The following is a 121,896-nucleotide window of genomic DNA, read 5'->3' as shown; positions in this document are numbered from 1 at the left end:
TCAAGAACACATCACCTTGTGACCATCAGAATCAAGAGACCAAGAGTAACAAAGATCTAATAACATCCTTGAGTTCCTAAACCAATGTCACCAGCCACCTACCTTTGGGTTTCTAATAATATTAGAATAAAAATCTGTTTAGGACATTCTTCAGTGGGATATTTTCTTCTGGTCACAATCAAAATGCAACTGACAGGGGCGCCTGGGTGGCTCAGTCGGTTAAGCATCTGCCTTCGGCTCAGGTCATGATCCCAGGTTCCTGGGATCTCCTTGCTTCTCCCTCTCCCTCTGCCTGCCGCTCCCCCTGCTTGTGTTCTCTGTCAAATAAATGAATAAAATCTTAAAAAAAAAAAATGCAACTGATAAAATGAGTATCTCAACTTCCTCATGTGAGCATTTTTTCTCTCAATTAAGATTCAAAGTTATGGGACAGGTAGGAGTGTTGATTGGCACCTGGTAGAACAGTATGTTTGAAGCACCCTGAAGGAAACAAAAAGGGTTTTGTGATCTAGAGTAAGGTGGACAGGATGCCCAGAAAACATATATTAGCCAGGGTATATAATGCTAACTTCTGTAACCTTCCCAAAACTCAGTAACTTAATGTAATAGAGGTTTCTTTTTGTTTAAAGTCCAATGTGGATGTTCTTGGTCAAACAGCTTTCCTCCAAGCAGTGACTCAGACTCTATGTTCTGACTCCACGGTCTTCAAAACATGTGCTTCAAGATTACTGAGGAAGGCAGGAGGGGGTGTGGGAATGTGGAGAAGACTCATCCACTCTGTAGCTGCCTTGGTCTGGTAGTAAAACATCACTTCTACTTACTTTCCATTGGTGAGGACTATTCACAGAGCCCCACCTTGATGCAAGGAGCTGGGAAACGGAGTTTAACTGTGTGTCCATGAACAGGACATTTTGGTGAGCATCTAGCCAGTTTCTTCTATAGAAGAAATGCAGATACTGGCGTGAAGATCTGGAAGATGAAAATGAGCTCATCACGAAAAGTACTGTAGAAAGATGGGGCAGCATGTGTAAAGAGCCAGCAGGAGCAGCTTGGAATGCTTGAGGAAAGAAAAGAAAGCCTGTGTGGAGGGAGCCTCAGGAGGAAGCAGTGGGTTAAGATGCAGTTGGAGAGCGAGGCCTGGGCAGATCACATAGGGCCTGGGAACGGGTCTACATCTTTTGTTCTCAGAACACTGAGAACCCATTGAAGGATTTTAAAAAGAGAAATGACATATCTGATTTACATTTTAAAAATCACTTGGCTGTGTGGGAAATGAATGGCTTTGGGGGCAGGAATGGAAGCACTGAGACCAGGAAGGCAGTTGCTACAGTGGTCAAATGTCCTAGAACCAGGGGGCCAGTCTGAGAAGTCACCTGGGAAGGAGGACGACCTGTGGATAGAGAGCTCTAATTGCAGGTCTGTGTCTGTGAAAAGCTGTGAAGGGCTTTGTGCAATTATGTAAATGCTTGAGTGTTTGGAGCTGAGCTGTGTCTCTGCCAAGATCATGTTGTTTCCTTTGGAACGGTGTTCCCGCAGGACTGTGTTACAGGAACAAAAGCTGGAGCACACCAAAAACTGCAGCAGCAAGAAACCTCTCAAAGCACGCTGAACAAGCACAAGGCACAGGCTGCCATCCAAACCCAACCTTATTCCTACCACCCCTCCAAACTTTTCTCATTTGCGGGCACTGTTCCCTGCTGTGGAGAGAAGCTGCAGCAAGCCTACGACTTTTCAGCTCATTCTTAGTTAACAGTCTTACCATCTCAAGCAATTAGAATGTCTAACCCTATGTAACAATAAATAATCTGCACCTACTGTAGCTTTAGCTACTTTCCCCTCCCAGCCCTGCCCCACTTACGTCTAGTCTCCAGGAGCCTGAGCTGGAGAGGGGAAGAATAATCTGTATGCTCTCTGCTCTTCTTACCTCCAATCTACCTAACAGCTGCTGACTGCTCTGGGCCCAGCTGCACAGAAATAAGGGGGTAAGAAAGGAAAGAAGGTTCTTGTTGGACTGGGTGGTTCTGTGCCCTGTGGGCCTGACAGATATTTAAAGGGGACATCCCAGCTGCCCCCTTGACCCTGGTAGATGCAGCTGTGGTGGGTGGTCTCCTGCAACTCCCTCCTCAGTCCACATGGCACACTCTTAGCTGCTCTGTGCTGAGGTCTCCTTGCTTCCTCAAATGGTCCTACTGGAAAGGACCCAAGACCACCCCACGCTTCCTTCTCTCCTGCAAGATGCACAGGATACACACATGCCTCAACTGCCACGGCAAAGTGTGGGAATGCAGGCCAATACAAAAGCAGCGGCACTCCCCCGGCTTCACCACTGAACAGTTAGTGAGCCTCTGCTTGCCCTCTACATGCCCAGGGAGGGAGTCAGACTCCAGGCTCATCACTCCTCGGCCGTAGGAATATAAATACCTCAAGCTTCCTGAATGGTCCCAGTGGAGTCCGCAGTTAGATCTGAGGTGAGGGGGGTGGGCCCTCACAGTCCAGCTGTGTTGTCTCACAACAGCAAGCTCTCTACAGAGATCCTACACTGTCTCTCCCCATGCATCCTCTTTCTGACCTTGAACCTCAAGCATGCTATTAATACCACCAGCAATCATACTCCATTTCCCTCATTCGTTCATTCCCTCTTAACTCTCGTAAGGACGTTTACGCTCTCCTCGCCTCAAAACTCCAACCCCTTCCCTGCTACTCTCTCAACCCTGCTTCCTGCTTCACTGTGAGAAACCAAAGCAACCAGAATAGAACTTTTCAAACCCTAGCCTGATCTCCTGAATTAGAAACTGGGGGAAGGCTCGGTAATCACTGGGTGACTATAATGCACTGCCTTGCACGGTAGAGCAACCCCCTCCCACTTACCGCTTACTACTCTTGCCCTTCCTTCAATCTTTTCTCCAATTGTTCTTTAAACTAGGTTGCTGTTTGAGCAGCTGGCATGCGGTTATTTCCTAAGGAAATATACTGTTCCCTCTCCAGCCTCGGCTCTCAGCATTAAACACTGAAGTCCAAGAGTCTGGGCTTGCCCAAGAGTCTGTCCTGAAGCTGATGATAGAGCCAGGAGGCCCCAGAGCAGGCTCAGGGGAGTCCTGCTTTCAGAATCAGAGCAACTGATGGAGACACTAGTGGGGCTGGGCTGAGTTACGGGGAGTCCAAGGCCTGAATCAAACCCAGAGAGATATTTACTTGGGTGGATGGAGCCAGAATAGGCATAGGAAGAGTCCAAATTATAAGTGAGGAGGACAAAAAAAGGAGAAAGGCAGACCACAGCTGTCCTGCTGAGAATTAAAAAAAACAGGGAAAATAACCAAGACCTACGGAACATAAACATTCGCAAAAGAACAGAGATAGAGAGCTATCAAAGGTAATGTGTGTCCCACAGCGAGATGCCTGCTACTCCAACACTTTCCTTGGACTTTGTGGCCTGCCTCCCCTTATCCCTGGAGGCTCCTGTCCCGTGCAGCTGCTGTAATAATCATTTCCCCAGAAATCCCCAGTGAATCCTGAGAAGCTGGAGAGGACTGTGAGGGTATTTTATCTTGGCTGCCTAGCAGCCAGCTCCTCACCAGCCTCACATCGCTACCACAATGGAGGTCTCTCTAGTAGGCAGTCCAAACCCCCTGCACTTCTGAAATTCATGTCATCTAGCTTCCCCATCACTTTGTCTGCAGATCTCCTGGATCTGCCCCCTCCCTTGAGAGGTTAGCACCTGTTCCAAGCCATCATCCTGGAGAACGTCAGAGTCCATTCAGACAAGACCTCCCCATAATACCTGAGCCCTCAGTCCATTACCCAACGTATGGGCAACCTCTCTCGCACGCCTCTCAGGCACTAACCCCTGTGGCTTCACTCTAGACGCAGCCATCGCCTGGAGCTGCTGTGCTTCCAACACTAATAATTAAAGCACTCCAATTTCTGACCACCACCTCTCACCTGCCCAGGTCGCTTGTTTAATGATTCCCAGTGCAATAACCTACCCCTCTGTCTTCACTCTCCTACCTCTTCTACAATAGTGCATGATCCAGCAGTGATCAGTTACTTCTGAATGGTGTGAAATGCCTCCTTTCATTTCCACTGCATGGCAAGACTCCAACTCTGGATGATTCCTTAGTGCTCATTTTCCCCACAGCTACATTTAGATTCCTGAGTAGGCAGAGAAAACCACACTACTGGGCTGGCTGGTGTAACCATAAAGTCATGAATAATACCACCATAAATTCAAACAGACCCTCAAGAGTATTCAGCAACCTTCACTCACTGCAGTCTGACTTCACTGTAAATTTTAACAGACCTTGCAACAGCGTTTGACAGCTGACAACTTCCCCATCCCTTCCTTCCATATTGAAAGCATCCATTCTCCCAGTTTTACTCCTCCATTTTTGGCCCAACCTTCTCACCTTGTCACCTTGACTGGTCCATTTGCCTTTGCCCATCCATCAAATGCTCCTCAGAGTTTTATTCAGAGCCATTTTCTCTTCTCACTACCTTACTCTGGATATCTTATCTATTCCCATGACTTGAATGACCACCTCTAGACTACTGATTCCCAAATCCTAGCACAGGTCTCTCCTGGCACGTTTACATCCCTCTTCCAAATGAACATGGAACAGGTACCTACAACCCAACGTTCTAAACGGCAGCACCAGCCCAACCTGTTGCTCAAGTGAGAAACCAGACTCACTGAAGATTCCTCTCTCTCACAACCCTCATCAATCCCACCTGTTCTACCTGCTCAAGTTCTCCTATCTGCTTACTTCTTCCATCGTCTCTAGTCCTCAGTGCCCACATCTTGTACCCTGAGCCTGGGTTCCTCCCAATACCCTGTTCTCATCAGTCCCACCCAACTAGACCCTGTTATTCCACCACCTAAGTGACAAGCTCTGGGAATACAAAGATAAATATGACTTGAAAAGACCGCAGCCTAATGCACAAAGTAATCACAATGCAGTTTGGAGAATGCAGATGAAGAATTAATTCTGCTTTAGGAGGGGTGGAGTAGGGAACAACTAAGCTAGGATGAGTAAGACTTCATCAGTCAGAAGAGTATTCAGCAGACAGAACACATGCGAAGACACTGCGGTACACTGCCTAGCCTCCAAACATGCCCTCTGGCCTACAGCCTACCTCAAAATCTCCATTCCCTCACTGGAGGCATCTGACTGGCTCAGAGCCCTGGAAGCTGTGTCCCAGTGGGCACTCTCAGTTTTTGCCCTTCCAAATAGGTAAGATGCTGCATCTTTATACCTGGACATGGCAGATACCTTCCAAGAGAGGCCAAGGGTCTATCATCCCAGTTCATCTTTTTCCAACACCAGCCTTCCTTGCCCGTAGCTTTCCCAGGACATGCTGATCTGGGCCCACTGCAAGGTGGAAACAACAAACAGACATTTGTGCCAATGGACAGCCCAATCCCCCAGCCTACCATGGCATCAACCAGTTGTTATTTATGAAGAGACCCAGCAACCTTACCACGCTCCTCCAAGAACAGCTCAGAGTCTTATCAACAATCTCTAAATACCCTGAAATGAAGCCCGTTGAAAGGCCTATCTTGAGCTCTCCCAAAGTATTCCTCAGTCAACAAATCCATTTTTCACTCTTCAACCTCCAACCCTACCTAGGAAAGGACTGTAGAAAATAGTAAGGCTTACAACACATCACAGCCATAGCTACAGTTTATTGAGCACCTCTTATACACCCAGCCCTGGCTGTAGATTTTCTCAGCAGACGGAGATGAGAAGAGAGTAGAGATGCCAGGGCAGAAAGTCCACATGACTCCTGATAGATGGAAAGAGGAGCCAAACCCAGAGATGCCTTGAATTCCAAACCAGCTAGTTCCCACATCTGGAGGACCCATAATTCCCAGATACCCTTGTATTTTCACAATAAACTCCTTATTCTTTAGCTAGCCTGAGTGACTTTATGCTTCTCACAAACAAGAAGCCTTCATGAGAGCAGGGCTGAGCCAGGGGGTTTCATCACACTTTGGTCTTAAGACGGCGAAAGTGACATTATCAGTTCCTGGGTCAGAGACTGGCTGGATACAGTCTTCAGAGTTCTGAGCCTGGAGTTCAAGACTTGCATCCCCTTTCAAGGCAGGCCCAGGGGTCACCTGCGCTTGTAGAGACATGGCTGAAGCTTCAGGCCTGTGAGTTGAGCCTTGGGCCCTACCCGAGGAGGCCCAGTCTTTTCAAAGTCAAACAAGAAGAAGTGGCTGTTGGTAAGATCCTAGGGGTGGAAAAAACCTAGTGAGCTCCAAATCCTCAACCCAGCTCCTCAAAACACCTCTGGTCCATGTCCCGCCCTTGCTCAGAAAGCTCCCCAGGGCTCTCCCATGCGTCATGCCTTCAAAGAGCAAATGTCTGTGTCTGTGCCTATGGCCTCCTTCCTAAACACCATTACCCTAAGAAAGACCACACGAGACAAAAATAGGGAGACTTTTTGAGGCCCTCACCTTGGAGATGACCTTGAAGCCCAGTTTGGTCACAGCCCCCAGAAAGGTCCGAACATCTTCAAACCGGCTACTGACTTCAGCCACTTTCAAGAGACCCCTGAGAAGAGTGAGAAGTTCTGTGTATATACACAGACATACGTCTGTGCACATATACACATATCTGTGTCCCAGGAACTCCTACCCTTGCTTCAGCACTCGATTTGCCTCCTCTAGGAAGTCCCTGATGTTGGTTCCCATCAGCGAAAGGCAGAACACAGCCACATCCACAGACTCATCCTCCAGAGGTACCTGTAGAGAGTAGGAGTACTGTATAAAGCACACAACATGGGAAGCAGAAATCCAGCACTGAGGGGCACCTGGGTGGCTTAGTTGGTTAAGCGTCTGCCTTTGGCTCGGGTCATGATCCCAGGGTCCGGGGATCAAGCCCCACACTGGGCTCCCTGCTCAACGGGGAGCCTGCTTCTCCCTTTCCCTCTGCCGCTCCCCCTGCTTGTGCTCTCTCAAATAAATAAAATCCTAAAAAAACCAAAACAAAACAAAAAAGAAAGAAATCCAGCACTGACTGCTAGCACCAGACACCAGGATGGGGGTGCAGAGGGAGGGAGCATTAGAGATTAGCACATAGAGGCTGGGTCTAGAGCACAGGCCAGAGACACAGAGAGATAGAAGGGTTTACCTGGGCCATGTCACACACAGTGACCCTGGGGTCCAGAGAGGCCAAGTCAAAGCAGTGCACAGGGTTCCGGATACTTGAAGCCAGGCGGCAGTCCCCGCAGCCGAAGTCAGCTACCACCAGGGACGCAGGCCTGGGAGTGGAGGGGAGGGATCACTCACTGGTCTAGTCTGAGCCATGACTGACCCACATCGATTCTCACAGTGCCCAACCCCCATTCACCGCTGGCGAAGATCCCTGGCGATGCGGTCCACTGGCTGTAGTGGCCACTTCTTAACTTGGCTCTGGAAGCCGCGGTGATAGAGAAGAAAGGCTTCAGGATCTTCCTGGAAGAGACGCTGTGCAGCACTGCTAGGCCCTGAGTATAGCTGTTCATTGAGGTAGCGAAATCGGGCACCATCCAGCCGCTGTGCCATGCGGGCTCGCAGAGCCCCTGCCCGATCCTCATAGTTATCTGGGCTGGGGGCAGGAGGCATCTCTGTCTCCTCTTTGGGGGCTGTGGCTGGAGCCTGGTCTGGTGGCTGAGGTGGCCGAAACTTGTTCTTATGTCTACGTTTGTTCTTCTGTCGGTTCCGCCACTGCTTGCGACTCAAGGTTTGCGGGGGGTTGGCAGAAGTGGACCCAGGACTTTGCTTGGATTGGTCATTTGTCGCACTACTCTTCCAAGCTTTGGGACCTGAAGAGAGGGAGATGAGAAAGCATATTTGGGGCAAGAGCCCCTGAATTCAGGCGTTTGGCAATCATCCTGGCCATACCCCTGTCCTTGAGGAAGAGACTATGGCCTGGATGAAAACACTTCTTATTGCCTAACCCCAAACCTAATGGTGGCAGGTAACCTCTGTCATGTACAGGATCAGCTGATCCCCCTCCCTGTCCCACACACATATACACAGCCACTAGTACCTGTTTGGTTATCATTGTCCTGGTGCTGGGCGCGGTTTGAGGGGACCTGTTTCTGGCATTTCCTCTTTCTTTTCTGTTCTTCAGCAGAGTCACTGGCACTGAGAACCCCTTTGAGGCACTTTTTCCTCCTTTTTACTTCCTTTTCTTCATAGTCACTGCCAGGTGGGCCCTGTTGTTGACATTTCTTCTTCCTCTTCTTCTCTACTTCAATAGAAGCACTGGCAGATGAGGCCTTTTTTGGGTGTTTCTTCTTCCTTTCCACCACATCCTCCTCAGAGTCACTGCCAGGCAGGCTAGGGGGTTGCTGGGGAAGAGATGCTGCCTCTAGGGCCCGTAATGTGGCCAAGAGCTGACGGTGCTTGGAGCCCTGAGGGAAAACAAGGGAAGAGAGAAGGGGTGAGGTGAATAGATGGGGCCTGGAGAATAAGAAGGCAGAGATAGAGACCTGATTCAGATGCTGGCAGAAGCACCTGGATTATTCTCAGTTAACTTCACTAGCTTGTCATGAAGCCTGCCAGACCCTGAACAACTTTTAAGTCACCATCTCAACCTTTGGGAGGCTGGAGAGCAGAGAAACCACCCACCTCACTTCTTCAATTTGCAGATGAGAAAATGGAGTTCCCCAGAGGACTGTGGTAAGGCCACAAGCAACAGGACCAAGGTCAGAGAATAGGAGTTCAACCCTCAATCTCAGGCTTTTGCCTGCAGCTTTCTGTATCTTTCTGTAAAAGCTAGGGAGGTTTCTGAAAATAAGAGTGACAGAATCACAGGTGTGTACTTAAAATGAGTCTAGCCATAGTGTAGAAAATAAATGGAAAGGGACAAGCTGCCGACGGAAAGACCTGTGGCATTGATTATAGCTGTGGGTTGAGGGGATGAAGAGGAGGGAATAAAGCAGGCAGATTTCATGTTGGATGCTGACTGAAAGGCAGGAAGAGCCTGAGGAAGTACAGCAGCCTTCACATCTGCAAAGGCTTAAAGGAGAAGGTCTCTTGTCTGGGAGGCCTTCTGGATTGAAGTCCTACTGGGAGGTCCCAGGCCAGGCACTTAACCTGGTGGTTTTCAGTACCCACTCTGCACCACTCCTTTAGAATGGTAGTGCTGATAAAATCCTTCACTGTCATTCACTCTTTCTCTCTCTAATCCAAGCTCCACACTGAAACCAATGACTTTTTCAAAATGCAAATCTTAAAAAATCATTCCCCTGCTAAAACCGCTTCATTGGCTTCTATCGGTAAAATATGCAACACTTCTCCTCTACCTCTCTAACTTCAATGGCATACCCTCTCACTCTCTGTGCTCCAACCACACGGATTACTGTGTGTGTGACCCTAACAACAGGACATGCTTTCTTGCCCCAGAGCCTCTGCACGTGCTTTTCCTGTCCAAAAATGCGTCTTCACTAACTTCTACTCAACATCTCTCACTTAGTCGGGTCTTCTATTGGCCGCAGCCCCCCGCCCCCCCCACATTCTGTTGGCCGCAAGCGCCCCCCCAACACACACACACACATTCTGTTGGTGGCAAGCGCCCCCCCAACACACATACACACACACACACTGCGTGCCCACACGCTCAGATCCACCAGGGTAAGCTCGGCTTGAAACAGCTCCCTGCAGGGCGGCTCACCTTGATTTGCGAAGCTGAGGCGGGCCGAGGCCGCGAGGCTACAGGCGGGAGACCCGCGGCTACTGGGGCCTCCTCGGCCCACTCCGGCTCCTCAAACATGCCGGTGGGGTGGATGAAGTCGCGGGGTCCACACAACTCTCCACGTGCAGAGCGCGTCTCTAGTAAACCGAGGGCCCAGAGCCGCCGGAACTGAGCCGGAAACCAAAGAGTGAAGCATGGGTAGCTAGAGCGGTCGGCGCGGCGTCGGAAACCATCGAGTTTAGGCACTGCTGGCTAGAAGGGCAAGGGAGGCGAGCGGGAGGGAGGAATGGGGGCCCGCGCTGGCCAGAGAGGGCCAGGGGCGGGGCCGGGCGGCGGGCGCGGCCGGACGGGAGTTCCCCGAAGAAGGCTCCTCCGGTCCGAGTCCCGGTGAGTGCGGGAGCACCCGTGCCCTTCCCCAAGGCTCGACCCCTGCCAACCCGTCAGCTTTCACTCGGCCCGAATACCGAGTAGGGAACGAGGGCCACCCCTCGGGAAGGACCCCCGATCGCCTCTCCCAGGGTTTAGGGCGCCTGAACTCCCCCCTCCCCCCAGGTCTGTTCGCGGGTAGGGTCCCCGAGCTTGTTCGCCGACACCCCTTCAGGAGACTCTACTTCCTAATCACCCCCCACCTCGCGCGGACCCGCTTTCCCTCGCGCCCAGGGGACACGGTCAGGGATAATCCCGACTTCCCGAACTCCTTCCCAGACCTCCACTAGCTGGGGAGGCAGCAGGAGACCCTCACCCCCTTCACGAACACTTATCTCCGGTAGGGGACAAAGCTCGGGGTTCATCACCCTTCTCTGGATCCCTCCACAGTCCGCAGGCTTCCCCAATCTAGGGGACTCAGCGCCGGGACGCTGCTATGGACGACATTTTCACTCAGTGCCGGGAGGGCAACGCGGTGGCCGTTCGCTTGTGGCTGGACAACACGGAGAACGACCTCAACCAGGGGTGAGCTGAGGTGGCTGGTGGGTGAGAACGGCAAAGACATACTCCTCTCCGCGATGTGGGGTGCTCACGTTGGCTGGGGGCGGCTGACTTTCCTACCCAGTAGGACTAGTGCGAAGCACAGCCTGTGGGGGGCAGAGGGTCTCCACAGAGGAAGCTGTGTTTCGGCTGAAATCTTGACTGCTCAACAAGAGTTTCACAGGCACAGGCTGCAGAGAGCTTTCCAGCCTCAGTGAACTGCATGGGCGAAAGCTAGGAGGCAAGAGAGAGAGCGGAGTGTCTGGAAATTGTCTACAGGTCCATATGGCAGGAGGATAGACTTCTATGAGCTTCAGTGGGCTGAAGCATTGGGTACAAGTGGTAAACCACAGGAGATAAGACTGGAGAAGTCTGCTGCAAGGGTCAGCCAGATCATGCAAGGGTATTTATGCTATAATAAGGTCATTATTCTAAGAACAAGGGTTTAAAGCCCTGCTGTGATATGATGAGATTGTCCATTTAAGTGTCATCTTGGATACCTTCTGAAGAGCAGGTGGCCATGTGGAGAAGCAATTGCTTAGTCTGTCCCAGAAGTGGTGACTAGAATGGGAGCAGATGAAAAAGAAAGAAGTGATCAGATTCCTGAAATCTTCAGGATAAAGAATTGATGAGACTTGGTGTGGGAAGTGAGGAAGCAAAGATGATGACCAGGGTTCTGGCTCAGACTCTTGGGTAGATGGTGGTTGCTTTTACTGAGTTGGACAAGGCTGAAGGATGATGACTGCTGCTGTGACATGTTAAAGTGACTGTACAGTAGAGTAGAAATGTCATGTAGGTTGTTGGTTATGCAGATTCGGATTTCAGGAGAGCTGACTTGGAGAGACAGATTGGGAGGTGTTAGCATCTCGATGATACCTGAAGACACGGGTGTGACAGAGACAGAAGCCTGCAAGACTAAAAAGGTGCAGCTGGAGGTTGCAGGAAACAGGAAAATATGTTAGTAAAGCTCAGAGAAGTGAATGTTTCAATGAAGGGGGAGTGGTCAACAGTAGTATAGGCTGTTGAGAAGTCAAAGAACTTGAGCACTTTAAAGTAACTATTGAACTTAAAATTAATGATGTATTTGATGATCTTTGTGAAGGCTGCCGTAGAGGAAAATGGATGAAGAAACCAGACAACACCCGGTTCCTTCACTTAAAGTACTATGAACACCTCCTGTGCTAGAGGCCCAGAATCAGACATAATGCCAGCCCTCACGGCAGCAGCCTGGTGGCAGGTTCAATGGGAGGTGAGGAAATAGTGAATGTAGACAAGTTCTTCAGGGTTGGCTGAGACAGGCAAGAAAAGCAATAGTGATGTTGATGATTCAGGGTGGTGGGTTTTAGGGGTTTTTTGTTTTAAAATTTTATTTCTTCAGTTTTTAGGTTTGAGAGGTAAGGATCACCTATAATCTTTATCTAGGCTTCACAGGTTCTCATTAGGCTTTATGCTCTTCCTCCATAATTCCTGGTCACTTTTTCCCATTTTTCGTACTCTTATAATTTCCATAATTCTTTCATAATTCTTCAAAGGGTGCTCAGATAAAGACAGTGAGTACTCTATTTTTGTTGGTAGGGTTATAAAGGCTTAGGTGAAGTTGTCCAGGGGAACTTGCATTTTATAAAACTCTTTAGTGCCAAAAGATGAAGGGGTGGCATTAGTGAAACTGGAAGGCTTTGGGGGCCCAAGCAGGCTATATGCTGGATATGAGGTGGGGTGAACTCCCTGCAGGGCTCTTCGGGATTATAGTCTGTGGCCCTGAGGTGACAGGCAGTCTGACAGTGAGTGGAACCCTTGTGCTCATATTTTGCCCTCAGGCTCTGGCCTGCTCGTGCCACAGACTGCAGGAGGCTGATAAACCAGGGCACAAATTAAAGATCTGGGAGGCAAAACTCACTGATAAGTAGGGAATGGCTGCTTCAGAGAGGGGGAGGAGGGAGTAATCCACCTCCCAGGAAAGCTTTTGGCTATCTCTAAGTGAGCAGATGAGGGCAGCTGTGGAGGGAAGTCATTAAAGGCCACACACACCCCATTCCCCTGGGGGAGGGGGACATCTGGATGGCCTGCAGTGGCCAGACCCCTGATGTGTTTCAGGCCACGCGTAGAGCCCCCACAAGGGAAGTGACAGCAGCACTAAGGCATCCGGAGGCTGCGGTCTCAGAGCAGGGACCGCCCCCTGCCCCGCCCCTTGGATCTTCATACACACGACTGGAGGGAATTTCCTTTTATGGCCCCAGGCTGTCAGGCAGGCCCAGCTCCCACCAAGTGTTTTCTTCTTTTTTTTTTTGGTACAGTTTTTACTTTAGAAAATACATGTCCTTGGGGGTGGGGGAGTTAGACAGTTTTTTTTCTAAAGAAGCCATTCTCATTTTCCTCTGTTTTCTGGGACCAGGACTGCTTGAGTAGAGGAATCCTGTTTTACCAAATCCTGGTTTGATATCTGCCTCATTAGTAATGACTTATCAAAAGCATTTCTCTCTTTCATTATAAACCCTTCCAAAACATTATTTTAATTCCAGTCCATTTTTAGGTCTTAGGTTTCAGTACCAGAGCCAATCAGTAAGCTTGCTTCTTCTCCCATGAGTTGTGGCTTTCCTTCTCCAAGACACCTCTCCCTTGTATTAACATGCACTAAACACCTGCTGTCAATCCATTCTGTCAAGAAGCTCAGTCTAGCAGACAAGACAGCTCATTAAAATTTTTACAATCCAGTGCCACAAGTAGTATACCAGAGGGATATGAAATGCAGTGGAAACAAAAAGGACCAACAGATGTTGCAAAAGGAATGCAGAGAAAACCGATGAAAAATGCTACCATTTAATGAGATAGGGCATGCCAAGGAAGAAAGGCTGGTGGGAGATGGTGATGAAGACAGTGAATCATACGGATTTGTTGAGATTTCAGGTGGTGGTTGGATAGGTTTGAAGCTCAGGGGAAAGTCTTAATTGGATGGCTTTGGGAGTTGCTGGCATGAATGAGAATCAGAGTCCTGGACAGGTACGGTTTTCCAGGGAGATTATTCAGAATAACTATCACTTTTTCCCATATCAAAGCCTTTGCCCCCATCCCACCTCCAGATCAATGACCATTGTCCCTTCCTCAAAGGGATGATCATGGCTTCTCCCCCTTGCACTGGGCCTGCCGAGAGGGCCGTTCTGCTGTGGTTGAGATGCTTATTATGCGGGGGGCACGAATCAATGTGATGAATCGTGGGGATGACACCCCCCTGCACCTGGCAGCCAGTCATGGACACCGTGATATTGTGCAGAAGGTAGGCATGAATGCTCCCTCTCACCTACATTACATACATGTCTGGAAGTCAGTCACAAGCAATATAACACATGTGTACTCTTCTCCCTCCTTGCACGCCTCAACTCCCATCTCTCATTTGTCTTCTGCCTCTTCTACTTGGCCATGGGGACCAGCTGCTGCAGTATAAAGCTGACATCAATGCAGTGAATGAGCATGGAAATGTGCCCTTGCACTATGCCTGTTTTTGGGGCCAAGATCAGGTTGCAGAGGTGAGTACTAAGGCCCTGAGCCCTGGGATGGGTAGGAAGCAAAGTCTGAGCCTGAATGGAAAAGTCTAGAACCTTCAATCCATCCTGTAAGTACTGCTGAATGTGTGACACTCAGAGTTGGTACACCACTTGTATTGATGGTTGGTTGTGACTGCCAGGGAGGTGGCAGAGCCCCTCATCACAACCCCTTTTCATTCCAGGACCTGGTGGCTAATGGGGCCCTTGTCAGCATTTGTAACAAGTATGGAGAGATGCCTGTGGACAAAGCCAAGGCACCCCTGAGAGAGCTCCTCCGAGGTCTGTCCCTCAACTCCAGTTTGTATCCTCTTGTCTTGTCCCTGCCTATCTCCTCGCTCCATACTACAACTGGGGCCAAAGCTGTTTTTCTTCCCCAGAGCGGGCAGAGAAGATGGGCCAAAACCTTAACCGTATTCCATACAAGGACACATTCTGGAAGGGAACCACCCGCACTCGGCCCCGTGAGTCAGTTGTAAGGGGAGGGGTGGTCAAGGGAATAACCCTGGGCTGCTGGAGCTGGGTTATGGTGAAGCTTGGGTACCTGACCTGCCCACACTCTCAGGAAATGGGACTCTGAACAAACACTCCGGCATTGACTTCAAACAGCTCAACTTTCTGGCGAAGCTCAACGAGAATCACTCTGGAGAGGTGACCCTGCCTTTCTTGCCCCTCCTTCCCCAATCTCCTACAAATTACCTGCTCTGCACCTGTTTTAAGTTTTTCTTCCAGTTAGTGGACAAGAAAGCAGTGGCCTTAGTTAAAGCTTCCTAACCCTTACCTGTCTCTCAGCTATGGAAGGGCCGTTGGCAGGGTAATGACATCGTCATGAAGGTGTTAAAGGTTCGAGACTGGAGTACAAGGAAGAGCAGGGACTTCAACGAGGAGTGTCCCCGTCTCAGGTGGGGCAAAGCCTAAACAGGAAGCTGCTGGTTCCAAGGAACCCTGACTAGCACCCAAAGGGAGATCTTTTATGCTGATCTCAGCTAGGGTACTGTCCTTCTTCCAGGATTTTCTCGCATCCAAATGTGCTCCCAGTGCTAGGTGCCTGTCAGTCTCCACCTGCTCCTCATCCCACCCTCATCACACATTGGATGCCATATGGATCCCTGTACAATGTATTACACGAAGGCACCAGTGAGTAGTGGATACCAAATCTCATGGGATGGGGGCAGGGTGTGTGAGCCTCCCCAAACTATTTGACTCTTGCCTCCTTAGATTTCGTTGTGGACCAGAGCCAGGCTGTGAAATTTGCATTGGACATGGCAAGGGGCATGGCCTTCCTACATACATTAGAGCCCCTCATCCCACGACATGCACTCAATAGCCGTAGTGTAATGGTGAGGTCACACTTCACCCCTGGCCCAGGCCCCCAGAGCCCTTTCCCTGTCTAGAATAGGACTTACCTCCTTCCACATATCTATCTTCTCTTCCTCAGATTGATGAGGACATGACTGCCCGAATCAGCATGGCCGACGTCAAGTTTTCCTTCCAGTGCCCTGGGCGTATGTATGCACCTGCCTGGGTGGCCCCTGAAGGTGAGTGAGGGCATCATGTTGGGAGGTAGAGAAGGGCCAGCTCAGTAGTAATGGAAGGGGGCAGAGACAGGATAGGCAGCTGGAACAGTTAAGTCCTGTTCCTCCAGCTCTGCAGAAGAAGCCTGAAGATACAAACAGACGCTCAGCAGACATGTGGAGTTTTGCAGTGCTTCTGTGGGAACTGGTGACACGGGAGGTACCCTTTGCTGACCTCTCCAACATGGAGATTGGAATGAAGGTGAGAGCACAACTGTATGCACTTGTGTTGGGGGAATGGTGGTGGTGGTGACAATAACTATAGCAGGGCTGGGCTCTTCCCATATTTGTTCAAATATACAGTAATCCTGTCCTGAGGACTAGAGGCCTCTCCCCACAGGATACTCAAGTTCTGAGACCCATTTTGTTTTTTCCTGTATTTGCAGGTGGCACTGGAAGGCCTTCGGCCTACCATCCCACCAGGCATTTCCCCCCATGTGTGTAAGCTCATGAAGATATGCATGAATGAAGACCCTGCTAAGCGGCCCAAGTTTGACATGATTGTGCCTATCCTGGAGAAGATGCAGGACAAGTAGAGCTGGAAAGCCCTTGCCTAAACTCCAGAGGTGTCAGGACACGGTTAGGGGAGTATGTCTCCCCAAAGCAGCAGGCCTCTGGTTGCCTCCCTTGCCTCCAGTCATGGTACTACCCCAGCCATGGGGCCCATCCCCTGCCCCCATCCCTACCACTGCAGCCCCCAAAGGGGCTAGGCTCAGAGCTTTGTCACTTGCCACACGGTATCTCCCAGCATGGGAGGGACCAGCCCTGCCTGTCACAATAAAGTTTATTATGAAAACAGGCTGGTGTGGGGACAAGGGGACAGACAAGTACATTTAGGTTGGGTGGCTCAGGTGAAGTAGTGCGGCTTCTTCACATTGATGCCATACTCGCTGAGGGCAGGGGTCAAGTCCTCCATGGTTAGAGTGTACTTGCGGTCCTGAGGGAAGAGGGAAGAGCACCAGCTGAGCACAGGAATCCCAGATTTCAATCCCAGGTGAGTGACCCTGAGTAGGTCTTTAACCTCCCCTAGGGCTTAGTTTCCCCAAAGGGATTTCAGAACAAATTAAGCCTCCGATGCTGTGGGAGGTAATTAGTGATTCAATGAGCCTCCCCTCACACCTTGCTCTTGCTTCGGGAGCTGCCAGAAGCTGTGCCCTTCATTTTGCAGTGCTGTAGGGCATCGTTGGCAATATCTGAGATGAATTTCTGGGCAGCTAGGGAGATGAGCCGAATTCTAGAGAGAAAAAACTGGTGTGAGAAGATGGGACAATAAACTCCACACAAGCACTCAAGGCTCTTAACCTACCCACCCAGACTGTACTCACATGCGTGGGTCCGAGGCCTCAAAGCCAGCACGGTTCAGGTAATAACCAGTCACTGCGTCTGGGATCTGAGAGATCAATGAGATGACTGTCAGTATTTGCCCTGGGCGCTGCGGGGCTGAGAGGGTGAGGGAAATGGAGGGCAGGCCTGGCTTTTAGGAAGCTCACAGTTTGGGTGGGCAGAGGGGATAAGTCAAAGAGCTAGTAGGGGAGCAAGTACAAAAGGAAGCTGGAAATCCACGCGGTGTAGCAGAAAGTTGGCCTGACAGCGCGCCAATAGCCTTGTTCAGGCAGGAAGCCCACCGTAGGCGTGTAATCCTCCAGCTGCATCAGGAAATCCACCAGAGGCGTGCTGGACACCACCGGCTTCACGTCTCCGTTGGCCGCGCTCGGCAGTACATAAACCCCGTTAGACATGGCCCCCTCCGGGGGCGCCGCGCCTCCCGCCGACACCGGAGCTGGAGGAGAACCAGCAAAGACATGGAGGTGGGAGATGCGGGGCCCCGGCTAGGTCGGCCTCAAACCCTCTGCCCTCACCCGCCACTGGACCCAGCCCTAGGCGCTGCCCTCACCCTCACCCGTCCCTCACCCGCCCCACGCCGCTCGGCCGGCTCCCCGGCCCGCGCCGCCACGGGTCCCGTGCCCCCTGCCGCAGCTCCAGCCCCAGGTCCCCCTGCTGTTCCCGCGGGGCTGGCCTTATTCTCCGCAGCGGTGCCAGCGGGCAACGCTGCGGGGGCCGAGACCGCGGGCGCCGGGCCCGGGGCCGAGGCGGCGGAGCCCGGCGCCGCCTCGGGGTCCGCGCCGGAGCCGCTGCAGCTCATCGGGCCGGTGGGAGAGGCGGCGAACAGAGCCGCTTCCGCTTCCGCTCACGTTACGCACACACCAAGGGTGACGTCACACGCCCCGCGCTTTGCCCCTCCCATGCCATGTTTGCTCTCTCGGGTCTCCCGCCTCCTGGTTGTTTACCAGCCAGTGAGACGCTTCCGACAGGCCGCCTCCCACCCGCCCGTACTCCTAGGCCCTTTCGCCGGGATGTCAACCATCAATGTCTAGCACGCTTTTCCGCGGGTCTGGGACCCCTCTGGGAACCTGGCGCTTAAAGACCTTGTTTTGGGACACCCCTCAACCACAGGTTGCCTGCCACTCTGCATCCTTTCTAGTTCCCTTCCTCAGCCTTTTAAGGGTTGGAAAGCCCCACTCCCCTCCAGCTGCCAGAAGTGAGGACAGCAGGGGAGCGAATAGTGCTGGGGTAGATAGGAAGGGAGGTATTTCAGCTTGAGTATGCAAAATCACGTATGTTTGCAACATATGCAAAATCACGAGTGAGGGTGGGGTTTTCAACGCAACAAACATTTATTTAATTCCTATTTGCCAATCCTGAGCTAGGGCCTGGGAGTACAAAGTTCGGTAGGACAAGACTCTAGTCCTCTAGGCACCAACAGTCTTCAAAGGGAGGCAAAGAGGTAAACTGGCATTTTCAATACTATGCTGGAGTTACAATACTAGAGGTAGACACAGAGTATGCAGTGCAAAGGAGAAAGGGAACTAACATCTGCTGCCTACTTCTTTGTGTCAGGCACTCTATCAATTTTATTCCATTTAATTATTCCCTGATTATTGTTAGAGGCAGGTACTGATATCCCCACTTAACAGAGGAGGGAAAAGACTCAGGGAGATGGACTTGTCCAAGGCTCTCTCCCAGTCTACATCAGAACCAAGAATCAAACCATGTTTGGTTTGAAAAAATCTCGGATTTTTCTGCTATACCAAATCATTTTCTGCTATATCAAAATCAACTAGCTTCAGAGAGCCAAAGGTTCACCGGAGAAGACTTCTGAGCTGGGTCTTCAAAAAATCCTGGAAACCAACCACGCAAAGGGAGTCAGGGGTCATGTTAAGGGCACAGAATATCTTGAGCAAAAGTGAAAGTGGGGAAGTGGAGGAAGGGGGAGGGAGAACACCGGAGGATAAACAATTTGTTACTCAGGAAAAAAAAGCAAGGAAAGGATCAGGTTTGTGAGTCAGAGCAAAACTTCAGAACTTCATCAGTAATCTTTGAAGGGTCTTAAGTAAATGACCTGATGGGATTTGCATTTTACTCTGGAAAAATGGTTTTATGGACAGGCAGGAAGTAAGGACATCTTTTTCAAGAGCCTCCTAGAATTCAGAGGAGACAAAATATGGTTCTAAGCTAATTTAGTAGCAGTAGAGATGGAGAGAAGTAAATGAGTTCTAGATATTCTTAGGGAATGTTAGGCAGGACTTGTGGATTGATAAAAATATATTTAAGAGGTGAAATCAGTAGGACTTATTGATTGACAGTGGTGATAGGGAGTGGGAGGTGAAGGAAAAGGGAGTCTAAGATAATACTTAGGCTTCTGGCTTGCTTGGAAGAAGTATAGTCTCATCTACCAAGAAGGAACACAAGAGAATGGTCTGGAATTGGGAAGGAGGGAGATGAAGTATTGAGTGTCATACACCTTGCATATGAGGTATCAATCATCGTCCGATAGAAAGTCTGATTTAGTGAGATGGTGACAGCTGTGGATACACGTGACTGACTTGTTCCAGGGAACACTGGGTAGATTGAGAAGAGCGAAAGAGTAAAGATGAAGCAATCAAGTATACCAACATTCAATGAGGAAGAAGAGAAAGAGAAGGAAGAAGAGGGAATGAAGGAGGAAGTGGGAATGGTCAGAAAAGAAGTTAAGCCCTGAAGGCTAAAGAAGGAGAGGCAGTGGACAGCTGTGACAGAGAGCCCATAAAGCAAAGACTGGGAAGAGTGCACTGGATGAAGCAGCAGGACGGCCATTGCTGTCATTGTCAGGGGAGGAAAGAGGGAAAAAGTGAGAGCAGAGGTCTCACTGCAGTGAACTGAGGAGAGAACATGAAGTGAAACAGTGTACACAGAGAGCATAGACAACTCTTTGAAAAAGCCTGGTTGAAAAGAGGAAGAAGAAATGGGGGGGAGTGAAACAGGGGGGGTTCGGGGGCGCCTGGGTGGCTCAGTCGTTAAGCGTCTGCCTTCAGCTCAGGTCATGATCCCAGGGTCCTGGGATCGAGTCCCACATTGGGCTCCCTCCTCGGCGGGAAGCCTGCTCTCCCTCTCCCACTCCCACTACTTGTGTTCCTGCTCTCGCTATCTCTGTCTCTGTCAAATAAATAAATAAAATATTAAAAAAAAAAAAATAGGGGGGTTCGGGGTGTCCCAAACAATACTAGTTATAGCATCTATAGAGAAACATGAGGCAGGAGTAGGGAGACCTGAGCATGATGGAGCAGGGCAGGGTTGGGAGTCAAGTCAAGCTCACAGAATTTCAGGGTTAGGGAGATAAGCTGTCTGCAGCAGTCTATGGTTGAGGGTTCAGCAGGGCTTCCAACAGTGCAGAATAAGGGACCAAGCCACCAGCTATGGGGCAGGGGATAGGTTCACTCTCCGGCAGGAAAGGGTCACGGGTTGATTAGTGTCTTCAGCAGAGCTGGGAAGTTGGGTGTTCCCCAGCCTGTCACAGGATCCCAGCCAGGGCCAGAGCAGAAACCCTGACCCTGCACCTCTTCATTCAGACAGGACTCATGGCAGCCATGGGTTACCTAGGGAGAAGGTGGATATCAGATCTGGGCCTGTCTGTACCAGTACTAACAGACTAAGCCCCCTTACCTTGTATTTACATTTCAGGACCCCGTCAGAACTGCCCTCAAGTTCACCTTTGCACTCCCCATATTCATGAAAATGTCCACACCCTTCCCTTCCATACTCACATCAAAGAGTCCTGCTCCACGCTGCTGGTAGAGCCTTGGGTTGAGAAAGCCAAGAGGGGGGCGGCCACTGAGGATTCTATGTTCATTTATCAGGGATAGGACCCCACCAAATACTGGAGTAGAGGCCTGTAAGAGTGAGGATGTAAGTAGAAGTTAGGGGTTCAGAGTGATTGGATTTGGGGGAGGGATGTTTGAAAGGATCAGAGGTCTCTGAGGAGACAGGGGTTCTGGGTGTAAGGTCTTAGTAGAGGGTGAGAATAGTTCCTGAGTGGGGACTTGGAGCCAGGCTGATTCTTACCGAGGTGCCAGACACCCATGGAATGGGCACACTGTTGCTGACCACCCAGTAGCCATCGGAGAGTGCAGCCACATCTGGATAGGCACGGCCACTGGCATTGAAATAACTGGATGGTGGTAAGTGGGGACTGGAGCTCAGGAACTGGGCTACAGCTTCCTCCTGAGAGATGTTGTTGAGTGAGTATTGTCTGCTGAACTGAGGATCCCTCCCACCCATCCATCCACACAAACACATGCACATACCTGGTATGAAGGCTGTGGGAACACATTGCTGAAGCCACCACCACTGATGTAGTCAACGATCTCATTTGTGACTCGGAATGGATTCTGGAAGGATGTGCCTCCCACCGTGGTGACATAGGGGCTGAAAGCAGAAAACAGCACTCAGATTGTACGGGTTCCAAGGGGACTTCCAAAATGTGTGGAGATGGGTAAGTGTGGGCTCGCTTTGCTAGAGGGGCTGGATTCTGTGGGGAAGCAGGTACATGAGAAAGACTAAGAGATTTTGAGCCCTCAAGGCATGGCCTGAGGTGACAGTGCACACTTTTGTCTACAGAACATTCACCAAATCTTCTACTAAAATGCCTGGGAACTGAGAAGAGGAATACTGGGAACTGCATTCCACTCGGAAGCCATGGGGCCTAGACATGTAGGAAGAAGGGAATGCAGCAACCAGAGCTGGTTAAACTGAGGTCTTAGCTACAGGAGCACCTGGTGGGGTCAAGGCAAAGTTCTAGATCATGCAGCCGTAGATGAAGATTGGTGGTCACAGGTAAGTAGTGGGCTGGGGTGCTTACCTGGAGGCAGGGAAACTGGGACGGAACTGGTGTCTTCCAGAGACAGACCAACACCCAGCCCCACTGTCACCTGGGAGAAAGACCAAGTTTAGCACTCAGATTAATTGGTCAGAGCTTGATATGTGGGTTCAGATGTCAGAGAAGAAATTCAAGAGTTAGTCATTACTGCAAGAGGTCTGAGTTTAGAGGTCAGATCAGTGGTCCCTACTGAGTTCAGATTGTAAGTCAGCAATCACAAGGGTCCCCGTGGGGTCAAAACTCCTGAGTTGAGGTAGGGTCTAAGTTTAGAGTAGGAGGTCACCTGAGGCAAAGAGCAGGGTAAGACCCCGAGCGGCCGCCTTCATGAGCTCCGTGTTGACCCGCTGGGTGTAGGCGCTGCTGAGGGAGTCCTCGTCATCCCCATAGCTCACGGTGTGCACGTGCGGCAGGGCTGACTCATTACTCAGCAGCAGGAGCCACTGCAGGAAGGGCTCCTGTGACTCATGTCGGCCTGGATTTGGGGGGAGGGGAGGAGCACAAGGGTGGTCCTTTGGGAGGTTGTCACGGTCTCCCTCTAGCTCATGGGATTCCCTTGAAGGAGCAGTGAGCACCACTCATGACCACCCCTCTCCCCACCCACCAGTCCCCTTGGCAGTACCAGGGCTACTGTAGACCCAGGTGGAGATGTTGGCGCCGGCACTCATCAGGTACTCCACGTCTAGACTGGCCTCGATCCCAGCCCGGCCCCGGCCCTGCTGTCCAACCACACGGGCTACTGATGCCTGGTGTGCAAATTTCCCACCGAAGAGCCGCATGAACTCAGCCAGGTCCGAGTCATGGAAATACTGCTCCAGGAACTACAGAAGGAATTAGATCAGGTATCATGGGTCAGAGGATGCAGCCCCAAGGTCAGGGCAGGGGACACTATTCCAGATAGGGGGTGAGGACCCAGGGGAGGAGTCAGAAAGCAAGCCCCAGCCTGGGGAGGCATCTTGGGTAGGGTGTCAGGACCCTGGAGCTCTCTGCCCGGCTCACCTGGGCACAGGCTTGGCTGTTGTTGGTTGTGCCAGAGCCCACGTCTTGTGCTGTCAAGTTGTATCGCTGACGGATCACGGATGGGGTCACCCCCAGGTGCAGGCCAACAGTCCCTGACACCTGTGGCTCTGGGCGTTGCCTCAGGGATGATGTGGGGGGAAAGCGGTGCAGCCCGCCCACTGTGGGGAGGGGTCAGGCTTGAGGAGGAGATCTTTTAGACTCCAACCCCCACTTTACCACTGATCCCACCCCAAACCCCGCCATGGCACCTAAACTTTTCCAGCCCCTGGTTCTGCCTGCTTCAAACCCCACCGACCCCAATGGGTGTTACCAAAGTCCACATGAGGGGCCAAGGCCTTCGGCAGGTGGTATGGACGTGGGGACCTTATAACATGGATCTCTGCAGGTCCCCCCACATAGCGATGAAACTCAGCCCCAGGGAGCAGCAGTTCTGCCTGTCTGGAGGTCAGAGATCAGAGAACAGAGGTCAGAAAGCAGCACAGACCAGAGCAGAGGAGGCTACTTGAGCATTACTGCTCATCCTTGTCTCCCTGTGTGTTAGCTCTCACCCACAAGCTCCCACCAGCTTCTCGGCTCTCTCCCATTGGGGTGACTCATCTCCCTGATGGGATGATTGGTACCCTCCACGGGGCAATCCTTCCCTCTCACCGGACACTCAGCCAGCAAGTCAGAAAGTCCTGTGTGGTCACTGAGTGGCAGTTCCGGGCTCCAGCTGCCAAGAGCCATTTTTGGACTGTGCGGAAGGTCAGTGGTGATGGCCGGACCAGTTCAGCCACATCCTCTAGGGTCAGGTATTTTCCTGCAGGGATTCAGTAGAGGATCTTGTCTTCATTCATTGCTTTTCCAAGTTGCCCATTTTGGACCTCAGCCAGGACATTGGGACTTCCCAGGGAACCTGGTACAGGGTCTTGAGGGATAGGTGGGAACTTTCTAGCAAAAAGGCAGGCTGTGCAGTTGCAAGCTATATTTGGGGGCCAGGAGAAGAAAAGGCTAGGGAGACTTGGAATGCCATGGCCAGAAATATGGATTTACCCTAAAGGCCAGAAGGTTGCAAATGCTGCATCAGAACATGTATTGCCATAATCATAAACAACAAATGAGGTTAAAAATTAAAATTTCCCATATTAAGTTTATTTCCAGTAAAAGTTCTCAAAACTTTCAGAACCAATTATAAAGTGACATCTAATTCAGTTCCAGTCTTCGTACTTGTTGATTTTAAGCTTAACATGATGGTGAGTCACTATTTTCCTACAGAGTGCCATGTACACAGCTCCGGGGTGAATCTGAGCCTGCCCCCTCACACACATACCACTGCCACCCAACCATGAAGGGCTTCATGCAGGGGAGGGACACTATCCAGCATGACCACTGGAACAGAACACTGTTTGGGAGCAGAGTAGGGGGCAGGGTGGGGAGTGGGGTGAACCACTCCGGACTGGGCAGCAGTCTGGGTGCAAGAATAAACAAATGGGTGGGCAGTAACAAGCAATGGTAGAAAGCAGAGGACTCCAAAGGCTCTTTCAGAACCAGAACTGGAGATGATAGCTCTAGAGTCTGACTGGAGGAGGAAACGGGCATGGGTTTGAGGGTGGGTAAGGAATTTGAGTTGATGAGCACCTATCTGTACTGGATACTACGTCCCATGTGTCTGGTAAGTAGTAGCAGAATTTGAATCCAGATTTGATCACACAGCCTGTGCTCTTAACTTTCAGGTTTCTAGCCTGATAAACATAGGTGGGAAGTTTTGGGGGAAGGAATTTGAGTGAGTTTTGGACAGTTTATTTCCTGTTCACTTTTTTTTTTATTCAGAAACTCTTCAATGAGGGCCACTGCCATTCAACTGTCCTATATCACCACCTCCCTAGGCACCAAGGGCATGGCCCTGACGTTATGTGCACCATCCCACACTCAGCCCAGCCCTGGAGTCCCTTCACTGCATCCCACTTCCCAGCCCCAGTCCCTATTCCAATAGGCACCATAACGAGCAGAGCCAGGATCCGACACAGCCTGCACCAGCTCGGACAATCTTTCCACGTTCTGCTGTCTCAGGGCAAAGGTGAGACTCAGCTCTTCCTCGTAGTCTACACGGCCCAGGGACACCCAGCCTGGGGGCAACCTGCAGGGTCAGAGGTCAGGAACATGGCCTTCGTTAGTGTGGGGATGGGAAATATTAGTCATGGAAGGTTCAGGATTAGGGGCTGAGACCTGGGGTAGGATCCCAGGGGCAGATACGGCTCACAGGAGGTGAATGATTGGGGACTGAGCCTGGGAACCTGGGGATAAGACTATGGAGTGGGTACCAGGAGCTGGCAAGGGGGTGAGGGAGGCTGGGCCAAGACAGTGGGCATAGGACAGGGCATAGGGAAGGGGGCGGTCTGTGCTAAGTCAACTCACGTCCGCTGCTGGTCCGGCTCCGGGCTATAAGTGCATTGGCCAGCGACGAAGAGGGCAAGGAGCCCGACGAGGCTGCAAAGGCGGCAGGCGGTTTTCAGCAGGGGCCGGGCTGCCACTGTATTCCCACCCTCCAACCTGACCCCCTCCTCCCGGGGCCCCCGAATTTCTCACCAGGTTCGGAGTCTCATTCTGCCTTTCTGGAGATCTGCTGTCATGTGACAGATCACATGAGCCTTATAGTCTACCGCGAGCACCACCACCACGCGGCTGCGGGGAAACTCGTGCCCGTGCTGGCTCCTCCTTTAAATGGGTGGTCCTAAATGCTGGAGATGGGTGGGGCTGCCGCCCGATCCTTCCTCTGCGGCCCCGCCAGCACTGGGTTCGTCCGGGCTCCAGACGCCTCTCCCCGACCCCCGCCCGCACTGGGTTCGTCCTGGGCTCCAAACCCCACCCCACCCCCGCCACCGTCCCCCACCCCCGCCCCGGCTGCCGGAGTCCAGCTGGCACTCATCAAGGGGTATAGGGCAGTGCTTAAGGAAGGGGCCCTGGGGCACACAGACCCACAGACCAGGGTTCCTCCTTAGCTGTATGATATCGGGAAAGCACCCAACCTCTCGGAGCCTAGGTTTCATTGAGAATACGGAAGCGGCTATATTTAAAGTGCTCTGCCTCACAGGATTGCAGTGAACATGTACAGAGATAAAGCAGGCACACCGCTCAGCAGAGAGCCTGGTGTGGCAAAGGCTCAAGAGACGTGAGCTCTTGTTCCATGTGGACCCTCAGGCCTAGAGCTGGCCATCCCCAAGATCTTTCCTCACCCAGCCAATCCCTCTCTATGTCAGTGCCTTAAGGAAGCCCCTGCTGTCTGCCTTCTGTCTGGCTTCCCAGCCCTTGTGAGTAGGAAAGGCCAACTGCAGACATGTGACACTCAGCCTCAGGCTTGGCTTGGGCTCCCAGGGCCATCCCCACCCTAGATGCCCGTGTCCACCACCCCTCTGTGCCCCCTGAGGTGTCCACAATGTATCAGATGCCTGGCAATCATCCCCCCGCCCCACGGCCCCCACAGAATACAGCCGGACACTGGATACAAACTGCAGTTTATTAAGGCTCCAGAGTGAGAATTGGCACTTGGTTCTGTGCAGGGGCAGGGGTGTCAGTGGAACCCAAAGGAGCTGGGCCCAAATAGGTTGGAGGGACCTCCCCCATCCCCCTACCCCCCAATAAATAAAGTCTCAGCTCCACCTCAGGGTGCTGGTGCAGGGCAGGAAGCCCTCACTGAGGAGAACCCAGGGCTGCTGCCTCCTTCATATTTCTCCCCGCATTGGACCTGGCCCCAGGTCAGTGCCCAACAGAGCCTCTGTGGCACTGTGCTCTGATGGGGCCGGGTGAGATGTGGGACCTACCCTCACTGGAGGGGTTTAGGATGGGGAGCTGGCCTCCCCCGTGGTCAATCATGGTCCGAGGCTGCCCAGGGCAGGCTCAGATGGGGCCTGCATTGGGGACGCTGTGCGCATCCCAGGTCGGGGCCCAGCCTGGGCCACAGCTAGATGTGCAGCTCTGTGTCATCAGGTGGCTCCAGGCCGGACTCTGCGCTGAGTGCTGAGGCTGAGGGGCCCTGGGCCACCCCAAATGGCGAGACAACGGGTGAACGAGCAGCCAGAGGAGACAGTGAGGGTGAGAAGCTGGGAGACATGGCAGCTGAGGATAGGGAGCCTTCGTGGCTGATGGGGGAGCGGTGAGAGGCTGGTGGGAAGATGGCCCGGGTTGCTGCCGTGCTGGCTGGCTTAGGGGGCACAGACTTGGCTCCTGGGTGGGCCACAGCAGTGATGAGGGGTGGTGGGTCAATACGGGGAGCCGGGGGGCATGGCCGAGCTTCATCCTTGAGCCGGGCAATCTCTGTGAAGACACTGGCCAGTGGCTGGAACTGAGGGCACCAGCTCAGCAGGTAGTCCCAGTTATAGCTGCCACGGAGCTCCTCCTCACCAGCCACAATGGCTGTCAGTGCACCTGCCACACACGGCTTGCCATCTGCTGGGAAGCCATAGTCCCCGGTGGGTGCAGGGCTCAGGCCACAGCCCCCCAGGAAGGCTGTGGCAGGGGCTGGTGGGCCCTCTTCTCGGTACAGAGTGGCTCCTGCACCTGGCAGCAGCAGCCCTGCCTTGCGGCCCTTATACCAGGTGTCAGGGGCAGGTGGCTCGCAGGATGTGTCACTCAGTCCATCTGCATCCTGCTGGATGCCTGAGTCGGGGCCACGGGCAGCCAAGGAAGAAGCCACACTGGCCACACGCGGGAATTCATTGATCATGCGGATCTCGTCATCCTCTGCAGCCTCTGCTGAGCCTCGACCACTGGAGTGTGAAGGGTCCAAGGAGCCACCTCGGGGGTAGGGTCCTCCAGCTCCTGGCCCACCATAGCTGGGGAGAGTCTGGTGATAGAGGTGCTCTGAGGGTGGTGGGCTGGGTGGCTCTCGGCCTAGCTTCTGCAGAGAGCCACTGGCCAGGGGCGCTGCCTGTGACATCGGACCAGGTGCTGCCTCAGCCTTGCGGCTACGGGCCCGCACCAGCCCTAGGACCAGGGCTGCTAGTGCAAGCACCACCACAACTCCCAGGGAGGCCGCCACAGCCCCCACCAATAGCAGGTTGAGGTCGGGTGCCAGGCCTAGTGCAGTGTGGGTGATATCCACAGTCACGGGCACTGTGGCACTCCGGGAACCAGGCAGAGGCCCCCGTGCCACCACCTCCAGCCTCAGCTCCCGTGGTGCCTCACGCCGTGTCCGGCCTCCACTCCCAGAAGTGCCTGTTCCGCTGCCTGGTGCCTGGCTGTCCACTCGAAGGTACAGGGCACCTGTAGTCTGGTTGATACCAAAATAGGGGGAAGAGGTGGCAAGGGAATAGAGCACCAGGCCATCGGCACCTCCATCCTCATCTGTGGCCTGCACATGACCCAGGCTGTAGCCACGCCGGGCACCTTCTGGCACCTGGAAGTGGAAAGCCGGAGCCAGGAATACTGGGTCATACTCATCCTCCCCTGTCACCAGTACAGACACAGTGACCGAGGCTGAGAGATTCCCAGCATCCGCAGCACCCACCAGGAGCTGGAAGCTTCCTGTGTGCTCATAGTCAAAGGCCACTCGTGCCCGCAACTCCCCTGTTGAGCTATTCAGTGCAAATGCCTCACGGCCCTCAGGCCCTGGCCCGGCCTCCAACAGGCTGTAGCGGAGCCTCCCGAAAGCCCCAGCATCCCCATCAATCGCATGCAGAGTGGTCACAAGGGTGCCTGGAGGCTGGTTCTCTGACAGGCTGGTGCTGAGCAAGCTCAGTGGGAAGACTGGGCCATGGTCATTCACATCCTGGACCTCGATGGTCACTGGTGCCAGAGCAAAGTGTGCCCCAGCAGGGTCGGCAGCCTGCACTACAAGCTGATGTCGAGCCTGGGTCTCACAGTCCAAGGGGCGGGCGAGTCGCAAGGCACCTGAGCTCTCATCCAGTTCAAAGAGCCCAGAAGGGTCGCCTGAGCTAAGGGTGAAACGCACAAGGCCATGAGGACCCGGGTCAGCATCAGAGGCCTCCACGTGCAGCAGCTCAGCTCCAACAGGTGTGTCCTCGGGAACCGCCATGCGGTAGGACGCTCGAGTGAAGACAGGGGGGTTGTCATTGACATCCAGCACAGTGACGGTGACAGGCACGGCTGAACTGCGAGAAGGCTGCCCCCGGTCAGCTGCAGCCACAGTTAAGTTGTACTGGGTTAGGGTTTCAAAGTCTAGAGGCTCAAGCAACACCAGGCAGCCCAGTGCCTGGGGGCCTAGTCCACTACCTTCCTCAGTCTCAGCCAGCCGGGGTTCCAGCTGGAAGACTCGGCCCCGGTTGCCACTGACAATGCTATAGTCCACGGCGGCATGGGTGCGGCTTCCATCGGCATCCGTGGCCTCCAGGGTGAGCAGGGTGGAACCAGGGGGCAGATCCTCAGTCACAGCCACACGGTAGTGTGGCAATGTGAAGCTGGGGGTGTGGTCATTCTGGTCCTGCAGCTGCACATGCACTGTGGCTCTTGCTGCCCGTCCTGGCATCCCATGATCTCGTGCTTCCAGCACCACGTCCACCACTCCTGGCCCCTCCTGGCCCAAGGCCACTGTCCCCACTGTTGTGAACAAAGTCCCTGAGATGAGAAGGGAATGGAGAGAAATATGCGTTCAGCAGACGCTGTAGGTGAGTACAGGGGTGATCCTTTGGGGGCCTAAGAAATGGCCTTGGAAGTCAGACTCCAGGGAATGGCCTATGTGCTGGGAATTTATGGAATGGTCTCCAGGATTCACGAAATGGCTTCTAGACATGTAGTCAGGACAGAGTTTAAAACAGAGACAAAGGAGGGAAAATGTTCTCACTGGGTCAGAGATCCAGGAGTTAAGAATTCAGGCAAATTCTAGGAATGGAGTCAAAATATGGCCCATCATGGTCAAAGATAAGGGGTCAGATCCTAGGAAGGACGTACCATTGTTGGAGTCAACACTGAAGCCCTCAGCAGGGGAAGCTAGGTGGTAGGAAATGTGACCATTGGCACCTGAATCCCGGTCAGTGGCAGAGACGGAGAGAATGGCACTGCCTGGAGGTGTGTGTTCAAGCAGTGTCACCTGAGGAGTGAGGACAAGTGTTTATGGCTGTTTCCCAGCTGCCCTATTGTCCACTCAGCCTGTGTTCTGGAGCTTGGTCCCATGAGCCCTGCTTGGCATCCATGCCAGCTTGAAGCCCATACTCAGTGTTCACACTGCCCACCTTCCTCCATTTCTGGGCACAGGATGAAGAACCTGGACATAGTTCCTAGAACTTGGAAGGCTGGTTTGAGATGGGACCCTCCCATCCCCAGGGCTCCATCCTCAGGTCAGTTCCAACATCCAGCCCACCTCAGACACTTCTAGCCTTGCCACTTCCTTCCAACATGAACAACCCTGGGCCCAGGTGTGGGGTCAGCTGGGGGCATCAGTACCTGGTAGAGGCTCTGTGAGAAAGCAGGTGCATTGTCATTGACATCCTCCACAAACACTGTGAGGTTAGCATGGCCCTCATGAGGCCCATCATGTGCCAGCAGCTGCAGGTGATAGCAGTCACGTTGCTCAAAGTCCAGGGGGCCCGTGAGGGAGAGGCGGCCTCCATAGCGACCTACGCTGAAGGGATCCTGGGGTCCAGATGGGCTCAGCACATACCACAGCACCGGTCCTGAGTCCACATCATTCCCTGTTACCTGTGCAATCTCTGAGCCCAATAGTGCATCTGCAATACATGGGACAAGTGTGTTTGGCATGGTCCAAGACACCCCTGGAGCCCCAGGGTGGGGTAAAGTGCTGCCCTACCACCCTCTCTACCTCTCACTTTCCCGAGCCCTCACCTTCTGACACTCGGAGCTCCCAGGGCTGGGGGATGGTGGGGCGATTATCATTGGTGTCGATGACCATCACCGTCAGGGTAGCTGAGCCCACCAGGGCTGGGCTTCCTCTGTCTGTGGCCATCAGTACCAGCCTGGACACAGAGCACAATCAGAGGTGGGGCCTGGGGATAAGGGAAAACCCTGGGCAGGGCTAGGAGGACTCACGACAGCCTGGGGGCCTGGGGGACTCAGGATGTGGCCTAGAGATTGAGAGGGATTCAGGGCTGGGCTTGAAACTGGATGGAGCCAGGATGGGGTCTTGGAACCTACAGGGCCAGGCCTTACCGTGTTTCAGCCCAGATCTCACGGTCCAGGATGGCTGTGGTAGTAATAGTGCCTGTGGCTGGGTCTACATGGAACAAACCCCGTGCTGGTTGGGATGCGGCCAGGCTGTAGGAGATCTGTCCACTGGGGCCTTGGTCCAGGTCATCTGCCTCCACCTAGTGGGAGGAGGAGGCTGCTGGCACTGGGCTGGCCACAGACAAGTCTAGCCAGCCCTGCCCCCCTCTTCCCATCACATCCCATACCTGCAGCAGAGGTCCCTCCAAGGGCCGGGACTCAGGCAGGAAGGCCACGTAGTGGGGCCGCAGGAAGCGGGGAGCATTGTCATTGGCATCTTGCAGGGTTAGGGTCAGCACGGAGAAGGCAAAGGCTCCCCCGCTCTCTGCTTGCAGCACCAGTCGCAGTCGTGGGCTGGCCTCGAAGTCCAGCCCCTCTGCCGAGCGAACTGTGATGACTCCTGGGGGCAGGCAGAAAGCATCACAGACAGCCCTTGCTTGCCCTGGAGACTTCCTCTCTGATGCCCCTTCCTCAAGGGCAGCCCCTCCCCAACCAGGGCCTTCTCGGGCCCAAAGAGGAGCACCCCCAGGAGCCTGTCCTCTCACAGAGCCCCTGTTCCTGCCCCCTACCTGTACTCGGCTGGATGGAAAATGTCCCTTTCTCATTCCCACTGAGAATGCTGTAGGTGATTGGTCCACTTGAGCCCCCTGCATGGACAGCCTTAGGGGAGACAATGGGAGTCCCTGCAGAGAGGATGGTATTGGTTGGACCGTGAGCACTGAGGGAGTTTACCAGACATTTTTAGTGAGTAACCCCAGCCCATCCAGGGATACAAAGCTGGGAGGCATGGTTGAGGACCCACCTGGGGGCGCATTCTCACGGAGCATGGCTTCACTACTAGCCCGAGGAAAGCGGGGTCCACGCTCAGACTCCCCCTGTAGCCCAACAATGACCACACCAGTGGCAGAGCGAGCTGGACGGCCAAGGTCGGTGGCCACAACGAAGAGGACACGATCCCGGGGGCCCAGGGCTACAGGTGAGCGGGCCACACGTATTTCACCGGTGTAAGAGTCCACGGTGGTGCCAGGAGGTGGCGTGCCTGCCAGCCGGTATAGGATGGAGGCATTAGCACCAGCATCACGGTCTTCAGCTCGCAGAGTGGCCAGAGCCAGGGTCGGGGTGCTAAGGCTGGGGCCTGGGCGGGGCAGATGCAGCCTCAGGGGACTGGTGGGGAAGATGGGTGCATGGTCATTGACATCACGCACGGTGATGGTGACAGGTACCGTGGTGCTCAGGGGCCCAGCAGCTGCACCATCCACCGCACTCACAGAAAAGGCATAGCTGGAACACTGCTCTCTGTCTAGGGCTGTGGCTGTGCGTAATTCCCCGGAGCTGGGCTCCAGCAGGAAGGCTCCTGCTGCACCTGTACCCAGGTAGTAGGTCACACGGCCGTTGGCCCCAGCATCAGGGTCATGAGCCTGTAGCTGCAGCAGCAGGGTCCCTGCAGGTGCATCCTCAGGCACCTCCACAGAGTAGGCAGGCACAGGGAAGGCTGGGGCATGGTCATTGGCATCCAGCACTGTCACTGTCACAAGCAGAGTAGCACTGAGAGCTGGCTGGCCTCCATCCCGGGCCTCTATCCGCAGCTGGAATGCTGGCTCCACCTCTCGGTCTAGTGGCCTCATGGTGCCAAACTCCCCAGAAGTTAGGTCTAGGACAAAGGCTCCTGATGGGTCCCCATCTGCAGAGAAGTACATGTGCACATAGACAAAGATGTGTCAGCCCATGGGAGTGAGGGTGATATATAGGCAACAGCAAATGGGAAGGGGTGGAGGGGAGAGAAACTGGGAGAAAGGAAGAGAGGAGAACCACAGATGGTAAAGGAAGATACTATAAAGCAGCTGTTCTCAGAGTGTGGTCTGGGGACTCCTTTCAGGGAGTATATAATCAAAACTAGTTTCATAGTAATACTAAAACATTATATGCCCTTTTAAATTCTTAGTATCTCACAAATGTAGAGTCAAAATGCTTCATGACAAGTGATGACATCACTTGTATAGTAATGGAATGTGTGCTTACGAATTCTTATGTCTTCTAGAATATAGATAGAAAGTTTAGAGCATAAACGTGTATTTTCAAAGACTTATTCAGTTTTTTGTTGCTGTTGTTGTTTTAAAGATTTTATTTATTTATTTGACAGAGAGAGAGGAAACACAAGCAGGGGGAGCAGCAGGGAGAGGGACAGGGAGAAGCCGGCTTGCTGAGCGAAGAGCTCGATGACGTGGGGCTCATGGGGTTTGATCCCAGGACCCCAGGATCATGACCTGAGCTGAAGGCAGACGCTTAACCAACTGAGCCACCGAGGTGCCCTGACTCATTCAGTTTTTACTGGCTTACTTTTAGTTACACCTGCTATAATCTTTGCAATCTCACTGCTGTCCAACAAACTATTTGAACCCCTAATATTTCTTTGTGCCTATGAAGAAATACAGTAAGCAGGATACTTCACTGGTTGTTTTACAATGGTGTTTTAAGATTTTTCTTAGCTTTAATATCTAATATACTAAATATTGATGTAATGTGTTTATTATACATATGTATTTATATTATATGTTTGTTATAATATCATATTATTATATCAATAAATACTGATATCATATAAACAAAAACTCTTCAGGGTTCTCAAAAATTAAAAATATTAAGGGTTACTGAGACCAAAAAGTTTGAGAACAAGTGCTCCACAGGGAGAAACAAGAAAGAAAAAGAAAAGAAACAGGAAATAAAAACAGAGACACAGAGAGACATAAAGAGCTGAAGAGGTATAAAAAGAGACACTTAGAAACACATATATGCATGATTGAAAAGGTAGAAGACCAAGAAAAGGGAAAGGAAACCCAGACACACTGAGGCTGACATAAGCCCACAAGGAGTAAATCTGGGCAAGTGGTGCTAGATTAGCAAATGTGGGACATTTCTCACCCAGGATGTGGTACTGCAGCTGCCCATTGGCTCCCACATCTGGGTCAGAGGCCCGCAGCACTGTAAGCGTCTGGGGGTCCTGGCCCTCTGGCACCTCCAGGGAGAGGTGGGCACTCCCAAAGGTTGGGGCATGGTCATTCTCATCCTCCACGGCCACTCGCACTGTGACATGGGTCAGCAGCGGGGGTGAGCCCCTGTCCCGGGCATACACTGTGGGGAAGCAAAATCAGTAATATGTAGCCTGCTCCCATCCATGGATAAACCCACACCACACAGCGTTCACACATGTTCACCAGGTGCACATATGAACCAGAAAATGTCCATCTCTCCACACTCTGCAAGCACATGGGTGCCTACATGTGTACATACACACATAAACATACATGTCAGAAGACTTTTTTTTTCCCCACTTCCCATACTTAGTGCAAGAAAGATTAGTGGTAATGTGACAGAAAAAGCACTAAATAAGGTATCAAAAGATGTGGGTTCAAGCCCTAGCTCTACCGCTTCCAAGCTGTGTTAGCTTGCATAAGTCACTTAACCTCTATGGTACTCATTATCAATATGCTTTTCTGTTAGATGGCCACAGTATAATCTGAGGGAATCCTACAGGACAGAGCTGTGGCATTATGTATTTAAGAGTTTGTGTGATCACAACGGTAACAGCCTAAAAGTCAGATCACCTTGCAATCTGCCCAACTCTTGCCTCCCCAAAAGGATCCAAAAATATAACAAGCTGTGCTATAATAGGTGGAAGCTTCTAGAGGGTAGTTTGGGGGTTCTGCTCATGTAACACTGGTGCTTACAACACCTCAGGCTTTTGGGGTCCTGTCAATGTGTACCTGTCAGGTTGATCTCCTCCTGCTCCTCCCGATCCAGGGCCCGAAGAGTCGTGAGAACTCCAGTATCTGGATCCAGGGAGAAGCTTTCGCCAGAGATGCCTCCATAAGTCACTTGCCCATTGGCCCCTGAGGAGGGGCAGCATGGAAGGAGATCAGAGGGTAAATATACCCTTTCTTGCCCAGTGACCCTCTCCACTCATCCCCTCAGGTCTTACCCAGGTCTGGGTCGGTTGCCCGCAGAGTGAGCAGAGAAGTGCCAGGCGGGCTGTTCTCACGCAAGAGGACGCTGTACTCCTGCTGCTGGAAAGCGGGTGCCTCGTCGTTGACATCAGCGACACTGACAGTCAGGAGCTGCGTGGCTGAGCGCGGCGGGGAGCCGTGGTCGGCGGCCACCACTGTCAGTACGTGCTCAGCTCGCTGTTCCCGGTCCAGGGACCGCACCACGGACAGCGCTCCTAGGTGAGCGGTAGGGCAGGTTGGAAGGAAATGTCAACACTCCCTTCACATCAGCACCCTCCCTCGCCCCAACCTCCTCCGGGCCCAACTCACCGGTGCTGGAGTGTAGCCGGAAGTAGCCGTCCCCGCCAGCTGCCAGGCGATAGGACACGCGTGCGGCTTCGCCCAAGTCCGGGTCCCTTGCTACCACGTGCAGCGCCACCGGCCCGGGCGGCTGATCCTCGGGGATGCGCACACGTGAGGGCGAGGCGAAGACGGGCGCGTTGTCATTCTCATCCGTGACAAAGACGCGCGCCGAGACGCGCGCTGCGCGCCGGCGGCTGGCGTTGGCGGGCCGGTCGGAGGCTTCCACGAGCAGCAGCAGGGCGGGTGTGGTCTCCCGGTCCAGGCCTCGCGGTGCGCTGAGCGCCCCGGTGCGCGCGTCCAGGCGAAGCGCAGGCACCGGCGGCTCCTGGCGCAGCAGGCGGTAGCGCACGTCGCTGTTAGGGCCCGGGCCGTCGGCGTCCGACGCGCGGAAGGTGTACAGCGCTGCGCCAGGATCCGGGTTCTCCGGCAGCGCCAACGCCAGCGGATCGCGCGCGAAGGCCGGCGCGTGCTCGTTCTCGTCCTGCACGCGCACCTGCACGCGCAGCAGCCGCGCCCCCGCGCCTCCCGGGCCCTCAGCGCGCACAGTGAGAGCGCGCCACGCCGGGCCCGCCTCGAAGTCCAGGGGCCGCGCCAGGTACAAGCGCCCTGAGGCCGCGTCCAGCGCGAAGGTGCCCTCCGGGTCGGCGCCACCCACCAACGTGTAGGTGAGTGCGCCCACCCCCGCCGGCTCCGGCGACGCCACAGAGCCCAACAGGGAGCCCGGCTGCAGCCCTTCGGCCGCTGTCACCGTCAACACGACGGGCACTGGAGCCGCTGGGTCTGGCTCTGAGGGATCTGGTGGGGGCTCAGCGGAGCGAACTGAGGGAAGCACCTGTTGTGGACCGAAGAGGAAGGACAGAATCAGTGGGACCCGTGTAAAAGGGGTCTGGGCTGGCCGACTGGGTAGCTGAAAGGGTAGTCAGGGTAGCCCGACTAGAGGGCATAAGGATTCTGTGAAGGTGTAGCTCTTGGAGAAGCCCATAGCGGTGGCCAAAGAGAAGTGGACAGATTTAAGGAAGGGCAGCTGTACCTGCACCAGCAGCGGGAGGCTGGAGCTCCGAGGGGGGCTGCCTTGGTCGTGAGCACTCAAAGTCAGCACGTAGTGTGGCCGCTCTGCTCGGATCAGGGGTGCTGCAGTGAGCAGCTCCCCCGAGTGAGGGTGAAGAGTGAAGAGCTCTGAACCAGGACCTGGGAACAGTAGAGGAAGAAGGGCGAGAGCTCAGCAGGTCATGCCATCACCACCAACTCCCTTCTCTCCACACCACCCCCCATACCAGTTAGTGTGTACAGGATGGTGCCGTTCTCCCCCTCATCTGGATCCTTGGCCTGCAGAGTCGTCACCAGTGTCCCTGGAGGCACTCGATCTGGTACCTGTGGGGACACACAACTCACCTACAGCTGTGTCCTTCCTGTTCTTGAGTTATCTCAGGGTCAAGTTCCCCTCACCTGAATGCAGGCAGAGCCCCTTTCTTGCTCTCACACCTGTTCCAAGAGCCAGTCTCTCTTACCTATACCTACAGCTCTGTGGGGAGCTCCCACTGCCTCTCACACTTTTTCAGGGCAGAGTCCTGCCACTTCACATACCTGTATAGGGAGGCCCCCGCCAGCAGCCCCGGAAGCTTGCAGGAAGCTGGGGCTGTTGTCGTTGAGGTCGAGTACTGCGATGTGCACGGTGCCTGTGGTACTACGGGGTGGGCTCCCCCCATCCTGCACCTGCACCAGGAGCTGGTAGCTGCTCTGCCGCTCTCGGTCCAGGGTTTGGAGTGTGGTCATCTCTCCTGGGAGTGCAGGATAGGGATCATGTATGGGGTAGCTAGGGATGTACAGCCTGAGGCCTGCAGCTAAGAAGCTGGGGTTTAGGGAGTGTGGGAGGGAATGCCAGGGTGAAAGTCCAGGCTCAGTCCTGGTCCTCATGGCAGGGGTCTGGGGATTCTGTCTGGGTATTCACCAGTCTGAGGATGAGGCTATGAGGTCTCAGAATTTGGGCCCCAGTGCTCACCAGTCTGGGGGTGGATGCGGAAGGCCTTGCTGTCTTCTGACAGCGGTCGCAGGCTGTAGGTCAGACGTCCATTGGGTCCTGAGTCTCGGTCAGTGGCAAAGACCCGGCCCACGCTGGTCCCTGGGGGCTGGTTCTCAGCCACAGCCAGGAAGGTGGGCTCCTCAGACAAGCGGGGACTGTGGTCATTCTGGTTGAGGATGCTGACCCTCACGGTGGCTGTGCCTGTCTGCTGCCCCAATTCAGCTTTGGACCCAGACACTGCCATTACCTTCAGTGTGTACAACTCCTGGGCCTCACGGTCCAGTGCTGCTCGCACCCATAGCCAACCACTCTGTGGTTCCAGGCCAAAGGGGTTACTTGGCCCATCTGCTGCAAGATGGTAGGTGATGGGGCCCCCATCTGGTGCTTGAGCTTGCACTTGCAGGACCTTAGTTCCAGGGGTGGTGCCTGAGGGCAGGTCCACACGGTAGGAAGGGCTGTCAAAATGAGGAGCCAGCCCACGGGTCCCCAAATCCTGTACCACCACCCGTAGTCGAAAGTGGCTGGTGCGGGGTGGGGAGCCTCCATCTCGGGCCTCCAACTCCAGCTCATGGGCTGGCCCCCCTGGGGGCCCCAGAGGTCCCATAAGCCGTACATGGCCTGTAGTGGGGTCCACAGTGAAGGCCCCACCACCCCCAGCAAGCAGGGTAAAGGTGACTCGACTGTTAACACCTGCATCAGGGTCCAGAGCCCGAAGTGTATAGATGGGGGTCCCTGGGGCAGTGTTTGGCGGCAGCAACACTGTGTCTTCAGGTGCAGGGAAGGCAGGGGAGTTGTCATTCACATCATCCAGCAGCACACGCACCCGAGCTACAGCAAAAGCCGGGGGCACTCCACTGCCTGCCCGCACCTCCAGCTCCAGCACTGGTCCCAGCAGCTCCCGGTCCAGAGGGCGAAGTGTTTGTAACAGTCCTGAGGCCCCATCTAAGGAGAAGAGTCCTCGGGGATCCCCGCCTGATAGGGCAAGGGTCACAGACCCCAAGCGACCTAGGGGAAGGAGAGAGGAATCAAGAAAGAGATGGGGGCACCTATTGAGTTGGGGCCTAGACTCTGATCTCAAGGAGGGCTAAGCACCATCCACACCTGTGTCTTTCAAACTATTAAGGGGAGGGGCAGGTGGTGGCAGAGATGCTGGGTGGCACTACGGTGATACTTCACGTGCCTGGGGATGAAGCAGAGTGCCTGCACTGTGTCCAGGGGTGTGTTGGGGATTTGAACCTGCACGTTTTGTACTGGGGCTATCTATGGTGTGATACTGTAGGGTGCTTTGAGATGGGTTATGTTGGGGTGGCTGGGTAGAGCACCAAATGGGTATAATGATAAATAATACCTGGTGGATTGTGCGCCTGGACTATGCCCACACTGGTGCCTGGTGCCACATCCTCTGGTACAGAAAAGACATACTGTAGTTGCTCAAATACTGGTGGCACAGGGGTTCCAGGCACAATGCTGACGTTGACTCGGGCACTGGGCTCTGCCTGCAGGCCACCTCCATCCTGAGCCCCAATCTCCAGCTGCACCACAGAGTTGGCCCGTCTGGCCAAGGGCCAGGCTACTGTCAACAGCCCTGGGAGAAGGGATAGAAGCAGAGATGTATAAGGAAACAGCATAGAGGTAGAAAGGTTATGGGAAGGGGGGGCAGTACTTCATTTAAGTAGGTGGGAAGAGGGGTCTGGGGACAAGCCCTGAGAATGGGAGGATCCTCACCTGAGTGCTCATCCAAGGCAAAGAGTGGGGGGTTATTGCCAGCCAGGATGTGGTAGGAGAGTCGCCCGTGGGGCCCCTGATCAGGGTCATGGGCACGCACCCTCAGCACAGCTGTGCCTGGTGTACTGTGCGCACTCAGACTGGCAGCATACTCCCGTGGGTAAAACTGCGGTGGGTTGTCATTCTCGTCTGACACAAACACCTTCACGTATACCATGGACTTGAGGCCCCCCTAGGGAAACAGGCAGCCATAAGACAGATGGGCCTTGTCTGGCTCTGGTGAATGCCCTATCCCAACACCCCAACCTGCCCACGGTCTGCCCACTCACCCCATCCACAGCCGTCACTGTGAAGTCGAAGCTTGAGGGTCCCTGATCTCGGTCCAGGGTCCGGGTTGTGCACACATCACCACTGTGGGCATCGATGCGGAACGGGGGAGACCCTGAGGCGCCAAGTCCGGCACCCAAGGAATAGGAGAGGAGGCCAAATGGACCACTGTCTGCATCTGTGGCTGTCACCTAGGGAGAGGCTGGGGTGAGTGATGCCCCGTCTTTTTGACAGAAGAGCCAGAGCTAAGTGGCAATTAGAAGGGGCAGGCCTGGGCCAGCTGGGTGCCAGAGTCTCTGGATGGTGGACACTGAGAGGGGACCAGTAGGACATGGGCCAAAACCCAACCTCACCACCTCAGACCTCACCACCTGGTTTAGGTTCCTGTGAGCTTCTGGTCACAACATTTTTGTCAGCTGGTCAATAGGTTAATACATAAACCTTGTTTTATGTGTGTTTCTGTTTAAAGACACCTAATATATTGTTGATTCATTAACATTGAATCCACAGCTGATGGCACTATAAATCATATCTGAATGAAGCTTATCTAACACATATATTGTCTTCATAAGGCACATCACAGCCCTCCTGTGCTTAGGAACACTAGGCAGCACTTTAGTACTACACTTAGGGACCATATTAAAGAGCAAAATCACCAAACAAAAGGGACAAAAATGCGAAAAATGTGGCACCAAATAGACCACAGAAAGGACCCTTGTTTACAGTATGAGCTGAAACATGAAGGCAGAGTGTTGCCTGGAATGTGCACATCAGTCCACTTGAATTTTTCATCATTCTGCCCATGTCCTGGAATGACTGCAAAAGCTCCATGAGTATTGATTCGGGGGTTACAAATACATTTTAGAGAGTCAGCAAATTTACAAATACAGAATCTGCACATGATGAGGACCACCTGCACTGACAGAGGAGGTGCTTGGGGCTGTGACTGCAAATTCCAGGTGGGCCACAGGGGGTTAGTGACCATCACCAAGTCTCATAATCACTCTGAGCAGAGAACTAGATGACCAATGGAATTACTGGGACTGATGTTCTAGCCCTGCTTTTTCCTGAGTCTGGCCATTCCAGAGCGGGGTCTGATTGATTTGGGGATCTAATCACTGGAGTGATCGGGGTCTGCTCTGTGAATTTATGGATGTGGCTCATGCACCTGTGGCGTTCCTTGCCTCTCAAGCCAACCTCACTGGAAGTGAGAGAGGGAGAATGGCAAGTCTATGGGATGTCAAGGTCATTAAGTCCAGGGGGCTCCTCAAAACTAAGAAGTAGGGGAAGGATTTCCTGGTTAATTCTTAGGTATCCCCCAGACTGGCTCAGGAAAAGTTGAACTATCAGACACCAATGTCAGGAGCCTCTGAACATTTCAGAACCAGAGCAGAGGAGACATCATTCTGAAAGCTTCTGAGTCTAGGACAGGGCCAGGCACACAGCAGTTACTCTATGTGTATTTGTTGAATAACTGGACATTCTGATTACCCTGACAACAAAACCTTCCTTCAAACTACATTTTATACGTTGGGTGCACATTAGACCCCTGACAGTGTGTTAGCTGGTGTTGACTGCTGTAGACTGTGACAAAGTACTCTCTATGGATACAGGGGTCCTAGGATCATGTCATGCTGTAAGAGGAGGCTGGAGAGTTCCCTCTTCTTAGCCAGAAAATGTTCCTCAGAGAGAAGGCTAGCCAAGGACTTCTGATTGTTGCCCAGGCCCTTGACAGAAGTGATTTGTGGCACTGTTTACCCTCCAGAGAGACACTAAGACCCTGCCATGGCTGAACCCTGGAAACAGATCCTGCTCCAACTCTACTATGGCTATGGGCCCAGATATCCCAGGAGACAAACATCCCCCCACATCAATCCAGGCAGGCTGCAGCACAGCTGCGGCACCATCTCCAAAAGCTGTTAAAGACCTTTGCCCTCTGACTTGCTGCAGGAAGAAGGCAATAAATAGTGGTCAGGGGAAGTTGTCAGGAAGTGACCCCAAAAGGCGTAGGGGCCACTGACTGGAAATGACCAAGGCAGAAGTGAATTTCCCGCCCTGTGCAGCTCCTGCTAGAGGTTCCACTGCAAATGCACAGTCTCCCTTTCCAGCAGGCTCTCAGACCTGCTGCCCAGGCCAACCTTGGTCAGCTCCCTCTCCCACTCATCTCTCTCCTCTTGTCCCCACCCACCTCTAGCTCTCATCGAATGCACTATTTCAGGGAGAAAATAAAGACCCTTATCTGTGAATTTTCTAAAGTTCCTACCAGGCCACAAACTTACTGCATCCACCCCGTCCTGACCTCCTTCCCAGGTGTCTCCTGCTTCTCCCGCTGCCAACCCCCTCCACAGATTCCTCCGCCTCCCTTTCTCCTGCCTGTTCTCATACACTGTTGCTCCCTGGAATCTCTCCTTGGCCTCGTCTCACTCTGCATGCTCCCTCAGGACCTTCTCTTCCATTTCCGTGGCTTTGACCATTGTCTGCACTTTGACCTAGACCACTCCTCTGAGATCCAAACCTGTACATCCAGATGCCTGCTCAACATCTCCAATTGGATGTCCCACAGGCACTTTAAATCCAACCTGTCCAAAACTAAACTTATGATCATTCCAACCCCCTCTAATGACTCTTCCATCCACGCAGTTGCTCAAGCCAGAAATCTGTTCTTCCCTTTTCCTCTCCCGGTATATCAATCAACTGGGGACTAAGTAAATCCTCACTATCTCTCCTATTTGTCTATTCCTCTCCATCACCATTATCACTGTCCTGATTTAGGCCTGAGTCATCTCTCCCCTGGACTATTGTGATTCCTTTCTCATAGGTGTCTGACCCTCCAATCTGTCCTCTACCCCAGGATTTCTGATCCTTGGTATGACTGACAGTTTGGACCAGATAATTCTTTGTTGTGGTGTTGTCATGTGCATTATGGGATGTTTGACAGCATCCCTGGCCCCTATGCACTAGATGCCAGTAGCATCCCACCAGTTGTGACTATCAGAAGTCTCTAGACATTGCCTAATGTCCCCTCGGGGGCAAAATCACTCCCAGTCATGAACCACTGCTCTAGACTACCAAAAGCATCTTTTGAGAAAGCAAATATGATCATATTACCCTTCTACTAGAAAATCTTCAACATTCTCTAAAGAAAAGTGCTCAAACGCCTTGGCTTGGCTTGACTCCTCACTGTGTGACCTACCAGCACATCTCACCTCCCACTCTCCCACTGCACACCTTGAACTCCAGAGACAGATACTGAGCCACTTATAGCCCTGAACAAATCAGGCTCTCCCACTGCTCTGTGCCTGGAGCCCCCCTCCCCACCGTCTGGCCCCCTCACAAACTCCTGCTCAGCCTGTGAGTCTCAGCTTAAGGGTCACCTCTTTGGAGATGCATTTGTACTGCCTATCTGTACCTCACATAAGTCCCCATTATGGAAGTTTTTTTATTGCAGTACAACTATTTTGTTGTACAAGAATCTCCCCTCTAGACTATAAACTCCATGAAGTAGGGGGTAATGACTCATTCATTACTGTATTCTCTGTCCCTAAGACAATGACTAGCACTTGGTAGATACTTGATAAATGTATACTGAATGAATCCAATATTAAGACTTCTTCTAACAGGTATGAACACCCAGTGGTCATTTTTACTCCTGCTTCCCTATAGTTACTAAGAGTAAAAACTCCAGGAAACCCCCTGGAGAGTTACTCTCTTTCTTCAGGCACTAGTGAGGAAGAAATTTGGAAGCCATCACCCATTGGTCCTGGGCCAAGAGGGAGAGTAAACACATGGGAGAGTGGGTGGGAGCTGGACAGCAGCAGGCAGGCAAATACCCTAGCCAGAAGGCAAGGCGTCAGCTGGGCCCAGGCACTGCCTAAAGTCTAGGCCAACAGGCAGCCTCTGAGAAGATGCTCAGGCATCTGGTGGACTTCTGAGAAGTAAAGACTTTAAGCACTAGTCTCCTAAAAGGCCTCCCTACCTCCTGTTTTCTGTCCTGCATCCATACTCCGTGATGCAGGCAAAGCAATCTTCCCAAAAGACATACCAGATTTGCCCAGAGCCCCTCACTGGCCCACTGTGATTTTTTTAAATTTTCTTTTTTAAAAAAAGATTTATTTATTTGACAGAAAAGAGAGAGAGAGCGGGCACAATCAGGGGGGCAGGAGAGGGAGAAGCAGGCTCCCCGCTGAGCAGGGAGCCCAATGTGGAGCTTGATCCCAGGACCCTGGATCATGACCAGAGCCGACCATAGACGCTTAACCGACTCAGCCACCCAGGTGCCCCAGCCCCCTGTGATTTTTAAGACAAAGAGGTGGTTCACAACTGGGAGTGATTCTGTCCTCTGGAGGGGACATTAGGCAATGTCTAGACCAGCTTGTAAATCTGGTCCGTGTCTACTATTTTGTCTCAGCTCTCTGCAGTTCTTAGCAGCACAGTTGAGGCCAATCTGAACAATGCAGTCACCTGAACACATCATGGGGTTCTGCAGCTCTGTCTGAAGGCCTGGAATCCCCATCCATATACTCTATATAATCCATTTGGCAAAGTCTCATTGGTTCTTCAAAGGTGCCCTCCTCCAGACTCCCACAGCACCTCATATGCCATCTGATGCAGCACTAGTAACTGGTGTGTCTCCCTGTCTAGACTGGGACCTGCCTGGGAATAAGACCGTGTCCTTTCTTTGTTCTCTGGGACCAGAAGAGTGCCAAGCTCATAGTGGGTAAGTTAATTCTTGAATAATCACTTATCCACTGATCTAATCCATCCTTCACCCTTAAAGCAAGTTAGCTTCCCCAAAAAACAATCTGTAGAAAGGAGGGAGGGATGAATAGGTAGAGCACAGAGGATTTTTAGGATGGTGAAACTACTCTATATAATACTGGAATGCATGTCATTATATATATCCATTATACATTTGTCCAAACCTATACAATGTACAACATCAGGAGTGAACCCTAATGTAAACTATTTTTGGGGGTTTGGGGTGATTATGTGTCAATGTAGTTTCATCAGTTGAAAAAATTAACCACTCTGGTGGGGATGCTGATAATGCGGGGAGGGGGTACATGAATGGGCACAGGGGATATATGGGAAATCTTTGTCCTCAACTCAATTTTGCTGTGAATCTAAAACTTTTCAAAAAATTGAGACAGTCTGATCATGTCCTTTTCTGGCTCAAAGAAGTTCAGTGACCTCCTTTGCCTTCCAAGTAAAGACCTAACCCCCTTAAAGCTTGGTGTCCAAGGACTTCTGTAATCTGACCTCAGCCTGACTCTTCAATTTCATGCCCCCTCTGTCTCCTCCAGGCCTGACTTGCAGGCACTCTGTGGCTCCCAGAGTCTGTCCAGGGCTCCCACCTCCTCCTCAGAGAGGCCTTCCTGCTCTGGACATGGGATCTCACTAATAGTTCTTGTTATCTCTCATCCTTGTGCCTGAGCACAAATGTCTCATCAAGGCTCAGCTCCATGGAGGGAGATGGGGGTTTCTTCCAGCAAAGCCGAGCAATGGATGAAGGCTCCGTAAATGCTGGCATCTCTCTTGGAGAGCAGGAGCCACATGGGTGCACAGAATCTCCATCTCTGCCTTTCAGAACAGCTTTGAGATTTTGTAGAGTCTCTCTCCCTTCTTGACACCACAGGACACTTTTTCCTCTAGATCCAATCTTAATTCCCTCAACTGCCTTACCTGGCCCACCTCTTGCACCCTGCTTTCTCATCTTGTCATGAGCCCTCACCCTCTGTACAGACTTTGGAGCTCACAGGATAGGATCCAACCCTCTGACATAAGTCACCATAAACATACACCTGCAAGGCTTGGTTTCTGTTCTGAAGTCCCCTGTGACCTTTAATTCACTCCTGCCCACAGCAGCATCCTGCTGTGTGCAGGACTTACCCACCTGCAGGAAGCAGGTTCCAGGCTGGGTGCCCTCAGGCAGTGAGGCATTGTAGAAAGTTCTCTGGAACTGGGGCTCATTATCATTCACATCTTGCAGGGCCACACTGACTGTGGCAGAGGAGGCAAGAGGAGGCAAGCCCCCATCTGTGGCCACCACAATCAGCTGTGGCTGAGGTTCCAATTCATAGTCCAGCGAGGCAGCCGTGGTAATGATGCCTGAAGTGGGGTCGATGGAGAACCAGCGGGTGTGGGCACCAGGGGCCAGGCTATAGGTGACTTGACCATTACTGCCCTGGTCAGGATCCCGGGCCATCACTCGCACCACGAAGCTGCCAGGCAGTGCAACTTCAGGAAGGGGCTCAGGTCTGTAGAGCTGACGGTCAAAGGTAGGCGCATTGTCATTGACATCAGTGACATGTAGTACAAAGGTAGCCTCAGCCCGCAGTGGGGGTGAGCCTGAGTCTGTGGCGGTAACCCGCAAGTTATAGGCATCCCGCTCCTCCCGATCCAGCTGCCGAGCCACGCACACTAGGTAGATGACACTGTCCTGAGTGCTGAGGGCAAAATGGCCCTCTCCACCCTCCAGGGAAACGTTGACATGAGCAAAGTCACCATCATCTGGGTCTGACACAGAGATGCGAGCAACAAGCTGGCCAGGTGGGGCAGCCTCGGACACGCGCGGGGAGCCATCTGCACTCAGGAAGATGACAGTCATGGAGGGCTGATTGTCGTTGGCATCTCGCACGTTCACAGTCACAAAGGCTGAGCCCAGCTCAGGGTGAGCCCCACCGTCCCGCGCCTGCACTACCAGTTCATGGACCCGCCGTTGCTCAAAGTCCAGTGGCCGCTCCAGCCGCAGCAGTCCTGTGTGTGCGTCAATGGAGAAGGGCCCATCACCCTCACTCTGCCTCCGGTTGATCTCATAGGTCACAGCTCCATTGGCACCAGCATCGGCATCAGATGCGTACACCTGCAAGACAGGACTGCCAGGGGCCAGGCTCTCAGACACCACGGCGTGATAGCGGCTCTGATTGAAAGCTGGGGCATGGTCATTGATGTCCAGCAGTGTCACATCCAGCAGGGCCTGGGCCCTCCGTGGGGGTGAACCACCATCATAGGCCTCCAGTTGCAGCATGTAGTGTGAGCGGTTCTCTCGGTCCAGCTCCCCAGTAACTACCAGTTCTGGCACGGGAGCCCCATCTGGACCAGGACGTGTCTCCAGCTGGAAGGTCTCTCCAGCCCCATCACCAGACAGTGCATAGCCCTGGGTTCCTAGGCGGCCAGCATCTGCATCACGAGCAGGCTCCAGCGGGTAGCGGGTGCCGAGAGCTGTATGCTCGGGTATCTGCAGGACAGCCCGAGCCTGTGGGAAAGCCGGAGCATGGTCATTGATGTCAGCCACTCGCACGGTCACTTCTACGGTGGCACCATCAGGAGTGACTGCAGTGAATCGGTAGCGATCTCGCCGCTCACGGTCCAAGACGCGGGCTGTACGGACCACTCCACTGTGCTCATCGATGGCCAGGTCTGTGCCCACCCCACTGCCCTCTTGGGCGGAGATGAAGTACATGGGAGGCGCTGCTGTGCCTGGAGGGAGCCCTGCACTGATGTCCCCAATCAGGGTGCCTGCTGGCTGCTCCTCATCGATCTGTAGGTCCAAGCTCCCGGCCTGACCCCAGGCACCTGACACCCCGGCCCCCAGCAGCAGCAGCAGCAGCAGCAGCAGTGGTAGCAGGGGGAGGGGCCTGCAGCTCTGCATGCCAGTGCAGGAAGGTGCAATGCCCGCCTCCTTCTGCATGACAGGGGCAGTCCAGTTATGACTTGGGTTCCAGCTCCGGCCCAGGCTCCAGGCCCAGCTTGATTTCAGGCTTTGGATCAGGTCCAGCTTGGGCCTTGGCTCCAGCTCGGGCCCTGGCTCCAGCTCGGGCCCTGGCTCCAGCTCGGGCCCTGGCTCCAGCTCAGGCTCCCTGACCTGGGAGAAAAGCAGAAGGAAAAAGGCCATGATGGTAGTGGGGTGGGAGGGGGGGAGGGGAGTGGAATCAATGGTCCAATGAGACTGGAATCTAAGCCACAGTAAGACTCCAGCATGTTCAGCCCCTCCATAGGGCATTTGTGCTGCCATATATCCATTTCAGACCCAAGAAGCTCCTGCTTCAGAACTCCTCAGGACCTATTCCAGTCTTTCCCTGGCAGGTCCCCATCCCACCCTAACCACACCCTACCCCCAGCAGATTGTTTTTTTCCTATTGTTCAGGTCTCAATGCCCTTGGACTCCCTTCCTTTCATGTCTGGACTTAAAAATATGGCCAATCCTTTCTCATTTTTCTTCTTATTCAGGACTAATATCTCAATAACCATGTGCTTTTGGTAACCTCACCTGAATCATCAAACTTCACCTTGAACCATCATGTTCTTGAGCTTTCTATCAGCATAGGAATATACAGGAATTCCTATATATAGGAATATATATGTATTCCCTTAGCCCCACTTCCCTCTCCGTTCAACAAGGGATTGGGAACACATCAGTGACTAAAGGAAACAGTCCCTGGCTTCAGGGATATCACAGTCCAGGGATGGAACAAGTAATTACAAGTATGATAAGGGCTGTAAGAAGTGCAAGCAGCTCTGAGGGCATATACAGAAGAGGGGTTTGTCATAGTCAGGGAGTCAGGGAGAACTTCTCTGAGGATGTGACCTTCAAGTCAGGATCTACCTAATGAGTAGGTATTGGCTAGGCAGTGGTGGGCAGAAAAGGGGGTTATAGAAAGGAGAGAACATTCAGAAGAGGGAACAGACTGAGGGAAGGCTTAGGGTCTACAGTGAAGAAAAGGCTGAGAGTGTTTGGGGGTGAGTAGGGACAATGTGTGTGAGATATAGAGGTGTAGAGTGCTAGGGGGAGGGGATATGAAATGGTGCAGGGACTCATAAGCCATATGGATGATTTGGATTTATTTCTAGGGGTAAGGGAAAAAGCATTTTAAGAAGAGGTGTCATGATATGACTTACATTTTGTGATGATCACTATAGATAGGTGCCCTTTGGAAAACAGAAGGTATGCACATGGGACCATTATCTTAGGACAGCCCCTATAATACATTTGTGGGAGTCCAGGTGATGGTGGTGCTTTGATGGTGACTTGATGAGTGTTAGCAATAAAAATGGTGAGAAGTGGATAGTTGGCATCTCGCATCTAGGAGGTAGAACAGGCAGGGTTTGATGACAGCTTGAAGGGATTGTGAGCAGTCAAGGATGATGGGCAAATTTCTGGCCTTAACCGTCAACTGGAGAAAGGTATCCTTAACTGGCCAGAGAGGGAGACAAAAAGAAACCCAGAGAGGGACAGTGCCTCTGAGGCTAAGGGGAGCCAGGATTTCAAATACTGCATAAGTTCAAGAGGGAAGAGGCCTCAAGCCCCATATGAAGGCCTTAGTGATGGAGGGAGAGCAGAATCATTGGAGAGGTTGCCCTGTCTGAAAGGTTGGTTCATTTCCCCCAGCTTCTCACTTCTCACATCCTCCTCCCTCCATGTCATGAGGCTTCCCCTCCTGTGACAATGCTCTCACTAGGCTTCCGATCATCTCCATGCTCTACATCCAATGAACACTTTTTTCTTATCTTCCTCTTACTGGATCTTTCTGGAACACTGGATCACTGATCATTGGCTTCTTGGAGCCTACTCCTCCTGGCTTCACATGGTGATACCCCACCTCTTGCTTCCATTGTACTTCTCTGTCCGCCCCTCAATTTCCTACACAAATTCTTCTTCCTCTGCCCATCCCTTAAAAATTGGTGCTCTTCAGGCCTCAATCCTGGGCCACATCTTTTTCAAGTCTCCTCCCTATTCTGCCTGGGTGATCTTTCTTATCCATTCCTGTGCCTTCAATTCAATTGCATCAATTATTTTTTATGCACTGTCTAATTGCTGACGCCTTTCCAATTTCCGTCCATCTTCAGCTCTGGAGACACATGGCCGGCTATATACTGGACTTCCTTAACAACATATCCCTAACCCTCTCCTCAAGCTGATTTTCTTCCTCCATTCTCTTTCCTGTGAGGAGCACCACCACTCAGAAACTCTCCTTGCTTCCTTGCTTTTCTTCGGTCTGATTTCCAGTTAGTTATCAAAACCTGACAATCGCAATGAGACATGTCTCAAGTCTGCCCTTTCCTCTCTCTTTGCACTGCTACTGTCCCAGTCTGAGCACTATCATCTCTCCTTTTGATTCCTACAATAGCCCCTAACTGCTCCCCCTGCTCCTGGCATGGATCGTCTGACCCATCTCCACCTGGCCAGAGCTATCCACATAGCTTTCACCAAATTACTCCTGAAGAGAGGCTTCCATGGGTTCCCCATTACTGACAGCAGAAAACCGCTGTCCCTCTCTGCAGATACACATACACACAAACCGTGTCGGCAGTTTCAGGGGGTTCATGGACACTAGGTGTAAAACTTCTAGCCCAAAAGATAAAGTACAGTTTCCTTAATATATCTTCCTGATCTGAGCCCTGCTGCCTCTCTAGTGCACCCCACCTTTACTGTCTTCCACCACACCCTGCATCCCAACACTAAAGCCATCCCCAAGTTCCTTCCCACTCCTTGCCCTGTATGTACTACTCTCTCGTCCTGAGATATCCTTTAAACATCCTTTCCAAGTGGCCATCTCCACTCAGACTTCAAGATCTGGTTCAAATGTCCTGTCTCCTGTGGAATTTTCTGTGACATCTTTCTCCCCCCACCTGCAGGAGCCCCTCCTACCCTCTCCTGGGCTCCCACTGCCAATTGGTCACACTGACAATAAATTGCATGGCAGCCCTGAATTGCAGCCCCCTTGAGGGCAGTGAGTTCAGGGTCTTAGTTGGTTTCTGTCCAGCACAGTGTGAGAGGCCATCAGGGCTGAATGCATATTCAGAGCCTTTTAATTCTACGCCACCACACTTACATGCTGACACAGACAGAAACGTCTGTGGACATGCCAACTCAGATGACATACACAAACACAATGAGAGCCTGTGTCCCTGAGGCACCGTGGTCAGTCCTGTGGTTACAGAAGTGTGTCCTTGGGTTTTATGTATTAGCTCTGCTTTAGGACTTCCTGTCCTCCCAAGGGAGTTCTGACCTCTCGCTTACACTTCCAACCCCCAACTCTCCCACCTGTGTGAGGCAATAAAAAGAGCAGGGATTCTAGAGTTTGAGTTATTTTCCTAATCCATATGATTCTGTGAGAATTAGAGACAATGGAAGCAAAGAGCCTAGAGCTGAGCATCTGGTAGATGGATCCCTTCATCCTGGCTTCAGAGTTCTGGAGTTCTCTGTGTGCACTAAGACCCCTGTCCTTGGGGACTCAAGTCTGAGGAGCTCATGGAACTGCCACATGGGATAAACAGGTCAGAGGAATTCAGAACAAGGAGGTCTGAGTGAACATAGGTCTGACTCAGTGGGGGGAGAGGCTGAGTGTACGGGGATGGCCCAGGGGCCCAGGTCAGGAATGTAGGCCTAGAGACTGGGTTAGGGGTCAAGGGTTTAGAGATGGTCCTATTCATTTAATCAATCAATGGAGAGCAAGCAGTTATGGTTGGTGGGGAGAGAAGATAATGGACAATGAGGTCAATGTATTTATTACTGTATTAAGGTTTTCTGTCTCCACATCCAGAGACAGAATGTCAGCTATATGAGGGCCAGGATTGTATCTCATTCACCTTTGTGTGTAGCACAGAGTATGGTACATGATCAATATGTTTTCTGAACGAAAGGATGTATGAATGGTATGAGATAAAAGCTCAGGTGAATGATCAGCCTTGAAGAAAAGGGATTCAGGCCCAGACAGATGCCCCTTCTCCAACCTGTGTAGACCCTGCCCTCCTCATCACCCAAGTGGGGTTCCTCTCCATTGCAGACTCCCCCAGTACAGTCTCACAGTGGACGCACATCGGTGCATACTCACAAAGTCACAGACCCACACACAGCCAGATACACAGATGCACAGACTCACATACAGACAGGCACAGTCCACACACATACATACACGAGCAGGGGCTACTTCAACATATATGCAGTCAATGCACGTACGTAGATACCCCTCCTTACAGAGAAGCATATTTTCACACACACAGATGGGGATGTTCATTCCCATGGATCCTGTCCCCCACACACACACACACATACAGGCATACACAGAGACCCACACACGCATGCTTTGTGCGCACAGAAAGACAAGCTTCTCACAGGCCTCACGTGGACAGGCACACTCCCATGATACCCTCCCTCACACATACACACAGGCATCCACACGCAACCCTCCCTCCCACGTACACAGACAGATGAACTTCCCACGTGCGCACACAGTGGCAGGCACGCGCGCACACACTTGAAGACCCGCCCACACACAGGCATGCTCTCACACATGCTGCCGGGGCACTCGTGGTCAGCTCTGTGGCTGCAGCTGTGACCTTTCGGTCCCTGGGGCCTCTGTCTGGACTGTGCCTCATCACTTCCTGCTCCAGGGCTTCTAGTTCCAAACTCGCACTCCAGACTCTCTCCAGAGACCGTCTCATCCTCTCTCCAGCTCTCCTCTCAGCACCATCTCCCCATCTGTCCAATGCTTCTCACAGCCTCTTCCCCAGCACTTGTTCCTCCTCCCTGTTCCTGTCTCTTTCCCTTTCCAGGTCTGTCCTGTCCCTTCCCCCCAGATCTGGCCTCAGCTGTCCACCTGTCTCCTGCCCAGACCTGTCTTCTTTCTGCCCTCAGATCAGTCACTTCTCTCCCACCCAGTTCTGCCTTGTTGCATGCCCTCACTGTCCCGGTCCTGTTGCTCTGTCCTCTGGCTCCATTCTGCTCTCCCCCTCTAGCCCCACATCTGGGCCTCTGGAACCACAGCTGGTTCTCATTAGGAGGGGGAGGGGCGAGGCTGTTCATTGGGGCCTGCAATGTGATGTCAATCCTCCCCTCCACCCCACCACAGCCTGTGTGTCTACAGGACCCGGGAGCAGGGGGAGCATGGGAGAGGAAAGAGAGGTGGGTTGGGGAGTAGGGGGAACATAGGGAAGGGGGTGCTCCAGGAGGAAGTAGAGGAGTGGCGGAGGTACAGAAGGGAAGCAGGCTGGGGGAGCTGGCACCGCCCAGGCCTCCTCCCTCAACTTCCTGTCCTAGGGCCAGGGAGGGGCAGGGACCAGAAAGACAACAGGGTGGGTGTGCGGTGGGGGGGGGGGGTGCTGGAAAGGCAGATTGGAGCAGAAGTGGCAGAAGAGGGTAGCCTTGGTAAGCAAAGGGAGGGCCAGGCATAAAGGGGAGAGGAAGAGACTGAGAATGCTGGTGGGGGTGGTTGGGGGCAAGACTGTGGGAGAGTGAGCTAGTGTGACAAAGGAGAGAGCACGTGTGGCAAAGGGCAAAGGAGAGAACAAGCCAGTTACTACAGAGAGGGGAGCTAAGTCAGAGTTGGCTACAGCTAGCCCGGAGAGGTGTAGGGAGGTAAATAGAGGCGGGAGGCAGAGCTGTGCTGGGGGACAGAGAGGAGAGGAGAGTGAAGAAGAGAGGGAGGGGGAGGGAGGAGAAGAAAGGCAAACTGGCCTCCCAGGGTATCCCTGACAACCCATGGGAGGGCTGCATCCCTCCAGAGGACTGGTGCCCAGGAGCCACTTCAGGGAGAGGCTAGGGACAGATATGAGCGGAGGGAAAGCCTCTTTTCTCAACACAGTGTGCTGGGCTCTATGCCAGGCAGTTCACAGACAGTATCTCATTTAATCACATCAACCCTATGAGGAAGGTGTCCTGCCTTCCACTGAGGAAACAGGCTTAGCATGAACAACTTTCCTGAGTTAACACAGCCCCAGTTTGATCCCAAGACTATACACTCCCTGCTGCCTGGGATGCAGGGTGAAGGGAGAGATGGAGAAAGGGAGAAATGATAAGGGAGTTGAAGGGAGGGAATCCTAGCAAGACAATGGAGGCCTGAAGAAGAGAACCCATGGGAGGAGGGGGACCAGGTATGAGCGGTCTGTGACAGCCCAGGTCAGTAGCAGTGGGATCAAGAAGACACAGATAAAAGTGGTGAGGTTGACAACACTTGGCCACTGACCCTTTGGGAAGGGTGGTGGAATGCAAGCGTCCAGATTGACTTCCAGGGTTTTGGCCTGGTTACTAAAGTGGTACCATTAGGACACCCCAGAGGAGAGAAGCCATTTCTCAGATGCCCATTGGGAACTCCACGTGGCAATGTCCCAGGCACAGTTGGATTTGCAGGTCTAGAGGTGAGGAGAGAGGTCTGGGTTGGAGATAGGGATTTGGACAAATCCAGGGGTAACAGAAAACCATGGGTATGGAGACCCATCAGCAAGGATGTACAGAGGGAGAAGAGGGTCTAGGATAGTACCCTGAGGAGGAGTCACATTTAAGGGGCAGACTGAGGAGACCTTTATTCTTCTTGGAGGAGAAAGAAAAAAAAAGAGTCAGTATCACAGAAGTTAAGGAAGGAAATATTTCAACAAGAAGGGAGGGATCGATAGTGTCCAAGGCTGCAGAGACTTCAAATAGGATGAGGGCTGAGAAGTGGCCATTGATTTTAGCAGTAAGGAGTTTGCTGGAGATCTGGGGAGAATAGTTTCAGGAGAGTCCGAAGGGTGCAAGCCTCCTGCAGTGGGGAATGATAGAGAATAAATCAACTAAACAACTCACCATAGACCAGACATCAGCATAGAGTGATTGATCAATACACACTGCACTTCTACAATAGGGAGGCAATATATCACAGTAGGGTAGGACAGGATGAAGTGGTGAAGACGTGGACTTGGCCAAACCAAATGTGTTTTGCCCAGCTTCACACTTTCTAGCTGTGTAACCTCTGGCAAGCCACTCAATTTCTCAATGCTTCTAGTTCTTCCTTTATAAAATAGGGACAATAATAGTACTTACCACACTGTGTTTGTGGTTAGAATGGTGTCTGGCACACGGTTCTTGTTTTGTAAGCACACAGGTGTGATTAGAAGATGGGCTCTGCTGTGAGGCAGACTTCAGTGGCACTTACAGTGTAGCCCCAGGTGAGTTGTTCAGCCTTTCTCAGTTTCCTCCTCTATAATGTGGGGATTAAAGTGCCCACTTTATATGGTTGACAGGAGTGTTAAATGAAAGAATGTTACCAAAAACTTAGCACATCACCTGGCACACAGTGAGGGCTCAATAAATATCAGCTGCTGTTGTTGTATGCCAGACACACAAAATAACCCTCAGACAAGTGTTAGTTCACAGATGAGGAAACTGAGGTTCAGCGGGTGGCAGAGAAATGTGGGACCCAGCTCTGATGGACTCCAAAGCTAGTGCATTGTTACCCTATATTACTTCTCTGCTGGAAGGCTTGGAATGCTCTGATGAAGGGTCATGTCACTGGCCAGGCAACACAACAGGGAAGGAGAGCAAGCAGAATTCTGTTATAGGAGAATAACTCAGGCAAAGTGCACAAGGTGGGTTAGAGGAGATCAGTGATGAGGATACTGCCAGGCCAGGCAGAGGGTCAGGTGGGCATGGACCCAGGTGGTGAGACAGGAGAAGGGACCAGAGGATGCTTGGAGGTCTCTAGGAGACAAAGAGAAAATGGGAAGAGGCAAACTCAGGGCATGCATGTGAAATGATTCATTAATCGATTTATTCAACAAATATCTATTGAAGATGGGCCAACCATCATACTAAGCAGTAGAGATAAAGCAGTGACTTGGACAGATGGGAGTCCCTGCCTTTGTGGTGTTCACACGTAGGCAGGGCAGGGTGAGGGAGAAGGGGTGGTGGTGATGGGCAGCAAGGGCCTCTTCCTAAGGTCTGACCCTGACAATCAGAGTTTGGGCTGCAGAGGAGGCCAGCGAGGCTGGAGCAAGCAGAGGAGGTGAGAATATAGCAGCAACCCAGAGATACCAAGAGGGAAGAACAAATGTAGGGAAGTGAGAGGTTGAGGGGCAGGAGAATACAGTAGAGGGACGGAGATGTCGGAAGGAAAATTAGCTAAGTTAAGAGTTGAATCCTTAAGAGTTGTTTTCTTTCTGAATTCTCAAACAACTCTCTTAATATTACCTCCATTGTCACCAAAGGAAAGGGGAGTTCAGAGAAGCTAAGGTCACCCAGGTGGCAGATGATGTGGCTGGAAGGTCAGAGGGGGAGCCTCCACCCCCCTCTTTTCCTCCCTTTCCTTCTCCTCCTCCTTCCTCACCAACCAAAAGGGTGGTGCCGTCTGGGCTCTGATAGATAACAGCTCCTTCTATGAGCAGCTTAGAGAGAAACATAAACAAGGACATTCTAGTGTGCCAAGGGAACACAGAGGGGCATCCTGACTCACACTTGGGGGTTATAGGCTGACTGATGGGAGGAGGAGCTCTCTCACCAGGGGACACAGGAACTGAGTAGTATCCCCTCCCAAGTGTCAGTAGTTGAAAATTCTTGGAAGTCAGAGGGTTACCCAGGAAACATGGGCCCTAGAGCCGAAAGATGGGGCAGGCAGCAGGAAGCCAGGAAGAAGATGGGATCCAACAGCCTGAACACCTGGGAGGGGCTTTTGCTTGTAGGTCGCAAGGCATCAGAGAGTCCAGTCTTGCTTCTGTTGCCACTGATAGGCTGGACAGGGAAGAGGAAGAGGGCACAAGTGTCTGGGAACCTGATATGGGGAGGGGCAGGACAAAGGGTGCCAGGATTTGGGAGGGCCCAGAGTGGGTGTGTGTGCGGGGTGTTGGAGAAAGGAGCAGCCGACAGCACCTCCCAGGAAGGGGACTTGGTGGAGCGAAGTGGATGGTGGGCATATAGGGCCTTGTGGCCTAATGGCAGGTCACAGCTTCCTCATTTTCCTCTCCCTCCAGGAGCCCAAATGGGCACCTGGTGCAATATATTTGAATCTGCAAACTTCTGGTGCTCCTTAAATAATTTGCCAAACTGAATGAAAGAGAAATAAAGTACAGAGAAGGAAAGCAAGAGGCTCCAGGAAAAGAGAAGCCCAGGTAAAAGGCAGGGAGGAGGGCATAGGGTGAGGAAGGATAGTTTGTGTGGGAGGGGAGCGGCAGTGTCTCCAGTGGGATACATGGGTATGTGTGGAAATGTCTCAATTGTGTAGGCTGCTGAGACCAGATGTCAGTCTTCTGAAGAGTGAGTGAGGGTGAGGTATGTGCAGTGAGGGGCCTCATTTACTCATTCATTTGTTCATTGTCATGAATGTGAATGTGGAGGGCCCCTGGGGACATGACAAATATAATATGTAACCCTGCCATCAAGAGGCCCCAGCCCAAAGATACAGAACAGGGAAGAGGCAATGACAAGAGTGAGACAAGAGGATCTCAAGCCTGCATGCTCAGTTTGAGAGTCTCCTAACTTGTCCTATAATTCCTAGGTTTGAGACTAGATCTGAGGATGGGAAGGGGCTAGCCAGAAGAAGAGGGGAGTGAAGGGCTTTTCTGGGCAGAGGGCAGTATGAGCTAAGGTCCAGAGCATGGAAGAATACCGTGTCTCTGAGGAACTACAAGGAATTCAGTATGGCTAGAACTTCCAGTGTGAGGAAGGTAGGGAAATGAGACAGATGATGAGGCTGGGGAAGCTGAGGAGAGTCAGATCCTGAGGGATCTCATAAGCCTCAATAAAGTAGACAGTTCACCCAAGATAATGGAAAGACACTGCAGAATACCAAGCAGGGAATGCATGGCTAGACTTGCACTTTAGAGAGATCCCTCTTGCTGCAATGAAAAGAATGGACTGGAAGAGGGAAAAGTAGAAGTCTAGGGAGACAAGTTAGGAGACTCTTGCAGTAATTTGTGTGGAAGGATGGTGAGGTGAGTGCTGTAGCTGGGGCCATGGAACAAAGGGGATGGGATGCCAGAGAGACCTGGAAAGGAGGTAGGACCAGCAGGTTCCGGTGACTTTCTGGGTTGGAAAAAGACATGTGGAGAAGGAATTGGCTGCAGTTAATTTCTGGATGTGTAGCTTGATAACTGAGTAGAGATGGTGGTTTGGGGGAGGAAGGAATGAGTTCAGGTTTGGACATTTAGGGGCTTGTGAGCTATTCAGCAAAGATCAGGTAGGAAGCAGATATGGAGGTCTGGAGGTCAGAAGAGAGGTCTGGAAGAGGTAGATATTTGGGAGTCATCAGCCTATACAGGTGATAAAGCCCTGGAAATGAATGAGATGGATCATCTAGAAGAGTGTATACAGTGAGAAAATGAGAAGATCCAAGTCAGAACCCTAAGGAATGGTAACATTTAGGGGCTCCCCAAAGGAGCCCTCAAAGCAGAGTGGGAAGGAAGGGTAAGGAGGAGCTCTGGGGAGAGAGATGCACGGACCTCATCCTATGGTAATCATCTGTTTATCTGCCTGTCTCCTCCACTGAGGTTTAAACTTCCTGAGGGTAGGAATAGTGTCTTCCCTCTCACAGTGTTCCTATCATCTAGCAGTGTGGTTGGCACTAGAGAGCTCACTAAAGGTGGACAGAATAAAATCGTGGCTCAGAAGCCATAAGAGTGGCTCAAAGGGAAAAGAATGATCAACAATGTCAGACCATGCCAAGGGGTCAAGCAGTTGAGGACTTTTGAAAAGAACCTCTAGTTTTGGCAGGTGAGAAGTCACTTTCTCTTAGGAGAGCCATTATACTGGAAGGTCGGGAAAGGGGAAGTGGGAACAGCTCCATGCAGAAGACCCTTTCACAGTGAAGCAAAGTGAGAGATCACTTTTCAGACACTCCTTGGCCACTCTTTGTCCCATTGTTCTTGAGCCCACCCATCCCACAAAGTCTCAACCTAAATTCTCAACCACACCAAGTGGTCGGTAATTTCCAATAAGCTAAGCTTAGCTTAGTTTAGCTCATTGGGGATTACCAAGTTAAGGGAGGCAGGGGAGACTGGAGGCTCTGTGTGTGCTCACAGGAGGAAGGGGTATAAAGGGAGAAACTGGAGACATGGATAAGACATGGCATAATTAGTTGAATTAGGTCCCCATGGAGGTGGGAGGGGATGGATGAAGTAGTCTTAAATAGAAGAGACACCTCTTCATAATTATAGGAAAGGAGAAAAGATTGAGGAGAATGCAGATAAAAATTTGAGGAAGGAGGCAGGAAGCTGAGGGAATTCATACTGGATGGCCTCACTTTTCTCAGTGAGTGAGACCAGCTTATCTACTCTTACTGCATCCCTTTCCTTCAACCTCCACATCCATTCTGCCACTGAGCCCTGCTGACCCCGCTGCCTACACAACTCTTGAAACCATCTACTTTCTCCTTCTCTGCTGCCCCCACTCCAGTTCGGGCCAGGGTTCTCTCCTCCTGGCTTCCTGCAAGAGCAAACCATCCTCCTTTTCAGAGCCTGCCCTTCAGTCTTCACACTGTCAGACTGGTAGTTCTAAACCAGATCTGATCATATCACACTATAGCCTCAAATAATTTGGTGACTCTCCATTATTTTTGGATTAGATAATCTTTTTCCTATGACCTACAAGAACTGCATGATCTAACTAACTGTCTATCCACCTCTCCCAGACTTTCTCACCTCTCCTCACATCATGCTATCAGTGCCAGGCTCACTGGGTTGCTTTCTAGCTCAGATATACAATGCTTTCTGCAAGTGGACTTTTCCATGCTTGCTCCCATGGCTTTGAATATTCCCCATCCAGTCCATCTCATCGCCGCCTCTCCTCTGCTAACTCCTTACTTATCCATCAAGCTTAAGCACCCACACTCACCTGATAACCTGTAAGCTCCATAAGGGCAAGGACCATGTCCAGTTCATTCACCCTTGTAATGCCAGCACCCACCACACTGCCTGGCACAGGGGAGGTAATTAATATGGGTTTGCTGAATGAATGAACCAGTGGTTTGACTACTTAATCTGCTGTAAACAATGGGACGAGGGATGTGAAGTTAAGGAGTATGAAGAAAATAGAAAAAAATTTTATTTATTTATTTATGGAGGGCCAGTTGAGGGTGGAATTTATAGAAGCATCACCTGGTGTGGTTGAGAATTTGGGTTGAAGCTTTGTGGGATGGTGGGTGGGTTCAAGGACAATGGGACAGAGTGGCCAGGGAGTGTCTAAAGGGATAGTCCTGGGTGTGTAAACTGGAAGGAAAGTACAAAGCCAGAAAGGGGCAGATCAGGAGAAAGCAAAGATGTCAAGGGCAAGAGGTCCTTATGAGGTTGAAGAGTAAGTGTAATGGGAGTGAGGGCATCTGAGAGCTGGAAGGACATAGGCAGCTACTGGCAGAGAGTGGAATGGAAGAGTTTACAACTTTAGAGATGGACCAGTTCTACAAAGTGGTCCTGGGAGGGAAGTAGAACATAACTGGAGCTAAGGAGCTCAAGAAACTGTGAGGCTGGGATATTAGAAGGACACTTAGCATCATGGCAGGATATAGGGTGAGGGGAAGACTGATCCAGGTCTCCAGTTTTCAGGGAACAAGAGGTTAAGCCTGGGAGGTCTATGGATGAGAAGGAGTAATGGTGTGAGCATCGTAAGTTAATGGGAACTTGTTTAGCAATTGGGACAGCTCACTCCTGGTGTATTCATGTCACCTGAAAGTGTGTCTCGTGGGTTGTACAAGCGAGTGTGTGGTAAGGGTGATTGTAACACAGCCTCCTGTTGGTGTCAGGTCCCTGGGGCACCTGCTATGTATAGGCAGCTGTGATGAAGTATAACCTAGATGATGGGTTGGCTGTGCCAGTGTCTGCAGGGAAGTGCTGGCAGTAATAGTGTCTCCCGTGGTATGTGTTGGCCTTGACAATGAACCTGTGGGAATGTGTTGGCTGCACCAGTTCTGCAGTGGTGTGTGTTGTCCTGAGAGCATCATCTGTAGGTGTGTGTTGTTAGCTCTGACACTGCTTCCTGGGGGGGACGGGTGATGGCTGTGAAGGCATTTCTTGTGGATGTGTGTTTCCTAGGACTGTGTCCCTTGTGGGTTGAGTAGGGCTATGACTGTGTCCCCTGTGAGTATTTGAGGAGTTGACATAAGTAACAATATTTTTCTGGCCTATGACCCCATGGCTGCGGGCCCAACCCATGCCACACTGAGTTCATTGTGCTTCTAGACCTCCCTCTCCCCACCCCCTCCACGTGGGACCAGGCCTGCAGTGACCTCCCTCTGTCCCCTGAACAAGATTCTGATGTAGGCATCATGGACACAAACTCAGAGCACCAGTCTGGGTGACCCACCTCCACTTCAGGCTTTGCCTGTATCTCCTCTGTTTCCCTTTACTTCTCCCCCTTAGTTTCTTTGTCTCTGTCTCACTTCGTCTCTGTCACACACCCATCCTCCACATTCTGACACATGGTTCCCACAGAGGTAGACAACACACACACACACACACACACTCTCACTGGGACTGGCTCACCATGACACACACTCATTCTGACCCCCACACCCTCGGAGTGACACGCACATGCACACACAACCAGACAGATACACACGGACACACAACCTCCCAGTGACACGCACTGACTCACACTCTGCCGATGCACTCACACTCGGAGTAGCACACACACGCCCTGCCCGCACCCCGCACCCACACCCCCCTCACACTTTCGCCGCCGCACACCCGACTCGATGACACACGCACACAAAGACCCCCAGGCCCTGCCCCCACGCTCACGTTCACGCTCGCCCTAGTCCCGCAGGCCCAGGCCCCCCCTCCCCCATTGTCTCCGGCTCAGAACAAAGCCCCCGGCTCCACCGCCGCCGCCGCCGCCGCCCGGGAGAGGCCAGCGGGCCGGGCGGGCGCGGCCGGACGGGCCGGGCGGGCGCGGGCACTGACCTCCGCGCGGCGCGGTCTCCCTCGCCCGGTCCTGGGGCGCAGTCCGGCCGCGGTCAGCCCCCCGGGCAGCGCCCGCCCGCGCGGGGCCTGGGGCCGCGCATCGTCCGCCGCCGCTGTCTCCGGGCCCGCGATCAGCTCCGGGCAGCCGGCCGTCGGTCCGTGCGCCCCTGGCCGTCGGTCCGTCTTTTCCCCGCCGCCGCCGCCGCCGGGGCGCCGCCTCCTCCACAGCCGCCCCGCGGAGGATGCGAGATTCGCCGCCGCGGCCCCGCGCCCCCTCCCCTCCCCTCCCCCGCCCTCCGCGCGGTAACCCGAGCCCCCGCCCCTCCGCCCGCGGAGCCCCCGCCCCCGCCCCCACCCGCGCTCCGCGCCGCCGCCCCCCCACCGCCAGCCCGTCCTCCCTCCGCCCCTCGACTTCCCGGCCCCAGTCCCCGGCGCCGGATCCGGCCCCAGCGCCGCGCGGTCCTCACGTCCCCGTTCTCGGTCACTTCGCCCGGCCCCCTCCTCCCAGCCCGATCTCGACATCCTCTCCCACGTCCCCTTCTTCCATCTTCTTTCCCAGCCCCTATTCCCCCATCGTCCCCTCTTCTCCCTCACCGTCCTGTTCGCCCTCTTGCCCAGCCCTTCTCCCTTCCACCCTTTTCTCTCCACCTCCTCTCCCTTTCTCCCCATCCCCTTCTTCTCACCCCTTCTCCTCACCCTTTTCTCTCCACCCCCTTCTTCCCATCCCCTGCCCTCGGTCCTCTCTCCCCAGCGTCTTTTCTATTATCAAATTCTCCTCATCTCCTTTCTCAACCCTTCTCTTACACCCGGCTTCCTTCCCCATCGCCCCATCCTTCTTTTCTCTTCCCCTTTCTCCCCAACCCCTTCTCACTTCCCTTTCTCCCTGTCTCCTCCTCATCCCCCTTTCCTCCCACCTCTCCCCATTCCGTTCTGCCTTCGTCTTTTCTCTATCCTTCTCTTTCCCCATCCTCTTCTTCCATCTTAATCTTTCCATACCCTCCTAGTCACTTCTGTTTATCTCATGCTCTATCCCTTGTCCCTTCTTCGTTGCTTAGCCCTCTTTCCCTCCCCTCTTCTCTCATCCCAAATTTGAGGCTAGAGATTGGAATGAAGGTATTGGAAGGAGGAGATTTGCGGCTGCTGGTCTAACTCAGGGTATAGTCCCCAGAAAAGGAAAATGAGATGGAAGCTGGGCAGGGAGTGGGGAAGGGGCTTGAGGGTCAACTTGGGAGAGAAAATGGGAAGATGTGAAATCAGAGCTGGAGAGTATCAAAGAACTGGAAGAGTTTGGCCCTTTCCCTCCTGTCCTTCCTTTTGACTGTGAGTAGGTTGAATCCAAAGGTATTCTGGATTTGAGAGGTGTACAAATGGTACAAAGAAATCAGGAACTTCTGGGAGAAGAAAACAAAGTTTCAGTTAAAGCAGAAGGGGGTGTAATTTTGAAAGGGAAGACTGAAGGAGAAGCTGGAATCCTTGAAAATATCCAGGTTTCTGGCTTGGGCAGCTGGGTGGATGGCAGTGACTTTCCTGTGCTAGACAAAAGGAGCAGGAGTAGCTTGCAGGGGGTTTATATAGAAAGATGATGACTTTTGCTTTGGGCTGCTGACTTTGAAGCGCCTGTTGGGTAGGCAGGTTTGTAGCTTAGAAGAGTGGTCTGGGATGGGCATAAATATTTGGGAGTCATATGCAAATACTGTATAAGCTTGAATATAGGGTGAGGTTTTGCTTTTTTGTTTTTCCAAAATCTTCCCTCAGGAAAGAGGGAGTAACCTTACATTTGAGTTCTTACAAAGTCTCTCATATTACAGGGTTTGCTCTCATTTATTTTGAACAACAAACCACTGGATAGGGCAGTATGGTATGGTGACTAAGCTTGTGGACTTGAGCCAGACTGCTTGGCTTGGGGTCCAGACTCTGCCATTTACAAGCTTTGTGGCTTTTGAAAAACTACTTAACTTGTCTCTGCCTCAGTTTTCTCATCTATAAAGTGGGGCTAAAGGATTAAATTATTTAATATATATAAAGTACTATATGTACCTGGCACATAGTAAATGCTCAATAAGTGCTATTTTTACTGTTTGGGCAAGATGGATTAACCTGAAATGTCCTCAACAATGCTATCTTGGATGCTTGTGTAGGTCACTTGCCACAGAATCCATTGTCAAAGAAATTTAACACGGCTTTGGTAACTATTCCTGGTAGTATGACCTCACAACTGCATGTGTTGGATGTCTCTAAATATGCTTTTTAAAGATTGCTTTAAAAAGTAATACAGTAGTACTTGGGAGGGGCTTCTGGGGTGCTGGAAGTGTTCTATTTCTTGACCTTAGTGATGCTATATGAGTGTTTCACTTTATGAAAATTTATTGAGCTGAACACTTATGACTTGTGTCCTTTTCTGTATGAATGTTATACTTCAATAAAAAAATTAACAATTAAAATTATTTTTAAAAGGCAATAATACATTAAGGGATTTTTAGAGGTCATGAACACACTCTTGCTGGATGTAGGCCAAAAACCAACTGCCTTAGTGTGATGCAAATGGCCCTTGTGACTTGGGATAAAGTTTCCAGTGACTGAATCAAATGTGGATTCAAATTGTTCTGTGTCCTGTCCCAAACTCTTCACTTGGAATGGAGAGAAGGTCATCAATTCTGAGAAAATGGGTAAGATGGCTAAAAGTGACCCTAATAATAAGAAAGACACTGCTTTGGAGATGCATGTTATGAGTATGCATAAGATGGTTTACTGAATTATGAGAATGGAAAAAAGCAAATTTGGGGCACCTGGGTGGCTCAGTTAGTTAAGTGTCTGCCTTTGGCTCAGGTCATGATCCCAGGGTCCTGGGATCGAGCTCCACATCAGGCTCTCTGCTCAGTAGGGAGCCTGCTTCTCCCTCTGCCTCTGCCCCTCCCCCCCCCACACTCATGCTCACTCTCTCTCTCTCTCCCTCAAATAAATAAATTTTTAAAAAGAAAAAAGAAAATTTATAAATCAATATTTATTTTATATATGAATTTAAATATATGTGTAGTAAATTAACTAATAGAAATAGACTTTTGACTGTTTCATACTCATCCCTAAAGGTATAAGTTTTCAGGTTGGTCAAAAAGCTTTTCGGATTTTCTCATTGGAAAAATGAGGTGTCACCTTAGGTTTGGGTTGCTTTATTTGGTAAATGTGACAAATGGTAAGAGAAGTTAAGGGAATGAATATGATTGTTCAGGGGCAGCATGTACATTGGGAAGAGAAGGGTGTTTAGGACAGATCCTGAGAAGCTCCAACACTTAGAAGTTGAAGAGAGGAGGAACAGTGGAGTGAGGAGTGGCCAGACAGGGAGAAGGAAGAAAGGGAGGCAAGTGGTGCCATCGAAGCCAAGGGAAAGACCAAGAAAGAAGTCACAAAGCAGAGAGTGGTCATAAGGGTTGAATGACACAGAGGAGGCTAGAGAGGTAAGGACTGAAAAGTGTCCACTGGACTTGGCCAGAGGTAGGCTGCTGGTGACCTTGGGGACAATGGGGTAGGTGGAGTGGTAGGGGTTGAAACTAGTCAGTACTCAGTGAAAGAATGAGTGAGGGGTGAGGGACTGAAGACTTGGAGTACAGCCTGCTCTTTAAAGAGGCTTGACTGCAGGCAAGGAGAGAGACCGATAGCAGGGGGCGGGTAGACAGGTATTTTAGGAGGCCAAAATTTTTCAAATGGGAGAACCTAAATGTATTCCTTGCTTCCTTTATCTACCAAAGACACATGCAAATGCCCACTATGTGCCAGCTTTATACTTCAGATACATAGCTAAGATATGACTAAAGAGTAAGCTGTGAAGACACATCTGCAAATTGGCACTGGGGAGTATAATGATAGAGGATAGTATGGGATTGTGGACATAGAGGGGATTCCTCATCCAGCCCAGGGTTGGGATGTCAGCCAATGGTGTCACAAAGATGATACTGGAACTGGATCTAGTAGGATGAGTAGAAGCATAGCAAATGGAGAGGTTGGAGAAAAGACTTTTGGGCAGAATAAACAGCAGCACCATGTTCAAAATCACAACAGCATGAAAGAAAATAGTTTCTGATCATGGAGGTTGGTGTATAGGTGGTAGTAGTGGTGGTCCTGAGCAGACTGAGTTAGCTGGAGTGTGGGGCATATGGGCTAGTGTGAAAGGAGAAACGAAGAAAAGTAAATGGGACCAAATCATGGAGGATATAATATGTCATACAAAGGGTCCAGGCTCTGAGGAGCCATGGAAAGCTTTATTTAATACAGGAAATGAAATGATTAAGTTATGTGACATCAATTTCATTAGGGCTGTAATACTGAGGATCAAAGGAGACCAAATAGGAGTTAGTTTCAGTTGCCTAGCTTATCCTGTAATGAGAGTCTAAACTAAATGGTAATAGGATTAGAAAAGAAGAGTAAGACATGAGAGAAATTACAGACTGACTAGAAGGAGTAGTGACATAGGAAGATTCTAAGATGCTTTCCATGTTCTTGGGTCATATAGTAGTGATGTTATTCATAAAGTTGGGAAAACAAAGGAAGAGCAGGTTTGTGAGGAGAGAGATAAGATAATAATGAATTTAGTTTTGGAAATGATGAGTTTAAGATATATGTGAAATGGCCAAATGAAGATGTCTAGCAGGTGGTTGAATATAAAATTTGGAACTCAGAAGAGACTGCTGAGCTGAGGATAAATATTTCAGAGCCACCAGACTAAGGGTGGTTATGTGGAACCATGAGGATGGATGTGGTCACCTATGGAGAACATGTAGTGAGAAGAGGGTCTGTTAAGGGGTGGGTAACAGAAGAAGATTCATAAGAAAGATTGGGAAGAAGCAACCGACAAGGTAAGAATTGAACAAGAGAGCAGTGTCCAATGTATTATCATACAAGTCAAGGAAAGAAGCAGCTATAAGAATGAGAATTGTCAGGCACCTGGGTAGCTCAGTTGGTTAAGTGTCTGCCTTAAGGACTCAGGTCGTGATCCCAGGGTCCTGGGATGGAGTCTGTGTTGGGCTCCTTGCTCGGCGGGGAGTCTGCTTCTCCCTCTGCCCCTTCCCCCAGCTCATGTGCTCCCTCTCTCTCAAAAATAAATAAATAAAATATTTTTTAAAAAAAGAATAAGAATTGTCAACGGAGTAAAAATACCACAATAAGATGAGGTATGGCAGGTTTCTATTAGATTTTGAAATTAGGGTATAGCTGATGATCTCAGTGATCAAAAGAGAAGAAGTGAAGAACAAACCTGGAAGCATGACACTTCTTGAATTCAAACTATACTACAAAGTTTAGTAATCAAAACAGTAAGGTATTGACATGAAAACAGGCACATAGATCAATGGACAGAATGAGGAGCCCAGAAATAAACCCATTTGTATATTGTCAATTAATTTTCAACAAAGAATATACAATGAGGAAAGGATAGTGTCTTCAATAAATGGTATTGGGGAAGCTGGATATCCACATGCAAGAGAGTGAAACTGGATCACTAGCTTACACCATACACAAAAATCAACTCAAAATGGACTAAATTCTTGAATGTAAGACCTGAAACCATAAACTCCTAGAAGAACTTCAACATAGAGAGCAAGCTCCTTGACATTGGTCTTGGCAATGATCTGGATTTGATGCCAAAAGCAACAAAAGCAAAAACAAACAGCAAAGGGAACCATCAACTAAATGAAAAGGCAGCCTATGGAATGGGAAAAAATATTTGCAAACCACATATCTGTTAAGCAATTAATATCCAAAACATACAAGAAACGCATACTTAAAGGCAAAAAACCCATAACCTAATTTAAAAATGGGCAAAGGACCTTAACAGATATTTTTCCAAAGAAGACATACAAATGACCACCAGGTATGGGAAAAGATGCTCGACATCATTAATCATCAGAGAAATGCAAATCAAAATCACAATGAAGTATCACCTCACATCTGTCAGGATGTCTGTTATCAAAAAACAAAAGAAAAAAAAAAAACCCCAAGAGATAGCAAATGCTGGTGAGGATGTGGAGAAACAATGAACCCTTGTGCAATGTTGGCGAGAATGTAAACTGGTATGACCACTATGGAAAATATATGGAGGTTCCTCAAGAAATCAAAAACAGAACTGCCACATTATCCAGCAATCCCACTTCTGGGTATATATCTGAAGGAAATGACATCATTATTTCAAGGAAATATTTGCACCCTGTGTTCATTGCAGCAATATTGACAAAAGCAAAGACATGGAGACAATCTAAGTGTCCATCGACAGATAAGTAGATAAAGAAAATGTGGTATAGATAGATAGATAATAGGGGCGCCTGGGTGGCTCAGTTGGTTAAGCGACAGCCTTCAACTCAGGTCATGATCCTGGAGTCCTGGGATTGAGTCCCGCATAGGGCTCCCTGCTCAGCAGGGAGTCTGCTTCTTCCTCTGGCCCTCCCCCATCTTGTGCTCTCTCTTTCTCATTCTCTCTCTCAAATAAATAAAAATATTTTTTAAAAAAGATAGATAGATAATAGAACAATATTATTTAGCTTTAAAAATGACAGGAATCCTGCAGTCATGACAACGTAGCTGAAACTGGAGGGCATAGTTCTAAGTGAAATAGCCCATATGGAGAAAGACAAATACGGCATTGTATCACTTACATGTGGAATCTTAAAAAAAAAAAAAAATTGAGCTCATAGAAACTTGTAGGATGATGGTTACCAGGGGGTGGGGGAATGGGAGAAATGGGGAGAGATTGGTAAAAGGTGCAAACTTTCAGTTAGAGGACAAGTAAGTTCTGAGGATCTAATGTTCAACATGGTAACTATGGTTGATAATACTGTATTGTATAAGTGAAATTTGTTAAGAGAAAGACAGGGGGCACCTGGGTGGCTCAGTCGGTTAAGCTGCTGCCTTCTGCTTGCTCAGGTCATGATCCCAGGGTCCTGGGATGGAGCCCCACGTCAGTCTCTGTTCAATGGGGAGCCTGCTTCTCCCTCTGCCTCCTCCCCCCCACTCATGCTCTGTCTCTCTCTCAAATAAATAAAATCTTAAAAAAAAAAAAAAAAAAAAAAAGGAAAGAAAGAAGAGGCGGAGGAATCCAGGCCACAGAGAGAGGAGGAGGGAGCAGAGGTAAACTGTAGTGATAGCGTGAGAGTGAAAATGGAATGGTATGTGAAAGAAACCCAGCTGAATTCACTGAGGAAAGAAGGGCAGAGATTTTGGCTCGCGGTACCAAACCTGGGAGACGACTGGCAGATGGAATGGGAACTCAAATACCATCAAGGCTTACTTTGTATCTCTAGTTTCTGTTTTTCATTTTATTTTATTTTGCTTCATTTTTGCTTACGATTTAATTTTTTTAAATTTTGGAGTAATTTTAGATTTATAGAAAAGTTGCAAAGATAGTATTGAGAGTTCCCATATACCCTTCATCCTCTAAGGATGATACCCCTCATTCCTCTAATGATAACATCTTATATAATTATGATACATTTGTCAAAAATGAGAGGTTAACATTGGTACATCGCTGTTCACTGAACTCCAGACTTTATTCTGATTTCACCAGTTTTTTCACTAATGTTCTTTTTCTATCCCAAGATTCAATTCAGGATACCACATTACATTTAATCTTCATGTTTAGTTAGTCTCCTCTGGTCTGTGACAGTTTCTCTGTCTTTGTTTTGCTTTTTTTTTTTTTTTTCCATGACTTTGACAGTTTTAAAGAGTACTGGCCAGGCATTTTGAGGAACATCCCTCAGTTTGGGTTTTCTCTGATGCTTTCCTTATGATTAAACTGGGAAGGAGTACCACGGAGTTGAAGTGCCCTGCTCATTCCATTATATCAGGGGGTACATGATAGCAACATGAATTATCACAGGTGATGTTAACTTTGATCACTTGGCTAAGGTTGTGTCTGTCACGTCTTTCTACTGTAAAGCTGCTTTTTTTTTTTTCTCTTTCCATAGTCTGTTCTTTGAAAGTGAGTTTCTTTTTCTTTTCTTTTCTTTCTTTTTTTTTTTTTTTGTGAGTTTTTTTTTTTTTGGGGAGAGGGTGGGGGCTAGGGGGTGGGGGGGGGTGTGGGGGGGGAGGGGCAGAGGGAGAGGGTGAGAGAATCTTAAGCAGATTCCACACGAGGGGCTCGATGCCGGGGCTGGACGTGGGGCTCGATCCCACCACCCTGAAATCATGATTTGAGCCGAAACCAAGAATTGGACACTTAACCAACTGTGTCACCCAGGCACCCCTGAAAGTGAGTTTCTAAGTCCCATAATCAGGGAAGGGGGGATTAAGCTCCACTTCCTGGAGGGGGGGGAACATACGATATATGTTATAATATGTAGTAATTATTTGGAATTAATTGTTTGGAGGATGCGTTTCTTCTCCTTCTTGATGTTTTAAACTAATTTTAAAATTAAAATTATGTATGACTAGTCCAAAAAATAGGTAGGCCTTATTAAACACCGAAAAATTCAGAAATCCTGAAGAAAGACTCCAGATGGCCTGGGCTGACTCACATGCCCATCTAGATCAATCTTAGGAGCAGAGGCAAGAACACTTAAGAGGATTGCAGCTCCTATTTAGACTGATTGTTAAAAATGCTTTGGCATAAACTTGCCCATTTGCCTGGGGCATGCTTTGGTTCTTTCCTTGGTTAAGTGACCTCTCATTTAACCTTCAGATCTCAGCTGAAGCATCACTCAGTCACAGACCTCTTTCCTGACTTCTCTGACTAGGTCAGTCCATATGATGGATTCCCATGGTGCCTGGTACTCCTCCTTGGTGGTGGTTATCACAGTTGCAAGTTTCTGGTGTGTGAATACTTGATTAAATGTCTAAAGACTCCCCTAAACAGTCAATCTGGTGTATTCACCATTGTAGCACATACATGCTATACCTGCACATAGGTGATGTTCCGTCTGTATTTGTTAAGTGTATGCCTGACATGACGTGTTGCTATTCCACAATTAAGAAAGGATATTACTGAGGTAGCAGAATCAGGGACCACTACTCAGTGGGTGAGTGCAGTAAGGAGAGAGAGGCAGGTAACAGGAGGCTGGCAGAAAGAGTGGGGAAGGGAAGGACTAAGGGACAGTTGCTTGGAAGAAAGCAACAGGACCATGTTTGACACTGTAGGTGAGGAGCTAATGGAGAGGCAATGGCTGGTTAGCAGGTCCCAGAGGAGAGAGGAGAGACTGGAGAAATAACCATGAGTACAAGCAGAAGTTGGTCTTTAACAGAAGAGACAGGAAGGGAAGATGGGGAGGATGCAGAATGTGCATGTGTGAGGGAATGATGGCAGTGGGGAGGAGGGTGGACAGGGCGGGAATTGAGGCCATCCAATGATCTCATTCTCTCTGGAGGGCAGTTGGGGCATGAGGGAGGCAAGCTGTTAGAGACCTTCAGGAGAGTATTAAAGGAGTGGAGGCACTGTTAAAGGGACTGACGGCTGGTGGCCTTATAGGCCTAAAGGATGAAGGAATTGAGGATGCTGGTGAAAGGGCAGAGGATACAGGCACAGCCACACTAAAGTCCTTGCTGGAAAAGAGGGGAGGTCATTTTGTGACAACAGTGAGGAGGGTAGAGTCTTGTATGACAAGATGGTATGGTTCGCAAAGATTGGTGCGTGTGTGAAGTGGTTATCTGCATTTGGACCTTGAGGACCCCTGAGACTGGAGACTCCTTCCCTCTTCCCCCCAGACACGTGGAAGGATTTGCAGAAGTGAAGAAGTACTTAAGTAAAGCCAGCCTCTTGCACAGGAAGTGGAGGCTCAGAGATATATAAAGGGGCTGAGAATTTAAGGGGTTGTCATCATGAAATGGAGGTTTCAGAACAGAAAAGCTTGGGAAGTAGGTCCACCATGGAAAGGGTTAAACAGCAGGGAAGCAGTGGAACAAAAAGTTAACTAGGGGCAAGGAATGACAGATCAGTGTGGGGATGGCGAAATGAGAAAGGGAAAATGACCCAGAAGACCTGCCTTGTGAGTGATGATTCTGAATGACAGAATGGGAGGCTGACAATTCCTGCTGGCTCTGTTATTCATTTGTTTCTTCTTAATGCCAGAAGAGGCACTGGGTAGCATCAGTGTTGGTTTCAGACTGCTCCAAGCCTTAGCCCCCTGTTCAAATGCTCCTGAGAAGCTGCAATCATCAGAGCTCTTCAGTACAGCCCAGCCCTGGAGAAACTGAGCAGGATTATTAAAAACTGGCCAGAGTCCAGGGTAGTCTGAGTTGGGATCTTCCAAGACCAAGTGTATTTTCCAGGCTCTGAAGGACTTCAGTTCCCAATAGAGACACTAGGAAAGAAAAAAGGAAACTCCTGATTCCCTCCACAGAGCAAGAGCCAGGGGAAGCAGAAGGGGATGGGATCTAGAACACAGGTGGAGGGATCCAGTGTGAAGAGGAGGAAGGCTGCCTCTCCTCTGGAATGGAAAGTAAAGAAAGCCAGTTCTCTGAATTTCAATTCACAGTGATCAATTTGCTGAAATTTACCAATTTTGTCAGTTAAACAAAATTTTGTTTCTTTTAAAGTTATTTGTATAGTTTACAACAACTTGCATGGTTGGGCAGATTTTAACTACTTTTGAAGATGTCTACAAAGTGTCAGTTGACTCATTTGAAGTTTACTTGAGCTTAGTTTTAGTTTTAATTTATTTGCAGCTGTTTCACTGAAGTCATTTTGGCATGGCTGGCCAAAGTTCAGTATATTCTAAGTTTTTCCTTCAAATCTGTGACTTTTGGGAATGAGAACTTCTTGTGTATTTTGCTCTGCAAGTGTTATGCAATGACTCAAATGTAAAAAATTTTATAAACAATCATGGTGGAGGGGTTCTATCTTCCAAAATATTTTCAACCCAATAATTTGCCTTTTTAAAAACATTTTTTTGTTCATTGCAATTTTATTCATATATAGATATGGGCTGAAATATGACCATACTGTATTTTCATACTAGTTGGTAGATGGTATTAATAGTTACTATAATGTGATAAAATTAATTATATAAATTCTACTATAAACTTATTAGTTCAAGATAATTATTCTGAGATATCATGATGACCATTGATAAATGGGCCTCATGCTATAGTGACATCTAAGAAACAGTTGTAGGATTTCTGCCAGTTCCATTCATATCACAATAGGAAGACTACACTTTAGAAGGATCTCTGCTTATCCTCATCCTTGAGTATATAGTTGTTACTACCTCTAAATAGTTTTAACTTTGATTTTATCTTTTATGTTTAAGTAGTTTTATTGCAATATGATTTATATGCCATAAAGTTCGTCTTTTTAAAGTGTATAATTCACAGTGGTTTTTAGTATATTCATGGAGTTGTTTAGTATATTCACAGTGAATTTAGTAATTCACAGAGTATATTCATCACCATATATTCCAGAGTATTTTCATTGACCCAAATGAAACCCCATACCCACTAGGAGTTACTCCCCATTCTTTCCTCCCCTCAACCCCAAGCAACCAGTAATTTATTTTCTATATCTGTGGATTGGCCTATTCTGGATAGTTCATATAAATGGAACTATACAATATGTAGTCTTTTGTGTCTGGCTTCTTTCACTTAGCATGTTTTCAAGGTTCATCTATGTTTTAGCATGTTTCAGTACTTCATTCCTTTTTATGACTGAATAATATTCCATGGTATGGGTATATCATATTTTGTTTATTCACTCATCAGTTGATGGACATTTGGATTTTTTCCACTTTTTGGCTATTAAGAATAATGGTATGAACATTTATATACAAGTTTGGTGTGTACATGGCTTTTCAGTTCCCTTGGGTATATACCTAGGAGTGAATTGCTGGTATGGCACATATTGTAAACTAAATGGTTAACGTTTTGAGGAAGTACTTGAGGAAATATTGCCAAACTTTTCTACAGCAACTGCACCACTTTACATTTCCACTATGTATGAGGGTTCCAATTTCTCTACATCCTCTCCAACACTTATTATTGTTCATATTTTTTATTATAATCACCCTAGTGGGTGTGAAGTGGTATCTCATTGTGGTTTTGATTTGCATTCCTCTAATGACTAATGATGTTCAGCATCTTTTTGTATGCTACTGGCTATTTGTATATCTTCTTCTGTGGATTCTTTCAAATTTTCCTCTGTCTTTGATTTTCTGTGGTTTATTTTTCTGTAGTTTGAATGTTCTGTAGTTTTCTACAACTAGGTGTAGATTTTTTTTCAGTATTTATCCTGCTTGGTGTTCTCTGAGCTTTCTGGATCTGTGGTTTGGTGTCTGCCATTAATTCAGAAAGTTCTTGGCCACTAGTACTTCAAATATTTCTTCTGTGCCTTTTTCTTTCTTTTTCTCGGGTATTCCCATTTTACATACTTTCTTATTGTTCTAGTTCTTGTTATTTTTGTTATTGTCCCATGGTTCTTGAATATTCTGTTCTTTTTACTCCCACTCTTTTTTCTCTTGACTTTTCAGTTTGGGAAGTTTGTATTAAACCTATCTTCAAGCTCATTGATTCTTCCCTTGGCTGTGTCCTGCCTACTGATAAGCCCATCAAAGGCATTCTTCATTTCCATTATGATGTCTTAAATTTCTAGCATTTCCTTTCAATTCTGTCTCAGAGTTTCCTTCTATTTGCTTACATCATTCATTTCTTCTTTCATTCTGCCCTCTTTTTCCATTAGCATCCTTAGCACATAACCATAGTTATTTAAAATTTCCAGTCCCATAATTCCAAAATCTGTGCCATAATTGAGTGTAGTTCTGATGCTTGCTTCATCTTTTCAAACTTTGTTGCCTTTTATCATGCCTTGTAATTTTTTGTTGAAACTGGACATGATGTAGAAGGAACTGAGGTAGATAGGTCTTTCATGTGAGATTTTATGTTTATTTGACTAGGAGTTAGGCAGTGTTTACCGTGTGCTGTAGCTGTGGTATTGGAGGTTAAAATTTCCTCTAGTGCTCTTGTTTTTGTCCTCCCTGTTGTCTTTGGATTTCCCTAGAGACTCCTTCTTAAATAGGGCCTGAGGCTTGCAGTTCTTTTAGCTCTGATTCCTGTTATTATAGAGGAGCTCTATTGATGTGATGATAACGTGTGGGGGAAGAACTATTCTACAGTCTTTTAATGAGCTTGTGTCCTTGGGCTGTGACTTTCACAAATGCCTCTGAACTTTTCTTCCCCACTTCCCACCTTAGCCTTAGGACAGGAAGGCTAGATATAGCTGAAGTTGGATATTTCCCTTCCTCCATGTCAGTTAGGCTTTGGTAAACCCAAGTTGGTTAGGCTCTAGGAAAACAGTTTCCCTGGAGGGCAAGACTTGCTAAGGAGAACAGAGAGACAGCTCTGTGCATCATTCAAATTGGTTATGTTTTCTGTCCTCCTGCTGGAAGCATGAGGAAATTTTCTCTGATCTTCACAGTGAGAACCTGGTGGGGCTCCTAATTCTTGTCAAATGAGAAAGTGGATATATACCTTCTTCGGAGAAATATCTGTTCAAATACTTTCTCCATTTTAAAATTGGGTTGTCTTTTTATTTTTGAGTTGGTGAGAATTCTTGATATAGTCTGGGTACAAGTTCCTTATCAGCTATATGATTTTCTCCCATTCTGTGGATTGTCTTTTCATTTTCTTAATGGTATGCTTTGGATCATGACAATTTTACATTTTGATGAAGTCTAAGTTTCCTTTTGTTGTGTATGCTTTTGGCATCATATCTAAGAAACCATTGTCTAATCCAAGGACAAATTTACTTCTATGTTTTCTTCTAATAGTTTTATAGTTTTAGCTCTTATATTTAGGTCTACAATCATTTTAGTTAGCTTTCATATGTGGTGTACGGTAGGGGTCAACTTTATTCTTTTACATATGAATATCTAGTCCTAGCATCATTTGTTGAAAAGACTTATCTTTCCTCATTTAATTTTCTTGCCATCCTTGTCGAAAAATAAATCTACCCTAGATGTAGGTTTACTTCTGGCCTCTCATTTCTCTTCCATTGAACTATATTCTTATGCCAGTACCACACAGACTTGATTACATTGTAGAATTTTTAAAATCAGGAAGTAAAGTCCTCCAGCTTTTCAAGATGATTTTGGCTATTCTGAGTTTCTTAAATCAGTTAGAGCAGTATTTGCATCTTAACAATATTAAGTCTTCAAATTCATGAATATGTGATATCTTTATATTATTTAGGCATTTTTAGATTTCTCTCAATGTTTTGTATTTTTCAGTATATAAGTCTTATACTTTTTTTTTTAAAGATTTTATTTATTTATTTATTTGACAGAGAGAGACACAGCGAGAGAGGGAACACAAGCAGGGGGAGTGGGAGAGGGAGAAGCAGGCTTCCCGCTGAGCAGGGAGTCCAATGTGGGGCTCGATCCCAGGACCCTGGGATCACGACCTGAGTTGAAGGCAGACACTTAATGACTGAGCCACCCAGGCGCCCCAGTCTTATACTTCTTTTGTTAAATCTATTTCTAAGCATTTTTTTCTTTTCAATGCTATTGTAAACAGAATTGTTTTCTTAATTTCTTATTTAGATTTTTTCTTGATAGTGCATAGAAATACAACTGATTTTTGTATACAATTAATTTTTTAAAAGATTTTATTTATTTATTTATTTGTCAGAGAGAGAGAGAGAGCACACACAAGCAGGAGGAGCAGCAGGCAGAGGGAGAAGCAGGCTCCCCACTGAGCAAGGAGTCTGATGTGGGACTCGATCCCAGCACCCTGGGACCACAACCTGAGCCAAAGGCAGAAACTTAACTGACTGAGCCACCCAGGCGTCCCTACAATTAAATTTTGTATACCAATCTTGTATCTTGTAATCTTGCTCTACGCATTTATTAGTTTTAATTTTTTTTGGTGGATTCCTTGGTAATTTCTATATATATAAGATCATGTTACTGCAAATAGAGATAGTTTTCTTCTTCCTTTCCGATACAGATGTCTTTTATTTCTTTTTCTTGTCTAATTACTCTGGTGGAACCTCCAATGCAATGTTGAATAGAAGTAGTAAGAATAGACATTCTTGTCCTGTTCCTGTTTTTAGAGACAAAGCATCCAGTCTTTTACTTTATTTTATTTTTTAAAGATTTATTTATTTGAGAAAGAGAGAGAGGGAGAGAGAACGAATGGGAGGGGTAGAAGGAGAGGGAGAGAGAAACCCAAGCAGACTCCATGCTGAGTGTGGAGCCTGACATGGGGCTTGACCCCAAGACCCCAAGATCATGACCTGAGCTGAAACCAAGAGTCAGAAGCCCAACCCACTGTGCCACCCAGGTGCCTCGCATCCAGTCTTTTAATATTAAGTATGATGTAAGCATGAGTTTTTTTTTTTTTAAAGATTTTATTTATTTGACAGAGAGAGACACAGCAAGAGAGGGAACACAAGCAGGGGGGGTGGGAGAGGGAGAAGCAGGCTTCCCGCTGAGCAGGGAGCCCGACGAGGGGCTCGAACCCAGGACCCTGGGATCATGACCTGAGCTGAAGGCAGATGCCTAACGACTGAGCCACCCAGGTGCCCCAGCTTGAGTTTTTCATACATGTCATTTATTATATTGAGAAAATTCCCATTATTCCTACTTTATTGAATGTTTTTATAATGAAAATATGTCAGATTTTGTCTAATGCTTTTTGTGTGTCTAGTGAGATTACCATGTGGTTTTGTTTTTTATTTTATTGATATGATATGTTGTATTACATTTACTTGCTTTTAGAATGGCAAACCAACCTTATATTCTTGGAATAAATACCACTTGGTAATAGTGTATGGTTCTTTTTCTGTGTTGTTGGATACAGTTTGCTAGTATTTTGTTGAGGAATTTTGCATCTAAATTCTAAGGGATATTGATTTGTTTTTTTTTTTTTCTTGTGAGGTCTTTTTCTGGTTTTAGTATCAGGGATAATAATGGCCTAGATAATACTGAGTTAGAAAGTGCTGTTTTTAACTGTCTTAATTCATAGATTGGTTTATCAGCTTGATCAAATGGGTATTATCTACTTGTTTTAGGTATCTGAATCCTAAGTGTCTGATATGAGTACCACACAAAAGTGACATTCAACAGTTTGATTGAAATCTGGTACAGAACAGATCTAATAAAAAGACTTTGGTAAAACTAAAAGTAAACTAAGTCAAACTGAAATGAATTGAAACTTTAAAAAAGAGACAGAATTCACAAAGCTATTAAACCTTTCCATGTAACACAATTTCTATAAATTAAATAAATTTTATAATTATATTTTATTAAGAAAAAACACATTTTTGGTGAATTGATAATTTTATCAAATTGGATTTTGGTGTCAAGCTGCAAGTTTGATAAATTTGAAAAATTTGATGAATTGACTTTTGGGTAGCTTGGTTGTTGGATGAATTGTCTTCAGTAAATAGGTTTTCAACTAATTGCCTAGTGCCTGGATGCAGATAAGGGTCAGGAGGGTAGAAATTGAGAAGACCATGCCTGCAGCTTCAATCTTTTTTTTTTTTCTTCGATAAGTATGAGGTGAAGTTAAGTGCTGTTAGCAAGAGATGAAGGTTATACAAAGAGTTTAAGAAAAGCAGAGAAAGTCTGCAGGAGTGAAAGAGATGACAGGATTGAGCAATCCAGGTTTGTTGTGTTCATGGTCCAGCTCTGTTGGTTCCAGTTCCAACAGTTGTATGATATTTTTTCCTAAGAGCTCTCAGTGATGAGGGCATAGGAGAAGAGAAATCTGGGATTGGTAGGTAGGTAGGAAAGAAAGACATGGGATTGTATAGGAACTGTCATGAGAACTGATGAAGTATTGGATCATGACATCCAGGCTGGGCTGAAAAGGAAGAAAGTCCTGTTACACAAAGGGAGAGAGAGCTCAAAGGACTAGAGCTACAAGATGTTGAAAGTTTGATATATGTGCAAGGGGATGAGAGAGCCAGAGGCAAGAAGCTGGATTTAGAGAGCGAGCTTCTGGAGGTAAAATATCAGGGGTAAAGTAGATCTGGTCATGAAAGGGTCAAAGGCCTGGTAAAGAGAGTGGGCTGGAAGGATGAATTTCAGGAGAGAACAATGAAGAACTGTGGGGTCAGAGTCTTGGATGGGGTATCCAAATGGATAGAATGGTAGTAGGTCTTGGGATGGTGAGCAAGACTCTGGACCTAAGACTTCACTGAATGTGTGAGTGATCAGAAGCTGTCTTCCCCCCTCTGTACCCCCAATCAGCCCAGCATGAATGACCCAGCCTGTTATAAAAAAAAGTTTGGGGGTAGCTGGTTCTCATTGTTTGCAGAACTTCTCCAGAGGTGCTTTTGACCATCCTGCATTTGCTTCTATCTCTGCTACTTCCATGTTGACTTCTGAGTCATGTTTGAATTTATGATATTCTGTCTGTCTGCTCTAGCCCATCACGTTAGGTCTCTGACTGATTGAATTTAATTATTCATTTGTACTAGCATATTTTCTCCTCAAAGGCAGACATAGTCAAACCTCAAGCTTGCCAACTGACTTCATTTAGGTTGTTGGGTCAGCAGATGCTCTAGGCATGCCTTAGTAGCTTAGGCCAAGACCATCAGAAGACCATCAGGAGAAGGTGGTACAACCAATACTTTGAGTCCCAAAAGAGAAAGAGCTTTCAATAAAGGTAGAAGAGCCAAGGAAGCCACAATGGGGAATGAGAAAGCTCTTCCCCCCACCCCTTTGCCCTCAACCCAAGATTTTTTACTTTTCTCTCAATTTATATATACTCTTATGTGTCACCATACCTAAGACTTGGCAATAGTACTTATCATAAAATTGTCTTAGTCTGTTCATAATAAAATACCACAGACTGGGTAGTTTAAAAAAACCAGAAATTTATTTTTCACAGTTCTGGAGGGTGGGAAGTCCAAAATCAAGGTGCTAGCACAGTCAGGTTCTGGGGAGGATCCTCTTCCTGGTTCATAGCTGGTGCCTTCTCAGTGTGTTCTCACATGGTGAAAGGAGCAAGGGATCTCTGTGGGGTCTTCTTTATAAGAACACTAATCTCATTCATAAGGGCTTCACCATAACCTAAGCACCTCTCAAAGGCTCCATCCCCTAATACTACCATATGAGCATTAGGATTTCAACACACAAATTTGGGGGGACACAAACATTCAGACCATAGCAAGAAATGAATACATTAACCTTCAAATTTTACTTTTTAAATCTGCTTTCTTCTCAAGTTGCTGGTATATCTCTGCCTGATTTCCCCTTTTCATTGTCACACTTCTCAAGTTATCTTTAGGGTTTTTGCTTTTGCCTCTCTCAAGAGACTGCTCTATCAGAGGTCAACAGTGAACACCCTAATTTCCTAGTTCAATGGCCAAAGATACTCATTAGTCCATTTTTCTGGAGCCTGGCCAACATTAGGTTCTGAGAATACAAAAATTATCTAGTGTCTGCCCCCAAGAACTCAATCTACTGAGGGAGATAGACACAAATGGGTATTTTTGACACCCTCTTTGTCTGGATTTTGACACATCAATGTTCTAGTTGTAGTCCTTCTTATTACCCTCCTCAGATGGTTTCTCTTTCTCTCTCTGTCCAGCCTTTGAATGTCAGCTCTCTCGGGTCTTCTTTCTTCCTTTTTCTTAAACATTTATTTATTTTAGAGAGAGAGCGAGCAGGGGGAGGTGTAGAGGGAAAAGAAGAGGGAGAGAATCTCTAGTAGACTGCCTGCTGAATGTGGAACCCGATGCAGGGCTTGATGCGGGGCTCAATGCCGGGCTGACGTGGAGCTCCATCTCATGACCCTGAGATCATGACCTGAGCTGAAACTAAGAGTCAGACGCTTAACTGACTGAGCCACCCAGGGGCCCCTCTCCTAGGCTTTCTTTCTCTTACTGTGTATTTTTTGACTGGGAAATCTCATCTGGTATAATTGCTTCAACTCCCATGTATGTGGGTGACTCTCACATGTGTATTGTTAGCTTACACATATCCTCTGATCTCCAGAATAACTGTTCAAGAGACAGCTCCTTAACAGAAATATGTCTACAACGAAGTTCAGCACAGTGATCTCAAATCCGCTTTTCCTCTGCTATCCTTGTTCTCTGTGAATGTAATTACTCTACCCAATTGCCCAGGTAGAAACCTGGTGTCATCCTGGATTCTTATTCTCTTTCCTCGTGTAATCACACACAATGTCTAGTCTGTTCTGTCTCCTCTAAAACTGTCTGGTCTGTCAGCTTCTCTCCATCTCCCCTGCCTCTGGCCTCATCTAGTCTTCCATCAACTCCCTCTGGATTCCTTAACTAGCCTCCTATTTGGTTTCCTTGCTTCTAGTCTTGCCCCTCTAACCCATCTTCCAATCTGATGCATGAATGATCTTTCTGAAATGTAAATCTGATCCCTTTTCTCCCCATTTGAAAATCCTTCAGTGGCTTTCCCTGGTCTTCAGTATAAAAACTAAGCACTTTATCATGTCTTACAGGGCCCTTTGTAACCTGATCTTGCTTGGCTTTCCTGCTTCATTTCCTCCACTTCTTCCTCAAATACTAAATCCCAGCTGTACCAAATTACTTATTTGGAATTTCTCAACCACTCCATGTTGTTTCATAATTCAGTGCACTTATACCTGCAGATCTTGCTGCCTGTAATATCCTCCCAGCTGATTTCTCTCCCCCATGCTTAATGAATACCTATTCATTCTTTAAAATTTAGCCCTTGCATTGTTCCTCTGAAAAGTTCCACACGCACCTTCTTTCTTGGTACTTGGTATGCCTGTGTGCATCACTTTCATAATACCTGTCTTAACTATGTTATACTTATTTGTTTATGATCTTGTCCCTCCAGTTGGCGTGTTGGGTCCCTTATTTTCTATATTCCCATAGTGCTTTGAATGAGAAAGATTATGCTTGCTAAATGGATTTGATAATTATTTTTTGAGTGATTCCTATGCACAAAGAAGACACTGTACTAGGTACTGTGTTGAATTTTGCAGGTTTTCTTGCCTCTCTTAAAGGCAATTTCTCAGTCTTCTTCATAGCTTCTGTATCCTGTCTGTCCCATAATGTCTGATCTCAGCCTCCTTTCCTTCTACGTATACACTCTGAGTCACCCCATCCATTTCCTTAGCTTTAATTGCCAACAACTCCCAAAATATGTTCTCCCAGTGAAGAACTCTTGCCCAAGCTCCAGATGCTCTCAGGCATCTCAAACTCAGCACAGACAAAAACTAAACTATTTTTCCTTCTGGGACAAAAGAAAAAGATAAATGTAAGAAAGATTCTGAGATCATATAAAGGAAAAGCAAATAGAAATTAAGTCATAACAATGGCAGAAAGTTTTCAGTGATATCTTTAGGTACAGCTTTTGTATTTTGTATTTCTCCTTGAAGGTAATAGCAGTAAAACTTTAATGCTGTGCTTCTTGTGCTGGGCTACACAGTAGTGTGTCAAGGTCTATGTGAAGCCACAGTGTGAACAAGCTCAGCTTCCTAGAGCATCGACTTTGACAGAAAGCTTGTATGTGTGTAATTTACAATATTTAACTTGTAAGAATGAAAACCAATTTTTTTTATATTAAACACATATTATGGGACAGAGTGAAAATGTCAGAAAAGTTTAAACTTTTTTTCCTCCAAATATAAGCACACAGACCATTTCTATTAAGGCAGCTCAAATTTAACTACCAAATTCATGTCCCAGGGTCAGAGGAGAGCTATAATATGCCCACGCATTTAAGGGCATAGAGAGGAAAAGCCTAAGGGTACAGACATTACCCAGCAGTGAACAATGGACAACCAGCATTGCAGGAAGTTCTTTTTCAGATGAAGTGGGAGGAAACCGGGGCAGGGAGGAATTACTGAGCCCAACCAAAATGCAGAGCTAGGCTGACAAACTTAGTACAACACACTGATTCAGTCAATAGACATTTATAGATGCCCATATTGTCCCACATTCTCTATTGTGTGGCACCAGAGTAAATTAGATGTGTCCCCCCACCCCCAAGGAGTTCACTATCTAGTAATGGGTGCTGAACAATGTAATTGTGCCATTGCTACAATGAAGGATGTACAGCATGAAACTGGACCAGGGGAAACATGCCTAGCTTCGACTGGGGGAATTCAGAGAATACTTCACAAAAGAGGCATCATTTCAGCTTTTGGCTAAAACTTGGAAAATGTATAGGTGTCTTCTGCCTGTAGGTTGGCTAGAAATATTTCAGGAAGTTGGGATATGAAATGTGTGGGAAATGAGTTAGACACACACATTCTTTTTTTTTTTTTTTTTTAAAGATTTTATTTATTTGAGAGAGAGAGAATGAGAGAGAGCACATGAGAGGGGGGAGGGTCAGAGGGAGAAGCAGACTCCCTGCCGAGCAGGGAGCCCGATGTGGTACTTGATCCAGGGACTCCAGGATCATGACCTGAGCTGAAGGCAGTCGCTTAACCAACTGAGCCACCCAGGCGCCCAGACACACACATTCTTGACAGTCATCATGAGCATGTAAATCCCTGGAGAGCCCATTTCTTTAGTCTTGGTATACTCAGCAGTGTAGCTGAGCACTGTCACTGTATAGTACCATGTTTACTGGTTTTGTAAAGTTCAGCTAGAGTTGACATGGCTTACTCCTCCTCACTTAATAAACATATATTGAGCACCTATGATGAATTTGGTCCTATGGTAGGAATAGAGTTATCCAGAAGATTGAGGCCTAGGTTCCTGGCTTTGGGAGCTCAGCTGAATGGAGTCGGTGAAGCAGACAAGCACTTGCAGGACAGTGTGATGAATGCTCTAATAGGCATATGCCCAGAGGACTGTAACTGCACTCAGGTGGGGACCTAGCCCTGTTTGGAGGGTTGTGTGAAGTTTCGAGGTAGCCTCAAAAAAGTGACTTCTGAGGAGAGAATCGGAAGATAAGTAAGAGGTAATGTGACATAGGGCAAGCTATACTAGAGGCAACCTCATGTACAAAGGTCTGATATGTTTAGAGAACAAGTAGTTTCCTATGAAGGGTGGCAGCAAATAATGGTGGAAGAGGCTGAGAGGTGGCTGTGCCAGGCCATAGAATGCCTTTGTGTCATGAGAAAAATCTGGATTTTATACAGCGAAGGCAACGGTGAGTCACTGTAATAATGGTTCAGATCAGTGTTTTTCAAAGAGCAGGTTGTAATCCATTAGTCAGTTGTACAATTATTTTGGTGAATTGGGATTGGCATTTAAAAAATAGTAACTAGAGAAGAGTTGACAGTATTAGTGTGCATCATATTTGTTAAGGTAAATAATGTTTTGTGATGCTTTTGTTTCAATTACATATATGTGAACAGTGTTCTAATGTAAAGAATTTTTTGATCTGTGGGTTTTGAGAAACACTAGTCTAAAGGTTCAGTGGCACAAATTAATACCTCAGATTACTTTTGTAGCAATTAACAGAAAACCCAGTGCAAGTGGGAATAATCACTAAAGATTATTACTATAGAGTTTCTTCTAGTTATTCTGACCTGACATTGTGTCATCTTCAGACTAAAGCCAGTTCCCCATGGCTCTCAGAATAACATGCTACCTTATTCTTATCCAGTCAAGTAGAGACCAGATTCTTATTGCTTCAAATTAATTTACGCCCGTCCATCCCTGAACCCATTAAGGGCAAGGGGATGGAAATACTAGGACTCCCTTAGACTAATGAATGTTTGGGAACCAATTGCTGTAGCTGTAGGGAACTATGATGCAATGTGGCAAATTCAGTGCATTATGGAAATACTGTAGCAGGACCCAGGTTTACAAAGTAATGAATTTAGGTGTGGGGATGGTCAGAGGAGCCACCCAGATGCCAAGAGTCTGTGTACAAGTTAGGTAGGTGAAAGGGGGAGAGTTCTCTGGGTGATAGAGACTGCATGAACAAAAGGTGATAAGGGGAGCTGTGTATAGGAAAGTCAAAATAAGGACTTCCGCACTTCCTGAGCATAAAACTAGAGGCAGGGAAGTAAATGGAGTAGTGAACAGATGCCTAGTCACCAAGGGGATCATGGTAAGGAACCAGGATTCTTTCCCCATAGGAAAGGAGGATGCACTGGAGATCATCAAGCAGAGAATTAAGACATCAGATTTCTATTACTTCATCTGCAGTGGGAAGGGAGGAAAGTTAGGAGGCTTTTGCAGTAATCCAGGATAGAGATGTCTTGGATTTCAGGCTAGGAAGAGGTGACTGCAGATTTGAGAAACATTATGGAAAGAAAACCAAGGCTTGCTCATTTGACTGTAGAGTGAATGTAAGTAAACAGTGCCTGGCTTTTGCAGTTGTGTCTCCTTTGGATATTGGGCTTATATTGTGTCACTGATTTGTTGAGGCTGGAGTAAATTTGTTATTTTTTGAAGGAAGTGGACATAGCTGTCAACCTTGCCATAAAGAACCGGAGCCCAAGGGGCGCCTGGGTGGCTCAGCCGTTAAGCGTCTGCCTTCGGCTCAGGTCATGATCTCAGGGTCCTGGGATCGAGCCCCACATCGGGCTCCCTGCTCAGTGGGAAGCCTGCTTCCCCCTCTCCCACTCCCCCTGCTTGTGTTCCCTCTCTCGCTGTGTCTCTGTCAAATAAATAAATAAAATCTTTAAAAAAAAAAGAACCGGAGCCCAAGACAGAGAACCTTTGGAACTCCAGTGTATCTGGGCCCCTCTTGCGGGGGGGTTGGAATTTATTAAAGAGATGCTTAGATGGATTTGAGGGCATAGTGCACTCAAGTGAAAAGTTACCATTTATAGGCCAGATTAGAAAACTGATACATTGTTGTTTATTTCCCTTATGCTATCCCTGAGCCTCTAGTAAACATTTTAGGACTCATGTAGTCTTTTATGGGCCAAAATATTAAAGATGCAGTGTCCCATGAGGCCATTGTGGCAGGAGAAGTGGCGCTTTAGATTGTGAGCTCCTTAATGGCAAAGGTTGTTTCTTCTCATCTCTAGATCCTTAGTATCTAGCCTAGGGCCTGACATACGCCAAACACTTGATAAAGATTGTATTCCTAGTGACTAAAATGATGCTAGATACTAGCAGATGCTTATTAAGCATTTAAGGAACTGTTGAAAGCCCCAAAGGGAGGTCTGTTTCTGGGGACTAAGAGGAAAAGCTATGAGAGTTGAGCCATAACCCACCTATGGTAATACTTAACAGATGTAGTTTTAATTTTAAAGAAAGTACTTTCTCAGGGCGCCTGGGTGGCTCAGTCAGTTATGACCCCTTCGGCTTGTGTCATGATCCCAGGGTACTGGGATCGAGCCCTGCATTGGGCTCCTTGTTCTGCGGGGAGCCAGTTTCTCCCTCTCCTCCCCGCTTGTACTCTCTCGCTGTCTCTCCTCTCTCTCTCTCAAATAAATAAATAAAATGTTAAAAAAAAAAAAAAGAAAGTACTTTCTCTAGGAGTCAGGGATGACTCCCGAGATATCTAGCTGAGGTGAATGTTCATGCCAAGAGGACAGGAAGGGGGTGAATTTTGGGGAAGCATTCAGAATTGTAGGTTTTTGGAATAAATGCTTTGAGTGTCTACTATATGTCACTCAAAATATGTCAGAAAGAGCTTTCTGGCAATAGCATGAAGTACAAATTAGAGGGAAAGAGATGGGAGAATCCTGTTGGGAGCAGATGAATCTTAAGACTCAAGCAGCTGCAGGGAAAGAGAACAGAATAGCTCTGTCCCTGAAGCTAATATCTACCTGCTAAACCAGTGACCCCTTCCACCCTCACCCTTACTTTCTGACAATGGTTGGGTTTAGCAGGCCAAATAAACTCTGAAGGTCCAGCCTAAGATAAAATCTTTTCTTTTCACTGTACTAGAGATATGGGAACTGTCAGGCCTTGCTGCCAAGTGTTCAGGCAGGGATGATAGTTCCAAGTCTTCCATGACTACTATCCTAGTCAAACCTCTGAGCCTGAGGCATGGGCAGCCTGGCTGGGCTAAGTCTGGCTTCACAATAATTAGTGGATATCAAGGAGCTTCCTACTTCTCATATGCTCTGGCCATTCTGAAGCCGGATTTCCCTTTTCTGAGTTCCCAGAGAAGCCCAGTTTTGACAACAATAAAAACTTCCAGGAAATTCCCAGCACATTTAACTTCCTAACCCTCCTCCCACCTCAACTCTCTCTTTATTACCCCACCCCCCACGCCCACTCCAAGAGGAAGGATCTTATCCTTTACTGAATACTTCCACCCCCTTGGCCAGGAAGGTGGTACATCTGAGTTCTCAGATCCTCTCTTCTGAGGCCTATTTGGGGCTGAGGGGAGCACATGAGGGTAATATGTGATCCTGCCTAGAAACAGAGGAATAGTTGTAGTGTTCCTTGAAGTTTCCTAAGGTACCAGATTATTATGGAAGATTCAATTCTAGATGTTCACTCTCCTAGCCTGTCAGGAAGTAATCTAAGAAAGCCCAGGGGCTCAGTCTCTATGCTAGATGTTAAAAATCAATCACCTTTGGAGGCCAGTTTGGAATTATAGGATATAAGCCCCATAAAAACTGGCATTAAGAAAAACAAAACTGCTAACCAAACACAACTCAGAATAAGAGCCAGAAACATAAGCAGTGAATTTACTAACCCACGGAGACTGAGCATTTGGATAGTTCTCATTCTCCAGAAATCCCAAGGGTAGAAAAAAAAAAAATCCATATACATACATATATTCATACAAAGAATTTTATCTACTGCAAAGATATGATTATCTGGCTCCCCAGAAGCTTCTTGTCTCCATTAAAACTGTCCATTAACAACTCTAGCTCCAGTTCTTCTTAGAGATTAAAAGAGCTCCAAAGACCTGTGATCATGGGCATTGATGAGCGTGCCACACACCCTCTGGCTCCAGTCAGATCCCTTGTGTTTGAGCTGTGTGGGCGCCGTGGATGCTTGCTTTCTGGTCCTGCCGCAACCCTTGAAGCAGCTGGTTTAGAAGTGTAAGGTTGCTGTCTCTGCGAGGCAGGGGCAGGGGTGGGAGGCAGTTCCCTTTATACTCGATCACTGCCATCTTGGCCCGATCCTGCTTACTCCGATTTGGGATCTGCAGCATTCTCGTGTAGCCCCCATTCTGACCTTGGTACCGAGGGGCCAGTACTTGAAACAACTTTGGGATCAAGTCTTTCTCCTAGAGCGGGAGAGTTATCCAGGAGAGAGCAGAGTCAGGCACTACTGCGGAGACACATTAAACTTTCAGCACTTCCAAAAACAGGGTCCAAACACATTCACACAAAACTCTTCCATCCCCTAATGTGGTAGCGTCAAAGTTACACAGAGGGGTTACAGGCAATTGTGCAGGTTGGTTCACGTAACATTCAACTAACTTAAGTCACACGTTTCTAATTTAGTTCACAACATCTGTCTGTAAGTGAGTGTCTTAGCTTAATTCTGCCCAGTTCCCCCTTCCTCTAACAATCCCCTCCCCCACAGGGAGCAAAAGATGAGATTTGGGAGGGAGATACGATGCACTCACCGTAAGCCAGAAGTCAGCCATGCGCATGGCTTGTTCGTTGGTGTCTCCCAGCTTTCCATAGTCGATGAGCTGAGGGGACATAACATCACTGATCCAACCCGAGTGAGAAAGGAGGCGCAATCTTACTTCTCTAATGCGGGACCGCAACCCATTCATTCCACCAGCAAAGCATCCCTCTAATTCAGGCCACTCCTAACTCCGCAGCTCTAACTAGTCGTCCATTTGAGGGGCCGGAGGAGAGGGGTCAACTCAGGGTACCAGGGGATTCAGACTTTGGGCGGGGATTGCCAGGGCTATCCCACTTGTCCCCCAAGTCCAGCCGCATCTCAGGCCTGATGCTCCTGGAGGACAGAAGGGTCCCGCCCCCAACTCACTCGCCTTGCGTGGCCCCGCCCCTCACCTTCTCGGCGTAGCCCCTCATTTCGTCCACGCGCGCCCATGACGCCTCGATGCGTTCGTGTCGCACCAGGCCGGTAAGCAAGTTCCGCAACAGGTGGATGCGGGACTCCGGACCAAGGCCCAGACGGCGGAATACACGGCCATGGGAGATGGCGGCGGCGACGGACAGCCGCATATTTCCTAACTTCTCTCCGCCCCTGTGAGGCCGGAACTGGAAACTCGAAGGGAGACGCCGAGGAGACGGCTTTGGAAGGACGCATGCGCCGTACCTAGGTGCGTGGTGGACGTGTTTGCGCATGAGTATCAGAGCCTGCCTCGTTGGCAACCTGGGGGAGGGCGGAGAAGAGGTGTTGGCTTCTTCCAGAGGAGGAGAGCGAGGCGGGCCTCGGGCACTCCTTGTCGCTCCGGGGAACCAGGCGCCCCCTAGTGTGGGACGAAGCGACCGTCGAGTTTCTCTTGGGCTGCGTCAGTCATCTTGTGGCCTCTAGGGCGACAGGAAGCGCCGCGGAGCCTGCTGGGAAAGTATCTGAGGGGAAGGCCGCCCCCCCGGAGGAGTCGGGGCGCTGTAGCCGGCGGCCCTGCCAAGTCCGAGTGGTGGCGAGCCTGCGTGTCTGACACCCTGAGCGTGTCTTTTTGTCACAAAATTATTTTCCGTAATAATGGGGAAATGAAACGAATAACAGTGATGCTCAGAAAAGAAGCGCAGTTAACTGAACATTTTCTTTTGTTGAAGTACATATAGTAACCATCCCAGTTAGAAAGTACAGCAAAGGAAAAGTAATGGGTTAATACTTTTTAATTACATCCGTGTATTTTTTTTAAAAGGTGAGAAACATACCTATGCATTTGTGTTAATGTGCAGTAGCGTTCTAGTTTCTGTTTTTGAGTCTTAATGTCTGCAAATTGGCAGACACTTTGCAATCGCTTTGTCAAAATTACTCCTTGTTGTGGGTTGAATTGTGTCTTCCCCTGCCCCGCCCCCAGAAAGATATGTTAAGCCCAAACCCCTCCCAACCTCCACCGCACTCCCCTCAGAATATGACCTTATTTGGAAATAGGATTATTGCAGTTGCAATTAATTATTAAGATGAGGTCATACCGGAGTAGAGTGGGCATCTAATCCAAATGACTGGTGTCCTCAAAAAAACCAAAAACCAAAAACCAAAAAAGACACAAGTGGAGAGACAGACACACAGAGTGAAGACAACCATGTGAAGACTAGAGACACACAGGGAGAATGCCACGTGACCAAGAAGTCAGAGATCCCAGTTAGGCAGTTGGGAGCCAAGGATCGGCAAGGATTTCTGGCAGACACCTGAAACTAAGAGAAAGACATCGAACAAAATTTTCCCTAGATTCTTGAAAGAATTCATGGCCCAGGTGTCACATTGATTTTGGACTTCCAGCCTTCAGGACTATGAGACAATAAATTGTAGAACAGTGTATTAGTCTCCTAGGGTTTTAGGAGACTAATAACATATTCATGTTCAGTAGATAGCACACTTAGATTTGTCACTCTGTCCTCGCTCATAGGTGACCAGAGAACACTTCTTGTTAATTTTAATTTTGAAAAGTTTTTTTTGTCTGAAGTAGTTAAGAAAAGTCTTAAACATATGGATATGTTGGCATAGATTTATACAAATCCTGTTTCACAATAAATTCCAGAAATTATAATATTGTCTGTGTCTTACTTCTTTGGGATCAATTCTTGCAGCTTTCAGGATTTCCACAATTGAAAATTCATCATAAATTCCTAGTGGTAAAATCTTGTGAAGATTTTCTTCAGCAAAAGTCAAGAGAATGAACTGACATTGTGACATTATTTGATACATTGCTTTAGAAGAAATGTCCACTTTGTGAAAACGTACAGCACCAGACATTGTCCTTAATTATTTTTGTCCATGAAAGCCATCATCTCTTGTCTCTCTTGGCAGTCCTCAAATTTTGATTCTTTTTTCTGTCAATTTCCTTACATTTTGTTGTTGCATAGTTACAGCTTTCTCCACAATTTCTGTGAGCTGGTATTCATGGAACAATTTTAAACCTTGGTGTTTTACTGTGTGTTCAAGGCTTATTCTGGTGGTTTGCAGATATTTTTGTGTCTGATTGACCTCATCTGATACATTACCTTAATAAAAAAAATAACTTGGAAAAGAAAAATCTTGTGCAACTAAAATTGTTTATTTTAAATTTACTGTTTTAAAAGTAGGGCTATGTTCTGCTAAAAGGTTAGAGTCCAAAATGCACCAGAAGTGAATTTGGAAGATCATAAATTCTTATGAATTTACTGTGAAAAGTAACATATGTGGCCGAATTTGTGAAATTGATATTTCCTCAAATTAACTTTTTTTTTTTTTAAAGATTTTTTATTTATTTATCTGAGAGAGAGAATGGGAGACAGAGAGCATGAGAGGGGGAGGATCAGAGGGAGAAGCAGACTCCCCGCTGAGCAGGGAGTCCGATGCGGGACTCGATCCCGGGACTCCAGGATCATGACCTGAGCCGAAGGCAGTTGCTTAACCAACTGAGCCACCCGGGCGCCCCTCAAATTAACTTTTCATGTAGAATAAAATATTTGTTAGTGAATTAGTTTAAAAAGTGATAATTTGAAGCCTACATATATATTATAACTCAGCAGTAAGCATAACAACTAGAATTTAGACCAAAAAAAGACTTTTATGTGAGGGTTATTGTATCACTAACACTGTTTAGCATTGTTGTGTAAGGTGATAAAAATCAGGTTGACTTGGGCGCCTGGGTGGCTCAGTTGGTTAAGCGACTGCCTTCGGCTCAGGTCATGATCCTGGAGTCCCGGGATCGAGTCCCGCATCGGGCTCCCTGCTCAGCAGGGAGTCTGCTTCTCCCTCTGACCCTCCTCCCTCTCATGCTCTCTGTCTCTCATTCTCTCTCTCAAATAAATAAATAAAATCTTAAAAAAAAAAAAAAAAATCAGGTTGACTTTTGGTTAGGTTTATTGTTTTTTTTTTTTTTTTAAGATTTTATTTATTTATTTGAGAGAGCACGCGCACGGGTGGGGGAGGGATAGAGGGAGAAGCAGTCTCCCTGCTTAGCAGGGAGCCAGACCTGGGGCTTGATCCCAAGGTCCTAGGGTCATGACCTGAGCCGAAGGCAGATGCTTAACCCACTGAGCCACCTAGGCGCCCCTAGCTTTATTACTATTTTAAAATCCTTTACAGATAGTTCACCTCCTTATGGTTTCAGAAGGGCAGATTGCTGCTACCTCCCCACCAGATACCAGATGGCTCTGAGTGTCCAGCTGAGCCTCCAAGGAAGGTACTCAGATGAATCTGAGTATTCTGGGGGAGCCAGGACTTGGAGTAACTCTGTTGAGAGTCCAAGTTGAGCCCCTGAGGTGGTGTTGGTAGTGACTGTAGCTAGTCGGGCAGAGGTGAGGAAAGTGGTCCTAAGCAGTGTTGTGCAGCAGCTGAAGAAGAAAGACCCCAGTCTATAGAAAATTGTTACACATGAAATTTCATAGCTTCTGCTGGAAGAAGGGGGTTGGACTTGGCCCACACTACTGCAGAGAACCCCAGTGTGATGTTGTGATATAATTGTGTGTGTGTGTGTGTGTGTGTGTGTGTGTGTAGTCTTTGTCCAGGTTCCTGTCACAGAGTGAAAATTTCCTGAGTGATGGGAATGAGAGGGTCTTTTGTTATCATAAAAGCCCCTTTCAGCCATACCTGAGTTTATGCTAATGAGGTGTCTCTTGGAGGAGGGGGGCGCTGGTTAACAGAGGAACTAACCACATGATTAGAGTGATTAGAGGGTTGGTCCTTTCCCTTCCTCTGGGGAGGTTGGAGATTGACCTAATCACCAGTGTCCAATGATTTAGTCAATTGTGCCTGCGTAAGACCCCTAAACAATGGGGTTTGGGGAGCTTCTGGGTTGGTGAGCGCATTGAAGTGCCTGGAAGTTTAGCATGTGCCTAGAGAGGGAATGGAAGCTCTGCACCCCTTCCTACATACCTTGCTCTATGCATCTCTTCCATTTGGCTGTTCCTTAGTTGTACCTTTTATATAAACCAGTAATAATAAGTAAAAGTGCTTTCTTGCCATTCTAGCAAATTATCAAATTTGAGGAGGTGCTCATGGGAACCCCCATTTTATAGGTGACAACCTGGGACTTGCAATTGGCCTTGAAGTGGGGGACTGAGACCTTAACCTGTGGGGTCTATGCTAATTCCAGGTAGTTAGTATCAGAATTGGCTTGTAGGACCCCCAGTCAGTGTCTTTAAAGAATTAGAGAATTGCATGGTGTGGAAAACCCACATATTTGGTGTCAGAAGTGTTTTAAGTAGAGAAGTAATCTTTTTCCTGTACTCTGAATGACTGCATCCTATTCTGTTGAAGCTTCCATGAAGCAATGTCCTGGGAGCCAGTACAGGGAGTTCAGCAAGGGATGTGGTGATGATGGTGGGAAGCAATTGTCAGATCCTAAGCCAACTTGTGGTTCTATCCCTAGAATCCTGATTGTCTAGAAGTATCATAGGTCCTGATTCTTCATGTGTGTTTTACTTTCAGGTCAGTGTCTTAAAACCTCTTTGGACCCAATGTTCTGAAGGATTAGACAAAGATAGAGCCCATGTCTGGTATCAGATAGAATTGTGATCATATTAGAATCAGTTAAAATGAGTTTTCCACAATTAGAGTCATTAGGATATTGAGGATAACTATAAGTCAAACATCCCAGTTGGAAACAAGACACCTTGTAAGCAGTTGAATTTAGGAAAAGAAGTTACTGATGTATAGGCATCTAAAGTTGGTGGTGGTCCAGGGCTGTAGAGAGACATAGAGTTTGGACAGAAATCAGCATAACCGTCTGTGGGGATATTTCCCTTTGGAAATGATGACTAGCTGTTTCCAGCTTGGCTTACTCTCTTCATGTGGTGTTCTTTCCCCTCCTTGCTTCATTTCCTTGTATTATTAGTGAGATGAACTGCCTGCTGTTGGGATTATAAAGTCCTTCAAGGTCAGGGAAGGACTCTGACTCAGCCATCTCCTCTCCCACTCCTGCTCTTCTACCTCCAGCCTAGTGCTGTGCTTTTTTTTTTTTTTTTTAAGAATTTATTTATTTATTTGACAGAGAGAGAGAGAGTGAGAGAGGGAACACAAGCAGGGGCAGTGGGAGACGGAGAAGCAGACTCCCTGCCGAGCAGGGAGCCCGATGTGGGCCTCGATCCCAGGACCCTGGGATCATGACCTGAGCCGAAGGCAGACGCTTAACGACTGAGCCACCCAGGCACCCCTGTGCTTTTTTTTTTTTTTTTAAGTCTTTTTAATATAAGTTTAAAAAAGAGAATTTTGATTTTGTTTTTTTTGTTTGTTTGTTTGTTTTTTGGTCTGTGTCCCTGGAAGATTTCACCTTTACTTGGAACAATTATTTATCCCTCCCTTTGTCTTTCACTTGATAGATACTTATTGAGGATTTACTATGTGCCTAGGTACATTGCTTGTGTTAAAAAACAAAATTCAGTTGAGTAAACTTGAAGATCCAATTGGCTTTATTCAATAATTCATGAATATAGCAGGTCCCATCTAGCAAATAGAAAGGAGCTCTGAGGAGTTGTATAAAATGGAAGGTTTTTATAGGCAGAAAGAGGGTGAGACAAGGAAGTTAAAAAAAGGATTATTTTAGGCAAGAAGCCCAGTGGCAGGATATACAGACTGGGACAGAGAAGGATGGAAAGTATATCTAGGGAGGCAAACAGAAAATATCCAACACAAGCAGTGGGGAAAAAAAAATCACGCCAGTTCTTGCATTCATAGCATTTATATTATAGGAAAGCTATTTTTAAAAGGAGTTATGTATACCCCTGGGGGTACACAATGACTCCGCAGGAGATACACATGTATGGATAATTTTTTTAAAAGATTTTATTTATTTATTTGAGAGGGAGAGAACGAGCAGGGGCGCGTGGCAGAAGGAGAGGGAGAAGCAGGGAGCCCAGCATGGGGCTTGGGGCTGCATCCCAGGACTCTGAGATCATGACCTGAGCTGAAGGCAGATGTTTAACCGACTGAGCCACCCAGGCGCCCCCTTGTATGGATAATTTTAAGGTAATTTTTACCAGGTCCTAAACCTCCATATGTCTCTTCTAAAATTGATTTGCCTAGGAATATGTCTGTAGTAGAAATAGCATTCTGGTTCTTTTTTCCCATCTCACTTTTCATGTCGACTCTTACCTCATTTTTAAAAAATAAAGCTGTTCCTTTTGCCCATTTTGAATCTTATTATGGTACACTGTTCCCTGAGTAAAAAGTCTATCTATCTAATCTATCTTAGAATTAGAATATTCAAGACTTATAAAAATCATGCTGGGGGGCGCCTGGGTGGCTCAGTTCGGTTAAGCGTCAGACTCTTGATTTCAGCTCAGGTCATGATCTCAGGGTCATGAGATAAAGCCCCGCATTGGGCTCTGTGCTCTGTGCTGAGTGTAGAGCCTTCTTGATTCTCTGCCCCCGCTCTCCCTCTGCCCCTCCCCCTGCTTGTGCGTGTACGCATGCACTCGCTCGCTCTCTCTCTTTCACACACACACACACACACACACACACACACACACACACACTCAAAATCATGCTGGGAAATAACCTTCTACAAAATGTGTTCTGTGTTTTCATTAATTTCAGTAATGAAAAAAAATGAGTATCTTTATTCACTTAAGTCTCAGTTGTGAAGGTGTTCAGGACAGTCACCCCCCTCCCCCATATGCCACTTTGGCATGTGGGTTGTTTTCGGCTGAAGTCATTGAGACCCTGTGGGCTCAAGAGAAAGTTTTGTCCCTTCCTTAATCATGCAGAAAAATCTAAATGGGGGTCTTTCACAGAATAAGAATTATTAACAGATAAATTTTATCTGAGTTACCCATCTGTATGGTAGGGCAAACATCTCATTACCAAACATCTACTCTTTTTTTTTTTTTTTAAAGATTTTATTTATTTATTTGAGAGAGAGAGAATGAGAGCACATGAGAGGGGGGAGGGTCAGAGGGAGAAGCAGACTTCCTGCCGAGCAGGGAGCCCGATGCGGGACTTGATCCAGGGACTCCAGGATCATGACCTGAGCCGAAGGCAGTTGCTTAACCAACTGAGCCACCCAGGCACCCACATCTACTCTTTTTATTTTACTTTTTATTTTATTTTAATTCCAGTATAGTTAACATACAGTGTTATATTAGGTTCGGGTGTGCAGTATAGTGATTCAGTGATTCCATCTGCTGAAAAATCGGCTGATAGCCTTATGGGGTTTCCCTTATATGTAACTATCTTTTGTCTTGCTGCTTTAAAATTTTTTTCTTTATCACTACATTTTGCCATTTAATTATAATATGTCTTGGTGTGGATCTGCTTTTGTTGATTTTATTGGGCGTTCTCTGTGCCTCCTGGATCTGGATATCTGTTTCCTTTCTCAGATTAGGGAAGTTTTCAGTTATTATCTCTTCAAATAAATTTTCTGCGCCCTTTTCTCTCTCTTCTCCTGGGACTCCTATAATAGGAATGTTATTACATTTGATGGAGTCGCTGAGTTAGTTCCCTAAGTCTATTCTCATTTTGCATAATTCTTTTTTCTCTCTTTTGTTCAGCTTGATTACTTTCCATTACTCTGTCTTCTAGGTCATTAATTTGTTCCTCTGCTTCTTCCAGACTGCTGTTCATTCTATCAAGCATGTTTCTCATTTCGCTTATTGAGCCTTTTATCTCCGCTATGTTATTCTGTATCTCTGTGTTAATGGTCTCACTGATGTCCTCCACACTTGTCTCAAATCCAGTGAGTAGCCTTATGATCATTGCTTTAAATTCTCCATTAGGCATGTTACTTATATCTGTTTCACTTAGATCTCTGGCTATGGCCTTATCCTGTTCTTTCATTTGGGACAAATTCCTCTGTCTTCTCATTTTGTCTAAGTCTCTGTGCCTGTTTCTGTGTGTTAGGAAAATCAGCTACATCTCCTGTTCTTGAGGGAAATGGCTTTATGAAGAAGGCCTGCAGTGCCCTGCAGTGTAGTGTATCCTGTTCCCCAGGGCCTGGTGCTTCCAGGAACGTCCCCAGTGTGTGCCCGGCATGCTGTGTTCTGCTGCTCTTGTGTTCTGGTTGCTCTATCCTGCAGGCCAGTCATCTACAGAGGCTCTCCTTGCTGCTGGGGGCAGTGTTTGGTCCCTGGCCTGAATGTGATGAGCCGTAACTGGGTGTGCTTGTGAAATGAGACCTGTCACTGGTGCTGCCACAGGAACCAAGGCCTCACAAAACTCCCATGTTGGGAGACGAGGTGTTGGCAGGGGTTGGGCCCATTTTATGAGGGAGTCCCCTCCCTCCCACTGGTACTGAGGCAAGCATCCTGGGAGGGACAGTTCCACTAGAATGCAAGGGGTCAGGGCCTGATGTAAGCAAGTTAGGTGCTATGCTGGTTTCCGCAGGTGGCCCTGTGCTAATGCTGAAGGCTGGGGGAGGGAAAGGGCAGCTGCCAGTTCCTTTGTTCCTGGAGAGGCCTCTCTGTTAACACTGCCTCTCTGGGACATGCTTGGAGATAAGCAAATAATCCCACTGTGTGCCCTAGGCGCTCTTTAGATTGCTGTTTCCAGGCTGAATGTCTGCAGGCTGTTTGCCTGCCTTCTAAGAGCAGTCCCAATGCCTCTGCGCTCTTCTGAACCAAGCCCGGTGACCTTTACAACTTTAGGCTTTAGGGATACCTGGGTGGCTCAGTTGGTTGGGCATCTGCCTTCTGCTCAGGTCATGATCCCTGGGTCCTGGGATCAAGTCCAGCATCAGGCTCCTTGCTCGGTGGGGAGCCTGCTTCTCCCTCTTCCTGCCACTTCCCCTGTTTGTGTGTGTGTGCTCTCTTTCTCTCCCCATGCACATGCATGCGCTCTCTCCCTGTCTCTGACAAATGAATAAAATTTAAAAAATAAATACATAAACAGCTTTAGGCTTTAAGCCCCACCAGTTGCCAGAAGTCACAAAATTCAGCCCCTCTCACTTTCCTAGCCGTTGCTATGGGAATTTATTTTCCCCGTGCACCCCCCACCCCCCATGTGCTAGTCTGTCTCTCGCCCTTCTCTGTGACCCTGGCTCTCTCCCCACTGCAGCAGCCACAATCTGTTTCTCTCCCAAACCGTGTCTCTGCACTTCCTACCTTCTTCAGTGTTTCCTCTTCTCTACCTTTGGTTGTGGAGTTTGTTCTGCCAGTCTTCAGGTTGATTTCTGGGGCATTTAGGATGATTTGGTAGAGTCTAGGGTCCTCCTACTGTGCTGCCATCTTCCCAACTACCCATCTGCTCTTCTTATCACCCTGTGAAGTGCATTCCTTTCCTCTGAAATCCCAGATCACTACCCCTTTCTCCTTAGTTCAGAATGATATATATACACACCTCATTTTGCTTGACTGTCTTTGGAATTTCCATGTCTGTGTGGATTCCCTGTATATACACTACTTTTTCACATTTTATTTCTTAAAAGATTTTTATTTATTTATTTGACAGAGAGAGAGGCAGCGAAAAAGGGAACACAAGCAGAGGGAGTGGGAGAGGGAGAAGCAGGCTTCCCACTGAGCAGGGAGCCTGACGTGGGGCTCGATCCCAGGACCCTGAGATCATGACCTGAGCCGAAGGCAGACACTTAATGACTGAGCCACTCAGGCGCCGCCCCCCCCATATATACACTATTAAATTTGATTTTCTCCTGTTAATATGTCTCATGTTATTTGATTCTTAGTTCAGCTAGAATAACCTTTGAGGGACAGGAATTCTTGCTCCCTGACAGTTGCATATTTCATATAATTTCAGGAATTAGGAGATGAAAATTGTTTATTTCTGATAGTTTAATGTTGCATCTAAAAGAAAAAGCAATATATATTAAAGGTAAGTTAATCAAGAACATTTATTCAGACTCATGGAAGAAATGTTTTAATTGGCTTTTTATTTTTTAAAAAAGTTTTATTTGAGAGAGCATGTGCATGCATGGGTTGGGGGAAAGGGGCAGAGGGAGAGGAAGAGAGGAACTTGAGCAGACTCCATGCTGATGTGGGACTCAATTTTACAACCCTGAGATCATGACCTGAGCAGAAACCAAGAGTCAGAGGCTCAACTGACTCTGCCACTCAGGCCCCCCTTAATTGGCTTAAAAAAAAAAAAAACAGGGGCGCCTGGGTGGCTCAGTCGTTAGGCGTCTGCCTTCGGCTCAGGTCATGATCCCAGGGTCCTGGGATCGAGCCCCGCATCGGGCTCCCCGCTCTGCAGGAAGCCTGCTTCTCCCTCTCCCACTCCCCCTGCTTGTGTTCCCTCTCTCGCTGTGTCTCTCTCTGTCAAATAAATAAATAAAAATCTTAAAAAAAAAAAAAAAAAAAAACAGCTTTATTGAGGTAAAATTTGTATACCATAAAGTTCTTTCGTTGCCTTTTGACTAAAGTTTGGGTACTGTGAATGCATATCATTTTAGTTCTGGCTAACGTGTTTTTGCTGTCACTTTTCAACTAATTCTCTGGTCATTTATTCATTCCTACCATCTACTTAAGAGATTTAGATTTACTTAAATGTGTTGTTAATTCTGTAAACAATGCCCTAAACAATAATAATTAATATACCTTCTTACACCCTGCACTTCCTAGTGGCCCGATATCTTTTTTGACTTCTTTTGTTTTTGCTGTTAATCTCCACTGAACCCAGTATCACTTTAGCATTGGGTATTATTTGTCTAAGAATACATGAACTAATTTAAAAAATCCTGCCCATCCATTTCTTTGGGTGATGTATTTTCAGTAACAATTTATTCTTTATGTTTAAGACTTATTTATCACAGATTTGTGAAATATTTTGTTGTATACTAACAAAAAATGGAAATGATAATCCATAAGAAATCAATTGATATTTAAATTTTAATTTTATATACATATTTTTGTGGCAGAGAAGTGAAGGGAAAGAAAAATTCTTCTCTATCTTTTTGAAGTCTTCCAGATGGACTAAGGATTAAATTTACATGCAATAAGGGGCGCCTGGGTGGCTCAGTCAGTTAAACATTTGTCTTTGGCTCAGGTCATGATCCCAGAGTCCTGGGATCGAGTCCTGGGATCGAGTCCCACGTCAGGCTCCCTGCTCGGAGGGGAGTCTGCTTCTCCCTCTCCCTTTGCCCCTCCCCCTGCTCCTTCTCTCTCTCTTGCTTTCGAATAAATAAATAAAATCTTTTTTAAAAATTGACATGTGATAGATCAACAGAACAAAAAAATCCAAAATTTTATTACATGTGCATGGAAGCCCACTAATGCAGTTGAAACCTAAAGAAATGATCAAGGTAGGCAGTTTGTATCATTTTTAAGACAAAGAGACAACAAATCTGTGAGAAATTGACAGGACAAAGAAAACTTAACTTTAGGAACTTCAATTAAGGGAATTCTAAACAGAATTTGGGCTGGGATAGTAAATTAGTAAAAAGTAACAAGGGTTGTTTATATAGCCTTGTCAGCTCCAAATTTCCCATCTCTGGTGATAAGGATGTCCCTTTACTTCCTGGTACAGGGAGGCACCCTTCATATGGGAGATGTATTTTCTGCTTTCAACAGAACAGAGTAGAGTCTGAGTGTTTTTCTTGCACAGGCTCTCAAGTAACTTTTTAAAATAACCAATATGCCAAAATGGCCCATCTTGGGGCAGCCTGCCCTTGGCCCTACAGAAGCCATTGTATGCAACACATGTAACTGACGAAGGGCTTGTGTGTAGAATATGTAAAACAAACAAAAAAACTCCTATAAAATCCTCACAAAATAAAAATGGACAAAAGACTTGAGCAGGCACTTTATAAAAGTGAATAACCAAATAGTCAGCAAAGCATGAGAAGATGCACAATCTCATGGTAATCAGGGAAATGCATATCAAAATTAAATTGAGATAGTATTACATACCCAGAATGACTAAAATTAAAAAGACTGATAATACTTCATTTTCCCTGTGCACTCCCCTGTAAGTGTTGAAAATATGAAAAGCAACTGGAATTCTCTTGTACATGGCTATTAAGGATATAAATTCGCACAGCGACTTAAAAAATTGTTTGGTGTTCTCTACTGAAGTTGAAGCTATATCTAGGATATAGATAGGTAGATCTCTACTATGACCTAGCAATTCTACGCCTAGTATATATCTAATGTAAATGTGAACAGATAGACAATAAAAGACATATACAAGAATGCTTATAGCAGTACTATTAAAAATATACCCGAGCTAGAAACAACCCTAATGTCCATCAATAGTATAATGAGTAAACAAATTGCATTATTGTCATATAATGGGATATTATACAATGATGAAAATGAACTACCTACAGTTCCATTTAGCAACATAGATAAATCTCACAATGTTGAGTGAAGGAAGTTAGGCACAGAACATATACACTGTATCATTCCAATTGCCTATTCAAAACCAGTACTAAAATATGGTTGAACCTCTGGAGTAGAGAGTATACTGATTAGAAGAGGGCATGATTAAGGGTAATTGAGTGGATGGGGATGGATTCTGGGGTGTTGGTAATGTTCCATAACTTGACCTGGGTGGACCTAGATGGCAGTTACCTGAGTGTTTTGTGATAATTCATTGAGCTGTACACATGTAAACTGTGTGTTTTTTTTAGTATAACTTATATTTTAGTTAAAAAAAAAGAAAGGCAGAAAAGCTATATTCTTTTATAGCCTTCCGACTCACTAAGAGTTATTTCTCCCTGGTAGATGTCATATGGATGAATAAAGGCCCCCCAAACATGTCCATACCTTAATCCCCAGAACCTGCAAACATGTTAACTTACATGACAGAAAGAATTTTGCAGATATGATTAAAGATTCTGAGGTGGGGAGAGTAGCTTGGATTATCCAGATAGGCCCAATGTAATCACAGGGTCCTTACAAGAGGGAGGCAGGAGGGTCAAAGGTAGAATGATGCACCATGAGAAAAACTTGCCTGGCCATTGCTGGCTTTGATGATGGAAATGGGTAATAAGGCTAGGAATGTGGGCAGCCTCTAGAAGTTGGAAAATGCAAGAAAATGGACTTTCCCCTGGAATGTTCAAAAGGAATGTGGCCCTGTCACTAACTCATCCCCAGTAAATTAGCCCCGTAAGACTCATTTTTATACCTTATACCTCCAGAACTGTAAGAGAATTGATGTGTTGTTTTAAGCCACCAAGTCTGTGATAATCTGTCACAGCGGCAATAGGAAAGTTACAGTGGGTTATACATTGTTAGAGTACATTGCACATAGTAGGTGCTCTGTAAATGTGTATTGAATGAATGCTCAAGCTTCCAAAATGTCTGATTCTTAATTACAATAAAGGATTTTCACAATAAATATGGATGTTTTCTGTGAGAATTCAAGACCGGTATGATGATGTGATGTGACCAGGCAGTTTTCTTCCAGTCTGTCTCCTCCTAATTTTCAAACCGCCTTAAACTTTCTGGTCTAAAGGTCTGGAGGTGAAGTTAAAAGAGCACAGGGTTTGTAGTAATTAGACGCAACAGAATTGGGGATGAGGATGTGGATGGAGGTGGCGTGATTAGGGCTTTTCTTTAGTCCATCAGAGGCATTCATTTGTCAGGAGGGAGATTAGGATTTTTTACAAAAGAAATATAGAAAGAAATAAGCCTGAAGTAATATTAGTCTTTGATGTCCAAAATGGATTTTGCCATGTATTAACTTAAGACTCAGTCACAGAAATGGAGTATGCAGTCACATGGTCAGGTAGAGGGAGGCCCTGGGGTTTAACTTTATAAACTTTATAAAGATGGCCTGAGATGTCTCACTGAGACAGTGAGAGAGGGAACACAAGCAGTGGGGAGCTGGAGAGGGAGAAGCAGTCTCCCCACTGAGCAGGAAGCCTGACATGCTAGACACACTAACCCTAACACTAACCCTAACCCTAACCCAGAACACTGGGATCATGACCCAAGCCGAAGGCAGATGCCCAACGACTGAGCCACCCAGGCGCCCCTAGATGCCCTGAGTTTTTATGTGCTGTGGATGCCTAGTTGAAGCCCAGTGGGCTGCCATATGCCTACAATAACAGAGGGAGTTTACTCAACCCTGAACTGGACTGCTGGGCCAACTTTTGAGGTGGAAGATGTGAAATTAACTCCATGTTCTGCAGCCAGAAGAATCCTTGGTACAGCATCAGTAGCTCAGGAACATTGTCCGTGCCAAAAGTCTAGACTCTATGTTAACTAGCCAATTCAGCAGCAGCCTCCTGCAAAATGTTCAGCAGTTCGGTGCACAAAGGACAGTGCTCCAGATACCAGTAGGTGGCAGCCACCACAAGAAAAACCAGCATGAGGCTAGAGTCTCTTCTCAATGCCAGGAGATGAGAGAAGCGTACATTCTTAACACCATAATTTTGGGGGGGAGGTGCAGAGAAAGGAGAGGCTCTCTAAGTGATCAAGCATTATTTTATCCAATAAAGATCAAATGCTTCCTAAGAGTATATTTAAAATGTCAGATTGGATTAAGTTTAAACTAGATTGAAACTAATTAATTATTTTCTCCTGGTAACAAGTGAATGGGGATTTGGGAGGGATATTAGATTACAGAATAAAATAAGGAGAGTAAAGTATTTCTCTACATCATTTGAGTTGTAGTATATGAGTTAGGATTCATCCCAAATTGCCCTTTTGCAAGGCCATTCAGATTTCTTCTTGGATAAGCTTTTCAGAAGAGGAAAGAGCACCAGAGAAGTGCACACCAATTTATCTTTCTTTTTTCCCCTTGTTTTTCCCCATCCCTTTTTCCTGGTCTGTCTTTGAGTTTGGGAAGTTGGGAGGGAATTTAAACTTATATTAGTAGTCCACTTGCTCCTATATAATTCTTCCTTCTCTTTAGAAGAATGCTCTTCAGGCAGGAAAGTTTTAAAAAAATATCCCCATTCAACAAAACTTTACTGAAGATTGAATGAGGCTCTGATAAATACAGGGTATGTACAGAAGAAAAAGTTGGCTCTAGCCTGCACACAGGGAGCAGGGGAAATAGGGAAATAGATATTTATTTATGTATTTATTTATTTTATTTTATTTGACACAGAGAGAGCACAAGCAGGGGGAGCAGCAGAGGGAGAAGCAGGCTCCCTGCTGAGCAAAGAGCCTGATGCAGGACTCGATCCCAAGACCCTAAGATCATAACCTGACCCGAAGGCAGATGCTTAACCAACTGAGCCACCCAGACATCCCAGGAAATAGACATTTAAACAAATGGTTGTTATAAACAAGCACTTGAAAAACAAGCTGAGACTATTTTTTATTAAGTCTTAAATTTTAATTCCAACATAGTTAACATACAATGTTATGTTGGTTTCAGGTATACAACATAGTGATTCGGCAATTCTATACATTACTTAGTGCTTATCACGATTAGTGTACTCTTTATTCCCCATCATCTATTTTACCCTCCCCCCACCTTCCCTCTGGTAACCATCAATTTGTTCTCTGTAGTTAAGAGTCTCTTTCTTGGTTTCTCTCTCTCTTTTTCCCTTTTGCTCATTTGTTTCGTTTCTTAAATGCTACATATGAGTGAAATCATATGGTATTTGTCTTTCTGACTGGCTTATTTCTCTTAGCATTATTCTCTCTAGCTCCATCCATGTTGTTGTGAATGGCAAGATTTCATTCTTTTTTATGGCTTTGTGTGTGTGTGTGTGTGTGTGTGCATATATATACACACACACACCCACATCTTCTTAATCCATTCGTCTGTTGATGGACAGTTGGACTACTTCCATAATGCAGCTATTATAAATAAAGCTGCTATAAACATTGGGATGCTTGTATCCCTTTGAATTAGTGTTTTTGTATTTTTTGGGTAAATGCTCAGTAGTGTGATTGCTCCATCATAGGGTAGTTCTATTTTTTAACTTTTTGAGGAACCTCCATACTGTTTTCCATAGTGGCTGCAACAGTTTGCATTCCCACCAGCAATGCACAAGTGTACCTTTTTCTCCACATCCTCGCCAATACTTGTTTCTTGAGTTGTTGATTTTAGCCATCTGACAGGTGTGAGGTGGTATCTCATTGTAGTTTTGATTTGCAGTTCCCTGATGAGTGATGTTGAGCATCTTTTCATGTGTCTGTTGCCCATCTGTATATCTTCTTCAGAGAAATGTCTGTTCATGTCTTCTGCCCATTTTTAATTAGATTATTTATTTTGGGGGTATTGAGTTTAATAAATTCTTTGTATATTTTGGAACTAACCCTTTATTGGACATATCACTTGCAAATATCTTCTCCCACTCAGTAGGTTGTTTTTTGGTTTTGTTCATTATTTCCTTTGCTGTACAGAAGCTCTTTATTTTGATGTAGTTTATTTCTGTGTATTGTGAAAGAAAGTGGTCCAATTTCATTCTTTTGCATGGTGCTGTCCAATTTTCCCAACATCATGTGTGATTGTTGTGTGTGACTGTCTTTTTCTCATTGTATATTTATTCCACTTTTGTTGAAGATTAATTGACCATATAATTGTGTGTTTATTTCTGGGTTTTCTATTCTGTCCCATTGATCTATGTGTCTGTTTTTTTGCCAGGACCATACTGTCTTGATAACTGCAGCTTTGTAATATAGCTTAAAGTCCAGAATTACGATGCCTCTGGCTTTGTTTTTCTTTTTCAAGGTTGCTTTTGCTATTCAGAGTCTTTTGTGCTTCATACAAATTTTAGGATTGTTTGTTCTAGTTCTGTGAAAAATGCTGTTGGTATTTTGATAGGGATTGCATTAAATATATAGATTGTTTTGGGTAGTGTAGACATTTTAACAATAATTGTTTTTCCAGCCTATGAGCATGGACTGTCTTTCCATTTTTTTGTGTCATCTTGAATTTCTTTCATCAGTGTTTTATAGTTTTCAGAGTTTAGGTCTTTCACCTCTTTGGTTCAGTTTATTCCTAAATATTTTATTGTTTTTGGTGCAATTATAAATGGGATTGCTTTCTTAATTTCACTTTCTGTTGCTTCATTATTAGTGTATAGGAATGCAACAGATACCTGTACATTGATTTTGTATCCTGTGACTTTACTGAATTCATTTATCCGTTCTAATAGTTTTTGGTGAAGTCTTTAGGGTTTTCTATATATAATATTGAGAGACTGAGACTAACTTTTATACTGACTTTCTAGGCCCATGTCTGTAAAACCATCCCAGATGCACAATTAGTTATATTCTCTTCATTTTTGTCAACATTTCCACCTTGCATTTCCATCCCATTTATCACATTTTATTTTGTCCTATGTTCATTTTTCCCTACCAGTCTGTGTACATCCTTGGAATGAGATCTATGTGTAATTCACTTTGTAAAGCTCTGGGTCCTGGCAAAATTCTAGATACACAGAAATGTTGAGTGTGAAACTGTCAATCTCAGGCTGTGCAAAGATATGTATGTTCAAGGATATTAATTACAATGGTATTTATAATAGTGAATATTTAGGACCCTGGTTGCCTACCAGTAGAGACGTGGTTAATTATATACAAAGGAATATTACACAGGCATTAAAATATGCCATATCATTGATCTTGAAAGGTGTCTATTGTAGATTTTGAGTGGAAAAGGAGATTATAGGAGAGCGTGTGTACTATACATTACCATGCATGACAAATTGTATGTATTTAAATATGTGTCCATACGCTTTGAAGGATGGTCATTTAAATGTTCACAGAAGTTAATCTGAGTGGTGGGATTTTGTGTTTTAAATTTCCCTTTTAAATATTTTTCCACATTTTTGTAATTTTTTCAATGAATAAATGTTATTTTTAAAAAATCACCAAAGCTGGGGCACCTGGGTGGCTCAGTCGTTAAGTGTCTGCCTTCGGCTCAGGTCATGATCCCGGGGTCCTGGGATTGGCCCCGCATCAGCCTCCCTGCTCGGTGGGAAGCCTGCTTCTCCCTCTCCCACTGTCCCTGTTGTGTTCCCTCTCTTGCTGTCATTCCCTGTCAAATAGATGGATAAAATCTTTAAAAAGAAAAAAATCAACAAAGCTAACTGATGGTAATAATAATAACAGTATAACAAAAAAATTTCATCAAAATCTGATTCTCTTTCTCTCTTTTATTCTTTTGTTCAAAACTCTTCAGGGTCCTATTGCATAGTGGTTCTCAACCAAAGAATCCAAATATTCCAGGGACATTTGGCAATGTCTGAACAAATATTTGGTTGTCATGATTGCAGAGAGTGCTACTAGCATCTAATGGGTAAAGGCCAAGGATGCTGCTAAACATTCTATAATGCATAGGACAGATCCCCACCCCGCAACAAAGAATTAACTGGCCCTGAAGGTCAACAGTGTAGAAGTTGAGAAATGATCAGAATTATCCTGATAAGGCTCTTTACCACCATCTGGTGGTGAGCAGGGCCTACAACTTCTATGTAGTTTCAGCAGGAATTCGCATGATTGAACTCTAGGGCCTCAGAAATAAGATGGGAGGCTGTAAGAAGGATATTTATAGTTAGAATGGGAATCAAGGGAAGAGCAAGGAAAATTCATGGTTTAAAGTGTCTGTGATGTTCTTACTAAGACCAGTAGTTGCTTGTGAGATGGGTATAGTGTATTTGTGAGCCCCATATTAAGATTCCCAATTTCATTGTGACTCCAGAGACCCCAAATAACTAGGTCCTGAGGCAAGAAAGGCATTGGGTGATGTTTATAGATTTTTTTAACTTGACAGATAGAAGGGAGCTGGAGTGATGATGGGAGTCTGCAGTTGGACCAGTAGGTGCCTCCCCAGTACACAGGATGATAAATCTGTTCTTCCAGGAATAATTCCAGCCCAGAGCACATGAAGCCAAGGTAGGGCTCCTCGTTTTGGCTCAGTTTAGCTATCACCTCTATCTGATTCCTTCTCAGGAATCCATTTTCAAGACCTAGGTTTCTTTGTTTGACCCTACTCTTCTCACCCCCACCTCCGACAATATGTAGAAAAAGTATCTATTCTTGCTCTGCTCATCAATTTTACCCTCCCTCTCTACCCTCTAGTTTTTTGTTTTCTAATTATCATTTACTAATGAGCTGCTCACCTGGCAGCTATGTCTCATACTACTCTCCACTGCTCTCAGCAGTGCTGTGGGCCACTGTTTATTTTCCTGCCTGCTGGTCACTCCTGGAAAGCCTGCATTCTCTCACCCTTTGAAAGGATGCTGCTCTCTGCTGACCAGTGTAGGAATATCATGCAGCCCTTATTTCTTTTCGGCACTGTTGCTTTATTTTCTACAACTTCATTATTCAAATCGGTTTAGAGGTAGCAATCTTTACCATGGCCTTAAATGGTGTTGCAGGGGGCGCCTGAGCGGCTCAGTCGGTTAAGCATCCCACTCTTGATTTCGGCTCAAGTCATGATCTCAGGGTCATGAGATTGAGTCCCTCCGCTTGCGCGCTCTCTCTCTCTCTCAAAAAAAAGGATGTTACAGATTGGTTTCTCCAGAAGCAGATGCTGAAGCAGTGTGTTTATTAGGGATGATCACCCAGAAAGGGGGCAGAAGAAAAAGTTAAACTGTGATGCAAGTCCCACAGACCTTCATCAGCCAGGTGGGGAGCTCTGGAGTTAATGTAGCCCATCAGAGCATCCTCTGTCAGGCTACACTGGCCAGATATTTTATATATTGTTTCACTTAGTCACTGGATGCAGGCTGCCCCAGGAAGGTTATGACCTCAGGTGAAGGGACTCTGTGGTTGAGGCAGATTTGGAGGATCTGGCAGCTGAAGAATAGCTGCTTGCTCCCCTCTATTCCCCTCAGCTACAAGTGCTTCCTTGAAGGAAGATCTGGGGGGCACATTTCTGTGTTTACCACAGTGGAATTGACGGGACTCACAATGTAAACTACAAGATAAACACTATTGTTCTCCTGGGTCAAAGAAAAAGCACTAAAGATAATTAAACTAGTAGGGAGGTTGTTGGGGGGGTGGGGAACATGCCCTGGTTCATAACTTTTCCAACCTTGAATGAATGCAAATCTCTTAGATTGCATTAGAAATAATAATGGCTTTGGGCACTGTTAGGGAGCTGTTGCCAAGGACCCAAACAATGCTCTGATTCTGCCCTGGCCTAGCCACCTTCACCCCACACCTCCAACACTCATCCCCCTTTTATATCTTTAATCTTTACAGGTTTATATCTTTAATTCTATTTTATTTTTAAAATATTATTTAGAGGAAATAAAATACAAACACAGGAGCCAATAAGGCAAACACATTTGTGACCACTGCTACATCAAACTGGAAAACTCACTAGCTACCTCTCTGTGCTTCTCTTAAGTGCCCCTTCCCAATTTTAATCCTTAATCTTCCTTTCCTCAATAGTAATTACTCTCCTGACTTTTATAGTAATTGCTTTAATTAGTTTTATATTAATTGCTTGCTTTTTTTTCTTTAAAGTTTTATCTCCCAAGTGTTCATCTCTAGTCCCTGTGGTTTAATCCTGCCTATTAAAAAACAATGTGATATGTCTTCTAATTTTTTATTACTCTACAAGATTTCCCCTCTTTTCCTTTCTTTTCTTTACAGTTTTTCTTATGAACTGCCTTATGAATACTTGACCTGTTCCTACAGCCTGCATTTTGCTGGGTGCATACTGTTGGTGCAGTTCAACATGCTCCTATCTTTTGTATTTTCTATAAATTGGCAGCTTGATCGAGAGACTGGATAGATTTATGTATGCTCCTTTTCGTGTTTTATGTTCTTTCAGTGAGGAGGCACATAGTCTGATTGTCTCTCTTTTTGTTTTGTTCATTTTAAAGATTTTATTTATTTATTTGTCAGAGAGAGAGAGCACAAGCAGGGGGAGCGGCAGGCAGAGGGAGAAGGAGGTTCCCTGCTGAGCAAGGAGCCCAAGGCAGGGCTTGATCCCAGGACCCTGGGATCATGACCTGAGCCGAAGGCAGACGCTCAACTGACTGAGCCACCCAGGTGTCCTGTCTCTTGTGATAGTGGCTGTTGATGCTCAAAGCTCGGACGCAGTAATTCATTGGAAGATGCAAAATGGGAAAATTCTAATTTTCATTTATTTATAATCGAGAATCCTTTCATAAAGAAACACTTCCCCTCATCTACTATTCTGTAGCCCAGTGGTGGAGATCAAATAGGAAAGGAAGGATAATTGGTTGATTCTTTTTCTTCATTTACCTTATTAATTAATAATTTAATTATTAGTTTATTGTGATGTTTTCAAAACAGTGAATTGGTTCCCTGATATTTTCTGAAAGTGATCAATTTTATTTATTTCTTTTATTAAAAAAATATTTTATTTATTTGACAGAGAGAGATAGTGAGAGCAGGAACACAAGCAGTGGGGAGTGGGAGAGGGAGAAGCAGGCCTCCTGCGGAGCAGGGAGGCCGATGCAGGGCTCGATCCCAGGAGCCTGGGATCATGACCTGAGCCGAAGGCAGACGCTTAATGACTGAGCCACCCAGGTGCCCCGAAAGTGACCAATTTTAAACATATTTGATGGATTTCAATAAATTTTAATTTTTATTCTTTTGAAGCTCAGATTGTCCCATCTTTAATTAGTGAGAGCCCTTTCTAATTGGCTCCTGAGTAATTTTGACATGACCCTAGTAGTCTTTCTGGTATGCAAAGAATTTCTAGGCCCTTCTGTATGTTTTCTGCTCCAGACTTGGAATCAGATATTTCCTGAAAAAGTCCTAGTATCTTTTAGTGGAAGTTTGTATTATAAGAGCACAATCCAGATGTTACAGAATATGAACCTGTCCTATGGTGCTGGTACTAGAAAAGTGTATTAGTGAAGGAGAAACAAGATTTGAAATATATGGAGCCAGAAGCTGATCTCTGGAGAATTCTTCCAGTGTGTAAGATCTGTAAGCCAGGACTTGGTTTTCATTGATACTTGAGTCAAAATGGAAGTTCTCTACTGTCACGAATGTACTTGATAAAGTATCATATACCATTTTAAATGCATCAAACTTTTCCCCTCCCTTTTTTGGTGGGAATTATGTGAAAGAGAATTCTTTAGAATTTTTGTGTTTATAGGGCACACACATGTAAGCACTACAGATAGTATCCTTACTACAAGAGAACAATAGAAAGTCACTGACCTATGAAAAGTATACTGCCAACAACAAAGGAAAAAAGTTTTAGAGGCATATCAATCAGCTAATTAATACAAATATGTTGTTTTTGGATTTTGTGGTTTATAGTTGTCAACTTTTAACATGTAATTTGTTACATTTCTTCTAAAAGTTTTCATGTTTTTAAAATTCCTTTTGCACCTACTTTTGGATTTATAATCATGTTTTCTTTTTCTTTTTTTAAAAATTTTATTTGAGAGAGAGAGAGAGTGAGCGAGCATGAGTTAGGGGGAGGGGTAGAGGGAGAGGGGGAAGAGGACTCTCCGCTGAGCATGGAGCCTGATGCCGATGCCGATGCTGGCCTTGATCCCATTCCCAGGACCCTGGGACCATGACCCGAGCTGAAGGCAGACCCTTAACCGACTGAGCCACCCTGGTGCCCATGTTTTCTTTTTCTTTTAGAGAGCTTTCCAAATCGTATAAACTTCAGGCACCTGGATCTGCTCCCACACAGAGGCCTAAGTCTTGGCATCTCAACCTTTTCTCCCATTATCTTTGCCTATATCTGCAGCCTTATCTCTTTTCCCTGCTGCTCCTATGTTCCTGTGACACTGAATTCTTTGTCATTCCTGACCTGTAACTATCTGGCTGCTTCATGACCTTTCTTAACTGCCCCTCTTGGCCTGGAAACCATTTCATACCTGTTATCTTTCTCAACTCCCTCATCTTTTAGGTCCTGTCAGTCACTTCTCCCTTTGGGTCCCCAATGTCCCTTCTCATTCTTCAGTCACAACACTTGTTAACACTACATCAAACTTACATATGGGTTGGTATAAAACCCTTGAAGGTGATGGCAGTAGCTGCTGCTTCTCCTTCTACTCTTCTTCCTCCTTCCAAATTATCTATTACTGACCTCTACTTCAGAGCCAGGAACTCTTCTACTTGATTTTACAGGTTTTGTCTAATTTAATTTTCCTAACAACTTGCTATTATAATCCCCAATTGATAGTTGAGGAAATAATAGAGTTAAAGATACAACTTTGCCCATATCACAAGACTGGTAAGTGGAAGATCCAGAATTCAATCCCAGACAACTTGACACCAGATTTTCTGCTTTTAACCACTACCATGCTGCTGCTTTTTCTTAATAAATGTTGACTGAATAAATACCAGGCACTGGAATAGGTGTTTCAGCTTTATTTCATTTTCTTGAAATCCCTTTTAATTCACATTACCTATATCATACAAGCTATGAGTACTAACATCATGAGAACACTTACCCATAATTTTATTTTGATTACAAGGGACTAATAATGATCATTATTATTTTGTTTTTGTTTTTATTTTAGATTTTTCTTTTTTAATTTGAGAGAGAGAGCAGGGGGACAGAGCAGAGAGAAAGGGAGAAGCAGACTCTTCCGAGCAGGGATCCTGATGCGGGGCTCCATCCCAGGACCCTGGGATCATGACCTGAGCCCAAGGCAGGCAATAAACAGACTGAGCCACCCAGGCACCCCTGATCATTATTATTATTAAGATCTGCTTCTACCCACAAAACACTTCTGACCCCAAATGTGTGGATTTTTCCATACCAAGCAATTCTCTAATTCTTTGCAGACACCAACTAGGTGTCCTTTAATTTAATTTTATTCTGACACTAAGTACTTGAGTTACTGCAGACCACACAGTTTAAGGGTTCAGTCCCACAAGACTGCCTCCCATTTCAGATGCCAATCATAAGTAGTAGGTCCCTGATTACCTACACATCTGTCCAACTTGGTTTCAAATTGGGTATTCCCACGACCCCATTCTCAGGTTCGATAATTTGCTATAATGGCTCACAGAATTCAGGGGTTTTACTTACTTACCAGTTCATTATAAATGATACTAGAAAGGATACAAATGAACAGCCAGATGAAGAGTCCTATAGGGCAAGGTTTGGAAGAATCCCAAATACAGGAGCTTCTGTCTCTGTGGAGTTTGGGATGCACCACCATCGTAGCCTGTGAATATGTTCACCAAGCCAGAAACTCTCTGAACCCCTTCATTTAGGGTTTTTTTATGGAGGTTCCATGACATAGGCATGATTGATTAACTCCAGTCCTTTTCCTCTCCCAGGAGGTGGGGAGGGGCCAGTGGGGCTGAAAGTTCCAACCCTTTAATCATGTGGGTAGTTTCTCTGGCGACTAGCCCCTATCCTGGAGCTATGGAGAGGTCCATCCAGAGTTACCTCATTAGCATAAATGTGTTTGAAAGGACTTATTATGAATAACAAAGGGTACTGCTCTCACTCCTATAGCTCATGAAATTGCAAGACTTTTAGGAGCACTCTGCCAGGAACCTGGTCAAAGACCCAAGATCTATTTCTTATTATGTCACAGTATCTAACTAGTTAATAGTCAGAAATAATTGGAAACTTCTCCTGAGACGAGTCTATGAGGCACCTCAAATGCCCCCTCCTATTTCTGGAGGGGATTCATTTATGTTGTCAGTCTTGTCCCTCTTCTTTTCTTTCTTCATCTGTGTAGAGGCTACTTTTAGGGAAACAGGGTTGAGCAATGGAATGTAGAAAGGGCCACAGTGACCACCTGGCTGAATACAGATAGATCTAACAGGCGACCAACCTCAAAATATCCATAGACCCTATCTGACTAATGGGCTACTTATAACTAGGCACAGTTACCAAAAAGGGAATTCACCATACCTCCTCACCTTCCCTCTTTACAAACGGCCCCCACTCACTGCCTCCTGGCAGAAAGCCTTTCTTCTGCAGTCCAGCCTGCAGCTCCCCTACAGTGTATTCAGTAAACTTCTATCTCCTTTGTTCTGCCTCACGTGAATTCTTTCACCACCTTGCCACTGGCCTCCATCCTATCACCCAAATTTGGGGGCCCCCATCCGATCAGATGGACACCCCGTGTAGACACCACAATCTGTGTATAACTTATTCATTGAATGAGCTGGACTCAGTGGTGTATAATCAGTTTATTCCTTTATTTCTCTCCAGCCTCTGCCTGCTACCATTTTATTCCCGATCTCCCTTTTCCATTCCTGAAACTATTCTTGGGAAGTGGCAATAACTTTTCTAGTCACTTTTGGGTATTAGAATATCTGATGTCTTAGGTATCAAAGAGTACAGTCCAATCTAAAATCAAAATGTACATCTCTCATCAAATCCTAAGCTGCTCTTCTTGGCTACCCGTCAGTCATCAAATTCAGGCCTGATTCATAATTTCGTAGGGCAGAGAGGGGAAGGATGTCATGGCCTGTTTTCTTTTTCTCATTGCTCTATTTCCTTTCATCTTCCCAGTCTTATTATTTGGTTAGAGGGGTGAGAGGTAAAGGGTCACTAGTGCTATTTATGATTTTCTCTTAGCTGACAAATACTCTGTGCCATGGATATTTATTAATTTTTTATTATTATTATTTTTTAATTTTATTGTTATGTTAGTCACCATATAATACATCATTGGTTTTTGATGTGGTGATCCACGATCCATTGTTTTCGTATAATACCCAGTGCTCCATGCAGTACATGCCCTCCTTAATACCCATCACCAGGCTAACCCATCCCCCCACCCCTCCCCTCTAGAACCCTGTTTGTTTCTCAGAGTCCATAGTCTCTCATGGTTCATCTCTCCCTCTGATTTCCCTCCCTTCATTTTTCCCTTCCTTCTCCTAATGTCCTCCATGCTATTCCTTATGTTCCACAAATAAGTGAAACCATATGATAATTGACTTTCTCTGCTTGACTTATTTCACTTAGCATAATCTCTTCCAGTCCCATCCATGTTGATGTAAAAGTTGGGTATTCATCCTTTCTGATGGCTGAGTAATATTCCATTGTATATATGGACCCCATGTTCTTTATCCATTCATCTGTTGAAGGGCATTTCGGCTCTTTCCACAGTTTGGCTATTGCAGACATTGCTGCTATGAACATTGGGGCGCATGTGGCCCTTCTTTTCACTACATCTGTGTCTTTGGGGTAAATACCCAGGAGTGCAATTGCTGGGTCATAGGGTAGCTCTATTTTTAAATTTTTGAGGAACCTCCACACTGTTTTCCAAAGTGGCTGTACCAACTTGCATTCCCACCAACAGTGTAAGAGGGTTCCCCTTTCTCCACAACCTCTCCAACATTTGTTGTTTCTTTCCCTGTCCATTTTTGCCATTCTAACTAGTATAAGGTGGTATCTCAATGTGGTTTTGATTTGGATTTCCCTGATGGCTAATGATGATGAACATTTTTTCATGTGTCTGTTAGCCATTTGTATGTCTTCTTCAGAGAAGTGTCTTTTCATACCTTCTGCCCACTTTTTGACTTGATTATTTGTTTTTTGGTGTTGAGTTTGAGAAGTTCTTTATAAATCTTGGATACCAGCCCTTTATCTGTAGTGTCATTTGCAAATATCTTCTCCCATTCTGTGGGTTGCCTCTTTGTTTTGTTAACTGTTTCCTTTGCTGTGCAGAAGCTTTTTATCTTGATGAAGTCCCAAAAGTTCATTTTTGCTTGTGTCACTAGCTTTTGGAGATGTATCTTGAAAGAAGTTGCTGTGGGTGATGTCAAAGAGGTTACTGCCTATGTTCTCCTCTAGGATTTTGATGGATTCCTGTCTCACATTGAGGTCTTTCATCCATTTTGAGTTTATCTTTGTGTATGGTGTACGAGTATGGTCGAGTTTCATTCTTCTGTATATAGCCGTCCAATTTTCCCAGCACCATTTATTGAAGAGACTGTCTTTTTTCCATTGCATATATTTTCCTGCTTTGTTGAAGATTATTTGACCATAGAGTTGAGGGTCCATATTTGGGCTCTCTATTCTGTTCCACTGGTCTATATGTCTGTTTTTGTGCCAGTACCATGCTGCCTGGGTGATCCCAGATTTATAATATAGCTTGAAATAAGGCAACGTGATGCCCCCAGCTTTGTTTTTCTTTTTCAACATTTCCATGGTGATTCAGGGCCTTTTCTGATTCCATATAAATTTTAGGGTTGTTTGTTCCAGCACTTTGAAAAATGCCATTGGAATTTTGATCAGGATGGCGTTGAAGGTAGAGATTGCTCTGGGTAGCATAGACATTTTAACAATGTTTATTCTTCTGATCCATGAGCATGGAATGTTTTTCCATCTTTTTGTGTCTTCTTCAGTTTCTTTCATGAGTGTTTTGTAGTTCCTAGAGTATAGATCCTTTACCCCTTTGGTTAGGTTTATTCCGAGGTATCTTATGGTTTTTGGTGCTATTGTAAATGGAATCGATTCTCTAATTTCTCTTTCTACAGTTACATTGTTAGTGTATAAGAAAGCAACTGATTTCTGTGCATTGATTTTGTGTCCTGTCACATTGCTGAATTTCTGTATGAGTTCTAGTAATTTGGGGGGCGGAGTCTTTTGGATTTTCCACATAAAGTATCATGTCATCTGCAAAGAGAGAGAGTTTGACTTCTTCTTTGTCAATTTGAATACCTTTTATTTCTTTTGTTGTCTGATTGCTGTTGCTAGGACTTCTAGTACTATGTTGAACAGTAATGGCGAGAGTGGGCATCCTTGACGTGTTCCTGATCTTAAGGGAAAGGCTCTCATCTTTTCCCCATTGAGGATGATATTCGCTGTGGGTTTTTCATAGATGGATTTTATGAGCTTGAGGAATGTTCCCTCTATCCCTCTATTCTGAAGAGTTTTAATTAGGACAGGATGCTGTATTTTGTCAAATGCTTTTTCTACATCAATTGAAAGGACCATATGGTTCTTCTATCTCCTCTTATTAATGTGTTCTATCACATTGATTTGCGAATGTTGAACCACCTTTGCATCCTGGGGATAAATCCCACTTGGTCGTGGTGGATGATCCTTTTAATGTATTGTTGGATCCTATTAGCTAGGATTTTGTTGAGGATTTTGGAATCGATATTCATCAGGGATGTCGGTCTGAAATTCTCCTTTTTGATGGGGTCTTTGCCTGGTTTGGAGATTAAGGTAATGCTGGCCTCATAGAATGAGTCTGGAAGCTTTCCTTCTGTTTCTATTTTTTGAAACAGCTTCAGGAGAATAGATAATATTTGTTCTTTGAATGTTTGGTAGAATTGCCCAGGGAATCCATCAGGCCCTGGACTCTTGTTTTTTGGGAGGTTTTTGATCACTGCTTCAATCTCGTTACTGGTTATTGGCCTATTCAGGTTGTCAGTTTCTTCCTGTTTCAGTCTTGGCAGCTTATAGGTTTCCAGGAAGGCCTCCATTTCATCCAGATTGCTCAGTTTATTGGCATATAGTTGTTGATAATAATTTCTAATAATTGTTTCTATTTCCTTGGTGTTAGTCATGATCTCCTCCGTTCATTCATAAATTTATTAATTTGGGTCCTTTCTCTTTTCTTTTGGATAAGTCTGGCCAGTGGTTTATTGATCTTATTAATTCTTTCCAAGAACCAGCTTCTAGTTTTGTTGATCTGATCTACTGTGTTTCTGGTTTCTAATTCATTGATCTTTGCTCTAATCTTAATTATTTCTCTTCTAATGCGTGGCTTAGGCATCATTTGTTGCTTTTTCTCTAATTCTTTAAGGTGTAAAGTTAATTGGCAAATTCGGGATTTTCCTATTTTTTTGAGTGAGGCTTGGATGGCTATGTATTTCCCCCTTAGGACCACCTTTGCAGTATCCCATAGGTTTTGGATCAATGTGTTTTCATTCTCATTGGTTTCCATGAATTGTTTAAGTTCTTCTTTGATTTCTTGGTTGACCCAAACATTCTTAAGCAGAGTAGTCTTTAGCTTCCAAGTGTTTGAATTTCTGCCAAATTTTTTCTTGTGATTGAGTTCCAGTTTTAGAGCATTATGGTCTGAGAATATGCAGGGAATAATGTCAGTCTTTTGGTATCAGTTGAGACCTGATTTGTGACCCACTATGTGGTCTGTTCTGGAGAAAGTTCTATGTGCGCTCGAGAAGAATGAGTATTCTGTTGTTTTAGGATGGAATGTTCTGTATATATCTATCTATGAGGTCCATTTGGTCCAGTGTGTCATTCAAAGCTCTTGTTTCCTTGTTGATTTCCTGCTTAGATGATCTGTCTGTTGCTGAGAGTGGAGTGTTGAGGTCTCTTACAATTAATGTATTGTTATCAATATGACTCTTTTTTTGGTTAACAGTTGGCTTATGTATATGGCTGCTCCCATGTTGGGGTTGTAGATATATACAATTGTTAGATCTTCTTGTTGGATAGACCCTTTAAGACTGATATAGTGTCCTTCTGTGTCTCTAACTACAGTCTTTAGCTTGAAATCTAATTTGTCTGATATGAGATTTGCTACCTCAGCTTTGTTTTGAGGTCCGTTGGCATGGAAGATGGATCTCCATCCCTTCACTTTCAGTCTGGATGTATCTTTAGGTTCAAAATGAGTCTCTTGTAGACAGCATATGGATGGGTCCTGTTTTTTTATCTAGTCTGCAACCCTGGGCCATTTTATGGGAGCATTTAGACCATTCACGTTGAGAGTGATTATTGAAAGATATGAATTTATTGTCATCATGTTGCCTGTGAAGTCCTTGTTTCTATAGATTGTCTCTGTAAATTTCTGTTGTATATCACTCTTGGGGTCTTTCTCCTTTTATAGAACCCCCGTTAATATTTCTTGCAGGCCAGCTTAGTGGTCACATATTCTTTCAGTTTCTGCCAGTCTTGGAAGCTCTGCATCTCTCCATTCATTCTAAATGACAGTCTTGCTGGATAAAGTATTCTTGGCTGCATGTCTTCTCATTTAGTACCCTGAATATGTCTTGCCAGCCCTTTCTGGCTTGCCAGGTCTCTGTGGATAGTTCTGACGTTATTCTGATGTTCCTCTCTCTGTAGGTAAGGAATCTCTTCCCCCTAACTGCCCTTAAGATGGTTTCCTTGGTTCTAAGATTTGCGAGTTTTACTATTACATGCCGGGGCATTGGTCTGTTCTCCTTGATCTTGGGAGGGGTCCTCTCTGCCTCTAGGACACAAATGTTTTTTTCATTCCCCAGATTAGGGAATTTCTTAGCTACAATTTGCTCAAATATAATCTTCTAATCCTCTTTCTCTCTCCACCCCCTCAGGGATCCCAATAATTCTGACGGTGAAATGTTTCATGGCATCACTTATTTCTTTAATTCTGTTTTTATGGATTTTAAGCTGTTTCTCCCAGGCCTCCTCGTTTTCCTTCTTTTCTATCAGTTTGTCTTCTAGATCACTAATTGTTTTTTCTGCCTCGTTTACCCTAGCTGTTAGAGTATCTAGATTACATTGGATCTCATTGATAGCATTTTTAAGTTCTGCCAGTTCAGCTCTCATTTCTGCCCTTAGAGCTCTATGTTGTCATTAATCAATTTCTCCATTCTAGCTATCGTCTTCATAACTGTTACCCTGAAGTCTATATCCAACATCTTGCTTATATTTATATCCATTTGTAAATCTGTGGCAGAAGTCACATTCTCTGAGTCTTTCTTATTTTGGAGATTCCTCCTCTTAGTCATTCTGTTGAGGGATTGTTGAGGGAATGTACAGAGTCCAAATTATTGACCACAACCCAAGCAGGATGCACCTGTTTTATAGGGACCTTAGGGTTGTCAGCCTCTTGTTCTCTCAGCCTCTCTTCTGGGAAAAGGGCCTGCTGTGCTGTGACTCAGGCAACTCCATTTCGGCAGAGATGCCCTGCCCCCTGTGTGGGGGGGGTGGGCTCTGTGAAAATTGTTTTTTGGGGGCTTTTGTTCTCTGGAGGCTTTCCGTGTCTCTTCCAAAAGTCAGAGCAGAAGTGACTGTTTCCAACCCTCTGCCTCAGAACAGAGAGATTGCAGTCTGTTCCTCAGTAAGCTCTCCAGGCCACACTGTCTCTGTATCTGTATGTGCTGGTAAAACCACAGCATCCTGGGTTGTGTGCCCCACAGCAGCACTCACAGCCCTCACCTCCAGGTCTGGCACGTCTCTACCCTTTGTGCTTCTATAACCACCAGCCACCCCCAGTTTGAACGCGTACCCCTGCAGCTCCAGGTTTCAGTCTGGGGGACTGCCCTAAAGTCCTTTCCCCGCCACCACTGGTCTGGGAGTTTGTGCTTGGTCCCCAGCATGAGAGCCTTTCACACTCTGGTGCTGCAGGATCCCAGAGGCTCCCTCCCCCTTCCGTTTATCTTCAGATATGTGCTCGTGGAATCACAGCTCCCCACTTCATACCTCGAAATCAACCACCAGCGATATTCTGTTTGTAGAGATCCAGATATATCTTCTTACATCTCAGGCTGATTTTGTGGGTGTTCAGAGTAGGCTGGTAGATATCCAGCTCAATTCAGGGGACCGGTTGGAATAGGGTCTCCTACTCCCCTGCCATCTTTGCTCCTCGAGATTTCCATTATTAGTTTTTGATGTATTGTTCAACGATTCATTAGTTGCATATAACACCCAGTGCTGATCACCACACATGCCCTCTGATTCAACTTCTTTATAAGTTATGATATGCTCACCACAAGTGCAGCTACCATCTGTCACCATACAATGCAATTACAATATCATTGACTATATATTTCCTATATATATACTATGTTGTTTATTCCTATGAATTATTTATTCCATAACTGGAAACCTGTATCTCCCACTCCCCTTCGCCAATTTTGCCCATCCTCCCACCCCTTGCCCTATACAACCATTGGTTTGTTCTTTGTATTTATAGGTCTGATTGTCCTTGTGTGTGTGTGTGTGTGTGTTTTCTTGTTTGTTTTTAGATTCCACATATGACTGATATCGTATTGTATTTGTCTTTCTCTAACTGGCTTATTTCACTTAGCATAATAGCTTCTAGATCCATCAATGTTGTCACAAATGGCATAATCTCATCCTTTTTTAAGGCTGAGTAATATTCCATTGTATATGTATGTGTATATATAGATATATATACCACATCTTCGTTATCCATTTGTCTATTAATAGACACTTAGATTGCTTCCATATCTTGGGTATTGTAAATAATCTTGAAATAAACATAGAGGTGCATGTATCTTTTCAAATTAGTGTTAGTGTTCTCATTTTCTTTGAGTCCAATACCCAGTAGTGGAATTATTGAATCATATGGTATTTCTATTTGTAAGGGTTGTTTTTTAAAGATTTTATTTATTTATTTGAGAGATAGAGTGAGCAAGAGAGAGAGAGAGAGCATATGAGCAAGGCAAGGAAGAGGGAGAAACAGGCTCCCTTGCTGAGCAAGGAGCCCGATGCAGGGCTTGATCCAAGGACCTTGGGATCATGACCTGAGCCTAAGGCAGATGCTTAACCGACTGAGCCACCCGGGTGCCCCTCTATTTGTAAGTTTTGAGGAACCTTTATTATGTTTTCCACAGTGGTGGTACAAATTTACATTTATGGATTTTAACTTCAATATAATAAAATACATCCATTTAAAACACACAGTTAAATTTTTTTTTTTTTTAATTTTTTTTTAAGATTATTTATTTATTTATTTGACAGAGAGAGACACAGCGAGAGAGGGAACACAAGCAGGGGGAGTGGGAGAGGGAGAAGCAAGCTTCCCGCCGAGCAGGGAGCCCAATGCGGGGCTCGATCCCAGGACCCTGGGATCACGACCTGAGCCGAAGGCAGACGCTTAATGACTGAGCCACCCAGGCGCCCCCAGTTAAATTATTTTTGACAAATATATGTCCCTATGTAACTAGCTCCACTATCAAGACATATAATATTTCTTTTGCATCAGAAAATTTCCTCGTGCCCATTTGCTGTTAGTTCCTATACACTGGTCCCCAAGTAACTATTGACCCAATTCATAAAACTACCACACTGATCCCCAAGTAACTATTGATCCTAGAATTTCATAAAAATGGAATCATACAATATGAACTCTTTTTTGTCTAGTTCTTTTGTTCACCATAATGTTTTGGGGATTCAACCATGATGTTGCATTTATCAGCAGTTTATTTTTTAAAAAATCCTGAGTAGTAGATGGTTAAGCGTCTGCCTTCGGCTCAGGTCATGATCCCAGGGTCCTGGGATTGAGTCCTGCATCGGGCTCCCTGCTAGGCGGGGAGCCTGCTTCTCCCTCTGCCTCTGCCTCTCTCTCTCTCTCTCTCTCTCTCACTCTCATGAATAAATAAAACATTAAAAAAAAAAAAATCCTGAGTAGTATCCTGTTAAATGGATGCACCATAGAGATACACACAGTTTATTTATACATTCATCTATTGATACACACTTGGTTTTTTTCAAGTTTTTGGCTAGTTTGAATAAAGATATAAGAACAATTGTAAATTTTTGTGGACAAAATTTTTCATTTCTCTTAGGACCCTGGAAATAGAATTACTAGGTTGCATAACAAATGTACATTGGATTTCATATGCCTATTTAAAATGTTGTCTCTTTTTAATAGAGTTTGAAATCAGGGGAGACTCAGAGATTGTAATCTGTGTCTACAAGCATAATACAAAAGGCTTCAGAGAATGTTATGAAGTCAGACCTATGGGAATGCACTGTTTACCTCAACTCTCAGGACTTCATTTTTAATAACTTCCTCTTATGAAAATCCACTGTTCAGGCCCTTGGAGAATTTAGGTTCTGTCTTTGACAAGTGGTTGGCAAAGGTTTAAGATAGAGAAATATTCTGAGTGTCTAGGAATAAAAATCCAGTGAAAACTGCCAATTGGGATTTGGATCTTCAGGCTGCAGATTTCACCATCCTATGCTCAGCCCTTGACCCCTTCACCAGTGACTCCACTGCTCTGTGCTTAGCTCAGCCCAGCAGGTAAGAGCAAGGAATTGTCCAGGGGACCACATCTCTTCAGGAGCTTCTGCAAAGTTTGTGAAGAATTGGCCTTTCCTCTTCAACACCATTTTTCCTTTTTTGGTGTGTGTGTGGGGGCACTTATCTTTAATTCTCCTTGCAAGAACTCAGTACAGAAATTCTGCTCCAAGG

At 46.9% G+C, this 121,896-nt stretch overlaps 6 protein-coding genes across 9 annotated transcripts; 1 reads left to right on the top strand and 5 right to left on the bottom strand.

Annotated features, from left to right (window-relative positions):
- Nucleotides 1-321: 321 nt before the first annotated feature.
- Nucleotides 322-9,870, bottom strand: RRP8 (ribosomal RNA processing 8). Of its 4 annotated transcripts, XM_032426958.1 has the most exons (8): nt 9,663-9,870; nt 8,034-8,400; nt 7,353-7,806; nt 7,134-7,263; nt 6,639-6,745; nt 6,458-6,554; nt 5,251-5,366; nt 920-969 (listed from the first exon to the last, which is right to left on the bottom strand). In XM_032426958.1, exons 1-7 carry the CDS (start codon nt 9,759-9,761, stop codon nt 5,292-5,294), a joined length of 1,329 nt encoding a protein of 442 aa, XP_032282849.1. In that variant the 5' UTR covers nt 9,762-9,870; the 3' UTR covers nt 920-969; nt 5,251-5,291. The 4 variants fall into 4 exon arrangements, with proteins under 4 accessions (XP_032282850.1, XP_032282849.1, XP_032282848.1 ...); XM_032426959.1 differs by lacking the exon at nt 5,251-5,366 and having other exon boundaries at nt 322-969; XM_032426957.1 differs by lacking the exon at nt 920-969 and having other exon boundaries at nt 983-5,366.
- On the top strand, nt 9,642-16,668 carry ILK (integrin linked kinase). Its single transcript, XM_032426961.1, has 13 exons — nt 9,642-10,070; nt 10,500-10,634; nt 13,755-13,920; nt 14,075-14,170; nt 14,371-14,467; nt 14,566-14,649; nt 14,751-14,836; nt 14,978-15,087; nt 15,195-15,322; nt 15,404-15,525; nt 15,624-15,723; nt 15,831-15,961; nt 16,146-16,668. The coding sequence occupies exons 2-13, from the start codon at nt 10,546-10,548 to the stop codon at nt 16,293-16,295; spliced, it is 1,359 nt and encodes a 452-aa protein (XP_032282852.1). The 5' UTR covers nt 9,642-10,070; nt 10,500-10,545; the 3' UTR covers nt 16,296-16,668.
- Nucleotides 16,527-17,914, bottom strand: TAF10 (TATA-box binding protein associated factor 10). Its single transcript, XM_032426962.1, has 5 exons — nt 17,671-17,914; nt 17,385-17,539; nt 17,085-17,149; nt 16,879-16,993; nt 16,527-16,696 (listed from the first exon to the last, which is right to left on the bottom strand). The coding sequence occupies exons 1-5, from the start codon at nt 17,900-17,902 to the stop codon at nt 16,607-16,609; spliced, it is 657 nt and encodes a 218-aa protein (XP_032282853.1). The 5' UTR covers nt 17,903-17,914; the 3' UTR covers nt 16,527-16,606.
- Nucleotides 17,915-20,216: 2,302 nt separating this feature from the next.
- On the bottom strand, nt 20,217-25,664 carry TPP1 (tripeptidyl peptidase 1). Its single transcript, XM_032427363.1, has 13 exons — nt 25,535-25,664; nt 25,364-25,435; nt 24,946-25,085; nt 23,618-23,768; nt 23,280-23,407; nt 22,949-23,127; nt 22,572-22,770; nt 22,236-22,424; nt 21,935-22,004; nt 21,381-21,501; nt 21,139-21,297; nt 20,841-20,966; nt 20,217-20,672 (listed from the first exon to the last, which is right to left on the bottom strand). Exons 1-13 carry the CDS (start codon nt 25,576-25,578, stop codon nt 20,532-20,534), a joined length of 1,719 nt encoding a protein of 572 aa, XP_032283254.1. The 5' UTR covers nt 25,579-25,664; the 3' UTR covers nt 20,217-20,531.
- A 613-nt stretch (nt 25,665-26,277) lies between these two features.
- Nucleotides 26,278-61,250, bottom strand: DCHS1 (dachsous cadherin-related 1). Its single transcript, XM_032427122.1, has 21 exons — nt 61,175-61,250; nt 45,429-47,399; nt 39,538-39,726; nt 39,209-39,440; nt 38,832-39,068; nt 37,463-38,488; nt 37,048-37,241; nt 36,738-36,834; nt 36,494-36,651; nt 35,431-36,295; nt 35,097-35,336; nt 34,882-35,007; nt 34,040-34,249; nt 31,923-32,801; nt 31,690-31,803; nt 31,309-31,520; nt 31,067-31,221; nt 30,743-30,873; nt 30,344-30,627; nt 29,852-29,990; nt 26,278-29,518 (listed from the first exon to the last, which is right to left on the bottom strand). Exons 2-21 carry the CDS (start codon nt 47,223-47,225, stop codon nt 26,907-26,909), a joined length of 9,897 nt encoding a protein of 3,298 aa, XP_032283013.1. The 5' UTR covers nt 47,226-47,399; nt 61,175-61,250; the 3' UTR covers nt 26,278-26,906.
- A 25,485-nt stretch (nt 61,251-86,735) lies between these two features.
- Nucleotides 86,736-88,448, bottom strand: MRPL17 (mitochondrial ribosomal protein L17). The gene is made up of 3 exons (XM_032427075.1): nt 87,941-88,448; nt 87,541-87,609; nt 86,736-87,195 (listed from the first exon to the last, which is right to left on the bottom strand). Exons 1-3 carry the CDS (start codon nt 88,235-88,237, stop codon nt 86,920-86,922), a joined length of 642 nt encoding a protein of 213 aa, XP_032282966.1. The 5' UTR covers nt 88,238-88,448; the 3' UTR covers nt 86,736-86,919.
- Between the last annotated feature and the right edge of the window lie 33,448 nt (nt 88,449-121,896).

The sequence above is a fragment of the Phoca vitulina genome, unplaced genomic scaffold, assembly GCF_004348235.1.
Source record: "Phoca vitulina isolate PV1807 unplaced genomic scaffold, GSC_HSeal_1.0 scaffold36, whole genome shotgun sequence".
Classification (NCBI taxonomy): Eukaryota; Metazoa; Chordata; class Mammalia; order Carnivora; family Phocidae; genus Phoca; species Phoca vitulina.
The sequence above is the reverse complement of the archived record's forward strand: the minus strand, read 5'-3'. Positions and strand labels throughout refer to the sequence as shown.

What these genes read in the sequence shown, in the direction of transcription:
- TAF10 (XM_032426962.1), bottom strand. Translation starts at nt 17,902, where the DNA reads ATGAGCTGCAGCGGCTCCGGCGCGGACCCCGAGGCGGCGCCGGGCTCC. An exon ending in GGCCGAGCGGCGTGGGGCGG is followed by an intron (nt 17,540 to 17,670) that starts GTGAGGGACGGG and finishes GTTCTCCTCCAG; the next exon opens with CTCCGGTGTCGGCGGGAGGC. An exon ending in GCTCCCGAAGCAAGAGCAAG is followed by an intron (nt 16,697 to 16,878) that starts GTGTGAGGGGAG and finishes CTCTTCCCTCAG; the next exon opens with GACCGCAAGTACACTCTAAC.
- DCHS1 (XM_032427122.1), bottom strand. Translation starts at nt 47,225, where the DNA reads ATGCAGAAGGAGGCGGGCATTGCACCTTCCTGCACTGGCATGCAGAGC. An exon ending in TGGAGGGACCTCTGCTGCAG is followed by an intron (nt 31,222 to 31,308) that starts GTATGGGATGTG and finishes TCCTCCCACTAG; the next exon opens with GTGGAGGCAGATGACCTGGA. An exon ending in GGAGCTCCGAGTGTCAGAAG is followed by an intron (nt 30,628 to 30,742) that starts GTGAGGGCTCGG and finishes CATGTATTGCAG; the next exon opens with ATGCACTATTGGGCTCAGAG.
- TPP1 (XM_032427363.1), bottom strand. Translation starts at nt 25,578, where the DNA reads ATGACAGCAGATCTCCAGAAAGGCAGAATGAGACTCCGAACCTG. An exon ending in ACAGCCAAGCCTGTGCCCAG is followed by an intron (nt 22,771 to 22,948) that starts GTGAGCCGGGCA and finishes TTCCTTCTGTAG; the next exon opens with TTCCTGGAGCAGTATTTCCA. An exon ending in CATGGGTGTCTGGCACCTCG is followed by an intron (nt 20,967 to 21,138) that starts GTAAGAATCAGC and finishes TCACTCTTACAG; the next exon opens with GCCTCTACTCCAGTATTTGG.
- RRP8 (XM_032426956.1), bottom strand. Translation starts at nt 9,761, where the DNA reads ATGTTTGAGGAGCCGGAGTGGGCCGAGGAGGCCCCAGTAGCCGCGGGT. An exon ending in CCTCAGCTTCGCAAATCAAG is followed by an intron (nt 8,401 to 9,662) that starts GTGAGCCGCCCT and finishes GTTTTCCCTCAG; the next exon opens with GGCTCCAAGCACCGTCAGCT. An exon ending in GCTTCAAGGTCATCTCCAAG is followed by an intron (nt 6,232 to 6,457) that starts GTGAGGGCCTCA and finishes TTCCACCCCTAG; the next exon opens with GATCTTACCAACAGCCACTT.
- MRPL17 (XM_032427075.1), bottom strand. Translation starts at nt 88,237, where the DNA reads ATGCGCAAACACGTCCACCACGCACCTAGGTACGGCGCATGCGTCCTT. An exon ending in TGAGGGGCTACGCCGAGAAG is followed by an intron (nt 87,610 to 87,940) that starts GTGAGGGGCGGG and finishes ATGTCCCCTCAG; the next exon opens with CTCATCGACTATGGAAAGCT. An exon ending in TGGCTGACTTCTGGCTTACG is followed by an intron (nt 87,196 to 87,540) that starts GTGAGTGCATCG and finishes CTCCCGCTCTAG; the next exon opens with GAGAAAGACTTGATCCCAAA.
- ILK (XM_032426961.1), top strand. Translation starts at nt 10,546, where the DNA reads ATGGACGACATTTTCACTCAGTGCCGGGAGGGCAACGCGGTGGCCGTT. An exon ending in CCTGAGAGAGCTCCTCCGAG is followed by an intron (nt 14,468 to 14,565) that starts GTCTGTCCCTCA and finishes TTTCTTCCCCAG; the next exon opens with AGCGGGCAGAGAAGATGGGC. An exon ending in ACATGGAGATTGGAATGAAG is followed by an intron (nt 15,962 to 16,145) that starts GTGAGAGCACAA and finishes CTGTATTTGCAG; the next exon opens with GTGGCACTGGAAGGCCTTCG.